This window comes from Cricetulus griseus, chromosome 8 (genome assembly GCF_003668045.3).
Source record: "Cricetulus griseus strain 17A/GY chromosome 8, alternate assembly CriGri-PICRH-1.0, whole genome shotgun sequence".
Lineage (NCBI taxonomy): Eukaryota > Metazoa > Chordata > Mammalia > Rodentia > Cricetidae > Cricetulus > Cricetulus griseus.
The window spans coordinates 15,842,596-15,986,774 of NC_048601.1; the positions used below are offsets into that span (position 1 = coordinate 15,842,596).

General features: G+C 41.9%; 3 protein-coding genes and 1 non-coding gene across 6 annotated transcripts; 3 read left to right on the forward strand and 1 right to left on the reverse strand.

Annotated features, from left to right (window-relative positions):
- Nucleotides 1-17,017: 17,017 nt before the first annotated feature.
- Nucleotides 17,018-17,962, forward strand: LOC100772091 (taste receptor type 2 member 7). Its single transcript, XM_027429771.1, has one exon. It carries the CDS (start codon nt 17,018-17,020, stop codon nt 17,960-17,962), a length of 945 nt encoding a protein of 314 aa, XP_027285572.1.
- A 7,665-nt stretch (nt 17,963-25,627) lies between these two features.
- LOC100772378 (anti-sigma-I factor RsgI) lies at nt 25,628-64,424 on the reverse strand. Of its 2 annotated transcripts, none has more exons than XM_027429859.2 (7): nt 64,361-64,424; nt 49,306-49,519; nt 30,921-31,040; nt 29,699-29,725; nt 28,344-28,385; nt 26,345-26,632; nt 25,628-25,712 (listed from the first exon to the last, which is right to left on the reverse strand). In XM_027429859.2, exons 2-7 carry the CDS (start codon nt 49,517-49,519, stop codon nt 25,684-25,686), a joined length of 720 nt encoding a protein of 239 aa, XP_027285660.1. In that variant the 5' UTR covers nt 64,361-64,424; the 3' UTR covers nt 25,628-25,683. The 2 variants fall into 2 exon arrangements, with proteins under 2 accessions (XP_027285660.1, XP_027285662.1); XM_027429861.2 differs by having other exon boundaries at nt 26,345-26,650.
- Nucleotides 64,425-104,511: 40,087 nt separating this feature from the next.
- On the forward strand, nt 104,512-128,069 carry Ybx3 (Y-box binding protein 3). Of its 2 annotated transcripts, XM_027429857.2 has the most exons (10): nt 104,512-104,869; nt 108,409-108,472; nt 109,420-109,453; nt 112,143-112,232; nt 113,677-113,799; nt 116,924-117,130; nt 122,438-122,529; nt 124,364-124,535; nt 124,998-125,096; nt 127,519-128,069. In XM_027429857.2, exons 1-9 carry the CDS (start codon nt 104,638-104,640, stop codon nt 125,061-125,063), a joined length of 1,080 nt encoding a protein of 359 aa, XP_027285658.1. In that variant the 5' UTR covers nt 104,512-104,637; the 3' UTR covers nt 125,064-125,096; nt 127,519-128,069. The 2 variants fall into 2 exon arrangements, with proteins under 2 accessions (XP_027285658.1, XP_027285659.1); XM_027429858.2 differs by lacking the exon at nt 116,924-117,130.
- On the forward strand, nt 112,721-112,854 carry LOC113837138. Its single transcript, XR_003487799.1, has one exon. It is a non-coding gene; the product is annotated as a small nucleolar RNA SNORA70 (small nucleolar RNA).
- Nucleotides 128,070-144,179: the final 16,110 nt, after the last annotated feature.

Below are 144,179 nucleotides of genomic sequence, written 5' to 3' on the forward strand. Positions count from 1 at the left end.
ATGAGCATTCATTTCTCACTCCCACCTACTCTGGATGTAATGTGACTAGCTGCCTCAAATTCCTGATGCCAGTACTGCCTCACCGTGATGGACTGCATCTCAAACTTTCATCCAGAATAAACCTTTTCTTCCTTAAGCTGCATTTGTTGAATATTTTTATAGTCAAGAGGAAAATAATTTAAATAGAAAGAAATAAAGAAAAAAGAAAGAAGGAAGGGAGGGTGGGAAAGAAGGGAGAGGATAGATAATTGATGATAGATAGATAGATAGATAGATAGATAGATAGATAGATAGATAGATGACAGACAGATGATAGGTAGATAGATGATAGACAGAGAGACAATACGTGGATAGATGAAAAGTAGATAGACACATAGATAGTGTGCTGGATAGTTTTATATCAATTTGATACAAACTAAAGTCATCTGAGAAGAGGGAACCTCAACTAAGAAAATGCCTCCATAAGATTTTATTGTAGGCAAGTCTATAGGGCATTTTCTTAGTGATTGACGGGGGAGGTCCCAGCCCATTGTGGGTGGTGCCATCTCCGGGCTGGTGGTCCTGAGTTTATAAGAAAGCAGGCTGAGAAAGCCATGAGGAGCAAGCCAGTAAGCAGCACCCGTCCATGGCCTATGCATGAGCTCTTTCATCCAAGTTCCTGCCCTCACAGCTTTTGATAGTGAGATGTTATAAAGAACTGGGGATGAAATAAACCCTTCCACCCCAAGTTGCCTTTGGTCATAGTGTTTCATTGCAGCAACAGAAACATTAACTAGGACACACAGGAGACAGACAAAACAGACTTAAAGATATGCAGAGTGTATGAGGTCCTTGTGCACACAGATAAGCACAAGGGAAATGAGAAAAGCTAAACAAATATGCTTATTTCTTCTAAGGAAGAAGATGTTTATCAGTTTCCCACACAGAAGGGAGTCAGTATTGGCCCAGGCCTACGATAACACAGATGTTACATAAGCTGTTGTAAAGTACAAATTACTTTGTTCATAAGGATGAGTTTTATGGGCTGAAAACAATGCTCAAGATCTATGGGGGAAAAAATCTGGGACAAAAAAAAAACATAATAATATGGAGAATTTGGGTGAAGACTGGGTTTACAGATATCAAATGATTACCAGGTTGCAAACTGCATCCATCCATCCATCCATTATATGATGTATTTGTCCAGGAAAGGCCCATTGTCTGGTAGTATTCCTCAGTCTTGTTGTTTCAACTGGACTGCTTGACCCATGCGCCCCTGAGGACCTATCTGTCTCATCCTCAAATGCTGGGTCTACAGACACATGCCTTTGCATCTGGCCTTTGCCTGGGTGCTAGGAATCTGAAGTCATATCATCATGTTTACACAGCAAGCATTTTAGTCATTGAGAAGTCTTCCCAGGCATCATCAGTTTATTTTTACATTCTAGGATAGAAAGAATTTCTTCAGACGTCTAATTTAGAGTATCCCTTTTTTATTTAAAGGGTTGAAACTTTCATACATTAACCCTGTATTAACATCATTTCTACCCCTCCCTTTCCCTTCTCCAACTCTTCCCATGCCCTTCACTCCTCCTCTCAAATTCATAACCACTTCCTATTAAATATTGTCGTATATATGTATGTGTGTATATGTGCATACATATGCATACGTATGTACAGTCTACTGAGTCCATTTAGTGTTGCTTATATGATGTATTTGTCTAAAGAACTGACTGCTTGGGATTAGATAATACATCAGGGGTTCATCCCTGGAAAAGATTCTCTCACTCTTTTAGCAGCTAATGGTTACCTGTAACTCTTTATCTAGGGGAAAGCCTTGTGAGATTTTCCCCACTCACACTAACTTGTGTTGACATTGTACAGGTCCTTTTTTGGTGACTATATTTCTAAGATTTCACTGATTCAGCCATTCTGTTATACATAAAGCATATTACCTCACAGTAGACATACTGGTTCTCTGGCTCTTAAAAATCTTTTCATCCTCTCTTCTGCTATGTTCCCTGAGCTTTACATGTTGTTGATGTATTGATTGAGGCAGGCCACACACAGAGAATTGATTTCTGCGTTATCACCACTTATGGCTTTCTGTAATGGTCTCTATTTTCTGCAAAAGGAGTTTCTTTGATAAAAGATGAAGGCTACACTTCCCTGCCATTGCCCATTAATAAAGTGACCAGGACAGCAGGGATGGTGGACATGTATGGACTCAAAAACATGGATTTCCTCTCATGGAAGATGACCTGGCAGTGCTGTGCTGACTGGTGAGTACCAAATATGTCAACAGCAAAAAGCAACACTGAGCCCCTATATGCCATCATTCTCCAAGAGGATCAATCAATGACCTAATTTCAGATTAACTACACTGGATATACCATTGTAGTATTCTATTCAGTATTGCTTTAATTTATACTGAAAAAGAAATAGGTGGATCTGGTCTATAGTCTCATGGTCATATAATACACTGGTTTTACCATGTCTCCCTCTACCATGGAACAGCTGGTAAACTAGCTGAATGTGAAAGAGTTACAACACAAAGTAGGTGGTAACAGCCTCGAGGGCTGAACAAGATTGATACTGATTGTATTTTTTTTTTCTTCTTGTGCTGAAACTACCCTTAAGTATGAAGCAAAAATCACCCTAGAATACCCTATCTCTCAGTCAGAGTTCCTGGACTCTACCTCACCAAAAGCTCCCACAACTCATCTGTTTACCTTTCTCTATTTCCTTTTAAAAATGTCTCTTTTTTCTTTTTATCAACTTGTAAATGAAAATATTTTGTTGCTAGTTTTGAATTTTATTTACATGTATTTTCTCAATGTATTTTAATCTCTCTTTGTCCAGGTGCTAGGATATCATATCGATTTTTGCCTCTATTTGTTTCTTAGGCAAAGTGAATACTTGTACAATTATACTAACACTTGAAATCATTCCTTTATCTTACCTAGAAACCAGAACAAACGAAAGAGGAAAGAAAACTATAAATAACACACACACACACACACACACACACACACATACATATGCATATGCATATACATATACATACACATACACATACATATACACACACACATACATATACATATGCATATACATATACATACACATACACATACACATACACACACACACACACACACACACACACACACACACACACACATATATATATATATATATATATATATATATATAACCAAAATAAACATAAAAACTGCCAAAGGGAAGTTACAAATGGACATGACATCCACAACCTCAGAAAGTAACTGTCAAAATGTATACTAAGGCAGATGCCGTGGTTCATGCAAATAACTCTATAACTCAGAAAGCTGAAGCAGGAAGATTGTTTTTATTTCAAGACCATCCCAGAGTATAACAAGACCCTGTGACAACACATACATATACCAGACACTCACTCACTCTCTTTGAGTGCATGAAAAATACTAAAATGCAAACACTAGATCCCTTATTTGCAACACTGACTGTAAGAACTAAGATAAGTAGAACAGATTAGCACCACTCTAATGCATCTAATTTGGTTATGAGTGATGGAGAAGACTAGGATATACAAATCATGATTTAAAGCAATTCTATTTAGAGGACCCAACCTGTGCCCAGAAAAGTAAAATGGAAAAACAGAGAAAAGGAGCCTTTGTATCAAGAAAACAATGCAGAACACATGCAAACAGCTCGTCTAAAGCTTGCAGCTCATTCGATTCTGATATCACAGCATATAAATAAAGGTAAATATAAAAGCAAGGGACAATTAGCATAAATCCATAATATTAACAGATATTGAACAAGAAATGAAGAGATAATAAAATCAAATCATGAAAAAATACAAAAAAGTCATAATTTACACACTTGTCCTAAGATGATGCCCATTACCAAGCATAATATTCTAAGAATATTGAAGCATATGTAAATAAGATAATTCTTTGATTGATAAATAAGATTAGAAGGCTGAATCACCTATAGTAGGCTTAAAATGTGCTTACACTTAGGTTTTTTTATAGAAGCACATGTTATAATAAGCATTGCTTTTATTATTATGACATAATTTGGACAGTTATATGAAAGTTTTCAAGAAAATGAAGATGTTCCAGGAAAGGAGTTAACTTAACTTGATATCTTCATTCCTCCCTCTTATCCTCCAAAAGCTACCCACCCCCAGTTTCATCCCCCCTCTGTAGCACACCACCTGCTGTGTTCTCCATTCCTCTCTGCCCCCACCTCCAGTAGATTACACAAATCTTCCCCTCCAAACTCCCTTCCCCTTCCTCATTGTAATATCCCAGGCTCCAATTCCAGCAGGCATTCCCTAGGAACCTGCCAGCTGCCTGCCAGAGAACACCTAAGCAGGTAAGCTAGCTTCACATCTTCAATCTTCCTCATCCTCCTCCGTATCCAATCCCCCAGGCACATCCTCAACCCTGTAGCAAACTACCTCTGTGGCCTCTCCTCACTCCCTGCCCCCATTCCCAAAAGACTAAGCAGATCCTGGTGGAACATGCTGCTTCTCCCCTGTGAACCTGCTCAATCTCTCCCTTCCTAATCCATTCCCATTCTTTTTTTTGGGGGGGGGAGGGGGGGTTCCGAGACAGGGTTTCTCCATTCTTATTTTTAAGCATCAGACCCCAATACCTAGAAACACATTTCACTGGGAACCCCCCCATGACCACACCTATCAGGATCCCAGAAGATTTCACCTACCAGGCAACACAGAGCCAGCACACACTCTTAAGAACCAGAGAGTACAACAGAAACCAAAGAACAAATCACCCATTCAACAAAAACAAAGCCAGATATCATCATCTAGAATTAAAATTTTCCCAAACCCAAATCCCTAGATGCCAGTGTAAAAACACAGCTGTTGACAGCTATGGCACTGCCTTAGAAATATTCATAGGGCAATGCAATAGAGTCCAGAAATAATCCATGAATTTATCATTAACTAATTACCAATAGAGGTGCCAAGAACACAAGATGGAGAAATTATAGACTTCAATAAATAGTTTGGAGGAAAACTTTGTATCTTCACACAATAGAATGAACCTAGATGCTTTTTCATGCAATATATAAAAGTTATCTAGGTGGACCAAGACAAATGAAAGATGATAGCCCTGAGATTTGTGGAAGAAAACAGGTGGGGAAAGATCAACAGAATTGGTCTAGGGAAAAAAATAAATATGACCCAGAAAGCATCGGCAACAGAAGCATAAATAGACAAGTGCAACAATGTCAAAATAAAAAGTTTCTGTAAAGCAAAAAAGAAAATTGGCAGAGAGGGAAGATGTCAGATATATGAGAATAAAATATTTGAATACTGTTTATCTGATAAAGATTAATGCTCAAGTGTAAGGAACTCAGATGATTTGAGGCAACTGGTTGGCATGGTCTTTGAGAAAGGATGAATAGTGCCCCTTCAAAGGAGAACTAGACACTTTAGGAATGCTGTCAAAGAATAGCTACAGATGAAAATAATACAAATTTGAAGAGTCTATCATATTCTAGCTGGGCCCCTGAAAATGAGTCCACAACAGTGGTATCTGAGATCAAGTGGTCTGTCTGCAAATATGTTCGATAACTAAAGAAATTTGCATTATCATAACAACTGAAGAACTCATAGTAGGGCTGTTGGGGGATGAACTCTTTGGACTTATCAAGTAGATTGACTGAAATGAGAAGTAAAGTATTGATTGCATCCTTACCAGTTATATCCAGAGTGTGTCTGATTGGTGCAATGGTATTGAGTGGTTTTATACTACACTTGTACCCAGAAACTTATCAACCAGTAACAGCAGTCATTGTAGTGTCTGTACATTCCCAAGTACTTAGGTGTATATTTTGGCACATGTCACAGTAGCCAGTTTCTCTCACCTACTTTTTGCTGGCTGAAGTGGAAAGTTGGTGAAATAGCTCATTGGCTCTCTTAGGGTGCTTTACAATTTCCCTGCTGGTCAGCCTTACATTACCAATAGACTGCCTTGGGGCTACAAAGACAGACATCACCAAAATGTTCGTGTCTTGAGTACAAAACAGGAGGGTGGGGTGGGAGCACATCTAGCCATTAACTTTGTTTAACCTATTTATTGTACAACTGGTAGTTTTCTTTGAATCCTTTCCCTACAGGGACAAGCTAAGCTTAGGAAACTCAAAGCAACAGATTGTATTGACCCCAGCACAGAAGCCTGTGTTAAGGGTCATAAAAATTATAACTTCATTTCCCTTTTTATTTGTGTTTCATTTTTGTGTTTCTTCTCTTGTGGTGACCTTCAGCTATATCATAGAATTAGAATAAAAATTAGTTGTAGTGTTGGGAGAAGCTATAACGATTCTCAATCCCTTTGCTCACTCATTTAAACCTGGGGGAGGGGAAATGTAATTACAATAGGTATCTGCCAGAGTTTGGTTTGGTTTCTATTGCTGTAATAAACACCATAGCCAAAAGTAGCTTGGGGAGGAAAGAATAAATTTGGCTTACTTGCCTGTCACAGTCCAACACAGAGAAGTTAGCTCAGGAACCTACAGTAAGGAACTAAACAGAGACCATGGAGGAGTATTGTTTACTGGCTTGTTTTCCTGGCTTGCTTAACTAATTGTATTATAGTGATCTGGGCCTTCTTATATCAAACAACATTCAAAAAATACCCCGGGATAGTCAAGATACTGATGTATAGAAGCATAGTCTGCATGATGTAAAATATTCATTTTATAAATGGGCTTGATCACATATCTTATTTTCTAATACATCAACTTCCTAAAGAGGGCAAGTTGAGCCCACATTCAGGGCAATATAACAAGGCTACTGTTTCAAACCAAAACCAAATGGGGCTGGAGACATTGCTCGGTGTTTAAGATCACCTGCTACTCTTGCAGAGGACTTAGATTCAGTTTCCAGGACCCACATAGCAGCACACAAATAATACACATAAAAATAGTTTTTTAAAACATAAAATTTTCTAAGATGTCCATTCTTGTGTTTTCTTTATTCTAATGATTTTGGGTGTGTATCTTCAAGTGTAATCATGACTTACTATCAAACAAATGAATACATATATCCCTTGAGCATTTTTCACAATCCAAAAGACTCATTATTTTTTATATTTTTACCAACTTTTGAGAATTTAATGAAATATATTTTGATCATATTCATTCTCATATTCTCCTCTTAGCTACTCCTATTCCTTTCTTGTTTTTAATTTAGTAACCAATAGACTCTAATTGTGGGCACAGGGTCATCCAAGGTAGTATGACTAATCTAAACACACTCATTTTTATATCCTTTGTTCTCTAAGAAGGTCTGTGCTCATTCGTCTCTTCTTGTTTTCTCAGGGAAAATGTGGGGTATAAATTGTTTAGTTCACTATTTCAAATATTTTAATTCGGGCTGTGCTAAAATGCACCTATGTTACACTTACAAAATATTTGGATGACGGTGTTGTCTTAGAGATTGTGAGGACTTTGTTAGAATATTAGAAGGTATGAATATCCAAGGTTATTATATTAAAATACTATATAGCAAATGCTTCTCAGTAATTCTAAGCAAGAATTAGTCTGTGTGTATATAGAATAAGAGTCTGGGTTTACTCAGCCATAAATAAGGAATCTACTCTACCAAAGGCTCAGGGGACTTTGCAGAAGATATAAAAATATTATAAGAGCCATAAGTGGTATATGACAACAATGAAACAGTATTTTCCAGATACAATAGGGCAGACACATATATGAATCCATAGTGATTATGACAGCATGCCTAAGACTCATAAGATCGAAAGACAGACAAAATCTCAGCATGGAGGGAGACATGGAAATGGACATATTCCCATCCCTAGATGAGAAGCTATTAGCAATTGACATCTGCTGAGGGTGAGAGAATCTGTTTTCTTCAAGAATATGACCCTTGGTAGGTCAACCCTGCTCCAGGGGTTGACCCCACACTCAAGAGTATTTGAGCAACACAAATTTGACTTGATAGACTTTTATAAAAGGAGAGAATGTGAAGATGGAAGTGCCTTGGCCTGGAGGAGTTGTGGGAGGGATATGAATATGATCAAAATACATTGTATAATCCTGACAAATATTTTATTTCTAAGAAAGAGTCTATACTGGTATGGTAACGTTGATCTTACTTGAGCTGCTAGAAAGAATAAGGGTCTACCTATTTAGAAGAACTTTGGTAGGGAGGAAGATAGAGCTGACATTGCAATATGGGATTTTACATCTTATTCCTAAATATAAAACTATCCTTGAAGACATTATTTTGCTAGATTTATTGAGATCACTGTAATGTAAAATAATGGCACATATGTAGTGATAGCAGTTAGATTAATCTGGAGATCACCAAGCATGTGTGATGTCAGCACCACCATCATGACAATTGGCACTTCCAACACCTTGCAAGGTTTATATGAAAAGAGACATCTGGTGTGATCAGTGGTGTTTTTATCACGGCTTCTTCACCTTATTGCATTTCACATCATAAACTAGGTGACGTGGTGGTCTGAATAGCACGGCCCCCTAGATTCATGTGTTTGAATTCGGCCCATGGAAAGCAGCAGTATTAGGAGGTGTGGCCTTGTTAAAGGAAGGGTGACACCGTGGAGGCTGGCTACACCCAGTGTGGGACACAAGTCCCTTCTGCTGCCTGTGGATCAAGATGTAGACCTCTCAGCTCCTTCTCCAGCACCGTGTCTGCCTGCATGCCGCCATGCTTCTCATCATGACAACAATGGACTAAACTTCTGAAAATGTAAGCCAGCCTCAGTTAGATGTTTTCCTTTATAAGAATCATAGGAGGAGACCCCTGAACATGGATGTCAATAAGGAGGCCTCTGCACTCCAGGGAGCCTCTGGTGGTGGATTAGTATTTTTCCCTGGTGCAAGAAGGGACTTTGAGAGCCCATCCCACGTGAAGGGATACACTCTGGCCCTGGACACATGGGGAAGGGCCCAGGACCAGCACAGGAAGATTTGGTGGACTTTGCAGAGCCCCCATTGAGGGCCCTACCCTGCCTGGGGAGTGGTGGGTGGATGGGGTGGGGGTAGGCTGGGGGTGGAGGAGGGATGGGGGTGAGGGGAGGGAGAGGGAGAAGGGATTTACATGTGAAACAAGCTTGTTCCCTAACTAGAACTAATAAATAAATTTAAAAAAAAAAAGAGTCATAGGAGGGATCAAGAAGATTGAGTCAGGGAGAAAAATAGAGGAGAGCAAGAAAAGAGATACCCTCACAGAGGGAGGCATTATATAGGTTTAAAGAGAAATCTGGCACTAGTGAAATATCCAAAGATATACAAGGATGACCCCAACTAAGAATTGAAGCAATAGTGGGAGGCTACCTTAAATGCCCTTCCCCTATAATGAGACCGATGGCTACCTTACATGCCATCCTAGAGCCTTCATCTAATACCTGATGGAAGCAGAAGCAGACACCCACAGATAAGCACTGAGCGGAAATCGTGGAATCCACCTGAATGTGGGTGTCAGTTAGGAAGCCTGGGCAGCCTATGGGGCCTCTGGTAGTGGAACAGTATTTATCCCTAGTGTACGAGTGGACATTGGGAGCTCATACCCCATAGAGGGACATTCTCTCAGCCTAGACACAAGGGGGAGAGCCTAGGCCCTTCCCCAAATGATGTGACAGACTTTGATGATCCCTGTGGAAGGTCTCACCCTTTCTATAGAGCAGAAGAGGGATGGAGGGTCATGGGAGGATGGGGGTCAATGAGGGGCATGGGAGGATGGGAAGGAGAGGGAACTGGGATTGATATATAGAATAAGATTGTTTCTAATTTAAATTTAAAAAAAGAAAAAAAGAATTGTAGACATGTTGGGTCTTCATAGTAATGGAAACCTAAGAGAGTGACCAATAAATGTCACTTTGTTAGTAAGATGGTGCATTAAGAAACATTGTAAAGTCAGTTATGGAAGCTCATGTCTTTAATCCCAGAACTTGGGAAAATGAGGCAAAAAGACTTGCATGATTTTGAAACCAGCATGCGTTACCTAGCGAGTTCTAGGCCAGTCTAGGCTACACAGTGTGACTTTCTACTTTGGGATTTCTTCTTATACCCATCAGAATGGCCAAAATCAATAAACCAAGTGCCAGCTCATGCTAGAGAGGATGTGGAGTAGGGGACCAATTAACCATTGCTGATAGGAATACAAACTTGTACAGCCACTATGGAAATCAGTGTGGTTGTTCCTCAGGAAGATGGGAATTGATCTACTTCAAGATCCAGATATACCATCCAATCATATACCCAAAGGTCACTTCATCCTACCACAAAGATCCCAGGAATGTTTAGAGTCAGCTCTCCTGTGGGGGATGGAGGTCACTGTGGGCCAGTTAGTGGTGGGACCAGCTCAGTAGGACCTTCTTGCTTCAACACATACTTTGCCTGGGCTCCAGTAGTAACACTGGCAATGGACATCCATAAAGACCCCAGCTGCTGAAGGACCTCAGACCCAAATGTAGTCATTGGCAGCAGCTTGGGGTCAGATGTCAACTTGGCCTCAGGTGGCTGTACAGGCCTCTCAGATCTGGGTGGGATCAGCAACAGCATGGTCCTTGGATTCCAACCTGACCCCATGTGGCAGTTCAAACACCTGGCATTTGCTCAGCCCTGATGACAACAGAAGCCATGGACCTCAACATAGACTCCGGCTGGAGCAGGCCTATGGACCCAGAAATATCCATCACCCACAGTTCTGAGGTAGTGTCAATATAGCCCTAGTGTCAGTGCAGGCCACCCCGATCTGCATTGTACCAACAGCAGCATGACCCTCAGGCACCAAGATGGCCTCAGGTGATGGCACAGACCCTAGGCATCTGCATTCCCTTTGGTGCTAACCAGAGCCTCAGACATTCATGCAATCCCTGGCTGCAGTGAGGCTGTGGACCCAGACACAACTCTCTGCAAAAGTTTGGGCCTGGATGAAACTATGGCCATTGATGGATAGTATAGGCCACTGAGGTTGACATTGTCCTACTTTAGCTGGGTACTGTGTTGATGGCCATGTCTCTTTGGCTACAACCCAGAAGTCCCCATGGCCCCGGGTGGCAGCGCAGTTCATCCTGATCTGTATGGCTCTGGTGGCAATGTGACCCTCGGACACCAACATGGCCTCAGATGTTAGCCCATTCCCTGGGCATCTGCACAGCCTTCAGTGGCAATAGCAGCCACTGATATTGATGCATACCCATGGCTACAATAGTGCCACAGGCCCAGACATGACCCCTGGTGGCAGCAAGAACACAGGCAACACTTTGGTCACTGGTGGCAGTGCAGGCCACTCATATTGTCATGGAACCAACAAGTTTCAGCATGTTCCGCAGTCTTCAGCATGGCCATGGGTGGTCGCTCAGGACCCAGGCATCTGTGTGTCCCTTGATGGTGACACTGGCCATGGACATCAACACAGAACCTGGATGATGGAGGGCCTTAGACCCAGACATGGCTTTGGGAGCAGTTCAGGACCAGACCATACCATGTCACTGGGTGATAAGCAGGCCTCCTACAAAGGCCTGTTCTTCACAGCTTTTGACCCATCTCTCTCTCTCCAGGACATGAACCTCTCTCTGCTTCTCTCTCCCTCCTATATCCCACCATACATTTGCTCACCAAAATAGTGCCTGAGAACTTGGTGCCAGCAAGGCCCATGGCTTTTTCTCACCCACCCAGTGCAAACTGTTCCAGGCAGTCATGTGCATGCCCATCTCTGGCTGCTCTTGGCTTCTTGCTGTCCACCCTCTGGGTAAGTGTGTGTCCCGACCTGCAGGACATCAACCTTGGGCAAGAGAGTCAGGGATAGAGAATGGGAACAAGAGACAAAGAAAGAATGACCACAAGACAGGATTCTGATCAAGTGGCAAACTTTATTTTTCTCAGGCTAGCTTATATAGTCAGTAGAGCAGGATATGGGGAGGGGTAGAATGGGTTGTTTGTGCAGCAGGTGTTAGTGTAGGCAGGATATTAGGAAGCCACAAAGAGGATGTTTGGCAGGGTAAAGAGTTCATGGGTAAGAGGTCCAGGAAGGGTTGCCTAGGTGCCTGAGTCTGTGGGTCGAGGACTGGGTCAAGAAGTTTCTTTTCTTGAGCTGAGGTTCTAAGGAGCTGCTATATAAAGGTTAATATACAACTATGTGGCCGGCCAAGAATGGCCTAGGATCTCATGCCAAGCCCTGAGATCTTTGGCTCCCAAGAAGTGTGTGGGAAATACTCATTCTTAAAAGTGACATCTCTACCAAATCCTTCCCCTGAACACTAAGGGGACTCTGGGGAAGAGGCTAAGAAAGAATCTTAAGAGCCTTAGGGAATGGAAAACACCAAGAAAACAAGCCCTCAGGGAGGAGGGTAGGGAGAGAGAACTGGGATTGACATGTAAAACAAGCTTGTTTCTAATTTAAATTGAAAGAAAGAAAGAAAGAAAGAAAGAAAGAAAGAAAGAAAGAAAGAAAGAAAGCCCTCTAAATTAATATGATCAATGCACATAGGAACTCACAGAGACTGAGACACCATGCACTATACTTGTGGGGGGGTTGCACCAGGTTCTTTGTGTATATGTTGTGGCTTCCAGCTTAGTGTTTTTATTCCTGAGAGGGCAAACGAGAGGGTCTCCATTTTTTGTACTTCTCTAGAGCTTTTTTTCCTTCTGTTTGTTTTGTCCTATTCTGATGTGTTAAGTTTTCTTAATCTTATTTTATTTTATTTTATTATTATCCCTTAGAAGCATGTCTGTTTTCTAATGAGAGTCAGAAAGCAAGTGCATCTGAATGGGAGGGGGAGAAACTGGGAGGAGCAGAGGGGGTGAAATCATATTCGGGGTGTATTATGTGAGAAAAACAACCTATTTTCAATAAAATGGGAAAACAAAGGAAAATAATTTGTGTCATACTCATGCATTTCTAAGAGTATTAAATATATTCCCTTGCCAGTAATTCTAAAAGCATGCTTCAATTAGCTAATTTTATCTTTTTGTATAATTAAATTACAATTAAAACAGTTTGTTAAGTCTCAGTGGAGTATTGTTTGGTATTTAAAACATCTTTTTCTCAAGATATCAACTTTGATTAACTTTATTAAGGAGATCAAAGTTCAAATTATTGAGAGTTTGCAAATTCCTCATAAATTTTATTCAATTTCTAAACATATTATGGTGAATCTTCTTTAGCCTTCTTAGTCTAGTCTCAAGTAAAATTTAACTTTTCTTCCTCAGATGAGAATCATAAATGTAGAGTCTAAGAGGAGTGTGTGACACCCTTCGCACCTGTTCTGGGTATTTTTTATGTGATGCCTGAATAGAAAAAGTCCTGAGAGTAAGTCATATAGACTTTGTTTACCTCCAGTGGGGTTGCTCCAGGCTGAGAAGTGGGAAGTAGCCTCCAATTTGTACAAGTTTTTAAAGGCAAAAACCTCGATCATGATGTGTACAGAAAGGTAGCTGTGGACATCTGCAGCAAGAAAGCATTGTTTACAGAAGCAGAGAGACAGCAGTTCAGTGGTCAGGCAGTTCTCATAACTTTTAGGTAAGGAACACACCATATAAGAATGTATGGCTGATCCTAAGATCATTTTACTTTAGAAATTTATGGTCGCTCTAAGTGACCAGAGACAAATTTACCCAAAATAATTTTAGCACTTAAAGTACTCTTAGGAATTTTTCACAAGTAGGCATAATTACAGTTCTGTAGTCCACTCAACTATAAATACTATTGTTCTGTGGCTGTCACTTAGGCTTCTTAGTCTGATTTTCAGTTATGACAGTGCTTTTCAGATTGATCTGTGTTGGATGTGTCAATCATTTCTTCCTTTTAAATGCCAAATAGTATTTTATGGATACAATTTGCCCATGCATTGATTAACGATGTCTGGTCTGTTTCCAGAATTGAGAATTATGACATATACCATAACATGAGTGATCAAGAAGGTTGAGTGGGAGGAAGAATAGAAGAAAGCAAGAGAAGAAATGCCTTAACAGAGGGAGCCATTATATGTTTAAAGAGAAATCTGGCACTGGGAAATGAACAGAGATCCACAAGGATGACCCCAACTAAGAATCTAAGCAATAGTGGAGAGACTACCTTAAATGCCCTTCCCCTATAATGAGACTGATGACTACCTTAAATGCCATCCTAGAACCTTCATCCAGTAGCTGATGGAAGCAGAAGCAGAGAGCCACAGATAAGCACTGAGCCAAACTCTTAGAATCCAGTTGCAGAGAGGGAGGAATGATGAGCAAAAGGGTCAAGACCATAGTGGGGAAACTCACAGAAACAGCTGACCTGAGCAAGTGGGTGTTCACGGACCCTGTCTGACAGCTGGGGAATGAGCATAGGTCCAAACCAGGCCCCATGAATGTAGGTGTCAGTTAGGAGGCCTGAGCAGTCTATGGGGCCTCTGGCAGTGGAACCAGTATTTATCCCTAGTGTACAAATGGACTTTGGGAGCCCATTCCCCAAGGAGGGGGGATACTGTCTTGGCCTAAATACACAGGAGAGGGCCTAAGCCCTGCCCCAAATGATGACAGACTTTTGATGATCCCCCATGGAAGGCCTCATCCTCCCTGGGGAGTGGATGGGGATGGGATGGGGGTTGGTGGGGAGCATGGGAGGATGGGAGGATAGGAGGGAGAGGGAACTGGGATTGATATGTAAAATAAGATTTTTTCTAATTTAAATAAAAGTTTATGTAAAAAAAAAAAACACTCAAATATCAACAGATGTATAGACATAGACGTTTTCACCTGGTGGATAAACTCCATGATTGGGATGTCTAAGTCACATGTTTGACTTTTTAAGGAAGTGCCTTCCTCACCATCGTCACTGTTTCTTAGAAAGCATGTTGTGCCCAGTAGTGGTGATGCACACCTTTAATCCCAGAACTTAGGAGGCAGAGACAGGTAGATCTCTTTAAGTATGAGGCTAGCCTGTTCTACAGAGTGAGTACCAGGACAGGCTCCAAAGTTACAAAGAAACCATGTCTCCACAAACCAAAAAAGGAAGGAAGCAAGGAAGGAAGGAAGGAAGGAAGGAAGGAAGGAAGGAAGGAAGGAAGGAAGGATGCTGCAATGATCACATAAATAAGAAACAGGTGAAAGCTTCAGCTGTTTGTTAACACTTGTCTTCGCTGGAGTTTTCTTCTTTGTTTGCATTTATTGAAGTCAATCAGGTAGACCTGCCATGGTCTCCTAGAAAAGTGCTAATTAGTTTTCCCAATAACTAATAATGGTTGCAAGTAACTTTTCATTGGCTTTTTTAATGTTCATGCCTCTCTATGACAAATAAGTCTCCAGTGGAATGTTTAAATCTTTTATCTAATTAATAGAGATATTTCCTAATTGTTGCATCTTCAGAATTCCTTACTATTCCAAATGTAAACTTTTTATGATGTATGTCTTCGTAAGAATGTTTTTGTTCAATGGTGCTGGCATAAGTGGATGCAGACATGTAGAAAACTACAGATAGACCCAAGCCTTTCGCCCTGCACAAAACTTAAGTAAAAATGGATCAAAAACCTCAACATAAACCCAGACACACTGAACCAATTAGAAGATAAAGTGGGAAATACCCTTGAATTAATTGGTACAGGAGACCGCATCCTGAATATAACACCAGTAGCACAGACATTGAGATCAACAATTGATAAATTGGGACCCAATCACAAAAAGACAAACAAAATATGTACTCACTCACATGTGGATTTTAGACATAGAGTAGAGGATTGCCAGCCTACAATCCACACTGCCAGAGAAACTAGTAAACAGGGAAGACCCTAAAAGAGACAAACATTGTCCCCTGGAGAAGGGGGAAGGGTCAGGATCCCCTGAGCAAATTGAGAACATGGGAAGAGGAGGGAGGAAGCTATGAGAATGAGAAGGGAAGAAGAGGAAGGATGCAGAGGTCATGAGGGAGCAGAAAGGTTGAGTCAGGGGAAGAATAGAAGAAAGGATATGTGATAGGTAGGGTTTTAGTTGGGGGGGTGGTAGGGGAGGACGGGAGGGAGAAGGGAGCTTGGATTGGCATGTAAATCAATCTTGTTTCTAATTCAAATAGAAAAATGATTAAAAATTTTTAAAAAAGAATGTTTTTGTTCATCCTGTGGCTTATGTTTCCTTTTTCATTACAGTGTATTTTTAAAAAAATAGAAATTTAAAATCTAATGAAGTACAATGAATCGTTTTTTTTTTTTTTTTCAAAAAAAGGAAAAGAAAGAGGAGGGAAAAGAAGCATTTGTCATTTGACTAGTGTTATATATAGCACAAATAATGAACTTTAAAAATTGGAGGGCTAAGTTATAGGGAGAGTTAGTTTGTTAAACATCTTTAAATTGTTCATTTTTCAGTGTGGATTCAAACTATAAATTCTTTAATAATACACAGCATAATTATCCACCAAGATGGGAGTCCTCCATAAATTTCAGCTGCTAGCAATGTTTTAATTCCTAGAAAATTCTTGAGGATTAGGTTACCTAATATAATATAGGACACCCAACTAAATTTAGCTTCAGTACTTCCTAAAAGTTTTGATCTTTTGGTACATTCTAAGTTCTAAAGTATTATTTTTGAAAATGTTCGTTGTTTATCTGAAATTCAAATTTAATTGAGTACCCTACATTTTTATTTATTCAATATAGCAGCTCTGTTGGGGTTAGTAGTAGGATTACCGAATGCCAAATTTGTAAAAACCTAGTCTCAGATAAACAGAATGGGACTATAGGAAGAAGTTGAGTCAATTTGCATCTTGGCAAACAGTAGCTCAGCCTAAATTAACTGTGTGTAGAAAAGAATGACCTCCTGAGAAGAGAAAGGGGCACACAATACTCAGGCTAAGGATCGACAAACACAATTTATCAGATTAATTGAAGTTTAGTTAAACTATCTTCAGTCTTCCTCATAAGACAGGCTACAACTTAAAGAGGTTTTAAAGACAAGGACAGTTAACTCTAAACCACCAGGTGTAGAGACCAAACTACATCAAGTCAGCCAGAAACTAACAGGATTTAAATGTCATAAAAAAATGGGTACTACCTTAATGCTTGTAGCTGTTGTTGAGGCCTTCATAGGGATCTCAGGAAACACATTTATTGCATTGGTAAACTTCATGGGCTGGATCAAGAGTAAGAAGATTGCCTCTATGGATTCAATCCTCACAAGTCTGGCTATGTCCAGAATTTGTCTACAGTGTATCATCCTATTAGACTGTTTTATAATGGTGCAGTATCCAGACACCTACAACATAGGTAAAGAAATGAGAATCATTGACTTCTTCTGGACGCTCACCAACCATTTAAGTGTCTGGTTTGCCACCTGCCTCAGCATTTTCTATTTCTTCAAGATAGCAAACTTCTTCCACCCTCTTTTCCTCTGGATCAAGTGGAGAATTGACAAGCTAATTCTCAGGACTCTCCTGTTGTGCTGTGTCCTCTCCTTGTGTTTTAGCCTTCCGGTCACTGAGAATCTGAATGATGATTTCAGACGTTGCGTCAAGACAAAAGAGAGAATAAACTCGACTTTGAGATGCAAAGTAAATAAAGCTGGGCACGCTTCTGTCAAGGTAAATCTCAACCTGGTCATGCTGTTCCCCTTTTCTGTGTCCCTGCTCTCATTTCTCCTCTTGCTCCTGTCCCTATGGAGGCACACCAGGCAGATGCAGCTCAACGCAACAGGGTCCAAAGATCCCAGCACAACAGCTCACATCAGAGCCATGAAGGCAGTAATCTCCTTCCTGGTCTTGTTCGTTGCCTACTGTCTGGCCTTTCTCATAGCCACCTCCAGCTACTTTATGCCAGAGAGTGAATTAGCTGTAATGTGGGGTGAGCTGATAGCTCTAATCTACCCCTCAAGCCATTCCTTTATCCTAATCCTGGGCAACAGTAAACTAAGACAAGCATCCCTGAGGGTGCTGTGTAAAGTAAAGGCTATGCTAAAGGGAAGAAACTGTCAGCAGCATGGACAGATCTGAAGACAAGCTTTCACTTTCTAAGACAAAGGAAGACAGGATCATTATCTTTCATGTATGTAAATAGTGGTTTCGTGCACTGACATCCTTCTAACAGTCTTTAGATGAATCTTGGGAAATCTCAAGTACAACAACTTCGCATGCATCTATCTCTGTTTCTCTCTCCCTCTCTACAGATGTGACATTTAAAAATGTTTTCTGAATAAATTATAGCAAATAGCCACAAGAGGAAAGGACATTTTCATAGTCATCTCTGTATCACTTCTCCAAATGCAAAGCTGCCTGACAAATTCAAAATGACTGTAACAGCATCTCACTGTTGTTTGCATCCTCACGAAAAGAATGAGTTCATTCTTATGACCCTACTTAGCATTTTCTTCTCAGGTCATTGAACTACATTGATGATGAAGAATCAAGTACCAAATGAGAATATTTGGTTTGGAGACATATGATTACAGCTAGCCTGGAATATACTATAAGGACTATACTAGACTGACCTTGAACTCATAGAAGTCTGCCTGCCTCTACCTCCCAGTGCTAGGATTATTCCTCTACATCTGTCTCCAGTGTTGATTCTTAACAAGTCCTTTGGAAATATATAACATATGGAAAATGAACCCTGAGTATAAGCACTGTTCACATATAAATTGTGATTAAATGTTATGTTAAATTCAAATTTTATTTAGGATTATACATCAGTGGATGAAAAACATTCTAGAAGTAGGTTAGTAACTTTTACGTATAAACATTCTTAAAAAAAAAAAGTTCCTATGGCTGAATATTGAAGAAAATTTTTCCACAAGGAGCACCTATAACTTTGCTTCTGGACACCTAGACTGTACCAGGCAAAGATTATAAAGATGTCATGACTGCCTTCAATGCTGATTGAAAATACAATCAGTTATACCAAACCTGTGTACATACCTGAAGATGATGTCAGCATGCTATAGAAATATTTGCATTGCCATGTTTACTGCAACACTATTCATAGTAGCTAAGATATGGAACAAAACTATATATCCATCAACAGATGGATCAACAAAGAAAGTGTACATATGCATAATGGAGTTTTATTCAGACATGAAGAAGAATGGAGTTATGTCATTAGCAAGAGCATAAATAGAATTAGAGATCATTGCGATAACTGAAATAAACCAGACCTGGAAAAACAAAAACTGGGTGTTTTTGCTGAAATGGAGAACATAGACTTAAATGGATAGATGGGTGGATAATGATATAGTATAAAAATAGAAAATGAATTTTTAATGATTTTAAAGAAGTCTAAAGGGATAGGGAAGAGATATGGGAGAGCATAAAGGTGGTAAAAAATAAAGACAAATATTGCATGCCCCCTCATATATGAAACCAAGATTTTAAAATGTGTGTGTGTGTGTAGTGTGAGTGAGTGTGTGTGTGTGTGTGCGTGTGTGTATATAAATGAGTATGTGAATGTGAGTGTGTGTATAAATGAGTATGTGAGTGTGAGTGTGTGTGAGTGTGTGTATGAATGAGTGTGTGTGTGAGTGTGTGTGTGTGTGTGTGATGAAAGCAGGAATAGAACTACTCACAGAGGAAAAGGACAACAGGAGGAGGGGGATGAGATGACAGGGTAGGACAATGGCAAATAGTACTGATACGAGCAAAATATCATGATGCACACGGGTAGCAATGCCGTACAGAAACCATCATTTTGTGTGTCTACTTAAGAAAAGTATAATAAAAAAGATAAACATAACTGACCAGAGGAAAGGAAAGAAAATGCAAGGGCAGGAAAGGAAGTGAAGGAAACAATTAAGAGAAAAGGAAAACTGGTGAGAAGTTAAAAAAAACAAGAAGTGGAACCAGTTCGGCATAGGGTGAGGGGCTGAGCTATCGAGAGCCCGGTGTGGTGAGGCATCTCTGCGACTCCAGCGCTTGATAGTCTGAGAGAGGTAACAGGACAGGAGTTTATGGCCAGTCTGGGCTACATAGCCAGACTCAATTTCAAAGGGTGAGAGAACTCAAGGTGGAGGCGCATAGATGTTGGAGGGGAGAAAGAGAGGAGGGAAATTCTATGACTATAGTATAATACCAAACAATTTTTAAAAATTAAGAGCAATGGGGCATGTAAATGGCCTCATGAGAAGGGATTTGATTAACAAGTCTGGCGACCTGAGCTCAACCTTGCTAGGATAAAGTTGTGTTAATTGTTGAAAACTGTGTAAAGATAAACAAAAATGTTGAGTAGTAGATTTGCATAGCTTCTTTTACTGTAGCAATGATGAGTTTTCAAGCTTTCTCTATAAGGGCTCAGTGAACGGGCCATAGACAGCAGAGCTGAATTCCTTTCTGGTTCTGTTCCTCACATGCTCAGTAGATAGTCATTCAGACCTTGGATGTCTAATTATCAGACACAGTTACAGGTGCTGGAGATACGTATGGGATGTGATAAATCCCATGGTCTTCTGTCAGGCACAGTCACGGAAAATACCATGGAAGACAAATAATAGTCAAATAGACATAGTTATAAACCATAACTATACAACTGAGAGTAGCTAAAGATGAGGAATCATTTTGTACTGAATTAGAATAAATCTATATCAAGAAAGTAAAATCGGAGCTGATTATCTACCTGATTAGGCTGGGAATCAACCTACTGGCATGTCTCTGACAGGTCTGGGTGTGTGTTTCCTTGAACTCATTAAGGATGGAAGGAACCCCCCCCCAGCACCGCCCCCTCCACCCCAGAGTGAGCAACACTTTCTTGTGGCAGCAAGATCTGAGATTGATAGTGAGTTACTTTGCTGCTGTCACTTCTACCACAATCCTTTGCTGACACTGGAACCTAGATTTTTTTCAATCCTTCCAAAGTCAGATTGAAGAAGAGAACATTCTCATGCATCCTGAAGCCCTTCAAAGCCAGATTGAAACTCCTGAGGCATCCATCCTCATAGATTGAAAAGCTACTGTGTCCTCTGTCTTACAGTACACCAGAAGGTATCATTGGACTTAGCCCATCATATAAATCAAACCAATAGACCATATTTGTACTATATGTGTACTCTATCAGTTCTGTCTCTCTAGAAAACTCTGACTAACATGGACTGTGGTATCAGAAGTGGGGTCACATAAACCTGCTCACATGGTTCTTAAGTCTTTGGAACTTATTTGCAAAAGAAGTGTGCAAAAATTTGTACCATTGAACTATAAACACTCAACTAATGTAAACAGTGCTTAAAGGATCATTCTAGTAGAGGTTTGGAAAATAAAAGTGCTGGAAGAAACACAGACAGTGAAGGTTTGTCTCATGTTGTTGTCAAATTTAATTTTTGAGAGGCTAAGCACTTCTCAAGGGACTCAGCTGTTTATTCTGGGGAAGGGAGACTGTGTTCTTGACTATACATTGGACAGCTGTGTCATGGTAGGCAGAATCATGACCTTGTTATTGTCTTCACTTGGAAATTAAACATGGCATTGAATTGCATATCAAGTTGACAAGGGGTGGATTTGTGGTTAATCTTGATTGCAAATATGATTGGATATGGAATCAACTGAAAGAGATACCTGGAGTAGAGAATGGGGGGCCAGAAGGATTAACTGAAAAGGTGTGGTGGTTTAAATAAGTCATATATTTAAATGCTTAGCAAGTGGCACTATTTCAAGGATTCGGAGGTGTGCCCTTGTTGGAGAAACTGTCACTGAGGGTGAGTTTTGAGGTTTAAAAAGCCCAAGCCAGGGCCTATAAAGAAGGTTTAGCAGTTAAGAGCACTGACTACTCTTCCAGAGGTCCTGAGTTCAGTTCCCAGCACCAACATGGTGGCTCATAGCTACCTAGAGTGGGATCCAATGCCCTCTTCTGGCATACGGGTGTATATGCAGATGGAGCACTCATAAATAAATTACATACACAAATAAAAAAGCCCAAGCCAGGCCCAGAGGTCTCTTCTTCCTGCTGCCTGCAGATCCAGATGTAGAATTCTCAGCTCCTCAGCATCATGTCTGCCTGCATGTATGCTTTAGGCCAGGCTCATAAAGGACTACAGATCTGAAACTGTAAGCTACCTCAATTAAATGTTTTCCCTTATAAGAGCTGCCATAGTCATGGTGTCTCTTCACAGCAATAGAACACTGACTAAGGCAGAGAGTTGGCAGCATCCTCAGAATAGGCTGTACTTTCCACCGGCAGCCCAGATAGATGTATGAGGAAAAAACACTAGCCTTTGTTCTCTGCTCAGAAGTCCATCTACTCTTGCTGCCACCATCCTTCAATGATATAACCATCCAGTGTCTTTGGCCTTCCAAGATGAACTCAAGACTAGGAGTCCTTCAAGAATCCTCCAGACTTTCTATACCATGCTGGAACTGTAAAGGAATCTAAACTTACAGACTGAGCAGCTACTGGGTTCTAAGTCTCTGCAATGTTCAGTTATTGGACTGTCCAGCCTATAACATGGAAGCCAAACTAATAAATTTCCGTCGTGCTATATATTCTTTCTAATCACTCATTCTTGTAGAGAACACTGGCTAACACAGAACAAAATTTCCAATTTAATTAGTATAAAATGCTCTGAAGAAATAGCATCAGAAAAAAAAAAGACGACAGAGTAAGTACAAAGGCCTCAGGATGCAATGTTTGTTATGTCGTATTTTCTAAGTGTGTTTTCTCTAATACTTCGGGCTCTTTAAATTGTTTTATTTGAAGCTGTCTACTCCCCACCTACCATGGGGCTGCTTAGAAGCAGCAAACCTTTTTCACTTCCTCTCCATGGCCTTCCTCTAGGCAGCTGCAGAGATTCACAGTTTGCCCATCCTACAATTCTTATTTTAAACTCTACTAAGACTGTCCTCATGCTTTTTCTGAGTCCTTTCTTAAATTATTTTATTAAGAAGACTGAGATCTTTGAGAAAGAACCTAGTTCCCCAATAACACATGGCACCATGAGTGAGGTTCCCAAACAGTAGCAGAAATTTGTGTGTATTTGGCTTCTTCCCAAAACAGTTCTTGCCTAGCAAAGGCTACATAGCTAGGTATTTAGTTATTCTAATTCTTCTGTCCTTAGGCAGTTTTGGCTATGGCTATGGTCTCTCTCTCTCTCTCTCTCTCTCTCTCTCTCTCTCTCTCTCTCTCTCTCTCCTTTGTAATCTACCACATTTTCATTTCATAAGACAAAACATACAGAGATAACCAACTGTGAATCCATTCCAGGCTAGTCATTACTGTGGGTATGGGGTAATTCTACCTCAGATCAGGAAGGTAGCCAATCAGTTGGAATGATAAGAATGAAGCCTCTATGTCTGAATATATGCAGATTAACATAGTCTTCATTGTCTAAGAGTTATTTTTATTTATGTATATACATGTGTGTCCGTATATACACATAAAAGTACAGGTGTCCATGAGAAACAGAAGAGGGTTTTTGATCCATTGGAACTATAGTTACAAATGGTTGTGAGTCACCTGACATGATTACTGGAAACCAAACTTGGGTCCTCTGCAAGAGCAGTAGGCACTTTTAACCTCCGAGACATCTCTCCAAGCTGTAAGTTTTAGTCATTTTGAAATAATACCTCTGGCAGAGACCCGTTGTCAGCACTGGGGAAGAAAAGCATTGCTATTGCCTTTAGGAACTCAGAACACAGCAGACAGTGGTACCTGGACACCATCATGACAGCTATAAGACAGAGAATGAAAGAAGGTGTTTTAGCCATGTGTGGTGGGACTAACCTGTAACCCCAGCACTTGAAAGACAGAGGCAGGAAGCTCAGGGGCTCAAGGTCACCCTTGACCATACATTTATCAAAGTCAGGTCTGCCTTGGCTGTATAAGGAATGTGTTATTAAAGCCCAAAGCAGGGAAGACAAGGGGTGGTGACTGGGGTGGAGGATATATACTCACAGAGAGCTGTCATGTGGTGTGGGCTGTGGAGGAGGAAGGGAAATCAGAGAAGAATGCACAGCTAATTCTACACGTGCATCCTGGGGTTTCAGTGGGGATGGAGAGACATGGACCAGACATGGAAGTCTGTTCCAGACTAGGAAAGACGCTGTGAACAGCAGATTGATTGAACTGGAGCTTGTTGTTCATTGTATTGACAATGAGAAGCTTTTTGAAGGAGTAGTGTGATCAGGCATTGCTTTGCCAGCATTTCAAACTAGCATATGAACTCGTCGATACTGTAAATTTGTGCTTACAGAGGAATAGCATCTCCTGATCAAGAAATTTGTTTTAATGTGAGCAAACTGCAAGTTTCTCTGAGGGTGGGGCTAAAGGAAAAATATAAAAGCTAGAACTTTTAGTAGAAGGAAGAATTGGAAGACAGATCAACTTTAGCTGGGATCTTATTGCAAAACAAAGAAAGGTATGACATGATGGGATTCTTTGTGAATGTCCTGCCTGTTCTCTCACTTTGTGTTACATAAGGCAGTGTTGTTTGGATATGACCTTCACTGTGCAGACTTCACAGTCCAACTAGGTAGTAATTCACTGCATAGGAAATCAATGTCCATTACATTTTATGTCTGACATTATAAAGTGTATTGAGCTTTATTTTTACTTACTTACGACTTTTTCCTAGGCTTTAGACAAATGTTCTTATGGAAAATTGGGAAATATCAGGGTAGATGATCTGAGCATTCTTGCAATATATGAAGGCAACGTTTGTCCTTTCATCCTTTCCTAAGTCAGCTTCAAAGGTTCCTACCCTCAACACCAGTTTCTGTGTTGCATGCATTTTGCATCATGTAATTCCCCCAAGGCTACCTGCAGAGCCAACAGATTGCTTTAGAAGTTGATCAGGGTAAAAGGGGAAAAAACAAACAGCCAGGTATGTAGGCTGCTCTGATTCCAAATTGCCTTAACTTCTTCATTAACACTAATGCTGAAAGCAAAATACTAAAAAACTTTGTGGAAGCCAATGGAATCTTCAGTTTTATCTTCTGCTTTCTGGACTTCCTGCTTTCCACGTGTCTGCAGACTGAAAAGTGATGATCTAGTTGGAGCACAGTCCCTACAATGACTGTATTGAGCCCACCAGTTGCTAGAGACTTGCCTATAGTCGGTTCTCTCCCTCTCTCTCTCTCTCTCTCTCTCTCTCTCTCTCTCTCTCATTCATCCTCCTTCCCTTTCTCCTTCCCTCCTTTTGGAAACTTGAGAGGTAGAAATATATATGTATATATTCTATGTTATTCGTGAAAAACATCTGGTAAATAAATTTTCTCCTGTAACTTTTTCTAAGCTGCTATAACCAAGTTCCCCAAACTGAATGGGAGGAGAGGATGCTCCAACCACACAAAAGTTTTCTTTTATAGTTCTGGGTGCTAAAATTACAAAATGTAAATAGGGCTCATTCTGAAAGCCTTGGAAAGACTCTGCTGTGGGCTCCCCCACCCCTTACATCTGGTAGTCCTGGGCATTCTCTTAAACCCAAGATACACAGAAATATGGCAAAATTACACTTGGGCATTGAAATATTGTCAAAGAACCTCACAATATAAGTTTCTGTTTAAACTAAGAAAAAGCTTGCGTATTGATAATTTGGTCACTGATTGCAAAAATATTGCCCTTTCCTTTTAAGCACGTTAAGCCATCAACAAATTACTAACATCTAAGTGTCTGTGAAACTCCAGAGCCCAGATCAGGTAGTCTCTATGGAGAAACATAATCCTAGAAGGAAAACAGGAGCCAAGGTATTCATGCTGATAATTTTATTGATGCTCTGAACTTGGGGGAAGAAAGGGCCAGTTGTTTACTCTTCTGAAAATTCACCGACATTCACTGAAACAAAGAGAAGGACTTTAGAAATCCAACAGTCTTAAGCATGGCATGTGCCTGATAACCTTCACCATCCAGTAGTCTCATTAAAATACTTTATATTGCTACACATGGTGGCCATGTGCCTGTTACCCTAGCACTGAGGAGGCTAAGGTGTGAAGACCACTGAATGTGAGGCCAGCTTGGACTGCATAGTGAATTCCAGACCAGCCTGGGCTACAAAGTGAGGCCCTGTTGCAAAACAAACAAACAAACACATTAAGAGAGAGAGAGCAGGAAAAGAAAGTAGCTAGGAGAGGGGGGAAGTGAAGGAAGAAGAAAGATAAGGATAGACAATAAGAGAGAGAGAGAAAGAGAACTTAGAGACACCTTCAACTAATCTGATGAGAGGAATTCTGACAGGGCAGAAGGGACACTTCCTGCTGCCTTTGTAGATGCGAGTGAGGCAGGAAGAACCATGGCCAGAACTCACCTGGGAAAGAATATTAGAGAAAAAGAGAAGATGTAAAACTCAGACAAATGAGAAAAATTGGGGAGTTTGAAGAGAAATTTACTACATGAGAGAGGGAACCAACGGAGGCCATGTTCAGCTGGTCCTCCTTTGCACTGGTCACCAGGACTGTCGTCATACTGACCCTGCTGGTTTTTCTTGCCACCTTTTCCACGTTGTACTTTCTGGCCACCTTTTGCACTCTGGCCTTTCTCGCCTCTCTGGCCACCTCGGCCCTGGCCTCCTTGGCCCCCTCTTCCTTGTTGATTTCCACTCTGACGATCCTGACCTCTCAAGCTTTCACCATCAGAGCCTCGATTACCACCTCGGCCTTTCCCTTTGCTGCGCTTCTCATTCCCTTTGAGGAAGTTCTCAGCCTTCTTGCCATGCTGACTTATTTGTTCTTTAACTTGGTTCTTCATTTCCTGTATTCCTGCACGGAAATAACTAACTTTTTTGGGAGAAAGAACACATACCCAGAAAAGATCAAAAATAAAGAAAGGATCACCATGAACTTAAAAAGATAACCACAGAATCTACCATTGACTTGATTTAATGAGAAATTGTTTTACTGGGGTGGATGGTATTAGGTAGTGAGCAGGTTCAGTACCTAGAAGAAAAGGGTGACAGAGATCTTGCCTACGTGTGTATAATTACTTAATAAGGGACATTTTGCTTCTCTCTCCCGATTTATACAGCTGCCATTACTATATAGTGCCATCTATTCAGAACTTGAACTTGGTATGTTACATATGAAATCACCCATATTCCATCATATTTCTCAGTGCCTAAGAGAAATCATAGTATAAAGTGGTTGTTACACAACAAGTCTGTTGCTTAAAGATGGGTAGAAAATCAATGTGCCATTCGTAATTCCTTTCACACCCTAACTCACATTTTCAGCTCCTCATATTACTTCAACTATATGGCTTTTTAACCTTCTAAGACTAATGGATTTATGTATAGACTATAATGCAAGCATAGATTTAGCCATAGGTTATGCCATCTCTTGTATGAATGAGGTCTTCCTTTTCCTCCTGTGCTGTGAGATATATAATTTTCTGTGCCCACTTTCTTACAGTGATCCTCATTGTGCCCAAGCTTCCCCATCTACTGGATTCTAGTTACCTCAAGAATAGCAACCAAGCCCCATTCAGCTATAGCATCCTCAGTGATGACAAAAAGGGGCATGCTGTGGTCATTGTAGATGTGATTTTTTATTGAGTTAGCATTGGAGGAGATAATATAAGTAATCAAAATGTTTCTTTCAGGAAACAATAAATAGGTGTGCAGTCATAAGGGCAGCCAAGGCAAGGAAAGAAAGGCAGAGGAAAGCAATAACCTCACATTGAACATCACAGAGCGGTTTCAAAGCAAATATTGGTTTTCTTCCTCTTTTTCCTTGTCTTTCTTATTTTGTTGACATTATTATTGTTATTTTGCATTTTTTCAATTTTGAACCTTTTATAATGTGGAACCAAAAACTAAATAGAACAATGGGCAGAGGAAATTTTTAAAGCTTAGGCAAAACTTTTTTAACCTAAAAAGTTAGACAAATTTTATACTAGGTCAGCTGTTTCTATGGGTTTCCCCAGCATGGTCTTCACCCCTTTTCTCATCACTCATCCTCTCTACAATTGGATTCCAGGAGTTCAGCTGACAGCTGAGGAACCAGCATAAGATTGAACCAGGCCCCCTGAATGTGGGTGTCAGTTGGGGGGCTTGGGCAGTCTATGGGGCTTCTGGCAGTAGAGGCAGTATTTATCCCTATTGCACAAATGGGCTTTGGGAGCCCATTCCCTATGGAGGGATATTCTCTCAGCCTAGAGATACACAGGGGAGGGCCTAGGTCCTGCCCCAAATGATGTGACAGACATTGATGGTCCCCATGGGAGGCCTCAGCCTCCCTGAGGGGTGGATCAGTGGTGGGGTGGGTGGATGGGGGGAAGAATGGGAGGATGGGACGGAGATGGAACTGGGATTAGAATGCAAAATAAGATTGTTTTTAATTTAAATAAAATTGATAAAAATAAATAAAATAATAATGATGGCAAAAAAAAATTATACTAGACCAGTAATCCAGAAGTTGCTAGGCATAATTCAAAATAATTCCCAGTAACTTAATTGAAGCTGAAATATCTCACCTAATTCACCTGATTCACTGGAGTCTCCATCTTCATGGGATTCTGTGAAGGAAGAATACACACACACACACACACACACACACACACAGAGAGAGAGAGAGAGAGAGAGAGAGAGAGAGAGAGAGAGAGAGAGAGAGAATGAAACTTAAAATGTAATTATAAATAAAGAGATTATTAGAATGTCAGGAAGCATTCTTAAGACAAATGGCTGTGTGATAGCTTGTTTGTTGTCATGAGGTTGAAACTAAAGTCTCGAAAGATAAGGAAATGCTTTCTACCATTGACCCGAATCTCCTTTACTTTTCCCTTTAAGTCTGACTGAATTATCTGGGCTAGACTTGAACTCACTGTGTAGCCCCGTTAGACATTAGACCTATAAACCACCCACTTCTATCTCCTCAGGAAGGAATAAAAGCCTGTTCCATCAGGCCCGGCTCTAAGGACTTTTTTTTTTTTTTAACAACTAACTTGTTCATTAATTCGTTTTATCAGATTCTACCATTTCTTCACTTGGATTCTTACTGACTGCATAGCCATAATATTTAAGTAAATTACCTAATATAGACACTATTCAAATGAGTTATATGTTGTGCTATCTGGTGTTATGTCAATTTGACACAAGCTAGAGTCATCTAAGAGGAAAGAACCACAATTGAAAAAATGCCTCCATAAGATCCAGCTATAGCAGGCAGGCAGGACTGTGGGGCATTTTCTTGATTACTGATTGAGGGGGAGGGGCCATCTCACTGTCTGTAAGTATACCATGGAATATGTGGTGTATAAGAAACCAGGCTGAGCAAGCCTTAAGGAGCAACTCAGTAAACCATGCTCCTCCTCCTTGGCCTCCTCATTGCCTCATGTTCCTCAGTTCTTGCCCTGCTAGAATTCCTGCCCTAACTTCCCTCTGTGATGGACTGTTACCTGGAAACATAAATGCAATAAACCCTTTCCTCTCAACGTGCCTTTTGGTCAAGGTATTTTATTGCGACAATGGAAACTAAGACACATATCAATGGCATCAAAACCCTTGTAAATGGAAGAGATTTGTGCTACTTCACTGTTAGCCATGGTCTGTAGGACTACTTAGAGAAAACCCTTTGCAGATGAATGGTGTGCCTGTGTTCTGCTGATGTTCAGATGCTGTCTCACTGACACAGGAGACAGGATGTGAAATGCGGGCTCACATTTGACACTATGACTGAGGACTACTAAAACGTTGGGGGAGTTTCCATTCTCTTGCCTTTTGAGACTTCCTACATCATTTTTAGAACTTCTAAATGACAAAAATGTAAGCAAAAGTCAAAGTGTGACATGTTGTAAAGGAAAAAGAAGCACAGCCTTAAATAGAGACTTACGTTGCCCTTGAAGAGAATTTTCATCATCTAGAATTTTAAAAGAGAAATATAATAAATATAAGATTTGCATTAGTAGATTCCAAGTGTGCACTTGTATAAGTCAAGAAAATACAGATATAAAAAGAAAATGCCTAAGAGACTGCTAGGGAAATTAAGGTAATATATTATACACAAAACATATGTATATGTGGCTTCAATGCAATGAACTGTCATTTCCAAAAGAGAACCATAGTCCCCAGCAGGGACTGAACAAGGAGTAAAGAGGAAATCAAGCAACTATTGAATTCCTCCCATTAATGCTATGATTTCCTGAACAGATATGACTTGAGAATCAAACCATCAATGACCGTGTGACTCACTCTACACTAACAAGACTTTACACCCCATGAAGCTTTTCCCAGTAGACAAGCTTTTCAAAAAATAATTGCTTATTTCAGGAAATTGTCCAAAGCCCTTTTAATCAAACACAAGCCTGTTCAACTCTCTGAAGCCATAATTGTTTATTATCTATAACTCCTTTCATAGATCCTCCATAAATTATACATTTTACCCAATCTTAACAAAGAGCTCATTCCACCAACCAGAACTCAGAACTTTAATTTTTCAATGTTTCAGTTTGCCTCTTGCTTTTACCCAGGAATCACAAAAAAAGTGGCCCTTTCTTTCATCACATTAACAAGAAACTCCTTTTTGTTTGCCCACAGATTGTTTTGATGGTATCATGAGGTACCCAAATTTTGCTAAACTTCTAATATATATTTTCACTCAGAGTTGCTCAGATTTTTGTAAACAAACATTCTAATTGGACTTCAATGCTTTGAATGGGAAGCAAGTGAATTTGGGAAGCAGTAGAACCAAATAATGAAACTTACATTAAACATGAATATTTAATAAAATTCTTAATATTTCTAAATGTTTAGTTATTTGTTGGAAAGAAAACAAAATTTCCAGGTAAATTATAACATTTCACCCTATTCACATAGAGAGTGAGTGTATAAAATCTATGAATGTTTAAATAGTAAACATCATAATGCAAAGATGCTGTCTTAGAATATACACCCAGATTTTCAGACACATATCTTTGCCATCAGTTAAAGTGATACAGAAACTAAAGCTGCCTCCCCTTTTATTGGCCTATTCTCTGGGTATTAGATAATTTCTTAAGAAGAAGAAGGCCAACTGTACTCTTTTCCATGAATTTTAGCCCCATTTCTCCTCTTACCTTCTTTGGCCGTCTGAGCTGAGGTCAGGGCCAGCAGGGCCATAGAAAGCAGAACCAGAAGCAACTTGGAGGCAGCCATGGTGTCTCTATTCCTTGATGCTACACAACCGTCAGCACAGCCTTTATAAGACCCAAAGAAACAATGTCACCTTGAAGACCATGGGTTGGGCACTTCCCATCCATATCTAATTTGTTACCTGAGCCTCAGCTAGACTATCTGGATTAGATTAAGGAACAGGTTGTGTTCTTCAAAGGAAACCAATAATTTCTTCAGGTTCTTTGAAACAATGGCTTATTCTCCTCATTTATTAATTCTAAGTGTTACTAATTGTCTTCCATGTTTAATATTCCACCTAGAACTGTGCTTCTCTGTTTTATTACAGGATCCCACACTGTTCAGACTTTCCACAGTATCAGTGACTTCAAGATAGTTTCCTATAGAATGAGCCAAGGGAATCATAAGGAAAACAGATTCTAAAAGCAAAACAAAAACACAATTACAGAAAGAAAACATGAATCAGGAAAACCTAGGACAAGTTATCTTTCTTGGCTTAGAAAAAATCAAGAATAATTGCCAATAGAAGAGCAAACCCAATGTGTAAAGATTTCAAAGACAATATTTACTCAGAGTTGAGATCACGAATTTAATGTGTTATCAAATCTTAACACACAAAAAAAAAATCAGAAATCTGACTGGAATGGAAAAAAATTTCCTGTAAGGGTCATGAGTGAACTGAAGGTGTTCAGCTTGGAAAGAGAAGGTTACAACTAGGTACACCTGTCATCCTTAGTGGTATAGAACAAAGAGCAATCTTGTTTGAGTCCTTCTGGAAGGTGCAACTATCAGTTAACAAAAGGAGGACATTTTGTTGGCTATATAAAAACTAATTCCATAGAATTAATGAAATTATCTTACACAATCTTAATTCATTTTTTAAATGACAATATTTTTTAATCTCTTGGAAGAGTAAAAATAAATTGTATTAAAATTGATGATACTTCAAATAATGAATTTGAGTTCTCCATTAAAATGGCCTATGGGGCAGTTTCATGCATAGACCCACCCATCTGGCCATTATGTCCTTCTTCCCTCTAAGAAAATGTGCTCTCTCTTTGGCACTTTCTCCTAAGAAAGATGACATGGCCTCTCCATGATATCTGTAATATATACCCTTAAATATACACTTTTAATCTTGCTTCTTTTTTAGAATACATCATACTTTTTTCTTTCATTTCACTTCTAAAGTGAATTTTACTTCTATTCTTTCTTTCATGGTATATTCCATATAAAGCACTCAATAGATGATAGAACAATAAATAGACTGATCACAGAGATGAATGGGTAGACAGATGATAAGTATAACTAGATAATAAATAGAAATAGATAGATGATAGGTAGATAGATACTGTAGATAATAAGCCGATAAGTAGCTAGGTGGGTAAATACATTATAATACAATACACTTAATGTGCAACACGATTTGTTCTGTGTATTGTGTGCAGGTACTAACTCACTTGGCCTTTATATGTTTAGCTTTTAAAATATTTAATGTATTTGTTATGTTTACATAAAATTTAATCTTATATATAAAGGAACTTGGTTTGCATTTGCATTTACTCTTCAAAATTTTGTTCTTGAGAGTCCTAAGATGCCTCAGGGAACTAAAGACCTCTCATTCCCGGGGGTTGTGAGCTGCCTGGTGTGGGAACTAAACTCATGTCCTCTGAAAAAGCAGCAAGCACTCTTAAATTCTGAGCCATTTCCTCCTGATGGCAACACTAATTCCTATATCAGCCCTGTACAGTAGGACATCTTGTTGATAAACAAAAACTAGTTAAGATGACAGTGGTTAGAAATGTAGCAAAATCCATGCATTCCATTGATTCATCTGTGTTCCAGCATTGACCCTGTTGATGGCACTCATTTCCATCAGTTCAGCTATTGCTTCTACAGTGATCATTTCTGCAGCTGGCTGATTGAAAAATGTAATGTAAAACTTCATACCAGCTGCTTCAAGGACTATGTGTGAGAGGATAAGATTTGTAGCCATGGATTTTTATTTCATGGAAGACAAACTACACTAGACTTTCTGAGTTAAACATGCAAGAGGCAGATCCATGAGTTGTTATGAAAAAAGTCTAATTAGCCAATAATTAGCCCTGATTTCAGAATTCTGGAATTATGATTTCAAAATGGTTTCTGTCCAGAGTTTCAGTTAGCCTCCTGTGAAGAAAGAGGGACAAGGGTAAATGGTTAGATGGTTTCTCTCTGAGATACAACTTACAGAGTCATAACAGGCAAGACCAGCCTTCTCCCTCTGTGTCACAATGGCAGGAAAAGGCAAAAAAGAACAGAAATGGACAGATCTGCCCAGTAACAGAAACTCAGCCTACAATCTCAGTGCTGAGGTGCAGAGACAAGCAGATTGTAAATTCAAGACCAGCCTGAGCTACCTGATGAGGCCCTATCTCGGAAAACAAAACCAGAGTGGAAGAGACAGGAGAGTGGGCCATCCTCCCTCAAGTAACTGTTCTGGCTAACAACAAGAACATGGGAACTTGTTACTCATTCTTTACACCCTTTGACAATAAACTCAAGGCCACCCCTTCATTGTAAAAACTTCTATTTTAAATAATCTGAACCATCAGTACAACAGAACATAATTCAGTCATCAAAAATAATTCAGCACACACAAACTAAGTAGTTATTAACTAAAAACAAGACTACCATTATCTCACTTCTATATGAAAAAATTCCTGCCATCTGTCTACCCATGCACCTATTTTTCTGTATTGCTGTCCAGCTAGTTTCTTTCGTTATCTTGTTATAAGTGTATTTATTTCATGGTTAAATTATATATATACATATATATAATATTACTATATATATATATATATATATATATATATATATATTATATATACACCCATATCAGACACCGGTGTTAGGAAATACGTGAAATTACAGACAAATTATTATTTATTGGTTTATTTTTGTAAGTAAGATTGTAGAGGTCAATTGAACTTTTTATTGTCCTTCTATATTGTTTAAATTTTTATACTGATGACATCTTACATTTTAAAACAGCCAATAAAAATTAAGGCCCTGTCAGCACGCTCTGGCCTGACACACTCAGCAAACCACGCTGCGATTTTCCCCAGCCTCAATTTCCTCCTTCATCCTCTGCTTCTTTCAGCTTAGATCTTGGCCTTTAGCCGTGACCTTGAGCCTGAAGCTTGATCCAGTCCACAGTAGGCACACTCCTTTCCATTATCCAATAATTAATGAGTCTCAAACCATAACTCCATTTTCCTCATGAGGATATGTCCTTCACTATAATTCCTTAATTACAGACCTTCCTTCCAAGTATTATGCTTTCACCCAGAATTGTTTTGAATGACTGGAAGTTATAGCCTTGATTCAGTTCTTATGCCTAACATTGAGAATGATGATATTTTGTGATTAACTCTTGGCTTCATAGCCTGGTTTATACACACAAGGTATTGTGTCTTTAGAGTCACTTAATTATTTCCCTAACTTGAACAATTTACAAAGCAGATATCATTATCACACTGTTTTAAGTAAATACATTAGATGTAGATTGTATTTTCCTGAGAAGTTTTGGAGATGAGATTTTACTTGGTCCATTTATTATTTATTTTTGTTTTATGCATATTGCTGCTTTGCCTGCATGTGTGTCTGTACGCCACATTCATGTAGTGCCATTGGAGGCCCAATCTTCCCACTGGATCTTCAGTGCCATTGGATCCCTGGAACTAAAGTTACAGATGGTTAGTCACCATATTGGGTGCTGGGGACTGAATCTGGGTCCTCTGCAAAAGTAACAAACGATTGTAACTTCTAAGCCATCTCTCCAACTTTTTGTGTGGTCCTTTTAATTTTGGCAAAATTTATGAGTTTACCCCTACATTATGCAATGTACCATTATTTGTTTATCCTTATTTTTATGTTTCATTTTAATTTCTATTATAGTCTTGATTTGCTTGTGAATTTCTCACATGGACTAGCAATTTTTGGTCATTGTTCTTGGAGCACAGAATATAAACAATAGGTTTTTTTCTTTATATTTGGTATTTACTTTTGAATCCTCAATTGCTTCTAGTTTTTGAACTTGCTAAAATATTTAGTAAGAAATACCAGTCTTGCTGGCATACCTGGATGCAAACATGTAGAAGACTACAAATAGACCCAAGCCTTTCACTCTGCACAAAACTTAAGTCAAAATGGATCAAAGACCTCAACATAAACCCAGCCACACTGAACCTAATAGAAAATAAAGTGGGAAATACCCTTGAATTAATCGGTAGAGGAGAATGCTTCCTGAACACAACATCAGTAGCACAGACATTGAGATCAACAATTAATAAATGGGACCTCCTGAAACTGAGAAGCTTCTGTAAGGCAAAGGACATAGTCAGCAAGACAAAACAGCAGCCCACAGACTGGGCAAAGATATTCACCAACCCCACATCTGACAGAGGGCTGATCTCCAAAATATACTAAGAACTCAAGAGCTAGTCTCCAAAACACCAAACAAGCCAATTAAAAAATGGAGTACAGAACTAAATAGACAATTCTCAATAGAGGAATCTAAAATGGCTGAAAGACCCATAAGAAAGTGTCCAACATCCTTAGCCATCAGGGAAATGCAAATCAAAACAACTCTGAGATACCATCTTACTCCTGTCAGAATGGCTAAAATCAAAAACTACCAATGACAGTTTATGCTGGAGATGATGCAGAGAAAGAGGAACACTCCTCCACTGCTGGTGGGAGTGCCAACTTGTACAGCCACTTTGGAAATCAGTATGGCGACTCCTCAAGAAAATGGGAATCAGTCTACCACAAGATCCAGCAATTCCACTCCTAGGCATATACCCAAAAGAAGAACATTCATATAACAAGGGCATCTGTTCAACTATGTTCATAGCAGCATTATTTGTAATAGCCAGAAACTGGAAGCAGCCTAGATGCCCCTCAACCCAAGAATGGATGAAGAAAATGTGGTACATTTACACAATGGAGTACTACTCATCAGAAAAAAACAATGGAATCTTGAAATTTGCAGGAAAATGGATGGAACTTGAAGAAACCATTCTGAGCGAGGTAACCCAATCACAAAAAGACAAACATGATATGTACTCACTCATATGTGGACCTGCTTTATGATACATAGTAGTGACCGTGCTTTATCGAGCTGTTTTTAATGATGTTGCTCAGAATGTTTTCCTTCCAGATGATGATTGAGAAGCTAATTTAAAAAAAAAATGGTTCCAGGTACCACAAGAGTAACAGAACTGTGCTGTTTTTCTGGGATTTTGTTTTTTACTTTTTTTTTTTAAATGGAGTGTGCTGGATGTTTGTACAATTTTGTTCAAATGACTGCAGAACCTTGAAAAGCTGTTGCTACTATTGATGCATAACATACTGCCATTATTGGTCTTTTATATAAATACAAATATATATATATATATATATACATATATACATATATAACTTGAAATTTTGGAAACTGTAGCTGTGCTGTCAACTTTGGAAAAAAGTATCCCAGTTTACCGTGTTGAGTTGGCATTGTACAAAAATTAACAGCCATACTGGTCTAGAAATGTTGAACTTAATTCTTTTCCATTTGTACAGGGGTAACGCACTAATAATTTGAACTAATAAAAGAATAAAATAAAAAAAAGAAATACCAATCTTCTGATGCTCAGGGCAAGCAACACTGTAACCATCTAAAGTCATATAGCAGTTCATAAGCACATAGCTTGATGGTAAGTGCAGGGCCATTGGAAGGCAGCAAGAAGCAAAAGGCAAAATACATTTGGATCTCAAATCAAATGTTCATGTCAGGTCAACAGCCCCCTTAGAGTCCTAAAAAAAATTGAAATACATATTATTCCTAAATTTTATTTCTTAAAGATTTATTCTTCTATGTTTGTTTATCTGACATGATTTTTCTTAATAATTTTAAATACATAATTATCCCCAAATTTTATTTCTTAAAGATTCACTCATCTATCTGTTTATCTGACTCATCTTTATCTGACATGAAATTTTATTAATAATTTAATTGAATGTGAGTAGATTAATTGATGTAACGAAAAAATGTTCTCACATAAAATGGCTATAAAATAAAACAAGTTTAGATTTATATCCACACCAAGTTTGGAAAGTAAGGAGTGGAAAGATGTATTCCATACAAATGGCAACCCAAAGAGACAAGAGACTTTCATAGTAAATCATGAAACAAGTCTTAACAAATCTGAGAAGACTGGTTTCTGTGTATCAATGAAATAGAAGGAAAGTGCAAAAATTTACAAATCCATAGACATCTAACAACCCACCTCTGAACAAGGTAGATTAGAAAAAGAACTTAGAGGACATCTTGATTCAGGAAAATCATTCAAAGAAGACAGCTTCATGATGAACATTTAAATTTTAAAAACAAGAAAATCCTATGGAGTATGCATCATAGAAGATGACTTAGACAGTTTTGGGTCAATTGGAAGCCTTTATTATCTGGCTGATAACTACACTGGGTGTTCAGGGTCCCAGTATAGTCCCAAGGTTTTCTCAGAGTGAGCTTTTGAGCAAAAAAAAAAAGAAAAAAAAAAAAAACATGTCCTTGGTTGACATACTTCAGTTAACAAGAGAAGCTAGTCAGACACAGAACTACAGAAGCCAAAAAGCCGGGTTAGTACATTTAGAGACTTTCCCAAATCTGTGGACTTTCAGGAATTAGGTCTTTGTTGTCATTTTGGCAGGTGATACTGTCTGCATGCTGAGTTTTATGGCCTAAATGGCATTTCCAGAATGGAGTTGGTTTGTTAAGGCTGGGGGCCTGTTACAGAAAGGACTTAACCTCTGTACAGTTCAAACATCTAGGTAAAACAAAAACAAAAATCCTAAATTATAAAAGACAAAAGTGAGAATCAAAATGAAAGGTCCTAAAACAGAAAATGAGAAAATAAAAACAGAGTAGAAAGTACAATGAAACTAAGAGTTGTTTTTCCAAATAAATAAAGTTGACAAACTTTGACAAGACTAAAGGTGGCCAGAGAAGACAAGGAAAAGAAAATTTTGCAATTAATGCTACAGAAATAAAAATTATAGGAGATAATTATGAAGACTTACCAACAGATAGAAGAGCAGGAAACTTTTTTTTAATTTTTTAGAAGCATATAAGCAGGGCTAGAGTTATAACTCAGTGGTAGAGTGCTTATATAGCATACACAAGGCCGTGTGTAAGAGCAGTCTGGGCCACACAACCAACACAGACTGCTTCTCACCAAGTTGTGGGAAGAGCCTCTTTCTGACTATCCAGCTATGAGATGCACTTGCCCTGCCTGAACGTTAGTGTGATGGACCCCAGCAATTTCACCATTGTCACAGGCTTTGGTAGCCCTGAGTACACCTGGGCCATTAGCAAGATGTCAAACCTGCCTGAGCTCATGTGTAAAGGACAGTAGCAGAAAGTACTTGGATGTGAGATTAACATGAATTGCAACTAATGCCCACACTTGTGTTGTCATTTTCCACATTGTCACACACACCCTGACCATCACTACCCCCATAACCCATGATCCAAATAGACTACTAGGTGGCTGTGAGTGCAGATCTGGTCCCATTGCCTAGAGCAGCTGTGATGTGATCTGAAGATGGTGAGGAGCTTCACCAGCCAGGAGTAGCGTCACACACCTGTACTCCCAGCCCTGGAAGGCTGAAGTAGAGGCTCATGAATTCTAACTCAACCTACATGACATAGTGAGACCCTGTTCCGAAACATCCAGAAATAGTGAATCCTGGTGACATAGAACTGTCATCAGAGCTACCCAACAGGCTGAGGCAGGGAGATCATAAATTCCATAACAGCCTAAGTGACAGCCTGAGTTCCAGGGCAGTTTGGGTAACTTAGGAAAACTCTGACTCAAAACAAGAATAATACATGAATAGGTCTGGGGAGAGACTCAGTGGGTAAAACTCTTGCTGTGAAAGCATAAGGACTGGAATTCAGATCCTCAGAACCCACTTAAAACAGTGAGGAAGCCACCTGTATTCCCAGCAGTCAGGAGACAGAGCCAGGCCATTATTGGTCTTTTATATAAATACAAATATATATATATATATATATACATATATACATATATAACTTGAAATTTTGGAAACTGTAGCTGTGCTGTCAACTTTGGAAAAAAGTATCCCAGTTTACCGTGTTGAGTTGGCATTGTACAAAAATTAACAGCCATACTGGTCTAGAAATGTTGAACTTAATTCTTTTCCATTTGTACAGGGGTAACGCACTAATAATTTGAACTAATAAAAGAATAAAATAAAAAAAAGAAATACCAATCTTCTGATGCTCAGGGCAAGCAACACTGTAACCATCTAAAGTCATATAGCAGTTCATAAGCCAAGGCAGAATGGCTAACTAAACCAGACAGAATTTTCAAACTCTGGGTTCATTAAGCAAGAGACTCTGCCTCGGCCCTAGTCAATAAACTGGAAATCCATCAATAAAGACACTTGATGTAGCTTCATGCCTCAAAACTACACCTGCACACAGATAGATAGATAGATAGATAGATAGATAGATAGATAGATAGATAGATAGATAGATACAGACAGACAGACAGATAGACAGACAGCAGTCAATGGAGAGAATATATCTGTAGTAGAGCATTTGCCTAGCATATGCTAGGTGCTGAGATCAAACTCCAGTAACAGAGATGAGTGGAGTGGTGCTTACTATTGCTGTTGCCGTGGGGAACAAACCACAGAACTCAGCAAAACCCACGTGGAGTTTATTAGAAAGTGGGGGGGAATATTAGGACTACTGCAGAGCGGGAATAAGATGCATGGGGATCTCAGTGGTCCCACAGCGGGTGAGAGACAACAGGCAGATGGGAAACAGAGACCTGCAGACATGACTTATATGAAAGTTTATTGGGGGGGATAAGAAAATAAGGGAAGGAAAGAGATAAAGAGATAAAGAGAGGCAGTGACACACAGAGAGAGAAGAGATGCCTCCTCAGAAAGAGGACAGAAGAGAAAGAGAAAAGTGGGTGTTTTCCTCTCAAAGGGCCAGGGTAGCCTGCCATGCTCAGGTGTGCCAAATGCCTAAGGGGTGAGGCCAAATGTGCCTGGATTACAACAGGGAGAGTTCTTTTTCCTCTTCAGCCGCTATCAATGTGCCCTCTGCTGAGGAAACTTGGTGGGATAGGAGAGGATGGGGTAGGAGGGATAGCCCTTATCATCACCACTTGGTTAGTCACTCAGGGCTTATTCATTATCCTAGGAGTACCCCTGGCTCGAGTAAGCATTGACCATGAAAATAAGCCAGCCCCATCTGTTCACATGGTGAGTGGCTGGGACTCACAGTATGCAGGCAGGAGCCTCACAGCTAGTATGGTGCATCTATGTAGCTGGGCTTGACTTGATACAAAAATTTTGAAGAAACATCTTAATACAAAGAGAAGATTTGTTATAGAATGGAATCTTGTGTGTCTTTAATACAAAGTATCAGTTGAAAAAACTTGTGAATAAAACAGCGTAAGTCTCCTCTGAACATGAAAATGTTTGTGTTCTCAAAGAGGACACAGGCAATACCCCTTCACTGCCTGTAAAAGTCGAGTGTAGAAACACTTGGCATCATGCATCCTGGGATGCTGTGGATCCATCTCTACAGGAATCTTCACGCCAGCTGAGCCCTCCCCTGGACCATGAACATAGATAACCATAGGGTTACTTGTGCTGTGTTGGCAGTGCAGTGAAATTAGATATCGGCCAGCACAATATTCAAAGCTGGCTGTTTAGAAAGAAGTGAATAGGAATCATTCTAGAAAGTTCCATTTGGGATTTCCCCTATTGTCCTTTAGGAATTTACCTAGAAAACTAGGTCAGAGGTGTGTGGAGGTGCTTTTTGACCAAGAGGGAGTGTTTGTTTCTGTTTTGGGTCTGTTTGGTTTACCTAGGGGAGGGCAGGTATTGATGGGGCTTCTTTGGCCACAGCAGAGGTAGCAAGGTTGAACACTGACTGTGGCACCTTCCCCCGGAAACATTCAGAATCCAAGTTCTGCATCTTGGGAGAATGTCTTCATGCTTATGCTACTTAGGTATACATAGAGAGTTCCATGCCAGCCAGGGATACACAGTGAGACCCTGTCTCAAAAAGGAAAGAAGGAAGGAAGGAAGGAAGGAAAGAAGGAAGGAAGGAAGGAAGGAAGGAAGGAAGGAAGGAAGGAAGGAAGGAAGGGAGGGAGGGAGGAAGGAAGGAAGGAAAGCAGGGAGGGAGGGAGGGAAGGAGGGAGGAAGTAGTGAAGGAACAAAGGAACAAATGAAGAAAAAAAGAGTGGGTGAACACAGCTGCTTCTGAGTATGCTCACTTCTGTATTATAATAAGCCAAGTTTATTCTACACACCTAAAAGCCTTGTCTGGTTCTTTGGAAGTTCAGTAAAACGTTTCAACTGAAGCAAACAGATACGGTGCTTTGAAGGGTGGGGGACCCACAGCTGTGGGCCCACAGTTTGTGCTGAGGGAGGGTGTCTGTGCTGTGCTGTGGAGCCATTACGATGCATAGCAAAGGGCCTGCCTAAGCTACTCTGAGACTCACCTAAGAGCTGGTTAGTTTTTTTTTTTTTTTTTAAAGAGGGCACGTGTGTGTGTGGTTGTGTGTGTGTGTGTGTGTGTGTGTGTGTGTGTGTAGAGTGTGTGGGGATAAGTGTGGTGTATGTATGTGTGTATGGTGTGTATGTGTGATGTGTGTGAGAGAGAGACAGAGACAGAGACAGAGAGACTTTGCGTGGTGTAAAGACCAGAGAATGAGATCCAGATGTCTTTCTCTATTGCTCCAACTGTATTTTTTGATACAGAGTCTGTCCATGAACCTACCACTCTCCATTTTGGCTGAATTGGCTCGACACTGGGGTTAAAGTTGGACATCTTAGTGTGTCCAGCTTTTTACATTGGTTTGTGTAAAACTCTTGCTGCCAGTGGTTTCCACTGTATACCTGCATAGTCACTTGTGCAGAAATTATTTTGATAGTGGCTTCCTGTGCTCCTTAAATTCAAGGGCAGTGTGTCAAGTTCATTTGGGAGGAAGAGGGACGGCATTTTCAACTTTTCTCCTCCAAACAGACTTGTTTCTCTAATCCCCAAAGTTCTCTGCTGAGCTTCCCACCTTGGCATAGTCAGGGGCACTGGTTTCAAACTGGTTTTCAGACTCTTCATTTATGGGTCCTGTTCAGGGCATCTAGGATTGAGACTCTAAAGGGAACTAATTCTGATCATCGGGTGTATTGCATAAAACTGAAGGGTCATTTTAACATGTTCTACAGAAAGCTTGCATGTAATTCATATCTGTGGATTTGACAATCAAAGTCTCCAAGAAGACTTCGAGTTCTTCGCAGACACTAACCTGCAATGGCATGGTAACCTCCACACTCGTGTCTTCTGCCCTAAATTCTAGTGAATTTCTGGAATTATAGTAGCAGCAAGCATCATTCTATCCGACTGAAAATTCTCTCAGTATTACTGTGAACTGAATGGTGTAGGTTCTAGCAAACACTGGGCCTTAGGCCATCAAAATAAAAGATGAACACTATGATAGACTGAGATATGCCAGGCATTCGGAAGCTTCGAGCTTCCAACTATAAGGTAAGGGCAAGGGCAAAGAAATCAGTCTGAGATCTAAATTTAGAAAATTAATGGCAGTGTTTATTGACATGTCTTTGCCATGGGAAGCCTACTTTTGAAAAGCTTAACAGAAGTGTGGTGGTCAGTCCAAGCCAAGGTAAAATGAAGGAGCTTGTTTTTGGGTTTTTTTTAATTTTTATTTGAATTAGAATGAAGATTATTTTACATGTCAATCCCAGTTCCCTCTCCATCCCCTTCTCCCCTGCCCCCCCCAACTAACACCCTATCTATCCCATACCTTTTCTGCTCCCCAGAGAGGGTGAAGCCTTCCGTAAGGGGTCTTCAGAGTCTGTCATATCCTTTGTGATAGGGCCTAGGCCCACCCCTTTGTGACTAGGTTCAGAGAGTATCCTTCCATGTGGGATGGGCTCCCAAAGTCCATACCAATGATAGGGATAAGTACTGATCTACTACAAGAGGCCCCATAGATTTCCAAGGTCTCCTCACTGACACCCACATTCATGGGGTCTGGATCAGTTCCATGCTAGTTTCCCAGCTATCAGTGTGGGGACCAAGCGTTTTCCCTTGTTCAGGTCAGCTGTTTCTGTGGGTTTCACCAGCCTGGTCTGGACCCCTTTACTCATCAATCCTCCTTCTCTGCAAATGGATTCCAGTTCAGTTCAGTGATTAGTTGTGGGTGTCGGCTTCTACTTCCACCAGTCGCTGGATGAGGGCTATTGGGTGGCTTATGAGTCAGTCATCAATCTCATTATCAGGGGAGGGCATTTAAGATAGCCGCTCCTCTGTTGCTTAGATTGTTAGTTGGTATCATTCTTGTAGATCTCCAGACATTTCCCTAGTGTCTGATTTTTCTTTAAACCTATAATGTCTCCCTATATTACAGTATCTTTTATCTTGCTCTCTTCTGTTCTTCCCCCAACTCAACCTCCCTGACCCATCATGTCCTCCTCACCCCTCCTCTTCTCCCCTTCTCATTCTCCTAGTTTCCTCTCCCCTACCCCCATGCTCCCAATTTTCTCAGGAGATCTTGTCCTTTCCCCTTCTCCAGGGGACCATGTATGTCTCTCTTAGGGTCCTCCTTGTTTCCTAGCTTCTCTGGCAGTGTGGATTGTAGGCTGGCAATCCTTTGATCTATGCCTAAAATCCACATATGAGTGAGTACATACCATGTTTGTCTTTTTGTGACTGGGTTACCCGGCTCAAAATGGTTTCTTCTGGTTCCATCCATTTGCCTTCGAATTTCAAGATTCCGTTGTTTTTTTGTTTTTTTGTTTTTCCATGTCTTTTATTTTAGCTAAAGCAGTTTGGGATTGTTTTCTTTCCTATCATAAGCATCACTAAATCTAAATTTTTGGCTGCAATCATAAATATCATCTCTGCAGTTCATTGTAACTGTCATGCTTACTAGGCTGGATGGACCACCCTTGTGCCACCTTACAGTGACAAAAGACTCTTTCTGCCACCCTTGTCTTCTTCTGCTTGCCTGCTTCTATTTGGGTTTCATCTCACTTTGAAATGTGGTGTCTGAAAAGTAAGGCTTAGGAAAACAGCCTCAAAAGAACTTAAAGTATCACTTCTGAACTAACTGCCTGCATTTTCTCTGTGTGCATGCATTCCTGTGTGAGTGCAAGCACATGTGATAGATAGCACTTGCATAGCCATTAGGACAACCTTAGGTGTCAGTCTTCACCTTCCAGCTTGTTTCAAACAGGGTGACTTCCCTCTTTTCCAATGTGTACACCAGGCTACCTGACCTGAGAGCTTCCAGGATTCTCATGATGCTGTCTCTGACCACCCCACAGGAGCATAGAGTTTATAGGCACGGTGCCTGTGTTTTACTTTTTATATGATTTCTGGGGATTTGGACTCACACCTACACTTTGAATAAGAAAATCTTCCAAACCATCAACCTATCAACCTAGCACTAGATAGATAGATAGATAGATAGATAGATAGATAGATAGATAGATGGATAGTCATTTAGATATTAGTATTTAGCACAATCAGTGTGTAACTTTAAATGATTTTGTTTTCCAACATTTAAAACAATATGAAGAGATTCAGGCCAGACACAGTTCACATTGTCATCCCAGCACTTAATGCCATATCTTACAATGAATGAAAACTTAGATCCAAGAAAGTATATATATATGAACACCACTGTTATTCTTCTTGAAATAAAAGCAAAAACACTTGTTTCTAATGCTGAATTGGCTTGAGAATGTCGTTCATTTTGTCTACTGTATCAGGTCATGAACTCTAGTAATGTAACCACAAATACATGGAAATATTGGAGCTGGGGAGATGGCTCAGTTGGCATGAGCATCTGACCAAGATCTCCAGTATCCATGTAAAAAGTCAAGCAGAGTGTACACAACTGTAATTTCAATGTTGGGGAGGTGGAGACAGGAGGAGGCTTGCTGGCTAGCCACTCTAGCCACTCAGTGAGCTCCAGTTGCAGTTGCAGTTCCTGTCACTGAATAAAGGTGGAGAGATGATGGACATCAACCTCAGTCTTCTGCACATACACACATGTACAGACAACAAAATACAAGGTAGTAAATATTATTAAAGCATGGTGAATTTTTATTATGTTTAGTTATTGTGTGCATGCATATACTTCCAGGTGTGACCATGACATGTGTTTTCCTCTCTTGGTTCCATGGCAAGCATTTACCAATCTGTTGGACCTCAAATGTGTTCCTCATGCATGGCACCAAAATGAATGGATTAAGTCATTGGCTCCAACTGATCCCAACTATCCCAGACAACAAACAGTACTACTAGCATCATTATTTATCAACCAATACCCACAAATGAATTTTAGAAGGTTTGTTTTCAACCTCTGCATGTGCTGCTTTTGACAAATGCTTATTAGAGCATCTACAATTTAAGATTGCAGCTATTCATTAGCTGATACTGTGACAGTTGACTACATGGGAATTCCAAGACAAGTAAGCTTAATTGTTACATGGTTCTCTTAAAGGATGGCTAAACAAACAAGCTGACTACAAAATAGGATAGTAATATTAATCTTAAATGACCTCTGGCTGTGAGGTCCACAAAAGTTCCAGTCTCTTAGAATGTAAGAAATATTTTAATAGTATTGTGTTGCTGCACATAACTAATCAAATAAGAAAACCTACATTAATGCAAGTATATGTTCTGAGGACACAGGTCAGTAACAGAATGATAGACTAGCTTAGGTAGGTACCTGCATCCAGCAACAAGCTGTCAAAGTAAAAATCAAGAGACAACTAACTAATTAATTAACAAAAAAACAGCTCTCACCTCAAAATGATAGTTTAGAGATTATTCTGGAGCCAATATGTAAAATAACAATTAATAAATTAGTTAAAATGGCTTTTACCTCAAAAAAGAGGTAGTTTATATTTTATAATTTATTCTGGACCCAAATACAGTAAGGGAACACAGGTTTACATTACTTTAAATTCCATGTTGCAGTGTGGTAAGAGTTTCTTTGAGTTTTTACACTAATACAGCAAAGAAAATTATAATCTAACCTGCTTTTCAGATTCATTGGTGGCAGGATAAGGTGGACAGATTACAATGTGATGAGAAACCTCTGTCGTAGGCCCAATGTGCTTTCTGGTAACAGTGTTAGCTTTTGGTTGACCAAAAGCTCATGGCCTCTTCATACATCCCGAAGGTTTCATGTGATAGTCCAAATGATATCAGGTCACACACAGAAGTGGGCAATGTATGGCTTTTAATGGATCTAAAAATAGTTCAAGATAATTTATTGTGGATCTACACCATTCCAACCTCTCCACAGCACTGAAGAAAGGTTGAAGCATTGTCAGTGTTCTTTAGTAGAGGAATATTGGAATCATTTTTGATATGTCTGTAATATGAAATCTCAAGCAACAGTTTAAAGTGAGGTAGCTTTTGTAAATTGGCATGTAATTATCTCAAAGATGTATTATTAAGTAAGAAGCTGAAAGTGCAAATCAGGAGCTGTATTATGGAACATGGTATATGATTAAATAAGTACATAAAATAATATTATGTGTTTACAAATACTCCTCCCCGAATCTAAAATGGCTGAAAGACACATAAGAAAGTGTGTAACATCCTTAGCCATCAGGGTAATGCAAATCAAAACAACTCTGAGATACCATCTTACTCCTGTCAGAATGGCTAAAATCAAAAACACCAATGACTGTTTATGCTGGAGAGGATGTGGAGAAAGAGGAACACTTCTCCACTGCTGGTGGGAGTGCCAACTTGTACAGCCACTTTGGAAATCAGTGTGGTGACTCCTCAAGAAAATGGGAATCAGTCTACCTCAAGATCCAGCAATTCCACTCCTAGGCATATACCCAAAAGAAGCACATTCATACAACAAGGACATTTGTTCAACAATGTTCATAGCACTATTTGTAATAGCCAGAAACTGGAAGCAGCCTAGATGCCCCTCAACCGAAAAATGGATAGAGAAAATGTGGTACATTTACACAATGGAGTACTACTCATCAAAAAAACAAAAAAAAAAACAAAAAAAAAACAAAAAAAAAAATGGAATCTTGAAATTTGCAGGAAAATGGATGGATCAAGAAGAAACCATTCTGAGCGAGGTAACCCAATCACAAAAAGACAAACATGATCTGTACTCACTCATATGTGGATTTTAGACATAGAGTAAAGGATTACCAGCCTACAATCCACACTGTCAGAGAAGCTAGGAAACAAGGAGGACCCTAAAAGAGTCATACATGGTACCCTAGAGAAGGGGAAAGGGTCACCATCCCCTGAACAAATTGAGAGCATGGGAAGAGGGCAGAGGGAGCTACGAGAATGAGAAGGGGAGAAAAGGAAGGATGCAGAGGAAATGAGGGAGCAGAAAGGTTGAGACAAGTATAGATTAGAAGAAAGGATATGCAATAGGTAGGTTTTAGTTGGCGGGGGTGGTAGGGGAGGAGGAGAGGGAGATGGGAACTGGGATTGTCATGTAGTTCAATCATGTTTGTAACTCAAAATTTAAAAAAAAAGAAAAAGAAAAAAGAAAAAACAAATACTCCTACCCAAGAATGTACACAAAAGGTCTGTTTTGCTCATAAATCAAATAGACTATAGTGATACTTCTACTGAAGTTAGGAGAAATTACTTTCCTTTTTGATATAAGAATTTTAAAGATGTGTTTAGAGCCTGGAGAGATGGCTCAACCGTTAAAAGCAAGTACTACTGTTGCACCCACTGCTGTTACAAAAGACCCAAATTAAGTCCCCAGAATCCTTGTCTGGCTCCTCACAATCATCTGTAACTCCAGATCCAGCAGCTCTGATGACCCCTCCTGGGCACTGTGGCACCTGCACTCACATGCACATACCCACCCCCAGGCACACACATAAACATAATTGAAAATAAAATTTTAAATCCTACCAACAAAACTTAAATAATGTTCATACTAAGAATTTTATAATTTTGTTAAATGAAAAACAACTAGTGAAGTTGTTTGAAATTAACAACTAAATCAAATAAGTCAAGGTAATGGAAAATAGTCTGATTTAATGAACAGCGAAAGTTATAAAAATCAACCCCTTCTCTACCATAGCTCTAAGACTACCTCATGTGTAAGGCCAATTGGAAACATGATTAGTCCATTGCATTATGTAGCTGCAAGCTCATTTCTCTTTGGTGCTTTAGGAACACACTTTGGACTCAATAAAACAAAACCAGAACTACAGCATTTGAGAAGAAGCAGGATAAATTCAAACCTTGACCACAGCACAATACTGAGCTGTAGATATACGCTGACCACAAAATTCTAACAATCACAATTTCATTTTTTTCCTGCTGTCTCATCAAGAAAGATGTGACTTAATCATCACATACCACAAGAGATAATGTTAGAATTCTAAGAAGTTTTCCTGGGAAAATTATAAAAAGAAACACATGCATAGATGCCTGAGTAGAATTTCTGTCTTGGAATTTCTTTCCTTTCTCTCCAACATAAGAACTAATTAGAATGTCTCCCAAGACAAGAAAACGTTCCTACCAGCTTCTCATTGAATTCAAACAAGTTATTATCCATGTGATTCATGTACCCTCATGTAATTAAATGTTAGACTTAATTAAGTAATTTATAAATTAATGAGTTTCGAAGTATAGAAAAGGGAATAATTCGTCACACTGAAGGTGACATTACTGGCTTCCAGTGTTCTCACTAATCCATTATTTGCTTTAATTTGTGAAGCTTAACAAATGTCAGTGACTTGGATTTCTTCCATTTATTTCTCCAAGAATAGATAGTAAAAGATCAAATCAACATAAAATGAAATATCAAAATAACATTGACTTTGTCTCAATGGGAACATGGACAGTACATGAAATCTTAGAATTACATACAGGCATGCCAGTGATCAAACAGAGAACCATGTCTTTTTGTAACAGCCCTTCATCCTCTGAGCTCCACATCATAAAAAAACTCCAGGGACCCTGCCTGGTCTCAAGGAATCCCTCCAGGAGAGCAAACACCATGTGTTTTGTAAATCCAGTTATTCTAGATGTGCCCAGAATGCTGCTGACTTTATCAACAGACTCAGGTAGAGAGATCCATTATGGCCACTATTCAAGACTTGGCAGGAGCAGAACTGATGACAGGGTCCCATTACCTGGTACTTATTTATGCCTTAGATTGTAGAGGTGAATTAAGCATAATACATTCAACCAAATCAAGCTGTGTTTACCTCTAGCCACTCCTGGAAACACCAGAGCCTTTAATAGCACCTTGCAGCCACTGACATCTGCACATATCTCCTGAGAACAATACCAAGAAGACTTAGATTCTTGCTTTTTTGTCAGGATGAGGTCCTGTGGGGTTGACTTGGGTCTTGACTGCCACTTGGGATTAGACCTCAAGAGATACTTTAAATCCAAAATACACATCCAGCCTCTCCTCATCTGAAAAAGAAAAAAAAAAAGTCTCTACAGTGCTGGGCTTCAAAGCCAGGACTTTGACCATACCAAGTAAGTGGTCTTTCACTGAGCTGCATTCCTAGCCCTCCTCCTGGTTGCTATATTGTTTACTGATCACTCATAGATGCCTGCTATTCCAGGGACTTGCCCTTGCCAGTGAGCTTCTGACATAATCCTACAAAGTCCTGACCTTCTTCCTTTGTGGAACTAAATCTGAGAAGCAATTGGTACTCCAGGCCTTCCTTTGATGAGTTAGGCTGGGCTCCATGTGAGGCCATGTTCTGGCTTCCTGGATGTCTCCCTATCTTTCTCCCCTGGTCTCATTCTCTCTATCTTCCTCCTCCTTATTCTCTCTTCCCACAAGCCCTGAATATCCCTTTACTCCTTAGTTATTGGCCATTCAGCTTTTTATTAAACCAATCAGGTGCCTTAGTCAGGCAAAGTGAAATGGCAACACATCTTTATATAATTAAGCAAATGCAGCATAAACAAATGTAACATATCTTTACCTAGTTAAAATAATATTCCATAACCAAATTCTAATTCTGTCTACATAAAATGGAATGGTTTCAACATCATCATAGTAAACCTATATACAATAAGAACAATCATCAAGAATGAATTACATTATAATATCCAGTCCCTTTGCATTTGGCAATTTGGAGAAATCATTCTATTAACTATTTTATCTTGATGAGTCCAAAGGTCTGTGCCTATTTTGCCTTCTATCTTAACTGAGGAAATCTGTAACTATAATTATCTACTCTTCAACTCCATCAAAGACCCAAGAAGGATATAAAATTACTAGAGTAAACAGAAAGTATAGAGCAAGCAACTTCCAAAACTATAGAAAAAAAACAGAGACAACTGGCTGCCTGGACAGTCACCCAAGGTTCCTCAGCAACACTGAGGCATCCATCTTCAGCCTACAAACCTAGAATATCTGTAGACTTTCATAGACTTTCTATGAAGCAAGAATCTTGAAGGACCATCCCAACTTGTCTTGGAAAGTTCAGCAGTTGCTTTCCTTTGTGTGTTGCTTGTCTAGTTTGTACAGCATACTGTCAGCAGTAAATGCAAGGACAGTTAGTTGCCCCAATGGCTACCTTTGCCTCAATGAAAGCAAAATGGAGGTTTTGAATTCCCATCATCCTTTTATAAAGGAGGTTGGTGCTGGGGGAGGAGGAGCAGATGTGTCTCGCTGTCAATGAAAAGCCTCTTATTCTTCTTCAGGATTACTCTCTCTTTTTTTAGGTTTTAGAGATAGGGATTCTCTATGTAGCTTTGTAGACCAGGCTGGCCTCAAACTCACAGAGATCCTCCTGTGTCTGCCTCCCCCCAAGTGCGGGAATTAAAGGCATGTGTCACCAACCACCAGGCTTCATGATTACTCTTTACTTCCACTTTTACAATCATTCTTCTCTTATTCCACAGCAAACTCAGAGAATGACTCATGGAGATAAAATACAAGAAGCAACAAGTGGCAGCCATGAGGACTGTGAGAAATATCCTCTGTTGTCTGTACAGTCTGTTTTGGGCATGGAGACTAAAAACCTAAAGCTCAGATGGAACAGATAGAACGCCAGGGTAAGGCACTCACTTTCCAATCCCTTCCACTCTACATCAGTATCTGATGGACTTTGCCTCTTGATTAAAAGCAAAGATTAATGAAATGGTCTCTGGGCTCCTATACAGAAGACTGATGGGCTGACAGGGTGTTTTGTTACAAACTTCTATAAGACTCATCACACAGAGAAGTTGCTGAGAAAAATAATTAGTAAATAGAGTACATTGAAATGACACAAAGGTGCCGGGACACACCTGTTATCCCCACACTTGGGAGTGAAAGCAAGATCTAGAGGATCAAGATCACCCTCCCTCAGCTACATAGACCGTATGAAACCAGCCTGGGCTACATGAGAACTTGTAGACAGAGGGAGGGAAAGGGAAAGAATAGGTAGGAGAAGGAGGGACAGAGACAAGGAGGGAGGTTCCCAACAGATCAAAACATTTAGTTGAGACTAACACACTGAAGCATGCTAGGAGTGTATCCAAAAGCAGAGGGACCACAGCATCAAATGCAGCTCATGCCTAAAACACTTATTACAAGTGTAAACTCATGTTTTCAGAAACATGTTCGAAACTGTCCCTTGGAAGACAGTATTACCATTTTCTTCCTGATTTACAGTGTTTTCAAAACTGTTGTGTTACACTAGGGGCTCTGGTTATTAAAGTAAAGTGAAAATGAGTTCTAACTGCCTGCATGTGCCAGGTTTATGATTAATTTAACACACACACACACACACACACACACACACACACACACACACACACCATGAATAAAAGAAGCTTGCAAACTTAAAAATTTTTGCAAGCTCATTTTAACACTGGAAACTTTGAAAGCTAGTTTCAGTAGAGAAAAATAAGAAATCAGGGCAGGTAACTCACACCTTTAATCCCAGCACTCAAAAGGCAAAGGCAGGCAGATCTCTGTGAATTCAAGGCTAGCCTGGTCTACATAGCAAGTAGTAGGTAATCCAGACTGACAGAGAATGACCCTGTTCAAGAAGAAGGAGGAGGAGACAGCAGAAGCCAGAGCAGTGTGACTTGAATAGTCACAGTGGAGATTCTGACAATAAAAGCTATTCTTTCAAGAAACTAAAGCATCAGTTGGAAAGTTGCTGGTTTGAGGATCAGCTTTTCATTAAAATTTGACCAAAAAAAAAAAAAAAAAGGTGCAATTGCCAAGGGGAAGAGGTAAAAGCAAAAGTGAGTCAGGAAACCAAACGTGTATAACTAAACGCAAAGCTTAAACTCTGGTGTCTTGCAATGATTTGAGGAAAAGGTTTCAGCTCCTTGGACATTTCTCAAGGCTTCAGTGAGATGTGTTTTTATTGTCATATGTGATGTGCACATGCCACCTTGTGGTGATTCTAGGAATAGCGTCCTTTAAATTTATTTTTAATTTCTCATAGCCCTTTTATTATGTTATTTCAGAAACAATCTTATTTTATATATCAATCCACTCCCATTACCTCACCCTCCCATCCTCCCATGCCCCCTGCCAGCCACCCCTGACTCCCCCAACCCACTCCCCACTCACCCCCAAGGAGAGTGAGGCCTTCCACGGGGATCGTCATAGTCTGTCATATCATATGGGGGAGGGCCTAGGCCCTCTTTCGTGTATCTGGGCTGCAATAGTATCTCTCCATAGGGAATGGGCTACCAAAGTCCATTTGTGCTCTAGGGATAAACACTAGCTCCACTGTTAGAGGTCCCATAGACTGCCCTGGTCTCCTAGCTGGCACCCACATTCAGAGGGTTCAGTCCAATGATGGTTAACCAGCTTTATGACTAGGGTCTTTGTGCTCTCTCACTAGGTCAGGTCTACTGTTTCTGTGGGTTTCTCCAGCACAGTCTTGGCTCCTTTGCTCATCCCTCCTTAGCTACAACTAGATTCCAGGAGTATGGCTCAGTGTTTAGCTGTGGGTACCACTTCTGCTACCATCAGCTACTGGATTAAGGCTCATGCTTGTCTTTCTGTGGTTGGATTACCTCACTCTGGATGTTTTCTTCCAGTTCCATTCATTTGCCTGTGAATTTCAGGATTTTTTTTTCTGCTGAGTACATTTCTCCATTGTGTAAATGTACCACATTTTCTCCATCCATTCTTTTGTTTAGGGGCATCTAGGCTGCTTTCAGGTTCTGTCTATTACAAACAACACTGCTATGAACATAGTTGAATACCTGTCCTTGTTGTATGAATATGCATCTTTTGGGTATATGCCCAAGAGTGGAATTGCTGGATATTGAGGCAGACTGATTCCCATTTTCCTGAGAAACCTCCATACTGATTTCTCTGAGATACCATCTTACACTAGCCAGAATGGCTAAAATAAAAACATCAGTGACAGTCTACGCTGGAGAGGATGTGGAGAAAGAGAAACACTCCTCCATTGCTGGTGGGAGTGCCAACTTGTACAGCCACTTTGGAAATCAGTATGGCGACTCCTCAGGAAATTGGGAATCAATCTTCCACAAGATCCAGCAATTCCACTCCTGGACATAATTTTTTTTAATTACTTGTATTTTTATTATTTTGTGCACTTATATGATGCCTATTTATATGTGTGAGCCCAATTGTCTGTATGTGCACAACATGTGTGAAGTGCCCTCAGAGGCCACGAAAAGGCATTGCCTGCCCCTGGAGTTGGAGTTACAGGTGTTTGAGAGCTAACTGATGTGGATTCCGGGAACTGAACCAGGGTCATCCCCTCCCCCATAAAGTAAGTAAGCATTCTTTTGTTTGTTTGAGATTTGAGGAGGTTAGTTTTGTGAGGTTTTTTTTTTTTTAGGCAGGGTCTCACTGTGTAGCTTTGGCTGGCCTGGAACTCCCTACATAGACCAGGCTGGCCTCGAATTCATGGAGATCTCCTCCCTCTGCCTCCCAAGTGCTGGATTAAAGATGTGCACTGTCACGTCCAGCTAAACAAGCTCTTTTAACCTCAGAGCCACCTCTCTAGCTCCTAGAGATAGCTTCTCTATCACACAATTTACACATTATTAGAGTCCCGGGTATGAATTATAACATTTTCTTACTCTTTTTTTGTTGTCTTTTGAGGTTTTTTTCTTCTTAACGTGAGTTCCTATTTTTGCTTTCTTTTTGATTAATGCACAGCATTAAGAGGGAATGATGCAACTCGAATTAAAAAAGGAACAGTGTGAGGAGCTATAAGAATTCTTTTTAATGAGCTACCAGAACAAAATACATAATCTGAAATTTTACGAGAAACTGTTTCAGTGCCCCCGGGTTAACCTGGAGTATATGCAATGGTTGATATTTGTTGCCAACTTGACTAGATTGAGAACCGCTTAGGACACACAGCTCTGGGTGTGCAGACAGGAGCATGTGCATGCTGGCTGTGGGCAACCCTACCTTCTGGGTGGTACTGCACTTGTTAGAGGAGACAGTGGGCTGAGCAGCAGCATTAACCTCTCTGCTTCCTAACCTCACACTTCTGCTGCTGCTCTGGCCTCTGGTCTCCCAAACCATGGGGGTCGGGAGAGAAAGAAAAAAAAAAAAAAAACCTACAGAAATCTCATCTTGTTTGATAATCACAGCTGGGAGAAAAGTTGGTACCTGTGAGTAGAGCTGCTCTGATGTTACACCCAAACTGTAGGCAGTTGGAACTGGATTAACGTAGGAATGTGGAAGGGTTTGGAGATGAAAACTTAGACAAATCCCCAAAGTCTGGCACCAGAGTGTAATGAGCCATTCTGATCCGAGCTGGTAGGACCGAATGTCAAGAAAAACTCAGACTCTCATGAAGTAACCTTTCTCTATTGGAAGGGAGCCATCCCTGTTACAGCCTATCAAAGAATCTGGTGCAAAATCAATCAATAAATAAATTTAAAATATACAGAAATGAGAGCTAGGAATCGTGGTGCATGCCTTTAATTCCAGTACTCTGGAGGCAGGGGCATCTTTTCAAGTTTAAGCCAAACCTATTCTACATAGTGAATTCCAGGACAGCCAGAGCTACATAACAGAAAGAACTGATCCCAAAAAATCAAAAAGAGAGATGAAAAAGATTACAAGACAATGAGAATAGAGTGGGACAGTTGTGAAGATTTCACTAGCTGAGGGGCAAAAAAACCCTGGCAGTAGGACTGTGATACAAACCTAGTGCATGAGCTCGCTTTTATTGGAGCCCATTCCTTCAGATGGGGTGGCATGCTCAGAATTAATGCTCACAATGAATGGGAGAGGGCCCTGTCCCTGCCCCACCCTATTGTGCCAGACTATGTTGAATCCTCATGGGAGCCCCAACCTGTGAGGCGTGGACTGGGGGTGGGCTAATGGGGAGGTAAGGGTAGGTAGGAAGAGACAAAAGGGTGGGAGGAGGGGTGAGAGGGAGAACTGTGATTGGAATGTAAAATGAAATCAAAGAATTTAAAATTATGCAGAAAATTCAGTTCTCACCAGGCCCATGGGGCTTACAGATCTTTCCTGCACCTGAGGAGGGGTCAGGGACAACCACCAGAGGTCCTGGTAGAGGGCCTAGCTACAGCTGCTTAGCAGTTTAAAGTTTGACTCATGCATCAGAGAACACTGCAAGTGTGTAGCTGCCTGCACTTAGTAAAGCAGGTCCAGATTGGGGGGGAGGACGTTCCACTGTGCTTAAAAATGTGCCTAGGCTTTTAAAAGGTGGGAAAAAAAAGAGTATAGACAGAAAAATCATAGAAAAAAACAATAGATTAAAAATAATAAAGTCTTTTTTAAAAAGTAGTAAAGTAGTATAATAAAAGAATAAGCTACAAGCTACATAAAGATGAAAAACACATGAGGAGTCTGAATCCCATACTGCATTGTGGTGTTCTGCAGTGTGCAGAAGGTATAGCAAAGGCCAGCACTGGCTAATGAATGTGGATCAACAAAGGATAGGCAAGGTAACCCTTTGCCATTGGGAAGTACCCTGGGAGTCTCCCACAGATCCCTACATCAAATGCGATCCAACCATTTCCTGTTAGCTTTGGAGAAACTCATCCACAGAGTAATTAAAAGACTTAATATCTGTTGTTTTAAAAAAAAAAAAAAACATTTCTCTGAATGTCATCAAAGACAGAACAGCTTCTATAACCAGCTTCTTCTGGTTCAGGAGAGACCAGAAAACAAGTATTTTGGCAAACTGCTAAACCTGTGTGGGTGGAACAATGGTCTTTGACATCAAAAAAATTACAGGTACTGGAATAGCTGGTATGGGGCAATTAAATGCTTAAGACATTATTTGTCATTAAAAAGAATCTGGAACATGGAAAATGGTAAGAGATCTGAGAGCCATAAATAAGGCGATCCAACCAATGGGGTCTTTACAGCCTGAAATTTCCTTGCCTTATTTATTACCTAAAAGATGGTCTATTATAGTGACTGACTTAAAATAATGCCTTTTTACTATAGTTTTAGAAAAACAGTATAGAGAAAAATTTGTCTTCAGTGCCAACTATAAACACAGCCTTGCTTTGTCTCCTGCCCTCCTGTTTCCAAATTCCCAGCAGCCTCTTCCCCAGTTACCACAAATAGGCTTATATTAATTATAAATGTTTGCCCAATTGCTCAGGATTATTACTAACTAGCTCTTACATTTAAATTAACCCATTTCTATTCATCTATGTATTGGCACATAGTCGTGGCTTTACTGGTCCTCTGGTATCTTGCTTCTTGGGCAGCTGGCTCTCATCTCCCCAGACTCCTCCCTTCTTTTCCCTGTATCTCCATTTGACTTTCTTACCTATCCTTACTCTGCCTGGCTATAGGTCAATTCAGCTTTATTATTAACCAATGATAGGAATACATATTCACAGCATACAGAAGGATTATCCCACAGCAACTAACTTTTAACAATCCCCAGTCAGTTAAAAGACACAACTGGAAAATACTTCTGCAAGACATGTTAAGCAGCCCTACCTTGTATCAATATTTTGTACAACAGCCATTAGAACTAATTCATAAACAGTTCCTGCAATCTATAACTTAATACTATATGGATGACATCTTACTGGCTGATTCACATGCAGATAGCTTAGGAAAAAATGTTAATAAAGTAAAGAGAATTTTGCCTTGTTGGAGATTACTAGTTACACCTGAAAAAAAAGAGGAAATTGTATTAATCACCTAAGATATAAGATAAGTTTACAGAAAATTTAATTGCAGAAAGTACAAATCAGGAGACATTAATTACAAATTCTTAATGATTTGCAAAGATTGCTGAGAGATATTCAACTGGATTAACAACTCAAGAACTAAGTAATTTATTTCAAACCATACAATGTGATAAGAACTTAAATAGTGCAAGAAAATGATCGGCTGAGGGTGAGAAAGAATTGGCTCTGGTAGAAAAAAAATTACAGGATGTACATGTGGATTGCTTGGATCCATAGCTTGATTGTCCCTCGTCATTCGACCTTCTACTCATTCTTCTACAGGAATTCTTACATAGAGAGAAGATAATACTTTAGATAATATTTAGATAAATATTACAAACAGTAAAAAAAAAAAAAACTAAAGACCAGTGTAAAAAAGTTTTCTGAATTGATTACGAAACAACAATTGAGACTTCACCAGTTAGCAGGAATAGACCCAGCATAAATTGTGGTGCCTTTTACTAATGCTGAAATTGCCTCATTGTGTGCAGAAAATGAACACTAGCAAAGAGCTTGCAGTAATTTGGGGGGACAGATTAGTAACAAATATCACAAAAGCAAGATACTTCAGTTTATAAAAAGAACTACTCAGATTCTCCCTCATATAACAAAGGGAACACCAATTTCTGAGGCCCCTACATTCTATACTGATGCAAATAAACCTGGAAAGGCAGGTTATAAGTCAGGAAAATTGGTAAAGTAGCTCAAAGCCCTTAGGATTCAGTTCAAAAATCAAAATTATATGCTGTTCTCATGGTATTACTAGATTTTCCAGAAACTCTTAATGTAGTTACTGACTCTCAATATGCAGAAATAATTGTTTTACATATTTAAACTTCTGAACTTATTCCAGATGATTCAGAATTAATTGTTATTTATTCAACTATCACAAGTAGTCAGAAATAAAAATCATCCCTTTTACATAGAACATATCCAATCCCATACAGGTCTACCTGGCCCTCTAGCATGAGGTAATGAAATTGAACAGTTATTGGTAGGAAATGTGCTATAAGCCTCAGAATTTCATAGGAAACATCATGCTAATAACAAGGTTGTGAAGAAAGATTTTCTATCATTGGGCAACAAACCAAGGAATTTATAAGGAAATGTTCTACTTGTTCTTTGTATAATCAAAACTCCATTACCAGCAGGAAGTAACCCAAAAGATACTCAAAGAAATGAAATTAGGCAAGTGAATGTGTTTCATTTTGCAGAGTTTGGAAAATCCAAATATACGCACCATACCGTAAATACATATTCAACATTTCAATGAGCAACTGCTTTAAGTTAAAAACAGTGATTCTGTAATTACGCATTTATTAGAATTCATGGCAATTTTGGAAATACCCTAACAAATTAAGACTGACAATGCTCCAGCATATGTCTCTAATAAAATGAAAGTTTAAAACATAAAACATATTACAGTTATACCACACAATACTACAGGACAAGCAGTTATAGAAAGATGTAGTAACACTTTAAAATATATGCTTAATAAACAGAAGGGGTAGTAAACCCCCCCAGAGATAGATTACAATGTGCTTTATTAACTTTAAATTTTTGAATACTAATGCAAAGGAATGACAGCAGCAGTTACATTGGATAATAGAAAACACTGCTGAATTAAATCAGCCTGTACATTTTAAGGATGTATTGACCTCAGAATGGAAGTCAGGATATATGTTACATTCACAAAGAAGTTTTACTTTTGTTTCCACAGGAGAAGAAAAGTTGTGGATACCATAAAGATTAGATTTGAACAGGAAAGACTTCTTGATTAGGAGAGGCGATGGTGGGGGATGTCCTTTTGTATATATGTTTCTCTTATTGGTTGATGAACAAAACACTTACTGGCCAGTAGCCAGGCAGCAAATATAGGCAGGGCTACCAGATAAGGAGAATTCTGGGGAGAGGACACAGAGAGAAGTCAGGGAGAAGCCATGTAGCCACCAAAGGAGTAACCGGTCTGGGCATTCTCCAGTAAGATAATGACATTTAGGAATACATAGATTAATAGTTATGGGTTAATAATTAAGGGAGAGCTATCCAGTAAGAAGCCTAAACCATCGGCCAAAGAGTTTATAATTAATATAATTATTATAAGTCTCTGTGTGTTTATTTGGGGGCTAAATGGCTGTGGGACCAGATGAGACAGAAACTTCTGTCTACAAGGTGATAGATAGTTCATCAAAAAGTTTTGTCATTTAGGGGCTGGAGAGATGGTTCTTCCAGAGGTCCTGAGTTCAATTCCCAGCAACCACATGGTGGCTCACAGCCATCCATAATGAGATCTGGTGCCCTCTACTGGTGTGCATATATAGATGGAAGCAGACTGTTGTATACATAATAAATAAATAAATTTTTAAAAAGTTTTGTCATTCAATCCAAGCTAACTAACAAATACCTTTCACTTCATTGTGTAAGAAAATCTCATTAAAAAGAAACACTTTTTCTCTTTCAAAAAAAAAAAAAACATTTTTTCTTAACAGAGATACAACCTGTAAGTCTCTGTGTGTTATTTGGGGCCCTAATGTGGCAGGCGGAACTCAGAAGGCTTGGCAGAAAGACTTATTGTTACAAGTGTGTTATGGATATTTCTCATTGTCTAGGGGAATTAGTTGCAAGTTTTTATTGCTCATGGTCAGGAAGAAAACCAATCAATGGAGCTTAGATTTAGGGATATCTTTCTGAAAAGAAAAAAATGGGGGATACAGAAATAATAGGATAAAAGAGTAGATTATTGAATCTACTTTTAGAGTAAAAAGCAACTAATAGTCTCAAATGTTTTTATATTGGTATAGATTTGTGTATAGTAGTACAAATGAAAGGTTATTTTTTGTTTCAACATACTGTAATATATCGTACCTATGAAACTCATTTAAAATTGTAATGTAAAGCTCTAGTCTTTGAAAGTTATTATTAAAAACTGTTTAGGATAATTAAGATACAATCAAACTTGTAGTAAGGATTTAGTTGTAGAGAGAAATAAACTGTATTTAGCCTCATATATTTTAAATAATTAGTTGGTCTTCAAGCACGTCAGAGATCTACAGAATATGCATTTCATGACAGTGAGCTAGATCTGCTCCTGGCAGCACCAATCTGCTTCCAAAGAGGATGATGGACATCAAAGAACCTCCTTATGAAGTTAGCTTTCAGTGTGGCAAAGCTAGCTACTAGGCAAGAAACTGCCCTTGCCTCGGACTGTTGACACTGTGCTCTCCAAATTGGACAACCAGGACACATAGGAAGTTGCTGAATTTTGCCAAGACAAGGTAGTCCAGTGGTTCAAAATTCCTGTTTCACAGAAAAGTCTGTTAGATATTCCAGGCCTGTAGACCAAAGATGGATGCTCCAATATTGCAGAGGAACCTTGTCCAGGAAGTCAGATGTCTCTGTCATTTCTATAATTTTGGAAGTTCTTTACTCTGCAATTTCTGTTTACTCAAGTAATATTTTATTGTTATCAGGTCTCTGATGGGGATTGAAGACTAGATAGTTATAACACTTTCTTTGTTACCAAACTTAGAAAAGAAACTTTACAAAAGAGATATAAAATTTATAAGATTGCGAGATATAAAAGCTTGATTAAGTTCTTTATCTAAGAAAAATTTTTAAGATCAAAAAGGCTATTTTTTAGGCTGGTACTACAAGTTACAATGGAAAGTGGTTTAGATATAAAACTTTGGACTCACCAAGATGAGATTTACAGCATTTTTTTGCAATTGGACAAATACAAATGGACTGGAAATTGTGAATTTAATTCTTCTAAGTATACACTGCTTATGGGAGATTTAGTATAGCCTTAGGGACACACAGATGAGAACAACAAAGGGAAAAAGACACCCCATGCAAATGTTAACTAAAAGAGAACAAATACATCTACTTTGAGTCAGACAAAGTAGGCTTTAAGTTAAAATCTAAACCAGAGACCAAAAAAGGCATTATATAATCATAAGATACTGATTTGCTATGAGATAACCATTGTAAGTATATAGACTCAACATCAGAATACATAAATATGTAAAGAAACATTAACATATGCAAATGGAAGTTTATAGAGGTAAAGGGGGAAAACCCATGTTAGGATAAGGTATTTAATTTTAATTGGGCGTGTTAATTAGGTGAGATAAAGGGGCTTTCCATTGCTGGATTTTAATACTTTGATAGCAGGACCTTGACAGTCACTGTATTTTCTACTCCTTCTTCCCCTTATGTCACTGTTTCTCATCTCTCTATCCAGAGGTCCCTCCAGGACAAATATCCCTTCCCCCTCTCCCTGGTTCCCTTCCCCTTCTCCCCCTTCCTCTGTCTCCTCTCTTTGTCCCTGATCATTGCTCTCTGTCCCACTGGGGCAAAATAAATCTCCTTTGTGCTGAGAACTTGGTCTGAGAACTTGACTCACTACTTTTTCTTTCACTGGCACCTCAGTTGAGGAATCGCCTCCACCAAGTTGGCCTGTAAGCAAGTCTACGGGGCATTTTCATGGGGGAGGATCCAACCCACCCTGGACAGGTGGTCCTGGATTGTATAAATAAACAACCTGAGAAAGCCAGGGGACCAGATCTGTAAGCATCCTTCCTCCCTGGTCTCCGCTTCAGTTCCTGCCTCTTCACCTGCTTGTTGGGTTCCTGCTCCAACAACTTCCCTCGGTAATAGACTGTGATGTGTCACTAAACCAAATGAATCATTTCCTTCCCAAGTGGCTCTTGGTCAATGTTTATCACAGAAACATAAGCAAACTAGACAACTAGTTTCATTTCTATGACTGCAATTAAATACCCTGAGAAAAAGCTACTTATGGGAGAAACTGTTTATTCTAGCACACAATTCCCAGTTGCAGTCAAGGGCACAGGAATTTCTGACAGTAGGTCACATCACATCCACAGTCAAGAACAGGGAGAAATGAATGCATGCATGGCTACTTTTCAATTCACTTTCTTCTCTCTTAAACAGTAAAGACCCACACCCAGAGAATGGGAGAACTCCAATGGATGGTCTTCTGACACCAATTATCATAAAGAAGGAGAAGCCCCATAGGCATGCCCACAGCCCAATCTGATCTAGATAACCCTACACTGAGACTCTTTTCAGGTAATGATAGGTTATATCAAGTTGACAATTGAACTAACCACACTGTGGTGTCTTACTGCAAATTTGAGTTTATAATTTATGAGTGTAAAACAATGGAATTATAATGGAGAACTTACAAGAGAGGGGCATGCATATCCTGCAAATCATTTTAGCCTTCATTGAATGTTTTCATTCCTCTGCCCAACCAACACCTCCCAAAAAGAGTATCTGCTAATTTTCTGAAATACAGATATTAATGTAATAGCTAGAACATATTCTACAGGTATGTTTACCCTTTGAGAGCCCAAGTACAAGCTAAGTGTGATGACATCATTCTATAATCCTGGCATAGTAGAAGCTGACACAGGAAAATTGCTACAAGTTAGAAGACAGTCTAGGTTACATAATAAGACTCCTGTCTCAATATGCCTCCCAGAACTAAGACAGCAGAATTGTGCCATTATGCCAAGCCTTGAAGTATACCATTCTTATGTCCTTTGCTGTTTTCACATGAGCTCTATAGTCAGAAGCCATATGGAAATGGTCTGAGTGGCATGATCCTAGATGACTGAATTGCACCAAATGCTACCAAATGTCAATTCTTTCTCCTAAGAATACCTCCTTATGCGCCTCTTGACTTTCTGTCCATTGGTATCTGGCTTTTGAGTCTATGCCCACTGGGGTCTGGCTTCACCTTCCATTTACTCCTTTAACATTGTCTGTTAAGGTCTCCCTTCCTCCTCACATGCCCTGAATGCCCAGGCTGGAAGCAGAGTTGAATGCGGTGCGGACGGTAAATAGTGTGTTTGAACAGTGTACTTGTCAACAAAAGGAACACACCAGCTTAGCCACCATGGAGAGAGAACCTGAGACACCTAAGGTCAGCAGACACAACCCAGACATCCTCAACTGGAACTCAGTTATCTCTAGCTTCCTCTGAGTTTAAGCCCCAGACACAGGGTTCTGTCCCTCTCTTCCCTCTACAAACACAATGACAGAGAACAGTATTTCCTATTGACTTAGTCTAGAAGACCTTGATATTCTTATCTGTCTTCTCACTGATGTGTCTCAAAAAATAGTTAAGACATAGTAGGCAATCAGTATATAATTAATAATTTTATACAAAATTACTAAGTCACTAATATTGTATGGATTTGAAAAACCTCACCATTAACTTTTAAAGATCAATTTTAAAATAAATTACTCAGTTGGTGCTGTAGTTCTGTGATTGCCTAGCATCCTCGGGGCCTGGAGTTCCCTCTGTTCTCAGTATAAAAAGTAAAGAAATTCTTAATCGTATTAGGAGGGCAAGCTGTCATTAGAAAACTAAGAATGAACATGGAAAACTAAGCCACTATGGTTACCAAAACTCCAGGTAGACTGCCTTGCCTCAGACCTCCTACATTTTTTAGATGACTCCCCTTCTGGACTCTATCCCCAATCCCCTCTCCCCTCCTCATTGTTGTATCCCAGCCCCCTAACTTGGGTAGAGACCCCTTGCTCACCCACAGGGCACACAAGTCAGAAGACTAGAGAAGAAACAAAAATCAAGGAACAACACCACCCACCCAACAAACAAAAAAGCCCAGAAATTAGCACCTAGACCTTCAATCACTGGAAACCCAAATGCCTAGATGCCAGCCTAACAACACAGTCATCAATAGCTAAGACAATATGTCACCACAAGAGAACAGCTTTCCTCTGAAAGCAAGTCCTGAATATTCCAACACAGCTGTAACACAGCTTCTTCAATGGAATCAAATTAAAGACCCAGACATAAATCCACACATCTATGGACACCTGAATTTTGATAAAGAAGCCAGAAGGACACAATAGGAAAAAGAAAGCATCTTCAATAAATGGTGCTATATGTTATGGATGGTTCTTCCCGCCAACCTGGTCCCACGGCCATGCCAGCCCCAAATAAACACACGGACACTGTACTAGTTATGAAACTGTTAGCCAATAGCTTGGGCTTCTTATTGTCTAGCTCTGTCTTAATTATTAATACATTTCTATCAATCTACATATTGCCATGAGGCTGTGACTTACCCAGTAAAGCCCAGCATGGTGTTACTCCTCTGGCAGCATCACGACTCTGGCAGGCTCCCTGTCCTACCTCTCCCAGAATTCTCTTCATCTCCTAGTCCTGCCTATCTTCCTGCCTTATTGGCCAACTGTGTTTTATTCATCAACCAATAAGAGAAACATATACACAAGTGATGGGGGAAGTACTTCTGGGTATGTTTATCTTATTGATTGTTAAATAAAGTTCTGTTGGGCCAATGAAACAGCAAGTTAGACAGGACTAGGAGTCAAAGAGGATTCTGGGAAATGTAGTAGAGAAGTGGTGATCCAGGCCAGAAGTGACACAGCAAGGAGACTCATATTTAGCAAGGAGAAACAGTATGTGGCCCCTTTTCCCCTTCCTCCTCCAGCAGCGCCATGTGAGCCACTGGCAAGAGAGGGTGCCAGCAAAAGGCATCCTCTGTAAGATAAGTCTTATAAAATATATAGGTTTATGATAATTAAGACTGAGCTAACAGATGAGAATCCTAGTCATTGGCCAAGCAGCATTTGTACCTAATACAAATCTTTCTGTGTATTAATTTGGGCCCTAACTCTGGCGGGCGACACACGTGGCGGTGGGGCTCAGCGGCTTTTGGCAGAAAGATTTATCGTAACACACAAGGACCTCCCCCCATCATCCTAACTGAATATCTACATGTAGAATAATGAAAATAGATCCATACTTATCACCCTGCAGTGAACCAAAGACCTCAACATAAAACCAGATATGCTGAACATGATGGAAGAGAAAATGGAGAATAGATCTGAACTCATTAATACAAGAAACAGCTTCCTGAAAAGAAAACAGATAGTGCAAGCATTAAGATCAGCAATAAGTAAATGGGACCTCATAAAACTAAAAATCCTCTGTAAGGCAAAGGACACAGTCAATAGGACAAAACAGCAGCCTGTAGAATGGGAAAAGACCTTCACCAACTTCACATCCAACAGAAGGCTAATTTCCAAAATATATAAAGAACTCAAGAAACTAGGCATCAACAAACTAAACAATCCAATTTTTTTAAATAAGGTACAGATATAAACAGAGAATTCTCAACAGAGGAAACCAAAATGGCTGAGAAACACTTGGAAAAATGTTCAATATCCTTATCCATGCAAATCGAAACTACTTTGAGATCCCATTTTATACTGGTCAGAGTGGCTAAGACCTGACAGCTCATGCTGGAGAGCATGTGGAGCAAGAGGAACTCTCCTCCATTGCTGGTGGGGGTAGAAACCTAGAAATCAATATGGCAGTTCCTCAGAAAATTGGGACTCAATCTACCTCAAGACCCAGTATACCACTCTTGGGCATATACCCAAAGGATGCTTCATCGTACCACAAGGACACTCGACTATGTTCATAGAGGCTTTATCCATAATAGCCAGAAACTGGAAATGACCTAGATGTCCCTCAGCTGAAGAATGGATAAAGAAAACATAGTACATATATACAATGGAGTATTACTAAGCAGTTAAAAAAAAATGACATTGTGACATTTGCAGGCAAATGCATGGGAGTAGAAAAATATCATCCTAAGTGAGGAAACCCAGATCCAGAAAGGCAATCTTGGTACGAACTCACTTATAAGTATATATTAACTGTTAAGTAAAGGATAATCATTCGACAATCCACAGACCCAGAGAGGCTAAGTAACAAGTTGAGGTCAAAGGGGACACATGTATCTCCTGGGAAGAATAGATTTTGTGGATGAACTGGGGGCAGGTAAGGATGGGAATAGGAGGGTTCAGGTGGAGGTGATGGAGGGAGAAAGTACAGGGAGAGATGACTGGAATTGGAGGATATTTGGGGCGCAATGCAGAAACCTAGTGCACAGGAAACTCCCTGGAATCTACAAGGTGACCCTAGTGAAGATTCCCAGTAATGGGTAATATAGCGCCTTAACCATTCATCTTCTGTAACCAGGCAAGTCTTCCAGTGATGGGACGGGCACACCAATTCAGCCACAAAACCTTTGACCTACATACAATCTTTCCTAACTGCAAGATGTGCTGGGGCAGCAGTGGTGCAGAACTTGTGGGCGTGGCCAACCGATGACCGGTCTAATTTGAGTCTAAGCCACAAGGGGGAGCCCATGCCTGTCACTGCCTGAATGAGCAGGATCCAGAGGCTGGATAGAACCAAAGAGGACTAGTGTGTGTGTGTGTGTGTGTGTGTGTGTGTGTGTGTGTGTGTGTATGTGTGTGTGTGTGTGTGTAATATTACACATGTAATATATATCAACCAGGTTATATATAATCTAGCAATATAACACACACACACACACACACACACACACATATATATATCAATGAAATGATCCCTAATGATGCTCTGCTCTACTCAGACAGACTGTCTCCAGCAGCTGAAGGGAGCATATGCAGATACCCACAGCCAAAAATTAGGTCTCCATCACATCCCTCTCCTTGGAGCTCCAGGGAACCCCATGGAAATTGGGAGGAGGAATTGTGGGAACAAGAGGGATTGAGGACACCTGGAGAACACAGCCCACAGAGTCAACTAAGCAGGGCTCCTGGGACTCAGAGAGACTGAAGCAGCAAGGCAATCCCAGAGCCTGCACGGGTCTGTGCTAGCTCCTTTGCATCTATATTATGGCTATTGGCTTGCTGTTTGGGGGACTCCTGACAGTGGGAGTGGGGCTGTCTCTGATTCTTTTGACTGCTTTTAGGTCCCTTTTCTTCATACTGTATTGCCTCACCCAGCTTTGATGAGAGGGTTTGTGCCTGGTACATGTTGAGTTGATGTCAGGGTTTGGGGTGCTCTTTAATGGGGGGAGACTGGGAGGGGACCTTGGGAAAGAGAAGGGGGAAACTGGGAATCATGGAGGTAGAGGAAGCTGAGGTCATATGTATTGTATGAGAGAAGAATAAATTTTAAAAAATAATTCAAAAAGAAAAAAAAAACTAAAGATTCTACTCTGCCTCCAATATGTAAGAATTTAGAAGACTCACACAAGGAGGCATATCTCCACTGAGAGAGATTAGTTCTTAAGACTCTCCTAACTCATAATTATGGAAAGTAGAGTAGAGTGGGGAGTCATTAAGAGAGGGCACTCATTAGGATGACTGCTTAGAGATGGAATGCAAAACAATCAAACAGGTTAGTCCTGCTTCTACACCCACTACAAAACATAAACATCCACCCATCAAATACACACACAGTCACACACAGAGACACACACACTCACACATATACTCAGAGGTACACACACATACTCGCATACACACACACTCAAAAAGAGATACAGAGAGAGAAAGAGAGACATATACACATTCAGAGACACACACACACACACACACACACACACACAGAGAGAGAGAGAGACACACACAGAGACACACACACAGAGACACATACTCACTCACAGTGAGTCAAAACAAACAGCCTACACGGGGGAAATGATTTCACAAAAACAATAAATAGAAAAAGAAAAAATGGGAAGGTACACAGAAAGCATCAATATTAAAAGGAGAGTGGGCCAGTCATTATAACTGTCTTTGAAAATTCAAGCAAAACCAACTTTTTCAAAGCAACCAATTCAAGCAGAACCAAATTCAAGCAAAATTCAAGCAAAAAAAAATTAATGAATAAGTACATCAGTTAAAGGATTACTGAAGAAGGGTTTAAAATGAGTACCATGTAAATATCTGCTCTTTAAACAGCAGTAACCAACAGAAAATGGAGATTTTTTTAAAGCCTTTTTACAAAAATTCAGTGCCAGTTATTTAAAAGAAAATCAGAACAGTACTGATGGAGTTAATGGAACCACAGCAGGGAGCAATAATTCATATTTACAGTTGGGATTGTTATTCTAAATTGTCCATTCTCTCTAGATTTTTCTATCAAGTCATGAATCCTAACAAAACTTTTTCAGAGATTTACATATTTTAAAATGAATCCACCTCTTCTCCGAATCCCAACCATCCTGATAAAAGGAAGAAATGCGCTGGAAAGGGAAAAGAGAAAGCAGGGGTGTCCACAATGGATTCGTAAACGCACATTAACTGAGGACATGCTGGTGATGCAAGTGTTCTTAGGCATATGATTATACAAGGAACTTTTCGGGGCCAACGGCCGGCCTAACTGAAGTAGGAAAATGCTAAAATGGCCTCTTATGCTTCAAATGAGGCACAAGAACCACTGCAGCCCACAAGGCTCAGAAGCAGCCAGGGCTCAGTGGAACCTAGAAGAAGTAAGATGCTGTGTGGAGCTCCTCTGAAGTTGTGGAATGTTTCAGGAAGTAGGAAGCAGAAACAGCAAATTCTCAGGGAGTCTGGAGTAAATGGGAACTGGTCCTTCAAGTGTCACCCAGGACAGCCCATCCACCAAAAAAATCTACAGAAAATTCTTCTAAAGGGAGAAGATTGACTAGTCCAAGGAAATAGAACAGAGAAGGGCAGGAGCCCACACAGATACAGTGCTCTAAGGTAGATTCATAAGTGAGCAAGTCATTGTTGTTTATGAGATAGATAGTAATGAAAAATAATCAACTCTTTGTATGAACAGCATTTATTATCTGTATCAACCCTGTGAAAGGGAAGAACATTTGATTAGACATCAGAAGATCTTAGATTCTCTTCCTAGATTCATTATTGGCCAGTCTTGAAATTCAAATTACTTAGCAGCTGATTTTTAAATATGAAAATTGAAGAGGAGGGAGGTGTCTGGGTGAAGGCTTGACTAATGATCGATCTCCTTCAAGGCCCGGCCTTATACTCAACTTTACAAACCCAAGCAAAACAACTGCTTGGGCTCACTCTCCCAGCGCTGGAAGATCAGGACTCATAAAAACTGGAATGCATTTCACTTGGCTGCGGTTCCCTTTTTATCCCTCAGCCTGAGTTTCATTACCGAAGAAATCCACACGGTGGCAATAACACTGAATAAAAATAATAAATTCTCAGAAACTGTGTTCTTCAGAAGCTAATGTTTACAGCTCTCCCTTCCCTGTTTTTATGAAGTCACCAGGCTGTTGGCGCCAGTAGAACAAAGGCCACACACAAAGCTTGAGAGTGGGAGAGATGACTCCCAGGGGAGGCCCAGCTATGACCAGGCCTTTGCCACACAAAGCAGGCTTTACTGTTCTCATACTGATTTGAAAGGAAGATATGCAAGACAGGAGAGGGAAGAGAAACTACTAAAATATCAAGTTATTGAAAGTCACAGAGGTAGCCAGCCATAGGGGCAGAATTCCTAGGATTTTTACCCTTCAGCAAGGTGATACATGTGAAGAGAAATGATTGAACTAATCCAAGTGGCCTTCCTTCCTGACCATCCTTATTGGCACAAGAAATGATATTTTCACTATTTTCTTTATAAGAGAAAGGAAGCTTCATCAAATCGGCTCCTTTTGATAAAAGGAGCTAATACAAACCTAATAAAAGCTAATAAAAAAGGCTAATAAAACCACTTCCTAGTCACTACTAAATAATGATTTGACAGCACCAGCAACTTCAGCTTCAGATTTTTTTAACAGGGCCACTCACATTTCTCTCCTACCGCTTAAACAGTCCACATAGAGCTGGGAGCAAGCAGGTGTAGGTCTCTGGATACAACCTTTGGCACCATGAAAAATCAATAAATTATAAATAAAGCAGGGACAGTTTTTTTCATTGCCTCTTGTCTTAATGGAATTTAGAGTTAAATCAACAGTATTTCTTACAAATTGAGTTAGAAGGGGAGGGAGGGAGATGACATTTAAAGTAACTTGGAGTGTTTCAAAGTATCCAAAGATAAAGCGCTTCTTTGGTACAAAATTTTGAAATTAAAAAAATCAGAAAACCACCCATAATTATGATAACCTTTCATACTAGCTGTAATCGTTCATTTTTAAGTGTCAACATGACACTTGTTGAGTCACCTGGGAAGGGAAGGACAGTCTAGATGAGGTAGGCCTGTGGAGAGTCCCTATGGGATTGTCAGGGTTGTGCTAACTGATGTAAGAAATCAAGTCTAAAGGTGAGTGACTGAAGGAAAATGCTTGTAGATTGAAGATACCTTTATTCAGATAAATACCAGCCAAACTCAAGCCAGAGCAGCGAGGCCAGGGAGAAGGGGGCAGCAGCAGCCGCTTAAGAGCCCATGCAGCGTCACTCTGACCTCACCTTGACCACGCCTTGACAGGCGTGGTCAGGCACACTTGTAGCCAGCCCTTAGGAGGCATGGTTAAGGTGTCTCCCTACAAGTGACGACCTTCTCTAGGTTTGGGTCCTGAACTGTATAGCAGTAGAGAAAGGGAGCTGAGCAGGTAGTGTGGATGCATTCGTTTCTGTCTGCTTTTGACTATGGATGTGCCTCGCTACTTCAAAACTCACGCCACTGTAAATTCCTTGCCGTAGTTTACTGTAACCTGCAACTGTGAGCAGAAATAGACACCTTTCGTCCTTGCAGTCCCCTTTTATCGGGATGTTATATCACAACCACAGAAATGAAACTAGAACACAGACCGAGCTTATAATCCAACAGTATTACACCTAACTGGAAGTGATGGCTAGGCTTCTGGTCCCAGAACTCTGAAGGGTGAAACGGGAGAATCTCAGCGAGTTCAATATCAGCCCCAGTGAGTTCAATATCAGCCTTGGCTGCAGAGTGAAACCTATCTCCCACCAAAGACAGCAACAACAACAAAAAACCTGAAATGGGACATGCTCCAAAGTATCAATGTGATACCATGAGTGGAATATTCCACACCTGACCTCATACAATGAGTCATACTCAAAACACAGAGGTAATAAAAATATACTATATAATTACCTCCAGGCAATATGTGTAAAGTGTGTGTGAAACAGAAATGAATTTCATGTTTAGACCAGGATCTCTTCCCTACTGGGTTTCTTGTTAAGTACATGTAAATATCCTATAAAAAAAAAAAGTAAAGACCTGAAATACTTCTAGTCTCAAGCATTTGCAATAAGGCGTTCTCAAGCCATATTTCGTTCCTTTGTGTTCTCATCTTCATGCCTTTCTTGGCATGCCCAAAGTATTGTTTCTTTCTGTAACTAACTCTTCTCTTTCACACAGCTTTAACTCTGGTGACCAGAAGAGACAGCCCTATGTCTTTGATTCCTTACCCTCAATCTCTTAGAAGGAAATTTCATCTGGCCTGACTAAACCTGCAGGATAAGTAAACATGAATGAGACATTAGGAGATCTAAACACCCTAAGAAAATTCGGGGCTAGAGTAAAAACAGGGGTCGGGGAATAAAGAAAAATATTTAGGGGCTTGAGGAGTTGGCTTAGTCAGTGGTAACATTCTATTATGAAAACTTGAGCACATGAGTTTGACCTCCAGGAGCCACACAAAAAAGCCAAGTATCTAGTGAACACCTATTACCTCAGCACTGGAAGGAGGATCCCTGGAGCTTGTGTGCCAGCCAGTCTAGCTAAAGCAGTGAAGACCAGGTCCAGTGATAAACCCTATCTAAAAATTAAGTTCCAGTGCAATTCATGAAGACATGCAACATAGACCTCTTGCTTCTATACACATGCGTGGACATAGCATGTACACATGTACAAACAAACATGAACATAGAAACATAAACTCATTAGTTAACTGGAGATTTGAGCTCAGGATGTAGCTCAGTGGTAGAGCACTTGCCTAGCATATGAGGCACTCTGGGTACCATCCCTGCTATGGAAAGATAGATAGATAGATAGATAGATAGATAGATAGATAGATAGATAGACTTATTTCCCAGACAATCAGAATGAAATTCTAAGTTATTTGGCCTATTTATGCACATCCCTATTACCACAGTGGTAACACTATAAAACTTAGACAAGTGTCAAGTAAGCTACAGATTTTGACAGATTCTCACCGTATTTAAAGTTAGGTTAAAAAATGAGAAAACTATGAATTCATATTTATAGTATCTATATCTCACCGGCTCATTTTAGCATGAATTGTTCTTTGTTTGTTTAATATGGATTGATGATAGGGCCAAAGGATAAGTATATGGGAGAATCACAGAAGATTATTTTAAAGTCTCTTACTAACGGCTAGAGAGATGGCTCAGAGGTTAAGGGCACTGTCTGCTCTTCCAGAGGATCCAGGTTCAATTCCCAGCCACCCTGTGGTGAGTTACAGCCCTATGTATCTCCAATCTTAGGGTATCTGATGCCCTCTTCTGCCTTCCTTGGGCACTGTATGTACATGGTGCACAAACACATATAAGAAAAACACTCATATGCATGAAATCCAATAGAAAGAAAGAGATGCTACAATAATGGAAGAAGTTAAAATAGTGCCAGACTTATCCAAATGCGACACAGACACAGAGTGAGCATAGCACATGCCCCTGGGGAAATAACACCACCAGACTTGCTACAAACCTTCAATTTGTTTGTTTTGTTTTTTTTTAACTGCTAACTCAGGAAAGCATCTTAAAGTGAGATACACTTAGACAAGACAAAAGAAAATTATGTACTCAGATTGTCATAGTTTTATGGTGGAGTTCAGTAATGGCACGGCCACAGAGAATTGCTGGGCTATTCAGAATTGACTGATGTCGGCAATATACTAAGGCTAGAACCCAAAGACTTCCAAACCTCTCTGAGGCTGTCTAGTTGCATACTAGTTTTCAAAATGACCATTGAAAGCAATGCTATGGGAGCTGGAGCAGTGGCTCATCAGTTCAAAGCACAGGCTGCTCTTGTGGAAGGCCTGAGTTCAATTCCCAGCAGCCACATGGGGTTCACAACTCTATGCAATAGTCCCAGAGGATCTGATGTTCTCTTCTTACCTGCACGGACACTGGGCAAATACTCATGGCACACAGAAGTACGTGTAGGCAGAATACCCATAAACATTTTTTAAAAGGAAGAAAGAAGGTAATGTTATGCATAATGTTTTAATTTTAAAAACAAACAAGCAAAAACCATGAAGAGAAGTCAAACCATACAACAGGACTCACATAGGATGTTTATTGGAAGAGGAAAGAGAAGGGGCAGAAAAGGGTGGGGGCATAGACTGGTCCCTGGGGACAAGAGTGGTGGAAAAGAGAGAGGGGAAGAAGAGGAAGACAGAGACAGAGAGGGAGGGAGGGAGAGAGAGACAGAGACAGAGACAGAGACAGAGACAGAGACAGAGAGATGGGAGGTGGGCAGGGCCCTTTTACTAGGGAACATAGTGTATTGCACAGGTGGTGCTCTTAGTGCCTGCAGCTGAGGGCGAATCCTTTCAGAACCCAAGAGACAGGCCAATACAAAATGCCTGAACACTAACATATAATATCAGTTAACACAAATCAAAATGTCCAGAATGTACCAGGTATTCAATAGCAATAGCCACCACCATCACAGCCCTGAGAAGTATAAAGTCAGTTCATTTTGTTCTCACCAGAATACACAGGTATCATCATATACACCACCATCACAGTCATCACGTTTTACAAACAGGACAACTGAATTATAAGACTATAACTGCATAGATGAAAACTCAGTGTCAGCACCAAAGCTAACTGCTTGGCTCTCTGTAAATACAAACTTTCTTACCCCATCTTCTCCATCTCAAGTGCACTTGCTGGAACTCTGACCCTGGGATTCTCACTGCAGAATGACTTCCTCACTGGCCAACATTCTGAGCCTAGCCCCCGACCATTCCTCACTCTCAGGAACACCTTCCTCAAATCTGTTTCAGGTGCTGGGGATCCAACCCACTACCTGTGCATCCGAGGCATGCGCTTTACCAACTAAGCATGTCTCCAGCCCTTGTGTCTTATTTTATCCTATTATTATTAAATTCATTTCAAAGCAGGCTGCCTCGAACTCACTCTGCAGTCCAGGCAGCCCTTGAACTCAACGACTCTACCACTTCAACCTTCTAAAGAGCTGAGATTACTCACCTGAACCACCCAACCCAACAAGTTCACTCTTTTTATACTTAACTTCATTGGGGCCTCGTTGGTGGATCTTATGACAAAGTGAGCAAGGAGGGGGGATTTATTTTGGTTAATTTAATCTATTTTCCTTCATTGTTCCAATGGTCTTTAGTCTTTTGGTTAGTGTATCCTGGTGTACAATTGGGTCTGACATTAAACTTGTATAACATAGATGCTCATCTTCCCTAACTATTCAAGACAAGGTCTCTAGCCTACAGGATTGCCTGGCTTATATTATATTCTCAGTGTCATAAAATGGCTGCTTTTGATAGCATTTTCATGCCTTTCTATTCTATCTCCGTGAGTAGACACCTGCCCAATGATTCTTACTAGTCAACATGGTATCTATAAATGTGTCGCTCAAACATTGCATACTTCAGTCGGGCGTTGGTGGCACACGCCTTTAATCCCAGCACTCAGGAGGCAGAGGCAGGAGGATCTCTATGAGTTGGAGACCAGCCTGGTCTCTAGAGCAAGTGCCAGGATAGGCTCCAAAGCTACACGGAGAAACCCTGTCTCAAAACAAAACAAAACAAAAAGTTGCATACTTCATTATTCTGTCTTAGCTTCAGACTTTGCTTCAAAATCCCCAAAGTACATTCTTGATTTTTGTTGTTTGTTTAGGGTGGGGGTTGTATTTGTTGCTATTGTTTTGTAGCCAGACTGTCCTGGAACTCATGACACCCCTTCCTTAGACACCAAGTGCTAAGACCGCAGACACGCGTTACCAAGACTCAGGTGATGATCTTTTTATGATCATTTTCATATTGAGCACCCTCTTGTTTGCTGTTTTCCTGCACTGGCTTGTGATTCTTCCTGAAGAAACTTTTTTGGTGTCTGCTTTGTACCAGACACTCTGCTAGCATTGATAGGACCGTATAGTTTCACTGATGGCCATCAGCCACATTTCCAGAGGTTTATAATCCAGCAGTATCAGAAACTCTGAAAGCCAGAGGGGCTTCATGGATGAGGGGAAGTTGGAATGCAGTCAGAAGGGAACAGTGAAAGTTCTTGAGTATGCCCGAGAAAGGGTATCCAGACACGTGAAATCCAGACACATGGTCGTTTGCTATGGAGAACTGGCAACACAGGAAGATCACCAAAGAGACAACTGTAACTATCTGCCCCCGGAATGCTGAAAGGGCCCTATTACCCTTTACGTAGCTAAGCTAGGCAGCTATAGCTCATCAGGCTCTTCTTTCTTTCTGAAACCAGATGTCCCTCCCCATGCCCCCACGTCCTTTTTTGCTTATTTTGAGGAGTGACCAGCACCTTCCAAGGCAAGTGCTCTGCCACTGAGTTAATTAAACTGGGCATTTGCAGATTCCTTCTAGTTGATAGATTATCACCTTGGTCACGTGTTTTTTCCCAAGCCAATTCGTGTCCCACTAGCCAGAAAGCGCGGACTTGAACCTGTAGCTGACCCTTTTACATTCACATTCCGCTCTCAGGGTTTTGTTCCTAAACAAGAGCCCTGGCTTCTCTCATTTGTTTCTTTTCTATCAGCATGATTCACTGGCCCATATTTTTCCCTTTACCTCATTCCGGCCCTTAATTAGGTAAAACAAACTTCCAGTGGTGCTTATCTCTAGCGAGTGGGATGATGGGGGAGGCTTAAGAGGGATTAGAAGTGTGCACCCATCACACCCAGCTGCTTCTTTCTTTTCACTCAGAGAGAAAAATAAAGAAGTTATGAAAGAGAAAAATTGCCCAGGCTCCAGGGACTGAAAGGCAGGAAGTAATAACACGGACTTGAGCTGCGCATGCTCCTCAAGCTGTTTCTCATCGAACCCGTTAGCGTCAGAAGGGCAACTTCAGAGTTCCACTGGTGACTCACGGCCTCCGATCTTCTTTCGATCATCAGGCTGGGTGTGCAAATTAGCTAGGATTAGTTCTGGAATGCCATCTTCAGACAGGGCAGAAGCTAATTTTTTTGTTGTTGTTGTTGCAAAACATCTCCACCTAGCATAAAACTCGGTGAGCTCAAAAGAAAGTTTTGTGCAATCCTGATAGGAGGACAAGCCTCTTCACGAGCTGAAGTATTTATAAATGACGTGGAACCTTGTTTAGCTTATTCACTGTAGAGAAAAACGAGATCAAATCAAAGCCATACATGACACTACGGCACTCTCCTCTAATAAAGCAGGAGGCTCACCTCGAGCTCCAGGACAGCCTGGGCTGAACCGTGAGTTCAAAGCCAGTCTGGGATACAAAGTCCGTTGTAGGTGGGCCTGGGCTGTTGAGCGAGACCCTTTCTCAAAAGTAAACAAAACAAACAAACAGTTTCTACCCTGGCATGAGTCAAAGATGGCTGTCTAAAAAGATCTGGAGCTGGTAGAGTGTTCCTGCTGTCACTCAATTGTCCATGTCCGCTTACGAGACAGGACAATTCTTGCCTGCCTCCTGCAGGAACGGAGACATTCTTGGAAATCTTTCTTCCTAAATAGTCCTAGAGTCTACCACTCATTATGCCTGCCAGGGCCAAATAGGGATGGAGCAGCTAGGCGAGGCTCAAGCGAGAATACTAGAGTTTAATGGGAAACCGGAAGTTGCTCCTCTAAGCCTAGTTTTTAGCCAAGCCTCTTGATTGGTAGAAGCGCTACCTTCTTCTTTGCTCTGGCCTCTGTGATCTCTGAGCACATCCACCCATTTGAATGGAGGGGGAGAGGATGCCACCCCTTCTTGGCATCCATTCCCTAGTGAGAGCCCAGGCTACTTTCCCCTTTCCAATTTCAGGTTTATTTAGTATTTTCTGAACAGTTTTCCTAGGCCCCGGAAGTGCCCTGCTTGAAAGAGACTGCCCAGTAGAAGCCAGTTACCTTCTACATTAATTTTTAGCAGAGCCACCAGTGCTGGTCCTGTTGGAACTGGTAGACACCTAGAGTTAATCATAAGACAGATGAGTAGTGCTTGACTCACTATGTGAATTAAGCAACGAGATGCCAAAATGCCTACACTAAGATGTGCGACTACACGGATGCCCCTCCACCTTAACACACACATCTGAGCTTATGTATCCTAAGAACTCGTGTGGTTAGTCATGGAACATCAATCATCCTCCAGTGTATTGTAAGAGAAGCGTGGTCATACACACCCATGTTCTCCAAGGCTGCTGCGTAAGTGCATTCCCTACCAAAGATAAGAAAAGGCAGACTCTGGGGATTTGGCTGTAGCAGGTACTATTATTCTAAGTCCTTGCATGCATTGTCTCATTTGATCAGCACAGCATTCTTAGACCGAGGAACGGTTACTGTCTCCACTGTGCATTGAAGAAACAGTACCTTTCACCATCCAGAAGATTAAAAGCCCGGGAAATATAGCTTTACACCTCCATTCTGAGTCATCATGAACACTGGTCAGAGAACCAGTTATTTTCACTCCCTTTCAAGTTCCAGGCTCTCTGCAGGTGCCTCGAATCACCTTATTTACGGCAAGTTCAAGTCTATGCTAAACCAGGGTACCGGAAATTACACCTCACTAAAGCTGGCTCTCCAGTGAGAAGGAAGGCTACCACCATCTTAGCATCTAGGAGAAATGGTTACACAACCCTTGAAATAGAACATTCAGCAATTTCTCTGCCACATTAACTCCCTGTGGGACAATCCACAGAACAAGACCTGTCTGTCTGCACGCTACTGTTTGCCATGGAAGGACTTTTCCTTCTCTTTTCTCTTTTTAAAATGTTCCACTGTTCATTCATTCTTTTACTTATTGGGTGGGAATGCCACAGTGCACTTGTGGAGGTCAGAGGACAACTTACAAAACTTGGGTCTCTCTTTCCATCCGGTGGGTCCTAGGGATCACATTCGGGTTATCTGGGTTGGCAGGAAGTGACTTTATCACCTGAGCCTTCTCTCCAGCCCACCCACCAGCTTTCTAACTGGGAGAAATTTGAACTAGAAGAGGAATAGGGTTCCTTAAGATAAAGCTTTCAGGGGACAAGGTTAACCAGCTTTGCTACTGCCCCACCCCCACCTGTGCTACAGGAGACCCCACCCCTCCCCAGGCTGGAGGGCCACCAGTCCTTTGGGACATCCCACTAACCTTTTATTGAATACAGTCAATTTCCTTTAACTCTCTGGGAGACTTGGGAGGCTTACCAGAAAGATTCTCTGGTTTGTAAGTCCTGAAAACCAGCTTCCAAATAACTTCAGCTGTCTGGTCAGGGGAACACATTGCCCAACATCACAATGTCCACCTGGCCTGACCTCTTCTCTCATTCCCTGGGCCACATTCTTCTCAGCATCCTGCCATCTCATTATCCCAAGGTAGGAATGTCTCTTCCCTTGGGGTAGGAATTCCAGTCTGTAAAAACATTCTCAGTTTCTGGCAGGTAATCACCTTCATAATACTCCCAATGACCTTTGCTTAGCATGTGTCCCAATGTCCCAATGTCCCAGTGTCAGGTGGTCAGCCCAGCTTTTTTTTTTTTTTTTTTAACACAGGGTTTCTCTGTGTAGCTTTGGAGCCTATCCTGGCACTCCCTCTGGAAACCAGGCTGGCCTCGAACTCACAGAGATCCACCTGCCTCTGCCTCCCGAGTGCTGGGATTAAAGGCCTGTGCTACCACCTGGTCAGTCCAGCTTTAGGAAAGCTACAACCACTGATATTCAAGATTCTGACAACACTGGTCCTCCATCTTCAGGCAGCAATTTAAGTTCCAGTTCATTCTGAAGTTTCATCTTTCATTTTTGGTTGGTTGTTTTAAATCATTTATTCATACGTGACAATCTTACATAAGAATGTTCTCCAAGCCATTGCAGAATACAGCAACCTTGGCTATAATCTGCACACATTATTTTGTTTCTCCTCTTTCTTCTCCTCCTCCTCTTCTGCCTCCTTCTAGTAAGGGTTTCATCTAGGGTCTAGTCCACCGTAAGCAAGACTTCTTTCTCCTACTTTTCCTTTTGAGGCAAAGTCTCACTAAGTTACCACAACTGACCTGAATCTGTACCCCCGGCTGGCCCTAGGCTTGCAATCCTCCATTCTCAAACTCCCAGGTAGGGCCTTGTAAGGAGACACACAAATTGGACACCCAAGTCTCAGTGAAACTGGCCAGTCACCTGATATGCCTGTATTTCTGGGACCAAGGTGTTGCCAGAATGTGGAACTTTATATTAAATGTTCATGTTGCTTTGACTTCAGTGCTAAAATATGTAAGTGCCCATGACTCTGATATGAACCACAATGGTATTTTCATAGTGTTTGTAGTATTGGAGAGACTAAAAAAGGTAAATTACATATATATTCTGGTGTGGAAAGCAACCAATATAGTGTCAGGGCACAGACAGGTGGAAAAGACGGGAAGAAGGAAGAAGAGGGAAGGGAAGGAGAAAGGGGGGAGAGAAAAACAAGGTAACATGATAGAAGGAAATTATTTATACATAATTCTTTAAAGAGACAAAACTAGAAATAAAAATAATGCTAAATCTCCAGGGCTGACAATAGCAGAGTAGCCAACAAAGATCCCAGATTTCACCAGGCAGCAATAGAGCATACCTTTAATCCCAGCACTTGAAAGGGAGAGCCAGGTGGACCTCTGTAAGTTCAAAGCCAGCCTGGTCTACAGAGCAAGATACAGGACAGGGTCAGACAGCCAGAGATGCTACATGGAGAAACCCTTTCTCAAAAAAAAAAAAAAAAAAAAAAAATCCTAGATTCAGAAACAGAAGCCTTAGTTACTAGATCCCAGCTTAAGGGAACTTAGCATAGGGGCAGACATGAGACAAAATCTGCTGACTTCAGTAAAATGACCTAGGACCCAGTCAACCCTGAGGGAGAGATCATTGGATAATAAATACCCCAAATCAGTGTGTTCCCTTCCTTCTGTTTCTTAGTCATGCTTACCATCAGCTGGACCCAACCGCAAGCCAGAGGCCATCTGCAGAAGCTCTCCAAGTGGTTAGCCTCCTAGGACTCAGAGCAACAAGGAAAGAAAGGTAGCAAGGATGGACTTAAGGTGTACACACACTCACACACACACACACACAAACACACACACACTCACACACACACACACACACACACACAAACAAACACCACACACACACACCACACACACACACACTCACACACACACACTCACAAACACACACACACACACTCACACACACACACCACACACACACACTCACACACACACACACTCACACACACACACCACACACACACACACTCACACACACACACACACACACACAAAGAGAGAGAGAAAAAGAAAGAGAGAGAGAAAGAGACCTACATTATTCTTTCCTTTTATGTATGTTTGGCAAGTACTCATTCTAACAGCCCTTTTATTTTTTTCAATGTTTTTATTTTGAGACAGGGTCCCACTTAGTTGTCCAGGCTAGCCTATACTTACTCTGTAGCCCAGGCAAAGCCATCAACTTTCTTCTTGTTATTAATTTTTCAATGTAATTTGACAGTGTCCCACATACATTCAATATGAGAACATATTCTTCCTCACCATACGCTCTGGACCTTCTCTCACATCTGCTAGCCCCTGTTTTCTTCCCGAGTACTCCCCTCTTCTTTCGGGTCTCTGTTGTGTGCGTGTCTTATGCAGGTGGCCACCGCTGTTGTATGTTCATGGTTCCATCAGCCATGTCACATCCAGAGGACAGTTTCACAGTATTCCCTCCATCTTACAGTCTTTCTGTCCCTGTTCTGGTTATGTCCCCTAGGTCCTAAAGAGAGATAGCCCCAGCTGAAGCTAAAGACTCACAGTCACTCAGTCTCAGCATTTTGCCCAGTTGTGAGTCTCTGTATTTACCAAAACCACTCAGCCAAGGCTGAGAGTATCACTAGTCTGAGGACATAAACACATTTAGAAGGCACTTTGGCTATGTGTCCGTTCAGCACAGCATCAATATTAAGGTCTTCCTCAAGGGCCTGTGAGTTCTGCAGCCACAGGGTTTCCCCCAAGTTTACAGCAAAACAGGGTGTCCTTCCCATGGAGAAAATTAATCATACCCCAATTACACCACTCAGAATATCTTGTAGGCAGTCAGGTAGCAATGGCGGTATGCAGCACTCACAACTCACAACTAAGAACAACGATGCCTTTTTGTTCTGCATGTTACCTGCTGGTACCATGGATGCTAACAAGTGGGGAGGAAGCTTCCAGATCAGTTCCAACTTGATTTACATGAGCAGGGTGTCCCAGTTATGTAGTCTCTTCAGTTATAGGGTCTTACTACCAAATTCTAGTGGGTGTGGCTAAGAGCAATGGTGATAGTCACCATTGTTTTGGAATCTTCTAGGTGATCCCTATCCAATATCTCATAGGGAGACATCCCCCACCTGGCACTGGGACTTTTTGCTTTTGTTTTTCCAAGCAGGATTTCTCTGTGTAGTCCTAGCTGTCCTGGAACTCTCTCTATAGACTGGGCTGGTCTCAAACTCACAGAGTTCTACCTGCCTCTGCCTCCCAACTGCTGGGCATTTGCCACCACTTCCCAGCTGGCACTGGAACTTTTGACTAAGACCTATGGATTCTGGGGCAGCATTATTCACTAATGTAGGATAACTTTATTCATATGTTAAAATAATAATTACATCTCCTATTTAGCTTACAAAATAGTAGGTTTCTATAATGGCATTTGTCTTTCTGGGCCGTGGTTACCTTTTCCATCTCTCTTCTGAAAATGGCAAAATTTCCTTTTTCTTCACATGTGAGAATTCTATTGGGTGCATGTACCACATTTTTATTATGTAGTCACTATTTGATGAACATCTAGGATGATTCCATTCCTCAACTATTGTGAATAAAGCTGCATTGTGCAAGCATCTATGTAGCAGGATGGAGTCCTTTGAGTATATGCCTAAAAATATATAGTTGGGTCATGTGATAGCTTTATTTTTAGTTTTTTGGGAAACCTCCACACTGGCTTTCACAGTGGCTACACCAGTCTACAGACACACCAGCAGTGGAAAGGGTTTCCTTTTTCCCTTGTCCTCACCAGCATTTGCTATTTGTTTACTTGATGATAGTCATTCTTACTGGGTTGAGATGGAATCTCACAGTAGTCCTAATTTGCATTTCCCCATGGCTAAGGATGCTGAACACTTTAAAGATTGTTATTAGCCATTTGTATTTCTCTGTACACTTCTGTGGCGCTCATTTTTTGAAACTGGGTTTTTCTTTTCTTGAGTCTTTTTGAGTACTTTGTGTCATCTTGATAGTAATCATCTGTTAGATATATAGGCAGTAAAGATTTCTTTCCTTATTCTGTAGGCTGTCCCTTTACTCCATGGATAGTTTCCTTTGTTGTGCAGGAATTTTTAATGTGATAAGCTTCCATCTGTCAATTGTTAGTTGTATATCTGGGGTAACTGGAATCCCATTTAGAAGGTATTGTAGAATATTATTTTAAGATGTGTTACATTTGGTTATGCTGTGGAATATTTGTTTAATGATGCAAAGATGTGTTGCATTCCTTTAAGTTGCATTTGTTTAACTCTGTAAAGCTGTGTTACCTTGCCTGTCTAAAACACCTGATTGGTCTAATAAAGAGCTGAACAGCCAATATTGAGGCAGGAGAAAGGATAGGAGGGGCTGGCTGGCAGAGAGAATAAATAGAAGGAGAAATCTTGGAAGAAGAGATGAAAGAGCAAGAAAAGAAGGGGCCAGCCACTCAGCCACACAACCAGACACAGAATAAGAAAGAAAGAAAGAAAGAAAGAGAGGGAGAGAGAGAGAGAGAGAGAGAGAGAGAGAGAGAGAGAGAGAGAGAGAGAGAGAGAGAGAAACAAAGAAAGAAAGGAGGGGAGAAAGAAAGGAAAGATGTACGGAAGTAGACAAAGGTAAAAGCCCAGAGGCAAGAGGCAGATGAAATAAGTTAAGAAAAGCTGGCAAGAAACAAGCCAAGCTCAGGCATTCATAAGTTAGAATAAGACCCCATGTGTGATTTATTTGGGGACTGGGTGATGGGCCCCCCAAAAAGCCAAAAGAGTAATAAACAACCAACAAGAAGGTCCTGACCTTTGCCAACATCTTATAGAGTGTGTTCTACCTTTTACCCTGGCAGTTTGAGATTTTATGTTTAGGTGTTTGATCCACTTGCAGTTGAATTTTGTGCAGGGTGAGAGATAAGGCTCTAGTTTCATCATTCTACATGTAGACATCCAGTTTTCCCAGTACCATTTGTTGCAACTTGTATCTGTAGTGTAACTTGAAGTCAGTCATGATAAATTAACAACATCCCCACCTCCCTACCCCAACCCTGTAGCACATTTGGGGTTGCCCTGGCTATCTAAATGTTGTGCTTCCATGTGAATTTTAAGGTTGTTTGGCTTGTTTGTTTTTGTTTTATTCTATTTCTATGAAGAATGACACTGCATTAATTTTACTGGGATTGCACTGAATCTGTGATTTGCTTTTGGTAGGATAGACGTTGAATTATTATCATCTTGTCCCAACTTCTAAAGTATCAAGGATTATAGACTTGAACCATCAAGCCCAGCTATATTACTTTCTCCTCTTTTTCTTTCTCTCTCTCTCTCCCTCCCTCTGTCCCTTCCTTCCTCCCTTCATTCCTCTTCCTCTTCTAGACAGGGCCTCATACATCTCAGGCTGTCTTCAAATTTCCTCTGCAGCTTAATGTGACCATGAACTGCTGATCCTTCTGGTTCCACAGCTCCTCTTCTCAGGCTCTCAGATTTATAGGCATGAACTACCATCACATGCAACTTGTCTTCTTTTTGTTGATTTCAAATTAGCCTTATGTTGGAAAGCTATCCCATCAGCAATGAACACAGCTCTGCCTTCCCACCCATATTCAGCCCGAGACTCCTACACAGAGCACACCCATCGTTCCGTGACCTGTGTTCTCATGCACATTGTCCACTTTGCATCAATGCCCAAGCTGAGAGGTTCTATGGCCATGCACCACAGGGATCAAACATTGATGGGGGATGTCCTTTTGTACATGTGTTTCTCTTATTGGTTGATGAATAAAACACTGATTGGTCAGTAGCCAGGCAGGAAGTATAGGCGGGGCTACCAGATGAGAATTCAGGGGAGAGGAGCCACCAGGGAGATGACATGTAGCAGCCAAAGGAGCAACAAGTCTGGTCATTCTCTGGTAAGATAAGGCTACGTAGAAATACATAGATTTATAGTTACAGGTTAATGATTAAGAGAGAGCTATCCAGTAAGAAGCCAAGCCATTGGCTAAACAGTTTCTAAGTCAGTGTGTTTACTTGGGACTATCAGCTGCTGAACCAGATGGGAAAGAAACTCTGTCTACAAAACATTTCCCTCCCCCACCATCAGAGAGTGTGCAATCCAAATCCATCAGCACAAAAGGGGTGGGCCACAGTCCCAGTTACCCATAGTAATCAATTGTTCCTTTCCTAGCCACAAGAAACCTCACCTTGGGTCCTGTTTCCATGGCTCTTCTTGAAGAAACCAACTCTTCTCTCCACTACTCCAAATAGCCAAGTATAGTTTCCTGAGAGAGTATGGGTTTTCACAAAGTTTTCTTGGAACAGATTCTGTTTTCAGCCTGCAAGCTACTAACTGCCAAAATCTCAGCTTTTCTTTTGGAATAAAGAAAAATAACATCACAGAAACAGACCCAGTTAGAATGTTCTTGGATTTTTTTCTACTGCAACATAAATAAAAGGCAATTTAATTACATAAATCAAATTTGGAAATGTAGATGGACTTGGAACTGCTTAGCAGAAGCCAGAGTTGAGGCTGATTCTAGCATATAATAGAAATACAAAACAAAACAGCATATAAAAGATAGAAAAGTTGAGCTGGGCATGGTGGTACATGCTGTTAATTCAAGTACTCTGGAGGAAGAGTCAGGCTGATGTCTGTGAGTTCTGACCAGCCTTTCCTACATATGGAGTTCCAGGGTAGTCAAGGAAGCACAGTGAGACTTCGTCTCAAGGAAAAAAAAAAAAAAGATAGCAAAAGTATGCATGTCCTTGTCGTTTATCTCACTTTGAATGTATTCTCTCTCCTCCTCTGAGTTTCCATGTAGCTGAGCCCGAGAGGCCGATAAAAACGGAAGGCAGTAGGAAGATGAAGGTAGCCACAGTAGGATGCCATTTCCAAACATCTGTAATTTTTATCATCTGTCATTTCCAAGCAAGTGCTCTCCTGAATGAGCACTGAATCACTGGGCTTTCTGGAGCTGGTGGAGCCACGTCATCTATATGGGGAAAATAAAACAAGCAACAAAGATTCTGGGTTTAACTAACCTGAGTTGGAATTTCCTAACCGATGGCAAGGTCGTACAAACAGCCTGAATTTGGGCTTTGAAGATCTCATGGAAGAGCTAGAAATAATGAGCATAAGTCACCTTTGTGGTGCCATGGAAGATATCTGAGAAATAATAGTGCCTCCTTTAATATGGAAGTTATAATGCCATACCACCAAAAAAAAGGCAGTCCTGAAAATCCAATAGATCCAGGCATGGTGGCTCTACCAGTGCAGCAGTGATTGGGGCAGAAGGAACACTGTGAGTTTCGGGCCAGCCTGTGTCCACAGAGTAAAACCCTGTCTCAGAAAGTCAAAAAAAAAAAAAAAAAAAAAAAAAAAAAAAAAAAAAACTGCCTCTAAAAAACAAACAAAAAACCAAACTGGGATTACATACAAAAACAACATGGACAGGATCAGTGATAAAATCTCTAAGAAGTGTGTAAGTCTGTTCTTCTTTGCTTTTCATGGGAAGGATGGTGATGAGCAGGGACAAAGGACATCAGAAATCCCAACCCAACATTTTCCTGACAGTGTTCTATCTCACATAGCATTGTGGCCTATTTCTGTAGGCACATGCAGCTTGCTTAATCTCAGCCATAACAGAGACAGGGAGAACGCCAAAAAATCTTGAGGGACAAGAACACGTTGAGATCAGAAACTAAGACTAAGGTGTGCCCAGTTATACCTGCTGAGCAGTGTTTGTGAAGTAATTTCCTAAGCCACTGGGAGTTGACTGATGAAATGGATGTGGACCATGCTCAAGAGTCAACTTAATTTAGTAAATGAGGGGAGCAGAATAGTCACAAAACCCATCCCTGTGGCTGTCTCACAAACAGTCAAGACTATATCCAACCATCAACCAAGCCCAGTCCATGAAGATTGTGGGTATACTTCCAATCACTCCTTAATGTCATTGTGTTGAGTTTCTAACCTTTAACACGGTAAAAGTAAAATTGTAGGTTAGATCTGGCAAGATGGTTCAGTGGGTAAAGGTACTCACTACAAAGCTTAAAGACCCAAATTCAAAGCCCATAATCCACATAGTCAAAGGAGAAAACCAACTCTCAAAAGTTGTCCTCTGACCACCACATCCATGTCATAACATATACATGCCTGCTTCAGAAGTATGTACACACACACACACACACACACACACACACACACACACACACACACACACACACACACGGGAGAGAGAGAGAGAGAGAGAGAGAGAGAGAGAGAGAGAGAGAGAGAGGGAGAGGGAGAGGGAGAGGGAGAGGGAGAGAGAGAGAGAGAGAAGAGAGAGAGACAGATAGACAGCGACAGAGACAGAGAGAATAAATAAAATGGATTTTGGTTGGTTGGTTGGTTGGTTGGATTTTTGAGACAGGATGACAGGATTTCTCTGTGTAACAGGTTTGTCTGTCCTTGCTTTGTAGACCAGGTTGCCCTCAAACTCCCATTAAAGGTGTGTACCAACCACTGCCCAGCTAAAATGTTTTTAAAATATTTAATCCTACTTATTATTATTGTTGTGTGCATGTGTATATAATGTGTGTGACTGCAGCTACTTATGCACATGAGACAGGGTTTGAGAGAAACCCTGTCTCAAAACCCCACCCCCTCCTCCAAAAGAAGAAGACAACCTTCATGAATTGGTTCTCTGCTTCCACCATGGGTCCCAGGGATCAAATTCAGGTGACAGCTGGGCGTTGGTGGCACACGCCTTTAATCGGGAGGCAGAGGCAGATGGATCTCTGTGAGTTCGAGGCCAGCCTGGTCTCCAGAGCGAGTGCCAGGATAGGCTCCAAAGCTACACAGAGAAACCCTGTCTGAAAAAACAAAAAACAACAACAAATTCAGGTGGCAGGCTTGCTGACAAGTGCTCCTCACACATTTTGACACTACTAAGCTGATAACCTTTTTTTTTTTTTTTTTGGTTTTTCGAGACAGGGTTTCTCTGTGTAGCTCTGGAGACCAGGCTGGCCTTGAACTCACAAAGATCCGCCCGCCTCTGCTTCCCAGTGCTGGGATTAAAGGCGTGTGCCACCAACGCCCGGCTGCTGATTACCTTCTTTGTGTTATCATTTTGCTCATATTATAAGTAAATAGCCAGTCAACATTCATACATATCAGTACAAAAGCATTCTCCTATTTTCTTAGGCCTTTACATGTTTGATGATGCACTTTAAATACCCCATTCCTTACTTTAAAATTAGGAAAACAGATCATTTTGGGGTCTTATGGACTGTGAATCTTTTCAGGTTTGGGTGAGGGAGGTGAGATAGGGGCCTCACTCTACAAACCAGGCTAGCCTCAAACTCCTGACCCCTTTGACCTCAGTTTCCCAAGTTCTGGGATTATAGTATGTGCTCACATGTGGTATAGTTTAGGAATGTCAAAAAGCCTCATAAGATCAAGACAGCTGAGAATGGGAGCAGCCATAACCTGATGGTATAATCCATGGCTTTACTACAGCATACTTCCTAACACTGCCCACCTTTTGATTTATATGGGGTTTCCTGTTTTGTAAAATGACAAAATATAATAGCAGACACTCAAAACCTCATCCCCCAAGACAACACTCCCACTTTGAAGTGCAAATCTAATTAGGCTTATTAAATAAAATCCCAGAGTCAGATGTTAGGGGTGAAAGCTGAAAGATCAGAGAAGCAGAACAATCAGACACTAGAGTTCTTACCTCTGTGAAATCTCAGACCAAAAAGGGCAGAGCTCCTGTGTACACCCTGCCTTATCACTTCCTGTCTCCACCCAGCCATATCAATTCCTGTCTCCTGTCTGCTGTCTGTACAGACCTCCAGGCCTCTATGGTTAACTAGTGGCTAACTCCATCCTCTGATCTTCAGGAAAGCTTTATTTGTCAGAATACAAGCAAAATATCATAACATTTCTCCCTTTTGTCTAAAATAAAAAGGTTATAACTAACATAAAAACTATCTACAATAAGTACAATAACTATATACAATATATATGTATATATTATATATAGTATATGTATATATTGTGCATAGTCAAGAATTACATTGACAATGTCTAGTCCATTAGCATTTGACAAATTTAGAGAAAATATTTCATTATCTATCCTATCCTGGTGAGTCCAAAGTGTTGTATCTAATTCATTTTCTATTCTAACTTATGGTATCAACCAAAACCTACCTATTAATGTCTCTCAACCCTATACAATTTACACCTTTTTTGTCGAGTTTCTTTTCCAAATTTTCTAATAAGGAAAACTATCACTATAACTCTCTAGTTTTCAACACCATCAGAGAACCAAAAAGGAAATAATATTACCTGAGTAAGCAGGAAATGCAAGCAAGTAACTTCCAAACATTGTGAGAAATGACAAACAGCTGGCTGCCTGGATTGACAACCAAGTTTCCTCTGTAACATTAGGAATCCATCTTCAGCCTACAGGCTTAGAATATCTGACAGCATTCTCTGTGAAGCAGGATATTCTGAAGGACTGTCCTACCTTGTCTTGGCAAAGTTTTGCAGTCACTTTCCTTTGTGTCCTGCTTGTCCAATTTAGACAGCATACTGTCAGCAGTCAAGGCAAGGGAACTTTTTTGCCCAGTGGGTGACTTTTGCCACAAAGAAAGTAAACTCCATATGGATTTTCTTTGATGCCCATCATTTTCTCTGAAATTGGTGCTTCCAGGGGCAGACTCGTCTCATTGTCATAAAAAAGAAGCTTATGTTAATAAAGCAACTTAAATGACATATTCTGTAGATCTCTGAAGGGAGATCAACAATAGACCACATGTCTATTGAAACATATCTCTGTTTGACCTTGAAAAAAACACCTAACATGACCACAAGTTTGATTATAATTGGTGACTATTAACCTGCATTTCTTATTATCCTAAATAGTTTATAATAACTTTCAAGGACTATAAATTTGCATTACATTATTAAATGAGCTGTATAGGTACAATACCTTGAACAAAAACAGCAATGTTTTTATACAGTATGTTCTAACTAAAGTAACCTCAAATTTGTATCAATATACAAAAATCCATATCAATGTGAAATATTTAAGACTATTAGTTGTTTTTGGTTTAAAAGTAGATTCAATAACCTACCCTTTTATCCTATCATTTCTGTATCTCCCTTTTTCTAATCCTGATTCTAATTTCCTTTATTCATCCTTTTTCCTGGCCATTACCAATAACAACATGTAACCAATCCTCCTAAACAATGACAAATATCCATAACCCATTGAATGACCAAAAAATAACCCACCCCACCTCCTGGGAATGAGGGCATTGTGTTCTCAAAATTACTTCCTGATGTCTGTGGGTGATAGCATCTTTAGGGGACCCAGAAAAAATTAGGCTAATTGTCAAGTCTTGGGGAAGCTAGCTATATCATTTTTTGTTCTGTCTCTGTGTGATAGGAAATCTCAAGTCCTGACTAGAGTAGTCTTTGAGGCTGGATCATCTCAGCTAACCATCTTGAAATTTTTCAGGGCAGTTTGTAGTCCAAAGCCAATCTTTGGGTGCTGTTTGTGAGCTTAGTGGCATTATCATAGTCCTGGTGGAATTGTCATTGTGTGGCCCCTCCCCCTTTTGGAGACTTCCAAGGTTGCCATTTAGCATAGTCATGGTTCACTGCAGGAAACTTAAACATTTTAAATGTCAGATGCAACAGACCTCAAAGAGGTTAAAGAATCAATATTTGTTATGTACTTCCAAAGTACAGAAATTTAATTCCAAGTTACCTGATAGAGACTCAAACCTGAGATCAATACAGGAAGCTAGAAGTCTTTTACTGGAATTAATACTCTATATGACAATTAATACCATGACAGAAAGTTTAAAATATATACATATATGTTCATCTTATCAATTATGAGATAATATTAATACCTTTAGAAAAGTTTTAAAGAGTCAAAATAAAACCAAAGGATAATGAGATTAGTGGCAATAAAATAGTCCCTAAATTTTGGGTTTTCTTCTGTCCCATATCAGGTGTCTCCTCTGACATGCAACAGAGAGTTTGGATTTTACTTTAACAAGAATGCTTGAGTTTAGAGAAGAGAGGGTCACACTCTAACTCCAAAGCCAGTTTTAATTTTTAATTGAACTAGGACTACAAAAAGACCATTTGTATTATATGTCTATAGAGAACAGCAGAAATAAACATTTGGGAAGAGTTATGAAATTTTATCCTGTTGGAGATGTGATATATTAATAAGCCAATTTACATTTTTTTCTTGTGACTTTTTTTTGGATGATTTATCCTTTTTCTTCAGATGTCTCATTTGTCCAGTGGTCTTCAGTTTCCTCAACTGGACGCCCTCATTCTCCTGAAAGACAAAAACAAAACTCTGTCCCAACCCTAACTTTGGGGAATTTCCCTTTTGGTAATTTATATCTGATCAAATGAAAATCATTTGTTAGTTTTATAAGTTAGTTTAGATAGATTGGTCATGCTGTTTGATGAAATATTGTTTCTCCTAATCAAGAGGTCGCTCTTGTTCTGGCTTCTCCTGGAAATTTTTTTTTCAGGACAGGGTTTCTCTTCAGCTTTGGGGCCTGCCTGTCCTGGAACTCACTATGTAGACTAGGCTGGCCCTGAACTCACAAAGATCTGCCTGTCTCTCCCTCCCAAGTTTTGAGATTAAAGGCGTGTGCAACCACAGCCTGGCTTTGTCTTATCTTCTAAAACTGTTCTGTCATCCAAAGCAGTATGCTTTTCACAATAGGCATTAAGTTCTTTAATTTCTCTGGGAAGGAGTTTCCTCCATGGTGACAGGGAATGACTGAACTGAATTTGACATGGGCACCTTCGAGAGGCCCCTCAAGCATTTCCTGATGACAAAGGGTTACCTTTTCTGTCCCTTGTTGATCTATATTCATTAGTTCAATGTCTGCCTTTGCCTCACCTTCTGCATACTCCAGAAGGAAGAGGCATTCTGTTTGGATTATTCTTAGAAAAAACAAAAAAAACAAAAAAAAAACAAAAAACAAAAAAAAAAAAACATCGTTTCTAAGAACACCCTTGTTTACTGAAATTAAAACACCTGGCATTTTGATTTTTCTTCAAACCTCTTAAAATCAGCTCTTCTATCCATCATGGTCATGAGCTTCAATATAATTTGTATCTCAGGTCCATTCCTCCAAAGGTGCTAACCCTGCCTTTGAAGGCCTAATAATTACCCCCTTTGCATTGTGAATTAGCATTTTCAAAAGCCAGAGATTCAATTATTTGTCAACTTCTGAATTTGGTATCATTCAATTTACTGCTGAAGTCAATCTTTGTGTAAAAAAAAAAAAAAAAAAAAAAAAAAAAAACAAATCAGTGAACATTTCTTTTGGACCATGTATAACTTTAGTAGATAACTCACTTCTCTTTCTGACTTCTTCAATTCTGTCCCAAGCATTCAAGGCTGTTGCACAGCATACAGCCAAGGTGTGGTCATCATATGGAGACTTGTCTTTGTACATTAGCATAATCACCCTCTCCAAGAAGTTGGTCTTAGGAGATTTTAATGCCTCTAGCCCTACTTTGTTGTAGGTCCTCCACTGTAACTGAGGACCAGGCTCCAATACTGCTGTGATCAAGTCTCTCCAGTCTTGTGGGATAAACCTGTTACAAGCTGACCATGAACTGAACATCTGCTTCACAAAGGGTGAATGCATGCCATATGAGACTGTCGCTTCCTTAAATCTCCTCAAATCTAGCATTCCCACAGCTGTCCATTCAGCTCCTACATAGCCTTGACAATACCTGTCATTTGGCAGTTCCTGTAAGATGACTGTATACATTAAGATGGGTTGTTTGAACCTGTGGCCGTTCCTCTCTAACCTTATAATTCAATGCTGAGATTGGTTCTTTAAATTCCTCTGTCTGGGTCTGAATATCTCTATGATCTGTTTCAATAAGTTTTTCTAAAGCTTGTATCTCGGAATTCATATTAATCAACTTTTTAGAAATAAAACAAGAATAATAAAACTGATAGTTTATAATTCCCACCTTTTAACATGGGAAAAACTCTCTCTTTTTTAGCTAATTCCCCCCTTTTTAAGTCCCCAGTTGTCTCACCAAATCTGATGATGATGACATTGAAGATGATGGTGAAGTCTGAGGCTGACTGCTGTTGTGTAGAACAGTAGAAGCCTGAGTGGGTTTTCAAGGTAGCTACCTAGATTGGCAGCAGCCGAGGAGCAGGTCCATGTAAAACTCACAACCCACTGGGAGAGGGAGCCCACTGTCTGAAGAATGGACACAGGGGCTTGTGGATAAGAAGCACATGTGGCAGAAGCTGACTAGTGGTGGTGAGGGGCTGACTCCAGTAGCATTTGGAGCTCGAGTGCCTTCGGAGTTTGTGGCAGAGAGGCTGCAACAGAAGAATCCTGGACTTGTGTGGTGATATATTATTTATGATTTATTAAAGCTTGCCTGAAGATTCAAAAAGCAAAGTCAGCCACATGCCAAAGAAGCCAGGCACACACCTTTAATCCCAGGACTCAGGATTAAGAGGTAGACCCAACTCTGTTAGTTCAAGGCCACACTGAGCTACAAGAAATATATCCAGTCCTAAAGGGAAACAGCTCACACAAAGATGATCTCAGTACTTGGGATCACAAGCCTTTAATCCCAGGACTCATGAGAGGTACTTAAGACAGTAACAGGGTCTCAGAGGTGGCATTCATTCTCCAGACACATTGAGGATGGGGGCAGCATTCTGAGATTAGTCTCTACCCATGTTGAGGAAAACATAGCAGTCTGAGTGACTCTGAGGAGCAGTGAAGGTGGGAGCAGTTTGAAGACTGCCCCTTTGATCTGAACTGAGGTAGAGGTAAGAGTGGCTAGCTGCTTTACTTTTCTGATCTTCATCTTGAAGCTTGAACTCCAATATCTGTCTCTGGGATACTTCCCTTCAAGTTGTTGGTCAAGAGTATCCCAGAGACCCCCAGATAATACAGGCTAACACTGTTGCTTTTTTACCTACCAGAACTTGATGGTAAAAGCCAATTGCAGAAGACACCACAAACTTTGGTCACGGACATGGTAAATCAAGATGGTTCTGGTCTGGAAGTTCCCTTCCTGCGGCTTGCTTTCATAGTGCCAAAAGGTGTTATGGAGTCTGCTGTGAAGAAAATACACCAAGGGTTTTACTCCCCAGCCCCACCACGAACACTGCAAGCTACAATTATGGCCAGCCTGGCAAAATATACCCATTGGTGCAAAAGTAACTAGTGGAGGTAACAAATAGTTGTATGATGGATGTAAAATCCACTTCACAGGAGGGAACACATGCCTGTTACTATTTACTTGTCCCCAAACCCATGGTTGAGTGGACCATATGCTCTAGGGAAGAAAGTGTAGCTGTGACTCTGCTAATGGACATAGCATCAAACTGCCTTCTAAACACTTATGCTTACGCCTTTAGATTGGTGAGCTCTTATTCATCATCAGACAAGTTTCTTGTTGCATCAGATGGACATTGACATACAGATTCACAATGAGTCAAAGTGCAGAGAATTGGTGGTTGTGCAATGCTTGAACCCACTAAGTCTTCTTCTCCCCTCAAGGTTCAGAGAATCCCGAAGAAGAAAGTGTGAGGTAGACTGTCAGAGACAGAAGTCAAGGATGGTTGAATGAAATAGTGCCTTCTGGACATGGCAGGCCGTTGCATTCATGAACTCAGCAGCAGCTGTGGCTGCCTGGAGAATACCAAGCCAGTCAGTCAACATTCCAGCCTGGATGGGGAAAGGGCTCGCTCACGAGGAGGCCTCGCCCTTAGCTGATAGCTATTGTCAGTTGATGGCTGCTGGGGGCAGGAGAGTCAGTTTTCTTCATGGGTGTGGCTCCTCCCTGGTAGCCTGGCCATGCTCCAGTGGATGGCCCTACACACCCATGTGCAAACAGGCAGCTCCGGTTAGACTAAGTGGGATATAAAGAAAAAGGAGGAGGACAGGGAGGAGATGGAGGGAAAAGGAGGAGGGGAGGAGGGGGAGGGGGAGGAGGGGAAGGAGGGGAAGGAGGATATTGAGTTGAGAGGAAGAGGTAAGGATGGCAGCATCTATGTCAGAAGACGGAGGGGGAATGTGATTGATCTTAATGCATTGAGCGCGTCTATAAAATTCTCAATAAATAAGTAAATTTAAATTTTAAATTCCGAGCTGGGGAAATGATGACTCAGTGAGTAAAGTGTCTGCTGGACAGGTCAGTGATGTGGTGCAAGTCTGTACCCCAGAGACAGGCAAATTTATCCTGAGGTCTCACTGTCCAGTCACTCTAGCCAAAATGGTAAGTTCTGCATTTCTGTCCCAAAATATAAAGTGGAGAATGATGGAAGACACTATATGACATCACTCTCTGTCATCCATACGTACCTGTAGGAGCAAAAGCATCTGTATACAACTTCCCCCCCCAAAACACACACACACTCCAAAATGAGAAGAATTACTATTAAAGGGCTGGACATAGCTCAGTATTAGAGTAATTACTTGTATGCACCAAGTCTTGTGTTCGCTCCTCAGTACCATAAAAGAAGCAGAGAGAGAGAGAAGGGGGTGGGCATGTGGTTGGTGACTCACATCTTCAGTAATGGCACTTGGGAAGCTGGGGATTGCAGAAAGTTGACCATCATCCTAGGGGACACAGACACAGTGAGTTCAAGGCCAGCCTGAGCTACACAGCATGACACTATATTAAAAAAAAAAGAGAGAGAGAGAGAGGAAAAAGAAGAGGAGGAAGGAAGGAAGGAAGGAAGGAAGGAAGGAAGGAAGCAGGGAAAGAAGGAAGGAATGGAGGGAGGGAGGGAGGGAGGGAGGGAAGGAAGGAAGGAAATCGAATTAAATATTTTCAAGAGCAAGCACTAACAGACCACTTGCAGTAATTAGTTTAACATGCTGATGAGAATCGGGGCAGGGGAACACTCAATTTGAGAAGAAAAGGAACTTCTTTTCCTCTCTTTCCTTTTCTCTTTGGAGACAGGGTCTCATGTGGCCCAGGCTGGCCTTGAACTGGCTGTGTTATTGAGTAGCACCTTGAACTTACCATCTGTTGGTCTCCACTCCTCAACACTGAGATTATAAGCACACACCACCAGCCCTGACCTCAAAAGGAACAATGTTAAGGAGAAAAAAAAAAAAATAAGAAGAAACATACTATTTGTCTTCTGCAGAGTTTCCCAGAATTATCAGGCATATCAAAAGATTTAAGGCATTGTATCTTCTTGACAGAAGTTGATGTTAGGTATTCCATAAGGTCTTCATGAAATTTAATTCCCACAGAAATAAGGACGTGAAGATATGAAGTATGTATTCATGAAGTAATTAAGACGATTACATAATAAGAAAAGCAGATTTTAAAAAAGGAAAGGAGAAATATAAGTGCAGAAATATAAAGGCAGAGGAGAGCTTTTTCTGGAAAGGGATATATTTTATTCCTTGTTTCAGAGTGTTCCAAGATGCTCTAAGGAAAATTGCACGCAGCTGTTTGGTTTCCTCTCCAGAGGTCCTAATTGGAACGATCTGCTCTTCTTCAGTAGCCAGCAAGCTTCAGGACCCTGCAGACAGCTCTGAGTATTTGCAGGTTCTTTCCATTGGGGGAAAAGGGGAGACTCAGACACTGGGTCCTTCTTTGTCCCTCTAAAACGAATAGTGTTGACATGGGTATCAGACATGCTTCCTGCCTCTTCCTCTTTAATTGGTTCTTCTGAAATTGCACCAATGTGCTAATACAAATCTATCTAAATGGCTTAGGGGTTAAAAAGAGAGAGAGAGAGAGAGAACAATGCTAGAAGCTGTAACTTTGTTGTAAAATTGACATATGCAAAGGCAACCCTTTTTTACCTTTTTTTTTTTTTTATAGAAATGTGCTTTTGGCATTTCTCAGTAGCTGCTTCCTCTTCCTTTCTGTAATAGTCTCTGACCTAGAAATACAACACTTTCTGAATACTAAAACCCTGTTTCCCACGGGGTTGTCACGTTAGCCTTTGTCTTTATTACTAGTTTTTCTCCTCCTTTTAGATTTTTTCTTTTTCTTTTTTTTTGGGGGGGGGGGATGGTTTTTTGAGACAGGGTTTCTCTGTGGCTTTGGAGGCTGTCCTGGAACTCGCTCTGTATACTAGGCTGGTCTCGAACTCACAGAGATCTGCCTGTCTCTGCCTCCCGAGTGCTGAGACTAAAGGCATGTGCCACCAATATTTCTTTTTTAAAAGATTTATTTTATTTACTTTACTTTTAACTATGCATCTGTGTGCTGGGGCGGGGAGTGGAATATGTGCGCATGAATATAGGTGGAAGCCAGAAGAGGGCATTGGATCTCCTGGAGCTGGAGTTACACGTGTCTGTGGACCGTCTGATCTAGGTGCTGGGAACTGGACTAGGGTCCTCTGCAAGAGCAGTATTTGTAGTTCAACTTTCTTTGGACTACCAGCTTCCAAATAATGACATGGAAACCTCTTTTTAATTATTAAAGCTTGGCCTAAGCTTAGGTTTGTTTCAAAGTAGTTCGTAAAACTTACAATATTAATCTATGTTCTGTCATGTGGCTGGATTCCTCTTTCCCAAGTCTTGCAGACAAATCTCTACCTCTCGGACTCTTCCCTGAGTTCCTCTCTTCCCCCAGAATTCCCACCCATCCTTCCCTGCCTAGCTATTGGCTATTCAGCTCTTTTTAAAAACCAATCAGAAGTTGCCTTAGACAGGTGGGGTGAAACAGAGATATCTTCACACAGTGTGATCAAATATCCCTCAAAAAGTATTTACTTTTATTCTTGGAGCGATGTCTCCAGGCACTTTTGGGTTTTGAGACTGAGTTTCAGGTTACTCGTGTAAGCATTGAACCTGCTATGTAGTCAGTAATGACCTTGAGTTCTCCAAACTTCTGTCTTCACTTCCCAAAGTATGTGCCACTACAGTTGGCTAACTTTCAGTCTCTTTCCTTCCTTTCTTTCTTCATTTTCTTTCTTTTTTTTTTTTTTTGAGATAGGTCTCATTATGTAGCTCTAGCTAGCCTAGAACTCACCTGTCTGTCTTTGCCTCTCAAGTGCCAAGATTAAAGGCAGTGCCACCACACCTGGCTAATTTTGGATCTTTTTGACATAGGATGTAACTATGTAGCTCTAGCTAGAACTGGCTGTATAGACCAGACTGGCTTCAAAGTTGCAGCAATCTCACATAGACAGCACTAGAATTACAGCTTGTACCATGCCCAATTTCTCTTAGTTCTTTTATAAAAAATGAAAGGACACCAACTGTATATATATATATATATATATATATATATATATATATATATATATATATATATGTTCAGCCAATATGCCAACATCATTAAAGTTAAGGAGAGTCCATATCTACAAAGGCAAGGGTGCTGAGTGGTGGATATTATAAGTTAACATATTTATACACCCTAGGATATATCAATAACACAACTGTATGATTATCATGTTAACCTTTTGTTGTTACTGTTTATTAATGCTGTTATTATTATAACATAAACATATGTAGCGTTCAGCTGACCTGGAACTGGATGTACAGACCAAGCTAGTTGCTCTTGAACTTGCCTCTGCCTTTAGAGTGCTAGGATTTGAGGGATATATTACCACACCCAGTAAATCTTTGGATATTATGTGATATTAAGGAAGTTCAAGGCAGTCTGACAGGTAGCATTGTCTTAATGGGTCACTGATGGCTGATGGGTAGTTCAGAGCTCATGTCTTAGCACAAGAAACTCCAGGAAAATCATTCCGCGCTTCTACTTGTCTGGAAGACTTGTGCTACTCACTATGGTGACCATTGGCTGCACTAAACATTTTGAATGTCATGAATCCAAAGTAAAATGTTCAGTAAGTGTAACATCCAAACCAAGATTCGAAAGTACTAGCCCAAATTATTTCAAGTATCATTTAATGAAAATGGAGCATCTGGGAGATGGCTCCCTAAGAAAGAGATTGTCACAGAAGCCTGACAATCTGAACTCAACCCCTGGAATCTGTATAAAGTTTCAAGGACAGAAACAAAAGTTGTCCTCTGACTTCTACCTGTGAACCATGACACACTGGTGCACACACACACACACACACACACACACACACACAGCTAATATATAAAAAGGTTTTGAAATATCAGTCACTTTTATCTTGACTCAATGTGAAAATCGCACACATATATAATTATATATATAGTGTTGGAGCAATAGGTGAGAGCTACATGTAGACATACACTGTTGAAAACTCAAAGCCCACACCCTGGGACACACTTTATTCAACAAGGCCATGCCTCCTAATCATTTTCATCCTTTCAAAGAGTTCCACTCCCTGGCGAGAGGACAGCCTGCCATGTGGTTTAGGCGGATGGACCTCAGGCTTAATGGCAGATAGATGCCTTTACCTGCTGAGCCACCTTTCCAAACCTCCTGTGTTTATTTGTGTTTTTCCTTAAAGCAGAGTTAGGGTTTAATAAAGATATTTTTATAGGCTTAATCACAAGAATTAAGGCAAAGAGCCGTACTCATAATAAAGTAACAACTAAGAATATAGGATGGGCTTTTCAGAAGAGTCCCAGAAACTAATACATATCCAAGGTAGGCACAGGGTCCTCCCAGAAGATTTATCTTTTCTTATTGTTGTGACTTACTAAATTTAAAGCAGGATGTTGTGGCTCATGGCTGTTATTCCAGAACTTTGGGAGCTGAGGCAGGAGAATCATTATGAGTCTATGTTGGAGGTCAGCCTGGCTACCTGGTGAGCTTTATACCAGCCTAGGCTCTAGAATGAAACCCTGTCTCCCCAAACTGAACTAGGAGTGGGATTTAGATACACATTGTGGTTGTTTGAATAAGAATGCTTCTCCCCACCATAGGCTGATATATATATGAATGCCATGTTTGAAAAGATGAGAAGGATTGGGAGCTGTGGCCTTGTTACAGGAAGTGTCACTCTAGGAGTGTGTTTTGAGGATTTCGAAAGCCCATGCCAGGCCCTCTCTCTGTCTCACTGTGTCTCTCTATCTCCTCTCCCCACCCCCTCGCTCTCTGTGTGCCCGTGGATCAGGATGTAGCCCTTTCAGCTACTGCTCCAGAGTCAGCCTACACAATAATGGACTAAACCTCAGAAACTGTAAGCAAGTCCCCAATGAAATGCTTTATCTAATAAGAGTTGCCTTGGTCATAGCGTCTCTTCACAGCAACTGAACAATGACCAAGACACACATACACACACAATTATAAGTATATACTATATATAATACATACTCATATATTATTTATGTAATATATGTGTATTATATATATGACACATATGTATGTAACATGTACATTGTGTGTGAGACATGTGTATGCATTATATGTTATACACACATACACACACACGCACACATGCATGCACGCACACACACACACCTATATGTAGTATTTTAGGGCTCCAAATACATTTCATTTGGGGCAGTGCTAATCTAACTATCATGTCCTCAAATAGGGAACCATCCTTATTTCCTTCTATGGGGCATCTTTAGCACCTAATGAGACCAATCGAGATCTATGCTGAAAGCAATGTTAGCAAAAGTGAATGGAATGGAAAAATCTGGGCCGGCCTCCTCTCAACACTGCTAGGGACACTGTAAAAATGTTTACTTTCTATTTCTACCATAGGATGCTAACCTGATTCCCTTTTAATTTTAGCTGACTGGTTTTAGCTCAGTTAGTCAGGTTTACATCTCCCTGTTTTCCTGATGTAATTACTGGAATGTAGATTCTTCTTTAAACCATATGTAATCACTACAGGCAATTAGGACCTTTTGTTTCTTCCTTGGGGTGATTTGCTGCATAGACTCCTGTCAACTCAACCTCATCCTGAGCCTCTTCAAAGGCAGGAACTACACTTCCCAGAATCCCTTTCTCTTTTACAGACTTCCAGGTGGGAATCTCTCAGCAAAAGGTTTAGAAAGCAAAAGAGGAGGAAACTATTGTTCCCCAAAGCCAGTTCCAGGAAGATGCCTGAGCAAGCAGAGGTTTCAAGATGCTACCATAAGTTCTTGAGAAGCTGCCCGCACTGAGAGAGCTGGTGCAGGTGTGGTTCTGTGAAGAGAATGAACTTCAGGACTCCTGTCTTTTGAGGATTTTTAGAAGACTCTAGAATGGCCTTAGCAAATTTGGTCTCAGAACTTGTATTAGTTACTTTTCTATTGCTATGATAAAACATCCTGACTTATGGTTCCAGAGGGGTAAGTCCACTGTGGCAGGGAATCTTGGCACCAGGCAGCAGACATAGTGGCAGGAACAACCAAGAGCTCATATCTCAAATAGCAACTAGGAGCACAGAGCACACTCGCAATGGTCAGAGACTTTTAAACCTCAAAGTGACACACTTCCTCCCACAAAGTCACACCCAAAAGCTTCCCAAACAGTGCCACCAAATGGGTGCTGATCTCAAATGCCACCACCTCCAAGTTCTCAAATGCCAGAGCTCACCGGGGAACATTCTCTTCAAACGACCAAGTAACTATAATTAAAATAAAACTATGTATTTTTCTTTGAGTACAGAGCACATGCTCAAGCATGAAGGTCGGCGGATAATCGGTGAGGGTAGTTTCTCTCCTTCCATCATGTCTGCCTGAGGGATTGACTTTCAGTTACCAGTGTGGTGGCAAACCCCTTCACCATCTTGCAGCCCTTTATTTATTTTTAAGAAAGAGCTCTAAATTGTATTGGCTTTAAGTATCATAAAACCTAGATACAGCTGTGAAGGGCTAAGAGCTCCCCAGGGACAGAATGACCCTAGAGGGATTCCAAAGATCATTGAGAATGCTGTTCTGATTCTCTCCTCTGCCTCTGCAACCCTCATGGATGCTCTGACTTCCTTCTTATGAGAACAGAGTAGCATTTGTTCTCAGGACCAAGGTAGCCAGTGCTTTAAAGTGATGGCTGTCTGCAATTAGATTTGCATCCACGTTATCTCACATTTTAGAAACAGCAATGACAGGCTTATAGGAGAAACAGAGAGAGCCTGAGACAGCAGGACTTTGATGAGCTCCAGGCCAGCCTGCATCCCATTGGTCACACTGGGAGATCTGGTCTCAAAGCAGTGTAAAAAGTTTGAAAAAGATAAGGAAAACACTTGACTATCACATAAAGATCTCAGAGGGAGCAATCTCGAGCAGCATCTGGTCTTTATAGTGCAGTATTGTGTCCAGCACACAGGAGTGCTTCGTGAATGAGTGCACACACGAGTGGAGGAGTGGGTGTCTTTATGCTCATTTGTATGGAAGGTGGTTCTGAGTTAAGACTATTAAGATGATGTAAAAGTCGTGTTTATTTTCCCTCATTCTCTCTGGGTTTATCCATTTCAGGATCAAGAATCCACAGCTGCTTTTATTGGATAAAATGATGAGTAGTTGGGGAACTATTCCAACTCAAATTCTAGGAAGTCTCAATAAGAACATCTACAGTTCCTTTTTGGTCTTCCAGAGGTTAGGAGTTATTCTCTCACAGTGAATATGGTTTCCTTACTGCCAGATGTGGCAAATCCAGAAATGTTATTCATATTTTCATTTGATTTCAATATGGAGCATGCAGTGAGACTGTTTAAACACTGAGGATTTCATTCTAAGATAATTAAACTATGTTTTTAATTTTAAGGATTATTTATTTGACACTTCCCAAACCCTGCCTAGAACTTATCTTTATTTACTTTTTAAGATTTTAATTATTTTTATTTGTGTGTGTGTGTGTGTGTGTGTGTGTGTGTGTGTGCGCGCGCGCGTGCGCGCACCCGCGCGTGTGTGCGTGTGTAGTAGGTGACATGCTTGCCACAGCACAGGTTTGGAAATCAGAGAACTGCTTCCTGTAGTTGCTTCTTCCCTCTACCATTTGGGTTCTGAGATTTGAACTCAGGTTATCACATGTGGCAACAAGTACCTTTACCAGCTGAACTATCTCACCTGCCCAACTACTAGTTTTTTGTTTGTTTGGGGTTTTTTGTTCTGTTTTGCTTTGTTTTCAAAGAATGGTTTCTCTGTTAGACAGCCTGGCTGTCCTGGAACTTGCTTTGCAGGCTGGCCTCAAACTCACAGAGACCTGCCTGCCTCGGCTTCCCTGGTGCAGTGGTTAAAAGCATGGGCCACCACATCATAGTTTAGCTATTTTTTTAAAATTGTGTTTGTCACAGATGGACTCTATTAATAATGACTACACTGGCAAGTGTATGAGTTTTTGTTGTTTTCATTTTGCAAACATTTACTGTGTGCAAGGTGTAGGCTGTGGACCGTGCTAACCAGTGCAAGTGTGAAGAGGAGCTGGGTTGCATTTGAGAGCTACCATCCTGATGGGAGATCGTGACTCTCAAATTCCAGGGGGAAAAGGAGGGTAAATACTTGGGGAAAGAGGGACATTTAAAAGAAAACTTTCATTGGTCCAGACACTGAAAACATGATAACTCTTCCACTTGTCACAGTACCTTTGCAAAACTCCCATAAGGGTTAGCAACTCCAGGGCACTGAGGAGTTGGCCCATAATTATTTGGTTACTAAGGGGAGGCACCATTTTGAGCTATAGGGCCAAATGACCCTGTATTTCAGATAGTCCTCAGTACAGGTCTCAGTATTTTGGTCATGTGTTCAGCATCACTCTGTAAAGGGTAACACATGCTCGTGGGCTAGGAATGCTTATGGTTGAGCTGCTTCTTGTATTTCTCATCCTAGAGGCCAGGATGACTCTTGTTGTTTTTTGTTTTTGTTTTCCTTAAACACTGTTTTTTAAGCTGGGCATGGTGGTACATGCCCTCATTCTCAGCACTGGGGAGGCAGTATAGGGGATCTCTCAGACAATAGGCTGACCTTCAGAGGGGCTCAAAGACAGCCAGGGATAACACAGAGAAACCTTGTCTCAAACAAACAACAGCAACAAACCAATGTTTGTTTGTTTGTTTGTTTTTCTTCCATGTATGGGGGACAGGGTAGCATGCTGTTGCCACAACACGGGTGTGGAGGTTAGGACAACTTGATGGAGTTCATTTTTCTCCTTCCCCCAGGTGGGTACTGAGATAGAACTCAGGTGGTCAGACTTGGAGACAAGCCTTTACCTAAGCCATCTTGCAGGCCCTGGTTTCAATTGCTCAAGCTTTCACCAGTTTAGAGCTAATTACAGCCAACTGGAACAAAAGGCATGGCGTGGATTTATTCCACTGTTTCAAAGTAGGTTATTACACATTAACAGCTATTATTATCTGTTGCTTACAACTGGTGTAAACCCTGCATTTGCAGCAATTCTATAAGGTCTAGATTTTGATTTTCTCACAAGTGGAGTCGCTAAATAGGGCCTTAAGATTTCCTTGAAGTTTTGTTCTGTTGCACCTGCTAGGAGAGTGTCAAGTAGCCCTCAAACTTCTTTTGCAAATGATGACCTTGAACTTATCCACGCCTAGACCCAGGGCTCCGTACGTGCTAGACAAGCAGTGGATCCCCTAAGCGACATCTCCAACCCTTGTTTCTGTGTTAATTCTTGGGAGAAGGGGTAGTTGAGACACAGTCTCATTAGCCCATGCCAGGCTCGAACTCACAGTGATGTTCTTGTCTCAACCGCTTAAGTAAGTACTAGCATTCCCGGCGCCAGCCAGCCTCGGCGCCCGGGTTATTCTAGTTCCAAATCGCAGCACCCAGAATAGTTTCTGGTGTCTGCAGGATACTCAAATGTAAAGGATTTGGGCGTTTTCTTTTTTCGTTTTTCTGAAGACGGTGTGTGGCTGCCCCACTCCACCTCTCCAGGAAGCAGCCTCCGGTGAAAGATGTCTTGTGGAAGGGAGTCCCCCTCTGCTATGAAGCGACCCAGTCGGGGAGCCCAAGTCCCCGGGATCGCCAGCCCGGGGATACCTTGCTTCTCCGGGAACCGCAGGCGCCTTTAAATGCTAATGAGCAGCCGCGCCGGCTTTCCCCACCCTCTTCCCCGCCCCGCGCTCGCCCGCCCGCCCCGCCCGCCGCCGCCGCCCGCCCGCGAGCACTTGCGCGGGGCCATCTTCGGGGCCGGGAGACCCAGCGAGACGCGAGCGCGCGCGCGCCCCGAGCCGCCGCCGCCGCGCGCCGCGCGATCCGCACCGGCCCCCGAGAGCGAGCCGGCCGCCGCGACTGCCACCGCGCTAACCGCCGCCAACGCGCCACCGAGGTGCCCGAGAGAGCGGAGAGGCGGCATGAGCGAGGCGGGCGAGGCCACCACCGCGGCACCACGCTCCGCAGGCCGCGGCGACGCGCCCCGCGGCGCCCCCGGACCCCGCGCCAAGAGCCCGGCGGCCGGCGGCGCGCCCCAGGCCCCGGCGCCCGCCGCGCTGCTCGCGGGGAGCCCCGGCGGAGACGCGGCCCCCGGACCCGCCCCGGCCTCGTCAGCCCCCGCGGGCAGCGAGGACGCGGAGAAGAAAGTTCTCGGTGAGTCCTCGGGTGCAGCCCCGGAGACGCGGCGGCGAGGATGGACGCGGATGCAGGGCGGGCTGGGGACACGTGGGCCGGGACTTGGAGTCTCTGCCGGAGGTCCGGAAAGCAGCGCGTTTCCTTGGGAGGGGAGATGGGATTCGGGGGAGGGATGGGCGGGGTGAGTTGGGAAGACTTTATTGCTTTTTTTGGGGTTTTATTTATTTATTTATTTGTATTTTTTTTTCCTGGCCTGGGAGAGTCAGGTGTCTGTCCCCGACGCCCTTCCCTCGTGGGTTTGGGACAGCCGCCATGCTCCTGCCCGCCACATGCCGGCACAGGGATGTTGCAACGCCTCGGGAAACTTGGGGCGGGCGCCCTCCCCACCCCTGGCCGTGGCACACTTGCAAAAGAGCCTCCCAGTGCCCACCAATTGCTGCACATGTCACTCTCCCCGCACGCCGGGGACGCACGTGGTGTGGCGGCTGCGGAAAAACTTGGTCGGTCGGAAGTGGAGCAGGACGTGCGTCCAAAACATGGTTTGCCCTGGGACTTGTAACTGGAAGGGAAACGGGAAGGTGGAGACTGGAGATTTTTAGGGGGCAGAGGTTTTGCAGCAGTGGCTGTTGGTCTTGTCCTGTGTTTCGGTGTCCTCGTCTTCCTTAAGGAACGCCGGGTGTGAGGCCCTCCACGGGCTTGCCGAGCAGGTGGGTGGCGAATAAGCTCGCTGAAGAGTGGTGTGCGCGGCGCATGTGGTTCGCTCTCTGAAACAGGAAAGTTAACAGATGGCGTGGGATGCCTCCGAAATGTTCACTGTTTCTGGGTGGGGCCGACTGGGCTCGCCTGCCCTCCGAGCCTCCTCCCCATTTAAGCAAGAAAGCTGAAGGGATAATGTGGCGTTCTCGACGGTCCTTAGGTTCTTGTTTTTTTTCCAAGGCTTTGAAAACTCAGTGCCTGCCAAATTACGTGCGCCCCCCCCCCATCTGCACTAAAAAGTTCCTTAAAAAGTCTTGTGAGTGTTGCATTGTGGTACATTGCACCAGAAGCTGCTTGGACCACATCCACACAAAATGAAAGATAGATGGGAACCCTGTGTTGCCAATCAAAGCAGGTTCTTTAATGATACCTTACTGAGGGGCAGATGCAATCCTACAGGTTTTCACTTGATCCTTGCACTTGTGGTAGATAATGTCTTTGGAGATGGAGGAAGCTGATAAATGAAGGTTAACTTCCGCAGTTTCCAACAGTTAATTCTGTTTCTGCCAGATAGATACCTGGTGACGAGCCTGATGTCTTTCATCCTACCACTCCAAAGTACAGACTCTCAAAATGAAAGACAAGCCTTCCACCTGACACTTGAGCACTGTTTGTCTTTGTCCAGTGTGGTCTGCCATCTCCTGTGCCAAGCAGACACATGGATACCCAAAATGTTCTGGACCCGGTGCTGACTGAAATGGATATCTGTTCTTGGATGCTCTCATTCTGGTCCTTGCAAAGGAGCCTCGACTTTGGTTTATACCATGTAGTCCTTTAGAGAAAACAGTTGACATGAGTAAAAAGAACTGGATAGGAGAACTCCACCAATTCCTTGTTGTGTGCTTGGATATGTTTGTAGTATTAATACAAAGTGTGAGGGAATTTGTTTGGTTATATTAAGTCCTTGGAAATATTTGGAGGATTAGTTTTTGTTTGTTTTCCTTTGAGACAATCTCACTGTGTAGACCAGGTTGTTCTCCAACTTGGAGAGACTCACCTGCCTCTTACTCCCAAGTGCTGGGATTAAAGGCTCCACCACCCAGCCAAAAAGTATTTTTAAAACTACTTTGAGAAGTTAAAAAAAAAAAAACAACCCACCTCCAGCCTTGGGAATAGACTTGAGACTCTTTCTCATCATCCCCCTGTGGTATTATCATTGCCTTTGCCCCTTAACCTTCCTTCTGCGTGTCCTCTGGTTTTGTGCTTCTGTTTCATTTTTTTCCAGGCTGGTCTCATGAAGTAGCCCGGGCTGGCCTTGACCTCACTCACTTTGTAACAGAGGAGGACTTTTAACTCCTTATGGTTCTGCCTCCACCTCTCAAGGGCTGGCATTACCGGTGTGCACCACCGCACTCTGCTAACTCAGGGTTTCCCTGCTGTCAGTTTGTTTCAGAACTGTTGAGTGTATCTACAGGGCCAGAGGTTTTGAAAGAAGCACAAGGTCCTCCTCGCATGTAGAAAGAATCCTGACATAGAGGTCATACTGTTTGTCCAAACCTGACCCCTTCTGGGTGTTTTCTGAAATGTCAGTTTTTCCCCCCTTGCTCTGCATTCAGATTAGGTTGGTTTTAAGCGAAAGGCTCAATAGCTTTTCAAAGAAAGCGAAGATGCTTGTGCAAGCCTGGGCTTGCTTGTGTCACACGCAGAGCAGCATGGTCTCCCCGAGAGGGAGGCAGCCTGGATCTGCACTGTTCCCTCCTGAACGGTCCCTTTTTAAGTGCATCTTGTCAGCCTTTCCATTTGATTGAGTCTTGATGATTGTCTTGTGATTTCCTGGTTTTAGACCAATCTGTTTCCCAGAGATACTAAATTTGACATTCGTCGTTGATTCCAGCAGTCATATTTGAAATGCTTTAATGTTTATCTACAAAATTTAGATTTTTTTTTCTTCTTAATGAATCCTCAAGTGAGGCATTGTAGAGAAATTATCCTGCCTGTGACAGAATAGAGACAGTAATCAGGTTGACTTTAGAGAGTGCCAGGGTCCCCTTCTCAGCTGTTGAAGGCAGCAGGTAGAGTTGTTGGTGTGCAAAGGGCCTGTTGTGCCATGGGTGGTAAGTACAGAACTGGGGTGAGGCAGCATTGGTTCTAGTATTACTCTGGACTGGTGAGCAGCCCTCACTTGGCCACCAGACAAGTCTCTTTACATATTTGTAGGTTGATTACTAAGAAGGAGCTACTGTGCTGCTTATTAAAGTTTGCCTGTCTTTCAAAGTATGAAAATGATAAGATGGCCTAGCTATCGGCACATCCTCTGTGGCTCTCCCCTTGCATATAGGAAATGTCTATGAATAACTGGAATGTTTCTTTTTGGTCTTTGCTAGTTGTTGATGTGGTTGTTTACTGAGGGCCACACCTGTTGCCTCTGGAATGTTAGGTGCTCTATCACCAAGCTTCCTGGGGCTTTTTTTTAAGGATGGTTTTATTTAGCCCACATTGGCTTCAGACTACTGATCTTCCTGCTTTCACCTCCCAAGTCCTGGGTTTACAGGCACATGCAGCTGCCTCTGCCTTAGAACCCAGTCTTAACTGGCTCATTCCCTCAAACATCTTTCTCAGTTTTAATTATCGAAGAATTCTCCAGGCACGTGACCGCCCCTTGAGGTCTTGGTAGAGATACTGAGATAATCACAACTCCACATTCCTCTCCATGTTTTTGGTGGTGGGGGGTGGGGGAATTAAGCCATTAATGGTTCACTCAAGGGTGTTTAGGCTTTGTGTAATGATATCAGGACCTTAGTGATATGAGCTTTATCTCTTTGTAGGTCAGGTGCTAACATATCTGCTTAATCCTGTTTTAGCCACCAAAGTCCTTGGCACTGTCAAATGGTTCAACGTCAGAAATGGATATGGATTTATAAATCGGTATGTGTCTGTGTGTTTTGTACCCACCTTGTAGCAACAGGGTTACAAATCCATTGTCCTGCTTTATTAATAGGCTGTATGTATACATCTTGAGATTCCTAAGCCCGGTAAATATCCTCATCCCTGCTGTTGATCATTAATTATATGAAGACATTTAAAAGCATTCATATACTCTAGCATTTGGAAGAGGACAGAGATGAAAACTACAGTCAAATGGGAAGGACTTTAGTCCTTCTCCATAATTTCACAGATGGAGAAGAGAGAGCCTGTTTAAGCGGCTTTCCTTAAGGTCACACACTGGCGAGTAACTCAGCTGGGGCCGTAAGCCCAGCTCTGGTTTGGTCCCAAGTCCTGTGAGGAAACCAGTGTTTAAACCATGGTGCCTTGTGACCATCCGGGAATGAAGGTAACCACAGGCTGCTGGGAGACATGGGGATGTTTTGCAGGGTGTTGGAGGTTTTCTTTTTCCTTACTTTTTAAAACCAATTCCTCCATTTTCTTCCTTATCTGTCTTGGTGGGGTGGAGGTTCGGGTGGGGTGGTGGGAGGAGGGCTGTTTTAAGTTTCAGTGTAAGGAGAGCCTAGTTCACAGCTGTGCCCTGTCCTTTTGACTGACTGTCTTGCTTTTGCTGGGAGGAAAATTTAGGTCTCTGATTACATAGCATGTGATTGAGAAAGACATGAGAGCAAAGGGGTGTTTCTGTGTGGAGTCCAGTGCTTGGATCTCTGCGTTGCAATGTGGAGCAGTGCAGGGACATCTGGGAGAGATGAGGATTATGGGAATTGGTTCTAGGCGTCTGTTTGAAAAGACAGACTATTTAAAAGGTTGATGTTTTTAGGTCTTGAGATCTCAGCTCAGTACATTTGTTCTTTGAAGCTTCTCTGAGTGGTCAGAACCTTTAATTGTGAGTTTGTTTGTTTGTTTTTTTTTTTTCTGCCTCCCAACAGAAATGACACCAAAGAAGATGTGTTTGTACACCAGGTAAGAGGGATTCTAGCAATGATAACTTACATTGGCTGTGTGAGTTCTGCAAGTGATTGCAGTATCCTGAACTCCTTTGGTCTTTGTTTTTTTTTGTTTTTTTGTTTTTTTTTGTTTTCTTTTTGAATGGGAGTTCAGATCAACATTTCTAAGAGTAGTAGCAGGTAATCCTTCTTATCCCATCATATTAACTGTCTTCAAGCACTTGGGTTGTTTCTTCTCAAGTTTGTGTGAAGTCATACTTAGTTAAGCCACTTTCTGGTTTTTAGAGCCTGTGAGTCCTTAGCAAAACAACTGCTCCAGTGTCAGCTTCTTAACTGGCCTGATGGTGTGGTTCTCCTTGGTGCTTGGCCAGAGCCAACCTGGCTTTTGCCTGAGCTGGTGTTGGATAAAACTCCTTTGTCTTGTGAACAGTACCCAGAAGTAGAAAGTTAGATAGATGTGTGTGTCTCAGACATGAGAAAAAGTTTCCCATTCGTTAGACAGTTCTCCCTCCTGTTGAGTAAGACATCTCCAGCACGTGTCCAGGTCCAAGGACAACCACCCCTCCAGTTCCCTTCTGTTTGAAAGAGAATGGGCATCGTGGAATTCTGCTTCATATGTCTCAGTCCTCAGATGGCCTTTATTATCCTAGGTTGTTGGCTTTATAAAGTAGGTTAGGAGAAGTTACATCCATTCTTGCTGTTCCTTTTGTGTATCCAGTCTGAAAGAGGCATGCCATTTTTAGTGTCTTGAGGAGAAAGTGTGGCTGGAGTTTGGCAGTTGGAGATAGTCACTTATAAAAACCGTAGCTGTATTTTCTGTCCTTTATGTCTGTCCTGTGGGATACATTTCTGTTGTATGTAGATAGCTGGAGTGGATGGTTGATAAGCCCTAGGAGACTGCAAAGGAAGTGTTGATCTTAACATCTGGCCTTTGGGAGGAGCCCCCCCCCCCAATGACTGCTGGGAGAAAGGGGTTTCCATGCTGGTGGTGGCCTCCTAGAGCTAATGACCCGATTCTAGCCCAATGAGGTTGTATGGTGAGTCACCTCAGTGTGTTGGGGCCTGCCCAGTTTAACAGGAAAGAGGGAATGAGCCGCAGGGAGGGGCTGGTTTTTGGAATGGCTAAGTGTTGATGTTGTGTGTGCATACATCCTGTCCTGAGCTGCCGCCTCCTGGAGAGAGAGGGTGAGGTCTCTGCCCTATTGGCTCACTTTCCCCCTTCTCTCCCTCCCACTCAGTAGATAGAGGAAGGCTGGATTATACATGTCTAATCGCTTTATAAAATAAGGTTGACCTAGTTCCATAGAAACTCCCCAGTCCTTTAACTGTTTAGAGATGGCCTGCCAGGGAAGAGGAAATGTGTTGAGGATTCTTTTCTGTCTGTGTTTGAAAGAGGAAGGGCCTTTTCCTAAGCAGACAATGTAGTGCAAGTGTCTGGTGTAGAGTGGCATCTTCCTTAGTTTTCTGCTGACAGCTGGCATGTGAGGAGGGAAATGTTGAGAACCCACTGTTGTTGAGACCCCACAGATACAATGTAGGGTTGTGGATATGAGACTGGATTACACTTGCATGTTATCATTCCTGAAATAGCCTAGCCCATTGAGACCAGATTACACTTGCATGTTATCGTTCCTGAGATGATCTTGTTTATTCGTTATATTACAGTGTTTGTGGTCACAAATAATTATCTCATTGATATTTTATCCCTTTTTTAATCGCTCATTTTATTATTCATTTACCTTTGTGTGGAAATTTCTGACTCTGTGTCCACACTGGTCTTGACTTCCCTGTTGCCTCGGTTGACCTCAAGATCAATACCCTACCCCCTCTTCCCAAGTGTCCATAGTTTCAGACATTAGCCACTAAGCCTGTCTCTGTTTGAGAAAGAATCTAGTGTTGGAATCCTGATCCCATTTGAGAAAGAATCTAGTGTTGGAATCCTGATCCCACGGCTTCTGCCTCCCAGATGTTAGCATTATTGGCATGCATCACTCTCCAGCCACACATCACACATTTCTTTCAAATTCCTTTTTATTTAAGCTTTTATTTATTTGTGTGTGTGTGTGTGTGTGTGTGTGTGTGTTGGAGGGGGTTATGTGTACATGAGTGCAGTGCCTTTGGAGACCAGAAGAGTCGCCAGAGCCTCTGAGTGACAGGTCGTTATCTTCCACATACTGTAGGTGTGAGAGCCCAATTCAAGTCCTTGCAAGAGCAGTGTGTGCTCGTAATTACTAAGCCATTGCTCCAGCCTGCCACCCTGTTTCAAAAAGCTTTGGAGGCTAAAAGTTTCTCTTGTGAATAAAACCTCTATACCCAAACTGTGCTTATATGTGTATGTAGCTTCTCATGTAGGCATTTTTGCCCTTGTGGAAGGAGGAGTCATAGACAGAAAGAACCTCAGGAGGCTTTTGGCTTGGTGTAACTGACGTAAGAGTCTTGGCTGAGTGACAGCGGGCACAGTAGTGACTTACTCTTTAATCCACCAACTGGGATGCATTTTGAAGCATCCCAGAAACCAAGAAAGAAACGTGCACTGTGGTGTGGAATGTTGTTTGGAGATTGGGGTAGTGGAAGAATTCTTTTTTATTATTAGTAGTGGTAGTAAAATGCAGAAACAGAAACAGTATTTTGGCTAACGTGAAATTGATAAATAGATTGCAGTGTTGGAATATGTCTCCAAGGGAGTTCTGTGTTTTCCTTGACAGACTGCCATCAAGAAGAACAATCCACGCAAGTATCTGCGCAGTGTGGGAGATGGAGAGACTGTAGAGTTTGATGTGGTTGAAGGAGAAAAGGTGAGAAGCTGCTGTTGGGAGCGTGTGCCCGCACATAGCTTTATTGTGTGATAAGTGGCTTTGTCAGCCTCAGTGAAATAATACTGTGTAAGTATTTTATGATAGGAGGAAGTGGAGGCAGAAATATTTTTACTGGATGCCACTATAAATATTCAGTAGGCTATATATTTTAGTTTTCTTGTTTAATAAAGGAACTCTGGAATAAATGCTAGTTTATTAAAGTCTAAGATACGTTATATTTTGGACCCCAAACTGTCTTGGGCCAGGCATGTAACCCAGTTGGTAGAGTGCTTGTTTGGCAGGCATTCATGCAGCCCATGGTTCAATTCCCAGCACCACAGAAACCAGACATGGCGGTACCTCCCTGTGACCCTAGCACTAGAAAGACTGAGAGAGGAAGAATGCTGCGAACTTGTAAGGCCAGCTGGTGCTGTACATTAGCTCTGCCTCAGAAGCATTATCGCGCCCCCCCCCCCAGCAAGTTTTGACTGCAACCAATTAAGCCGACCAGTTTCCTCTCGTGGTGGACCCTGGTGTGCAATGGCTGCAGACAGCAACCTCCTGGGTAGTGTACGCAACCTATTCCTTGTATAGGTTGCTCTAAGGGACCTAGGAGACAAATCTTTCCAGTAGGTGTTCTTGTCTCTGATCTCATGCCGTCCAGAATTGAGGGTCCAGACAGGTATACGGGATGACTTTGGGAAACCCCGGGCTTGGTAGCCAGGGTTCACACTGGCCAGATCATTCTGTACCTCTGCACCTGGTTGCTTAGTAAAGAATAAGTGATTGAGGTCTCAGATGGGAGAGGTGGTAGTTTCCTGGTCCCTAGAATATCCTGTATCTCAAGCAAGTGGGGCTTTTCCATGCATGATTGTGAATTTGGTGGTGTGGCGGCTAGGGATATAGCTTAGTGTTAGAGCACTGTGCCTAGCATGCTTGTCCTTAGCTTCCGCCCCAGCACCTAGGGGTAGAAAAAAAACTCTTAAATCATTGTTAAGAATGTAACAGGAAGGCTGTGTGGAGTCTGTTCCTAAGTCAGGGCCTTTTCTTCCCTGTTTCTGAGAAGCTCGGAGATGTTTCCCACTAAGTAGTAACTCAGAGCTAGCTCATCAGAGCAGCTGGAGCCAACCTATCAGGATTCCAGTGGTCATCTCAGGGGACCACAGATTTCAGCACATGGTAGGTGGTAGGTTTCGTTGTATGTCAGCTGTCTTCCATAGAAGTGTGTTGAGTCAGTCGTGTTCTACAAAACATGCACTGCTCCTAAACTTGGCTGACCAGACAAGGGGGTGTGTAGTTCCAGAGGTCAGGCACTCTCATTGAGGTGGTAAAAACAGTGTTTTTAGAATCGCAGTAGGAGTTCTTAACACAGCAGCTGTCTGTTGCTGGAGGAAATTACTTGATTTCTTGGAAGATTGGAGACCCTCTGTGTTCTCTTCCCCAGGGCGCTGAAGCAGCTAATGTGACTGGGCCAGATGGAGTTCCTGTGGAAGGGAGCCGTTACGCTGCTGATCGGCGCCGCTACAGGCGCGGCTACTATGGCAGACGCCGTGGACCTCCCCGTAATGTATGTTGTCTGTCCCTAACCGATGGTTGCAAATAGTCGCATGTTTGAAACTGAATGACCGTAGGAACGGATAAGTACCGTATTTGAAGATGCCATGTCCTGGAGATGAAGAGACATGACTAGTTTTCGAAGGGGAATTTGTGTTGCCCAGATCTTATTCATAGCTACCTGTCTTACTGGAAAGTTGACACTCAGTTACATCCAAAGGCTTTCTCTTTGGCCAGACCCTCATTCTGTGGCATTCACTGGCACCAGGATTGGGGTTCCTATCACAGCTATGCAACCTGTTTCCTTCTGCCTTGGTGCTAAGTCAGCTGGCCTCTAAGAAAGCCTGCTTTCTGTTGGCAAGGAGGAGTAAGGGATGTCTGGGACTCACTGTGCATGCTGGCCGCAGAGGTGCTGAGCGACTCAGCGAGGGGGAAGCCGCTGGCTCTTATTTCAGAGGAAAGAAGAGGTGATTATTGATCTCTGGCCTTTACATTCATCTCAGTCCAGGGGAAAGGATTTTCAGGGGAATCTGCTGGAGCATTTGTAGGCAGAGTTTAAAGGTAAACATAATGAACCCCATTGCAACTGTGAGGACCTCGCTAGGCTTGAATTAAGAAGGTGTGCTAATATAATAGTCTACATTTTGATGTTTATGGAAGAAGAACCTGGCCAACACCACGCATGTATGTCAGGGTACTTTTGAGAGCACAGTGTGGAAGTTGCTTGTGCCATACAAAGAGAAAATTTAGAAAAATCTCAAAAGAACAAAATGTCTTCAGAGTAGCCAGGTACGATGGATGGTTCATGTCTTTAATCCCAACACATGGGGGGTCAGGGGTAGGCAGATGGTTTCTTGAATACCGTGCCAGCCAAGGCTATGTAGTAAGACCTCATCTAAAAAAAAAAAAAAAAAAAAAATGGAAAAGGGAAATCTTCAGATGAGAATACTTGGCTCCATTTTGATGGATGTACATCTTTTCCTAAGTGTCTCTGCTTTCCAAACTGTCCTGTGTTCCTGTCCCATGTCCCGTCTTGATCTTATTGCATTCTTTACATCTGTTTATATATTCTGTTTATATTTTTCTTACTCTTTTTGATTTTTAAAAAAGTCACTACAGCTGGGGAGAAAGTTCAGAGTGCCTGCCGTATAAATGTGAACACCTGAGCAGCACCTGCTGGGTGCTGAGGCAGAGACAAGTGGAACCCTGGAGCCCATCATCCGGCTAGCCTAGCTGAACTTATGAGCTCCAGGTTCAGTGACAGGCCCTGTCTCAACAAACACAGTGGAGAGCGATTGAGAAAGAGCCCCAGTATCAACTTGAGGCCCCCAGACTATACCATTTAAGCTTTGATGGATAGGCAGGGGTGGGCAGTTTACTTTATGGTGATGTTAAGTTTGTTCATGTCCCAGATCTCTAGCTGTGATCTGTTTGATGTCTAGGTCAATTCAGAAGTAAACATCATAGAAAATCTTAGGTAAAAATTTTTCCCCTCCAAGAACTGGAAAAGATATAGTTTTTTATCTATGTGGAGGTCTTAAATTTTCCTGACTATAGTCAGCAGTGGTGGTGCTATTCTGATTGCCTCACAAAGGTCTTTATGAAAGATTTAGCTGCATGAACTTAGGAGATGTGCCTTCAGAAATTGATGTGGTGAATATTTTCTATGTAAAATATATCTTTACATAACTATGCATCATTTATTCATACAGGTTTTATAAAGAGTAGAATGAGCCAGGCCTGGTGGCGCAGGTCTGTAATCCCAGCTACTCGGGAGGCTGAGGCAGGAGGATCGCAAGTTCAAGCCCAGTTTGGGCTACAGAGTGAGTTCAAGGCCAGCTTGAGTAACTTAGTGAAACCCTGTCTCAAAATGAAAAGTAAAAAGAGGGCTGGGTTATAGCTAAGTGGTAGAGCGCTCGCCTAACACGGATGGGCCTTTGAGTTACACCCCGGTACGCCAGAGAACAGTGTGCTGTTGCTTTGTGAAGTTAGAAAAAACCAGTTCTGTGGGGAGTTTAGTTGGGTGTGTGGGTTTGGTGTGGAGACTCTGAATCTTTAAACCCATCCTCTAAGAGAAACTGGTCATTAGCTTATTTTCATTCATGTTAAAGGAATTACAGGTATTTCTTGTAAGACTGGCTTAAGTGAGATTTGAGATAAATTCTTGAGGGGTGTTGTTAGTTTAATTAGTTAAAATAGAGAATAGGCAAAATAAGTAATTAATTCCCCTTTAAGTTCTATATTTAGAAATGGTTAGTGTTAAGATTTACTGCCATTAAAATATAGTTAAACCTTATTTCTAGATATTCAAAGGGAAGGGCATAATAGATCTTAGCCCTTGAGCTTTTTGATGTTTGAACCCACTTTTAGGCTTAGCTGGTGTTAAAAGATCCCAGAATTGTTGATGATATTGATACTGCTATTATTAGAAATTAAAATTAACATAAAATAACTTACTACATAGTGATCAAACATTTCAGTTGAAAATCCTGTGCAAATTGAGAGAGCAGACTGGCATCGCACTGCACCCTTGCGTGTCTGATGTATGGTTTATTAGAAGATAGTCGGATTCTTGGTCTGTTTTGTGTTTGGGCTTTTGAGAGACTGCATGCCATTGTATACTGGAAGATCCCACCATACGCTGGTGAGAGGTGAGCATCTTAGTGGAGTTTTGGGAGTGCTTTTCCTTTGTTGCCCTGGGAAGGCTTCCAGAGACCCAGATGCCCTAGGAAGCATACTGCCTAGGTCAAATCTACTGATGATATCATAAAGTTTTTTTTCTTGACAGTTCTTGACTTTCCCAGCTGGGTAAATTTGGGAGACACATGAACGGAGCCAAACAGTGTAACACTGCTGTTCTAATTCAGTGCCATTAGACTTGGTAATAGATTGATTGCTTTTGCTTTTCTGCTGCTCAGTATGTTATCTGCATAGATCTACTTGAATCTCCATGTAGTTTATCCCAGGCAATCACTTGGTCTGCATGCCTTGTGTCTGCACAGTGTCGTGTCTGCACAATGAACGGTCACTGCGCTGGGAGTTGTGGGTGTTTCCTGGTGATAGCCATCCTAAGTGGTATTCTTTGGTTCTTGCCTGGCTGTAACTTCTTCTGAAACTCTGTTTCTTTGCTTCGCTAGTACGCTGGGGAGGAGGAGGAGGAAGGGAGCGGCAGCAGTGAAGGATTTGAGCCCCCTGCCACAGATGGGCAGTTCTCTGGGGCCAGGAATCAGCTGCGCCGCCCCCAGTATCGCCCTCCGTACCGGCAGCGGCGTTTCCCGCCTTACCACGTGGGACAGACCTTTGACCGTCGCTCACGGGTCTTTCCCCATCCCAACAGAATGCAGGTAAAATGCACCTGGGACTCTTCCTCAGCAGTCCTCACCCTTCGTCCTTCTCTGCCTCCTCCTTCTCCTCCTCCTCCTCCTCCAACTCCAGCTACCGGAAGTAACACATTGCCTGCAGCTTCCTATCCTATCAAAGCTGAGCCAAGGCCCCCACTCTGCCTGTTGAGAACACCCATAGAAACATTTTTTGAAATGCATCATGAACATGCATATCATAGGAGACAATAGGATAGGGTGTCTAGTTTGTAGACTTGTTAAGAATACCAAGTCAGGTGATGCAGGAGGAGTCTGAGTTCAGGGCTAGCCTGTGTCTGCTACATACTGATACAGACGATACGTGTTAAGAACTTGGGACTCTGCTCTCAAAGGGTCTAAATTTTAATCCTGTTTCTGCTGCTGGTTATTTCAAATTTTGGGGGAAATCATTGTTCACCCGTGAAGTGGAGGCACTGAATGCCTTTACTAGAACGTTCCATAAAACATGAAGGTTCAACACAATGGAAAATGTGAAGTATCAAATTAGAGGAGAGAGCTGGTTTTCAGGCAAGCTGGATGGAGTGCTGGAAATGGGGAGAGCTGTTGTAAATCTGTAATGAACTTTACGCCACTGTTTGATCCCCAGGGAACTTGGGTCTTTATTTATTACCAGCTACAGCTCTTTTCTCCTTAGTGCATTTGGGCTCCACCCCCTGCCCTCCCCCAAATGTTTTGATGGAACATTGTGTTCAGTCTCTTTGCTGCACTCCTCCCATTTCCATCATGCATGACTGTTGTACTCTACAAGGCTTCTTGTTTTTCCCCTTCTAACTCTCCCAACAGCTGCCCCTGACAAATGTGCTAAAAATAACAAGTAGTTGTCAGATATATGGGAACACTGGGTACATGGGGCATAGTAGACGTCTTCCGGGTAACCCTGGGGCTTCTAGGAAATGAGGGCAAGAGCAGTCTCTGGGTTGTAACGTTGGTTATGATGCTTTAGCAGTGACTGCCTGGGGGTAACCACACTAGTTGGCATGTGTAAGCATACTTGTGAGACCATAGTGCTTCTATCCCATATCCTTAAAATTTAAAGTATAGTTCATACTGAAGACCAGAGCACAACGATTCCTTTGTGTCATGGAGTATCGTGTGACTTAATGCTGATTTTCTAGTAGCTTGCTTTACTCTCAGCAACACATAACTGCATGTGGTTGTTTGTAATGCATGCTGACCATAGCCATTCCGTGTTGAAAACAAAAACACATGTTGGTTGTCTGCATCGAGTCTTTCATGCATACTATTGCAGTGCTGGTACATAATTACTAAGTCTCCTTAAGTGGATCAACAGCCGAAATTGAAAACTTTGTAAGTGTAACTAGGCTTCTTTAACGTCATTGTTGTAAATTATTTTTTTTAAATAAATAAATTAATGAAGGTAGATCTCTAGGGTAGCTATAAACTACTAAAGTCCAGATAGAAAAGGCTTTGACACCTACCGCAGAGTGGAGTTTTGTGGAGTGGTGCCGTTTGTGTAATGCTAAAGGCCATTTATCAGTGACCAAATCGTCTGTTTTCAAGTGTAGTAGTGTGTATGCACTTGACAAATAGAGCCCCCTGAACTTAAGATTCATTGATGAGAAGAGGACGCACCACGGTGGCACCTTCCAGGTGGCAGATGTTTGAAATCCGTCCTCTAACCCGTGGCCTATGAACCGAGTAGTGTGGCTTCCATGTTTTTGTTGCTTTTCTTACAAATAGATTTGAATGTTCTTTTAAGATTAGCAACTTTGGTGATTCCAGTTATGGTTCTCCAATCAATCACTTGCCGTGCAAGCATGAAGATCCAGGCTCAGATCCTTAGAAGCCATGTAAGGCTGGTCGTAGCCTGGTGTGTCGTGCATGTTCTCCTACAGCAAGATTGGGGACATAGGAGAAATACAAGCTTGCAGTCCAGCTAGTCTGACTTCCACAGTAGCCAACAACAAAAGACCCTGTTTCAGATATGGTGGGATGCAGGGACCCACACCTCGGGTTGACCTCTGTCCTCTACAGGTATCCTGTCGTACTTTTGTACCCATACTGACATACCATATAGTCAGGCGTGTTGTCCCGTGGCTTTAATACAGCTTCTGAGTTGGAGGCCAGCCTGGTGTACAGGTGTACAGAGTTCTAAGAGCCAGGGCTACACAGAGAAACCCTGCTTTGAGAAACTAATTTAAAAAAAAAAAGGAAAGCAAGCAAATACATAACACCCCCACACAAAGATAATGACACAGTGACTCTGCCTGTCTTAGTTGTTATTGGAGTGTTGAGACTGTTAAGTGCAGGTGTGTGTGGTTGGGATGGTGAGTGCAGGTGAGGGGCTGAGATCTTGAGGAAGGCACGTCATTCTGCTAAAGCTGGGTAAGGACCTTTACCTTTGTCTTCCTGTAAACGTGATGAAGCCAAGAATAGGCATGATGACATTGTCTGCTCTTGATGACCAGACTGTAGGGGACAGTGATCAAATCACGGAGACGCACCACTGTGGACAGTGTCCATGTGAGTCACATACTGCCCTGGCAGAGCAAGTGAGGCTCCCTGGTATGTAGTGTGAGGAGTTTGCTACCTCTGTGGACTTCAGCAAAAATGTGAGACTAATAAAGAAAGGTTGAGTTTCAGGAGGAAGCTGAAACTGTTTTGAAAGTCTTTCTTTCCTCCACAGCAAGGTTGGCAGAAAAAGTAGTCAGCGGTCAAGAGTAGCTGAACGGAGGGAAGTTGAGGAGTTAGAGGAAATGAGGCCGCCATTGGTGGTTGGGTTTGATAACTTGGAGTGTTGTGGTGAGAAGCTGTAATGTGTCAGGAAGTGGGAAGAGAGGCAGTGTGCTCTTTGATGTTGACGGTTGCCGGTTGCCGGTTGCCGGTGATGGGGTTGGGTCCTCTGTAGCCAGTGTAGAATCATGAGAAAGTATTTTCTTGATTTGTTTTTTATGGTGCTGACTTTCCCCTGGTCCCACTTGCCCCTTATGTAACATGAAGAACTCACTGCCAAAGCTGCTAGGACTGTGAATGTATTGCTACTTAAAGACCCCAAAGCAAGGACACCCTAGGAGAGCTGAGCACGGCTCATCCCTACTTGGTTATTTCTGGGTTCAGTTCTTGGACAGAAAGAAGCCCCTTTCTAGAAATGTTTGCTTTTTCTGAGCTGGGTCTGGAAAGAACACTGCAAGCCTTTGAACATCCTGTGGCAAAAGGGCAGGAAGCATCTAAAGAATGTTGGAGACTTGTCAGCAGGCTGTGAGCCACAATGCAGGAGTTCCTATTGGCCAGTAATGAATGTAGCAGATTGTAGCTCGATCACCAAAATGGAAACCCTGGAGTCCATACATATGTGAACATGTGAAACCTTTGAGGGATTGGACATGGACAGGCTGTGAAGGGGCTGTTTTATGGAACATTCAGTGGAGACCTTTCCTATCAGAGGTACATGAATTAAATGTAACATAGCCCGAATTTAGGTGCTCAGATCAGGAAAGCCAAGAGAGATTAAACGTCCCAACCTAAAAGAAATATAAATAAGCTTAATTTAATACATGATTCTAAGTAGACCCTGCTGTAAGGAACATTGACACATGGTGAAACTCTAATGTGGTCTGAGGATTGTTCTGTATAACCATTTGTGGTTGTTTTACAGTGAAAGAGGTGGGTGTGGTTTCAAGAGGCGGACATGCCTTAATCAGTGATAGAGATGAATAGGCTTAGCCTATTTCACGTGTTGAGAACAGATGTGACCATGAAGCCCTCATGGGGTAAAAGTAGAAATTCATCACACGGAGGCTAGTGGGGGGCGTGCTGGTGAGTGACGGGAATGTTGATGCTGCTTTTATCCTAAAAGGGTGGAGGGTTGGTGGTTGGATCTGAGGAGGAGCCAAGTGTTTTGTTTTCGAGACAGGGTCTCATTGTATAGCCTAGGTTGACCTTGGATTTAAGGTAATGTCCCTGCCTCAGTCTTCGGAGTCCTGGGGTTACAGGTTTGTGCTCTCATGCCTGGCTGGGATGGGTTGTTGTTTTGTGAGTGTGAATGGATATGTGGAGGTCAGAGGTCAAAGACAGGCGCCCCCCCTCTGCTGATGTCTACATTACTATTCCTTGACTACTAATTTGTGTGTGTGTTGGGAGCAGTTTTGCCTTCGTGTTTGTCTGTTTTCCATGCATGCCTGGCACCACTGGAGGCCAGAACTGGACTTAGTGGTAGCTGTGGGTGGATGCAGCCACTGCGCTTAACCTCTGAGCAGTCTCTCCAGCCCCCTCTACCTTATTTTTGAGACAGGGGAATCTCATTGAGACTGGCAAGTGAGCTCCAGGGATCTGCCTGTCTCTGCCTCCCTAATTATGGGATTACAGATGCTTGCCTGGCTTTTTACATTAGTACTAGGATCCAAATTCAGGTCCTCCAGCTTGCAAGAAAAGCACTTTGCTGGCCGAGCACTCTTTCCATCATGTGGGTCCCTGGGTGCAAGGCCAGGTACCAGCATCCACTAAACTGTATCACTAAGCCTAGCCTAGGAATTTTTAAGCTGGGGTGGTGGCTGCACACTTGTAATTCTAGCACTTGGTAGACTGAGGCAGAAGATCCCATATTTCAGGCTAGCCAAGGCTGCATTGCAATGCCTTGTTCCCCTACCTCGTCCCCCAAATAAACAACACATACTGACAGGAGCAGATGGGAAAGTTACAAAGAAGAGCTATAGGTAAAGTTATGCTTGAGATTTGTTAGTACTGAGTTGAACCCAGACTTTAAATCCTACCAGGCATTTCAGTCCTACCCGCGGCTACTTCTGGCCATGGGTAACACAGACATGATCTTGTTACCACAGTGGCATGGGTGGGAAACCAGTGTAAGTTAATGGCTCAGCACATCTGAGTTTGAAGCCATTAAACATGTCCCATTGCTCAGAAATAGACTTGTTATTTCCGTTTATAAAATAAGTTGTTTGGTTTGGTTTTGGTCCTGAGAACGAACCAGTTCTTTGCACGTGCAAGGTGAGAGCCATGCCAGAGAGCCATGAGCGAGCCCCTGAAATAGTCCCTTGAGCATTGAAAGAGTCGGATTTCACCTTATCGGGGGAGGTGGGTGCTCTGTGCTAAGGAATAGGGGAAAGGCTTTTGCAGTAGGAATGAGTTTTCCTTGCTGTCATTCATAAAAATGACCAGTAAGTAGCGGGCTGCTGTTACTGGAGCATCGGGCCCGGTGACAAAGCTCTTGACTCTGATTTGCACGTGACTATGTGCTTTGACCCTTCTTGCCCTGTGTCCTGACTCATTTCCAGCTGTCGTTGCCCTCTCTAGGCTGGTGAGATTGGAGAGATGAAGGACGGAGTCCCTGAAGGAGCGCAGCTCCAGGTTCATCGGAATCCAACTTACCGCCCAAGGTTCCGCAGGTATGAGGGGCAGCAGAGTGGAGGAGGGTTACATTGGAAGATGGCTTTGGTTACAAGCCTGAAAGTTCCTTCCTTCCTTCCTTCCTTCCTTCCTTCCTTCCTTCCTTCCTTCCTTCCTTCCTTCCTTCCTTCCTTTTTTGGTATGGATGGAGCCCAGGGCTCCACACAATGTTAAGATGCTTTACCCGTGGCTTGCAAATTGAAGTCAGATAAATAACTTAATCTTTCCACTTTTGTTTGTTTTGACACAGGGTTATACTGCATAGCCAAGTCTTAACCTCATGTTCACTGTGTAGTCTAGGCTGGCTTCAAATTTGGCTCCTCATAGCCTTACCCCTTGACCTCCCAAGTCTGGAATTATAGGTGTCTGACACCATGTCTGGCTTTTAGTGCATAACTTTTACTAAGTTAAACAAAATGAGAGTTACCTGGTGGACAGTTTAATGTGCCAGCAGTGGAGGGAAATTGAGATGTTGAATATTTTAATCATCAAGGTAGTCTTCTGGGGCTTTTGAATCTGGCTGTGGAACACATTGCCCTTGAAGACTTGAAGAGCTCAGTAGTTGTATGTCCTTTGGCATGTTTCTGGACTCTGCTGTAGCCTTCAGATCTGTACATTGGACATTTTTTTTAAAAGGCCATTCAAGCTTGGAGGCAGAGATGTGTGGATCTCTTGAGTTCCAGACCAGTCAGGGCTTAACAGTGAGAGGCCCTGTTTCAAAATGTCAGAACGGGTGGAGTCATTCAGTGGTAAGAAGTTTAAATGAACAAATGGTCTGTGAAACTTAGATCCCAGTGTCAGTCCCACTGTCGTTACTGTTAGGGAAGGGCGGGCCATTTGAATGTGCCTTTTCTCTCCCGAAGCCTCATGTGGGCTGGGCTCCCTGAGATCCTTTGTGTGACTGTTTTGTTTGCTTTCATCCTTAAATAGTGTTTGCCTGTGTCCTCAGCACGTGTGAATAGGTCAGAGGGCAGATTTACCACAGGCTCCAGGATGGAAAGGAGGCCAGTGGTCATGCGTTTGGAGTGCAGGTGCTCTCCAAAAGCCATCTCACTGTGGAAGCTTCATAATAAGAGGCCTTTGTCAGTTCCTTCTCACCCTTGGGGTGAGGGGATCTAATGGGACTTCCTGGATGGTGTGTCTTACATGTTGCCCCTCCCCTATCTAAAACCTGGGTACCAGAGAACTGTTCCCACTTTCAGACTTAGGAACATTCTTGTGTGTTTCACTAGTTGAACATGCTAACTGGAAAATCCCCATTCAGAATGCTCCCAAGGTATTAGTAGGTATTCTAAATGTTATTTTGGCACTCAAAAATTTCAAATTCAGTGTTGTGAATTCGTGGATTAGGGATACTCAACCTGTACCTTCTAATTTATCAATAAGGATTTAGTCAAACAAAAGTAAAATACACTGGGGAAGGATTTGTACCAGGACCTTCCTTTACATGGTTAATTCAGTAAGAGTATTGGTCTTGGCTTGGGTCATCCTCTGTGGCGGATGGGCCACCCTTCTTTCTTCATTTCCCTGCCCTAGGTGTCTATCAGAGGGCCTTGTAGGACTCTGTATTTACTGTGTGCTTGTTTACTGCAAATGTGTGAACAAGGGAAGCGGCAGAATAATGGAGAAGTAAGGTTTTTCCCTCAAGACTTATTCCATCCGCATCTGCAGATCTGGTCTGTGGATGACTCATTGAGCGAGTTCTTGTTCGTCACTTACTCAATAGTGAAGCAACCCCGTGTCTTTGATCCCCACCCTCACCCCTACCCAGTTCACACATTGCCTGCATGCACACCGTATGAGTTCGCATGTAATGTCTATTCCCTGCTCTAGGGGACCTGCTCGCCCACGACCTGCCCCTGCTATTGGAGAGGCTGAAGATAAAGAGAATCAGCAAGCGGCCAATGGTCCAAACCAGCCGTCTGCTCGCCGTGGATTCCGACGCCCCTACAACTATCGACGCCGCCCCCGCCCCCTGAACACTGTTTCACAAGATGGCAAAGAGGTAAAGCCAGCAGCCAGGAGGGCCGAATCCAGATGATCTTAGTTGTGCCATCATCTTTATCATCCTAATGATGGTCTTGCTGTGTGTGAAACTGGACACGTAAAAGCACAGCATTGTGCTTAGGATCCATCTGTAGCAAATTGTCTGCCTATAGTGAGCTTGTTAACAGTCTCTGGAGGAAGAACACTAGTGTGATTGGGAACTCACAATGGGATGAAGGACAGCAGTTAGTAGAGGAGGAATCGATGGTGAGCCAGCACAGAGTGACAGTAATTATGCGCCACGTACTCTGGGGAGAGGGGTATTTATTGGCCAACTAGAAGCCACTTAATCTCTGACTTATACAAGAGAAGTGGAAATCTTGATTGTTGTTTTCTTCTTAGGTGAGAAAGTTGTATTGTGAGACCTGTACCCTTTACCACACAGTCCTGAAGGATTTTAATTCTGGTTGTGCTGTTTCAGACCAAGGCAGGTGAAGCACCAACTGAGAACCCCGCTCCAGCCGCTGAGCAGAGCAGTGCCGAGTGACCCTGGCCCCCGGGCACCTTCACCACCAGCAGGGTGAGCCTTGTTCTCTCGGTAGCACCTTTGATTCTACCGTGTCCATCTGTGGTCTCCATTGTGCCTCAGATGTGAGGGAGTGGGCGTGGTTGGCTGCACAGTATGTATATATATATGGGGGGGGCATTGACCCCATTTGAGTAAGCTGAGGTATAAATAAGGAGATAAACGGGTTTAATGATCTCCACTTTCAAAGATAGCCTTCATTTATGCACATTTTTATTTGTGTCGTGTGTGGATGTCAGAGGATAACTTTTGACCATGGAGTCTGGGAGTGGAACACAGAAGGCTTACACAGCAAGCACATTGACCCACTGAGCCAACTTGTTGACCCCATTTTATCATCTGTATTTGTTTGTTTAGGCAGTGTTATTTTTTTGAAATTAATATATATGTGTGGGGATATGTGAGTGTGAGTGCCCACTGAATCTAGAAGAGGCTCTCAGATCCTTTGGAGCTGGAATAGGTAGTTAGGAACCTCCCAGTGTTGGTACTGGAAACTAAACTCAAGACCTCTGGATGAACTTACACTCTTAACCATTGAGTTGTATCCCACCCCATTGCCTGGTTTTTTTTTTTATGCATGTGTTGGTGGTGTTTTGTGACAAGGTCTTGCTTTGTAACCCTGGCTGGCCTGGTACTTGCCCCCTTGAACTTGAAACCATCCTATTTCAAGTTTCCTAAGTGCTTGGGTTTATGGGCTTGTGCCCACATGCCTGGCTCGACAGTCACTTTTGTGTGTTTGTGTAGAAAGCAGAGGTCACTTTTCCCTCTTACTCCCTTGTTGAGATGGGGTCTCACTGAGTCCATTGCTAGATTCACTGGCCACCAGACTCCTGCCTCTGTCTTGTACAGGATACCCGTGACTGCTGGGATTCTTAATTGTTCTATTCTGGTGTGGCAGGCACTAGAATATTCTTGTGTGGCAGGCATTTCCCCAGCAAGTACACATAGGAAAACCTGTGTTGTTCTGACACCTACTAGTCAATGTCATTGTTTTGTTTTGGTTTTTATGACAAGTTTTTAGTAGCTAGGTGTGCTGATGTACACCTTTATTCCTAGCCCATAGAAGACTGAGTTCTGGGACAGCTAGAGCTCCGGATAGAGAGCCCTGCCCCAAAGAACAAGCAAACAAGAGTCTCACAGTGTAGCTCCGGCTGTCTGACCTCTGATCAAGGACTGCAAGCATGCACCAGCACACTGGGCTCAGCTTGGTAATTTAAAGGTTCCAAACCAGGAGATTGTTACCTGCAGCGCAAGCTTGGTTTTCTCTGACCATCTGATCAGCGTTACTTATTTTGTGGCAGTGCAGTGTAGTTGAGATCTAGTAAGGCCCCTGCAGCTCTGGCCTGCTGGGGGACTAGAGATTCAGCAGTTTACTCTCTGCCTCATTGATGGCCGCTGGTGGTTGGGAGAGCAGAACAGACTCAGATGGCTAGGGCTGTCACAGGAGTGCTTGAAGTGACACAGGTATTGGAACGGAATGAAGAAGAGCATCCAGTGTGAGGACCACCTGTTTTCTGTCTTACTCGTGTAGATTGAAATGTAGCCAGGAAACTGCAGCTGTCCAAGCGTTAGGTTAAAAGTTTATACCATACTTGATTTTGGTTTTGGGCTTTGTCTTGGTTGGCGGGGGAGGGCAGAGAGGTCGACAGACAGGGATCATTCTGTAGATCCAGGTGGCCTACTGCTCATTGTATAGTCCATGCTGGTGGCTCATTCTGTAGATCCAGGTGGCCTACTGCTCATTGTGTAGTCAGTCCATGCTGGTCTGGGTGTTAAGATTGCAGGCATGTGCTACCACACCTGGTTCATTCCCAGGTTTTTAACTTGTCGCCCTTCTAACTGATTTTTATGGATTTCTTGCTAACATTGTCTACTGTAAAACCCACTCTGTCGATGCCATTTTTGAGAGTGCAGTTTGGGATTCATAATGAGCTTTCCTGTGCAATGCTGTGGGATTGGAGTTGGCTTTCCCAGAGAGCACACTGCTGTGCCAGGTGGCAGCAGCATCCCTTGGTCCTCTAGGCAGAATGGACACAGTCCCCATTCAGAACTACACTAACCCACTCGTTGTGTGTAGTCAGGCTATAGCCAGCAAGCCCCAAGAGTCCCGTCTGTCCGTGGTCCACCATCCACCCCACCCCACCCCCCTGTTCTGCCTTTCACAACACTGGGTTGCAGGTGGCATCCTTCAAGGCTTTTCATGTACATTGTTGTGTACTGACGCCTGCTTTATAAACGTATTTCACCAAAAGTAAGAATTTTCATCCTGTTTTACCTGTGCAAGATGCATACTTGGTTTAGAGCCTTGCAAATAATTTTTGAATTGTATGAACGTGATTTTTGCCTGTTTGTCCTAACTTTTGGTCATTGTATATCACTTTTGCTAAGGTTTTTTTTTTTTTTTTTTTAATTCCAGGTGACCTTAAGAATTAATGACCATTCAAAAACAAGGCAAAAAGCACACCCACGACCTTACCAACACCAAAGAAACATCTAAGCAATAAAATGGAAGACTAACCAAGATTTGGACATTAGAATGTTTACTGCTATTCTCTACGAAACCAACAACCACAAAGGGAATGAGCCAGCAAGTGTCCATCAAGCTGCATCCCGGGAACCTGCACAGACGCAGGAGAGCGGCCTCCCCAGTTTCAGCAGCCACTAGCTTTATATTTTTTTCCTGGTTTTTACTGTTTTGGTAATATGAATTAAAAGAAGAAATATTAATACCACATGGGGATTGCCCCAACCAAAGAAATCTGAAATATATAGTAAATGCTCTTTTTCCTTTGTTGTTCATTTTGGATGCTGGTGCTAAACTTCCAAGTGTCATGATTTAAGACGAAATTTTATGCCCTTATTTATTCCTAGGATGAGGGGAGAACATTTTTGCTTTCTTACATAGCTCTCTCTGAAATGTGCAGTAACAAGTTCCTCAAAAATAAAATTTTTACCTTCAAAGGAAAAGCTGTGTAATTAGTGTGTATTTTCCTGTCTTTTTTTTCTTTTCTTTTTTTTTTTTTTTTAAGTGTGTATATCAGTGTGCCACGTGAGTGTCTGGTGCTCTTAGAGGCTAGAGAGTGTGAGGTCTCCCAGAAGTGAAGGAGTTAGGGACGGTTGTGAGTTGTCATGTGGGTGCTGGAACTCTGGAAGAAAAACTTGTTCTCTTAACCATATCTCCCTGGTCCCACATTTCCGTTTCTTTCCGTTTCATTCAGGTCATTGGTTACTGTTAAATGTTGAGCCAGACACAGATGTTAATATTTCATGTTTCATCATGAGTTTGAGCCCATTGGCACTGGGTGTCTTTGAAATATGCAACCTAGAGATAAGTTCATTTCTGGTAGGGAGTGGGTCGGTAGGATAAGGTGTCAAAGGCCAACTGTCCTAGCCATTCAGCAGCAGCAGCTGGGTGGCCATGAGGTGGACAGTTTCAGATCTACTGTTTATTTTCTGTAGATCTATGCAGTACTTTACACCTCAGGTTTTTGACACCAAACCATGTCCTATGTGTAAACAGTTGTCTCTGGCTATTCGTTCAGGGATGAGTCTGAATACGTGATACCCTGCATGCCCACAGCCTATACTAACGTGGGAGTGCCTTGTCATTCCTAGGTTTTCCTCAGACAAGGGAAATAGTCCCAAGGCCGTATTTATGTTGTTTGGGTGATAGTGACAAGAAAAGGTCCCCTCTAAATACTTTTCCTTTTGAGGATATATCTAATGTTATATAAGGAAAGGTTTCTTTCCCGTAGTCTCTTATGGACCGGATCGATTCTTAAGATGTATCCAGGTGGATCACAGTGCCAATAAGAGAGATGGGAGATAGAGGCAGCAACACGCAGAGCTTGAAGAGGTGACAGCAAGGAGGAAGAATAATTTGCATATTTTAGGAGAGCATAAGGGTATAAAGATGTGCACGTGTGCAGCATGTCCAAACAGTTGGATTTGTAGTGGGTAGAGAGAGTAATCTGTCCCAGATGAGCGTTTTCTGTGAACCGAGTCATAAGTGACCCAGTCCTGTTTGTTATGTTATCTGCTTCACTCTGAAGGAAAGTGACAGCTAGACTTAGAAACATGGCGGACCTTCACTTTGCCCCTCACACCCAGCTGTACTCTGCACTCATGAGCTGGTAGCCGTAATGGACCTAAAAAACCACAGGTTTCTACACGTTGAACTCCACCATTCATCTCCCCTACAGAGTCTGCGTTCTCTTGTCCTCACCAACAGGTTCCATCTCAGCATCTGCTCACACATCCGATAGGTAGTTTGGCCCACAATCTGGTGGGCCCTTAGGGCTTTGGCCAGCCTCGCTTCCAACTATCCTGGAAACTGACTACTTCGCCAGGCTGAATACAACGGACAAATAAGTCGCTTTATGTAGTCTGTGTGTGTGTGTGTGTGTGTGTGTGTGTGTGTGTAGTACTTTCAACTAGAATATAGTAAGAGTGCAGTGTTTTTTTTTTTTTTTTTTTTTTTTTTTTTAGTGTGTTTTACATTTGCCCCAGTTATTCTCCCTTGTTGCTCCTGATTCCCTTCCTCTTAGGATCTACAGTGTGTGTGTGTGTGTGTGTGTGGTATGATTCTGAGTTTCATTAGGGTGTTAGGTTTGGTCTTGGGCAACTTGCCAGTGATAATGAGACTAAGGAATTTTTCTTTCTCCCCAACTGCCTACCATCCTTAGGACTTAAACAGGCCTAATCTTGAGCAGGCCTCCAGGCAATCACTATCAAAAAGACGTTTTAATTTTTTTTTTTTTTTTTGTAAGCTTGCATGTGGCCGATAAGAGGATCACTCTGCTCATTCGGGTCCTAGGGATTGAACTCCTGTCTTTGGGCTTGGTGGCAAGTACCCTTACCTCCTGAGCCATGACAAATGTCAGTGGCCCCTTGATTTTGTTAACAGCAACCAGAAGCAAGAACAAGACAAACCTATTTAGTGTGTGTGTGTGTGTGTGTGGATACACATGCCACAGGGCATGTGGGGGTTAGAGAACAAATATGGTTGAGTGTGTTCTCTCTACTATGTGATCCTAGGGATTGAACAGTCAGGCTTTGCAGGCCTAGCAAGGACCAACTTTAAACCCCCACCCTTACCCCAACACACTGTGGCTTCTCAACTAGTTTTGTCATTGTGTGGGTCTTGTTCAAGCAAACATTATAGTGATTTCGTGGATACAGGTTCCATGACATACCTTGGAGCACTAACGGAGGACAACCGGGGGCCTCTGGCTTTTTCTATCTTTCTGACCCTCCTGCAGTTTCCTAAGCCGTTCCTGTAGGGCTGTGCTGTGACGGATCAGCTGGGGTTGGGCAGCCCACAGTCACATACATACTCTCTTCATCTTAGCCAATTGTGTGTCTCTGTAATAGTCTATCTGCTGCAAAAAGACACTTGGTGAGGGGTGAGTGCCCATCAGCCAATCTGTCTCTCCTCAAAACTGACCAAACCTAAATTACAGGAGGAAGACCCTCCAAAGACTTCAAAACACAGCAACAAAATTAAAACAACAAAAGTCCCCAATGAGAGTGGGCTTCAACTTCTCCGCTCTACAACAAAATTAAAACGACAAGAAGCCCTCATGAAGAGTCTGGGCTTCCACTCCCCTCTCTACTTTGTGGAGGGTTTCATTGTTGTGTGTTTGCTGTGTGCTTCCTCACCCCCAATAAAAGCCCTTCTTTACCTGCCTGCTCCTGTTTGCTGTGTTTGAGACTTTCCCTATACCTGTCATGCTAAGTGTTTTCCTGACTTTTAATTCTTTAACTGGCAGAGAAAAGAAACCCCATCAAGATGGTAACAAGTGGAGGGATTAGTTCAAGGCCAGCTCAGCTGCTAGTTAAGACAGGTTAGTCCATCTCAAAAGGCAAAATAGGCCAGGTCTTGAGATAAGTTCTTTTCCTTGTGTTGAGAAGGAAAAGCTGAGTAAAGATTGAAGCAAAAGAGACATAAAAGGGGACATGCACACCAAAATTACCACTAAGTGGGGATGCCTGGGAGGAAGTCAAAACACCGGCGGCAAAGGAACCTTGTTTCCATTTTTACTGTCAGAAATGGAAGAAGCTGTTGCCATGGAGGAAAATAAACTCCCCCAGAATGTTGGGACAGGTTTTTTTGTTTGGTTTTGTTTTCGATTTATTATGTACATAGTGTTCTGCCTGCATGTATGCCTGCAGGCCAGAAGAGAGTGCCAAATCTCATTATAGATGGCTGTGAGCCACCATGTGGTTTCTAGGAATTGAACTCAGGACCTCTGGAAGAGCAGCCAGTACTCTTAACCTGAGCCATCTCTCCAGCCCCTGGGAGAGGGTTTCTTTTTTTGTTTTGTTTTTTTAACCACACTGGAAAACAGAAATATCACGTCGAGGAGTCCTTGAAGCAAACAGGTTGGTGAAAGATTCAAGAAAGATCACAGTCTCATAAGTATGTGGACGAGGGTGGTGTCATTCCCACTACTGAAGATTTATTAGCAGAAGCTGAGAAGGTGGTATGTCTGGAACACAGCTAATGGAAGGTCCTAATAAGTTCTAAGTTGTCCCCCCTCCCCCGTCCTTCCCCTCCCCAAAAGGTGAATGCATGTTTAGAAAAAGAAAATGACAATAAAGAAGTGACATTGTCTAAAAAGAGAATTCCTGGCACCAAAACTACTGAACAGAAATAGAAAGGCCTGGAAGATTGGTGAGAATGTGAGTGTTCAAGAAGGTAATGGAAACACAGAAAGGGCTGGAGAGATGGCTCAGTGGTTAAGAACACTGGCTGCTCTTAAAGAGGACTCCAGTTTGAGTCTCAACAGCTACAGAGCAGATCACAACCCTCTGTAACACCAGTCCCAGGGGATCTGACACCCTCTTCTGGCCTCTGCTGGCACCAGGCACACACATGCTAAGCAGATATATAGTGGGCAAAATGCTTATATGAATGACATAAATAAACCTAAAAAAAATGTTTTTAAAAAGGACACACAGCAAAAGTGACTCAATAGGACTCAATAGGGTGTGAATATGTATGTATGTACATATATACATGCATATTCTAATGCCAACCCAGAGAATGAAGAAATTCTTAAAACAAGGACCTCCTAAGGAGAAAACTTAAAAGTAATCTGAAAAAAAAAACTTATGAAAGAACTCCTACTCAGTATTAAACACTGGTGCCACTTCCTGAGTAAAAAATAAATAAATCCCAGCTGTTAAAAGGAAACTTTTATTATGTTTGTGTGTATGCATGTGTACACACACACACACACACACACACACACACACACACACACACACACACACTTGCATCCAAGGGCTTGTGAAGGCTGTAGGAGGAGTTGCACCTCCCAGGAGCTGGAGTTCCAGCACTTGCGAGCCTGTAACCCATCCCTGCACTTGCCTGTAGGTGAAGGTTTGTAGAGGAGACTCATTCTACTCCCACATTTAAGTCACAATACCGTGGTGTGCAACATCCTCCATGGCAAGCATAGTGTGTGTTAGCCTGAAGTTGCAAGTAATGCATAAGCAAAATGAAAAAAAAAAAAAAAAAAAAAAAAAAAAAGGCCTGAAGACTCTTACTTGGCAGACTGAAATTACAGACCATTTGCTTTCCACTTGCCTCTGCAAAGTCCTTTTCTGGCTATGTTTTATTTTTAGATGAAATAATTGTTTTGCTGATACCATGTACAACTTGGAATCATTCTTATCTCAAACAAGTAGTAACTATTGAATATCAAGATATTTTTTATATGTTTTTAATATTAGTTGTACTTTTTTTTTTTATGGATACGACAATTGTTGGGAAGTTGTGACTCTCAAAAGTAAATGTCTCTGGCTGCAGGATGCCTAGATACATTGCTTGAAAGTATGTATTCTGGGTAAATGTATTTCTTGAAAGTGTTGGATTTTTTACTATTTTTATTGTGTCATTTATTTATTCATTCATTCCTTTGGTTTTGTTGTTGATGATTGTTTGTTTTGAACAAGGTCTTATATAGTCAGCTTGATCTCAAAGTTGTTATGTACCCAAGGCTATTCTTGAATTCTCTCTCTCTCTCTCTCTGCCTCTCTCTCTCTCTCTCTCTCTCTCTCTCTCTCTCTCTCTCTCTCTGTCTGTCTCTCTTGAAGGGGGTTGGGAAAGGGTTTCTCTGTTTTGTAACTCTCTATGTAGACCAACCTGGCCTTGAACTCAGAGATGTACCCAGCTCTGCCTCCCAGTTGATGCTTTTCTCTCAGTTTAGCAGCTGCATATGAATCCTCTGATTGAAAGGCCCGCTGCCTCTCTGTCTCCCCTGCCGGTGCTGGGTGTTCTCTCTGGAGCAGCGGGGACTGAGCAGGGCAGGGCAGGGTGCGGCCAGGGGCTGGAGAGTGCAGCGCGGGCAATGCTGCTTGTCCGGGAGCTGCGAGCTGCGAGCAGGGAGCCACCTCCAAGATCAAGGACACCGGGGCCGCGGAGCTGCCGGGGCCTCCCAAGCCTTCACCCCAGCAGGGCTCGAGCCCCTGGCCCGCCCCGCCTGGCACCGCGCTTCGGGGCTGGGGCCGAGCAACGAGCACCAGGTGGGCCGGCCCGAGGGCGAGCACCAGGTGCATTGGCCCGAGGGCGAGAACACCAGTTAGGCCGGCCCGGGGCCCCGCCCCCACACCCCCACCGATGAGAAACACTCCGTCCCAAGGCCCTCGCCCCCAAGGTCAGCCATCTGGACGAGGAGCGGAGGGAATTGAGTCTGTTGTACCAGACACCAGACCTTGAGAATATGCTGATCTGGAATGGCTCTGTGCCTCATTTGAACCATCCAATAGAATCCCTGTTCCTCGCTTGCGTTTTTTCTATAAAAAGGCACCTCTCCCTTGGCTCGGCACGCTTGGCCTCAGAAAAGCTAAGTCTCCCGGGTACCCGTCTCCTCAATAAAGCCTCTTGCAATTTGCATCCAAAATCGTGGTCTCGCTGGTTCCTGAGTACGGGGGTCTCCTACGAAAGTACCTCTTTGGGGGTCTTTCATGATATTTTAATTATCACCTGTGACCCCATATCCCTGCAGTCAGTGCCCATCTGGCCTGGTGGGGCTCCTGGTCCCGTGGCATGGCTCTGCCATGACCTCTATATAAATTGAAGCTTAAATTGAGTCTCTGTCATTCTATTTATCAATAAGACTTGGAAGTCAAAGTATGGGGTGAAAATCTGCTAGCTCAGAGAAGTTGAGTAACAACTAGCTGACCTTGCTTTTCATTCAGAAACTCTGCAAGAGGAATTTGAGGAAGGGGAAGGCCGGACAATCATATACTGCTTGAATGGTGGTGACCACAGCCGCATGTTCTGTGCCATAGGCATTGTTGTTGAGATGGTGAATCAGCAAAACGTGGTGGATGTTTTCCACGCAGTAAAGACCCTGAGGAACAGCAAGCCAGACATGGTGGAAGCCCCAGAGCAGTATTGGTTCTGCTATGACGTGGATTTGGAGTACCTGGTGTCCTCATAGTTAGGTGAGGCTATTTGTAGAGCATCCAAGCAGAAACTCATTCGTCTGTTGGGCCAGCAGCTGTTGTACCTGTTACACCTGCACAGAGAGATTTTTATGTGGGGGGTGGGAGGCTTTAACATTGGAGTGGCAAACGTATTTTTCTTATGAAGTTGTGTTTCTTAATAAAAAGGACTTGATCGGTTTCTATTCCTGTATGAGAGCATCCACGTTTTGTGCCACCCAAATTATCTTTAGAAAGAGGCAGACTCTGATGAGAAGCGGTCAGTGTCTGTACAGAGACCAGGCAGACCCTCAAGGTTTAACTTTAATGGCAAGTCTCCTTGAATCCAACCTCCCTTGTTTAGTTTTCTCCTTACCATGACCAGTAACAATTTGCAACCAACCCCTAAAATGATGACAGACATCTATAGTCCCCCAAACAACCAAAACCACCCTTACCAATTCTTGGGAATATGGGCATTGTGGTTCTTAAAAATCACTTCTTGCTTTCTGGGGATGATGCCATCTTTAGAAGGCTCTGAGAAAATTGAGATAATGGTCAAGTCCTGGGAGATCCAGCTGTATCGTTGTTGTCCAGTCTCTGTTGTGTAATGGGAAAGTGCAGGGCTTATCTGAAGTCCTTGCTAGACTAGTCTGTGAGGCTGGATCATCTTAGCTAAACACTTTGAAGATGTCAAGAGCAGTTTGTAGTCCTAAGCTGACTTTGGGGTAGTGTTTGTGAACTCAGTGTCATTACCACAATCCAGGTGGATTCATTGTTGTGGGGCCCCATCATCTTTTTGGAAACTTCAAAGGTCACTGTTAGGAATGGTTACAGTTCACAGCAGAAAACTTAAGACATTTTAAATGTCATATGCAGCAGATCTCAGAGAGGTTAAAGGATCACAATTTGTTAAACACATCCGGGATACACAAACTTAATTCCCAGTTACCTGCTTCAGACTCAAGCCCAAAATCACTTACAGAAAGCTAGGTGAAGCCTATTTCTAGAATTAGTTACTATTCTATATTATCATTAATATCACAACAGGATATATATATATATATATATATATATATATGTGTGTGTGTGTGTGTGTGTGTGTGTGTGTGTGTGTGTGTGTGTATGTGTGTGTAGATAATCTTATATACTTAGAGATATTTATACCTTAAGAAAATATTTAAAGAGTCAAAATAAACCAAAATATTATTAAATAAGTAGCCATAGAATAGTCCCTTAATTTTAGTTTTCTTCTATTGCATACCAGGTGGCTCTTCTGACATGAGACAAAGATTTTGTATCGAAAAATTTAGAAGGCCAGCTTCTGAAATTTTCGCTCAGGATTCAAAAGAAGGAACTACAAATAAGTGACAGAACTATAATCTGAGGGAAAAAGGAATTGGCTCACACACAATTACTCCTCTGCATGTTCCTTTATTCTTTTGCTCCCCCTTCTTTTTTCTCCATTTCTCTGTTCTCAGTTCTCTGGGATACAGGCATATATACATTTGCAACAGTAATTCTTTTTGCAATACAATGTGATGCTTGAGTTAGCAAGGCAGATAAGATTTACACACAGAGCAATAAACTAAAACTGCAAGGAGAAACTTTTAGCACCAATTGCTTAGGGCTGTAGGTCAAAGAGAGGCTCTAAGTTTAACTTGCATAAGAAACAAAACCTGGTGCCTTCCAATGCTCTGGCTCAGTGGCATTACAGGCCTTCCAGAACAAGTTTACTTTTCCCTGAGGATGAACAAATGGACTGATTATCTTTGTCTTTATCTTCTCAGGGGAAGCAGGAGGGAGCAATAAATCTCTGTGCTAAAATGTTGAGTTAATTAAACAAGAAGTTTGAGAATCTTTGAGTGCACAATTAGTTTAGGTCAACACTTCCCTATCTGCCAGTGAGGTAAAGCCAGGGAATGCTTTTTTTTTTTTTCTATCCATCTAGGCAATTATGAGTCAAAAACGTTGGAATGTCTGAGAGGGGATTTTTTGCCTGGGCTCTAAACACTGATCAAATGCCTGTCAATAAAGGTCATTGCAGGAAGGTGGACCTCTGCAGTTGCAATGGATAGGGACCTGATAGTGGGAAACAGGCCTCACACACCACTAAGGAATAAAATCAGTAAACTAGGACCTGTTAATGGAGAACAGATTTTACACATAGCTAGGAAGTGTAATCAGTCAACTCCAAATGCATGGGAGAAATTGTTTCCAGTAAACTATCAGATAGAGCTGAACTGTGGGAAGTGAATCCCAAGTTTGTTGCAGAAAGGAATAAACTACAGGAAGAATCTACGGCAAGGAACAGTAGCTTCATTCACAAGACTATAACGCCAAATACAACTTTTGTATTGCTTTAATCTATCAGAAGAACTCTTAATTCTTCTGATTTATCTCATGATATGATGGCTATATAATTACTGTGTGAGCTTGCAGCTGGTAGCAATTTTGGATTTTTCCCTTAAGCATGTTTGAGTTTAGAGAGAAGGAGAAAACTATGCTCCAACTCCAATATCAGCTTTGATTCTTTTTAGTTGAATTTAAATGAAAACAAACATTTATCAACAATATTTGAGAATTTGGGCGTCATTCATTCCAAACTGCTTCCTGCTGGTTGGGGGCGATGTCATGGGGATCCTGAGAAAACCCAGAAATCCTGGCTGTAGTGGTCTATGACTGCAGCATCTCAGCTGTTTTGGATGTAGCATCAGTTGGGTCACTGCTTCAGGGGGTCTTGCTTGATCAAACCATTAGTCTGGAATGAATCCACAGCTTTTCATTTTCTGTGAAAACACAAGCAAGAACTTTTTTCCCAAGTAGCCTGTCATTAGACTTAAATTTTGAAGTCAAAGCATTTTTAAAATGTGTAAATTGGATTAATTCAGCAGCACTTATAATCAAATGTATTTTAGCAGCAGTAACTCTTTCCTCGGCAATCAAACAATTTAAAGACAACAATATAGCATATAGTATCCAGATTCTCTGTGTATTTTTCATCCTTAAGTGGCTTTTTATTATTCTATTTCTTTTACTTTGTTTTGTTTCTTTTTTCCTGAGACGGGGTTTCTCTGTGGAAATCTGCCTGCCTCTGCTTCTGGAGTTCTGGGATTAAAGGCGTGTGGCACCAACACCTGGCCTTGAAGTCACAGAGATCTGCTTGCCTCTGCCTCCCTCCCGAGTGCTGGGATTAAAGGCGTGTGCCACCACTGCCCAGCTACTGTATTTTTTCTTCCTCTTTTTCTCTCAGAAACCTACACATATTTTTTAACACAGTGTAAACCTTTAGAGGTTTTTCTTCATCAGAATCTGTCTTTATTGTAAATCTTTACCTTTTTCTTTTTTGGCCATGAAGTGTTTTAACTGTTAAACAACACCGCCAAAATTAAAGTGGTGGCCGCTGTTTTTCCAAGGAGCATGCCGCCACCTTGGAGATGTGGTCACTGCTACTGCCAGCTGCGTGGGGGCATGAACCCACATCAAAAGCCTCATGCTCTACCGTCCTACCGACTGAGCTAGCTGGGCATCTTAAAAGGGAGCCCTGTGGGTGTCGTCCCCCCCCACCTTAGGCTGAGTCAGAAAACCTCTCTTAAAGGAGACCACTCAAGTCTCTGCTTGTCTCTAGCAAACAGAGCCCACCCGAGAAAACGCTGCTACCAAGAAGTCACGCTTGTCTCTGTTCTTTTGCTGCTAAAATCCCTTTTTAAGCTTTTGTGAAGTTTATGTGGAAGTTTGTAACACTACCGCCAGCTGCCTGGGTTCTGCCGCCACTTGACTAGTCTTGGGAAGGCTCTCAAGGCATGGTGTCTTTCGGTGAGTGGCCTGGAATGCTGTTGAAAGACCCCTGCCCATTAGCTCTCTCGAGCGCGCTCTCGCACACTCGGTGACACTCCCGCACGCGTGCGCACCCACATGCCCGGCCGCCGGCTCCCTCCCAAGCTGGTTCACCCCAGCGGGCCCGCCTGGCACCGAGCCCCGGGGCTGGGGCCGAGCGAGGAGCCCGCAAGGCGGCGAGAGGGCGCCCCCCCCCCGCGCCCCCGCCTGATGGGGAACGCTCCGTCCCAAGGTCAGCCATCTGGACGGGGAGGGAGATAAGATAGAGCCAAGGCCGTTTCGCCTGATTACCAGACCTTGAGAACATGCTGACTTGAAAATAACTCTGTGCCTCATTTAAATTGTCCAATAGAATCCCTGTAACTATGCTTTTCGCTTCTGTACTGCACTTTTTGCTATATAAGGACCCCTCTCCCTTAGCTTGGCGCGCGCTTGGCCTCACAGGAGCTAAGTCGCCCCGGGTACCCGTGTATCCAATAAAGCCTCTTGCTTTTGCATCCAAGTTCGTGGTCTCGCTGATTCCTGGGTACGGGTCTCCTTCTGCGAAAGTACCCCTTCTGGGGTCTTTCACTGTCAGTCCTAACTTGTATAGGTATCCTCATAATGGCCATGAATTCTAATAAATGTGTAGTTACAGAATCAACCTTTTCAAATCGTACAGCAATTGTCCAATGATATCCTGAATATGTGTCAATGGTATGGCGCACTGTCAGGGCCCAAAAATTATTGATGATAAGGTTTTGGGGTTCAACCCAAAATGTGAGATTCCAGGAACCTGAATCTCGCATTGCTTTTCAGATGTCCAGCTAATCACCTGGGGGTGGCTTAGCCTCAGTGTAGAATGTCTCCTAGTTTGCATAACAACAGACCTAAGCCCTGGGTGTGCCCATACCTGTTCTGAGGTTTTTGTTTATGTGCCCAGGGATTGTTTAGGTGTGCCGCTAGGGTTAAAAGAATTTTTTGATATCAGCTTTATACATGATAGTAGATGTCTTCCGAGATCACCCCCACTGTGGGAAAGCTATTTAAGAGGATGTTTAAATAAACCCTGGACTCCAGTTTCCAGCATGGACTGAAAGCCCTCCTGAAATAACAAGATGCCTTTGTCTCATCTTTATGGCCATTGGGTAGCTAGGAGTTTCCCGGGCCAGCACCCCCGACTCAGGGATGGGCCTGGGGCCATTCCACTGGTTCCGATCTCAGCCCCAAAGACATTGGTCTGAAATAGATAGCCTCTATAGCGTGGGACTGATACAAGACAGACCCCGGCAGTGCACATACATTAATTTCCCAAACTATGCAAAATCATTTACCCAATTTCATTTTTGGAGTACCTTTTGGGCTACTTCCAGCAGGTAGTGGAGTTTGATTATACAAAGAACAAGTAGAACACTTCCTTAAAAATTCCTTGGCTTGTTGCCAAGTGATAGAAAAATCTTTCTTTACAACTTTGCTGTTAACATGGTGGTGTTTCATATGGAATTCTGAGGCTTCTAACACATTCCCTACCAATAGCTGATCGATTTTATCATGACCTGGTGCTAGAGGGCCTGGTAGACCTGTACAGGATCTGATATGTGTTATATAAAGGGATGATTTCTATTTCTGATTACTTGTCATATATGAATAAATAACAGTTAATTATGAATCATCTTAAAAGTTCAGAAGTTTTAACATGTAAAACAACTTTCTACATATTGAGTCAGTTACTATATTAAGATGTTCTGAAAATTTTGATAATATCATGAGAATAGCATATAATTTTGATATTTTGAGCTGAACCATAAGGGCTTTTAGCTACTTTACTTATTTTTCCTGACTTATAACATTCCTTTCCTGATTTATCTGCATCAGTATAGAATGTAGGGACTCCAGAATTTGGTGTGCCCTTTATTATATGAGGGAGGATACAATTAGTTCTTTTTATAAAGGAAGTGTCTTGCTTGGGATATTTGTTGCTAATCACTCCCAAAAAATCACTTCAGGTCTTTACCAATATTTGTTTCTGTCCAAAAGGAAGCAATTTCAGCATTAGCAAAAGGTACCAAAATTTCTGTTAGGTCTATTCCTCCTAACTGACAAGTTCTCAATTGTCATTTCAGAATCAATTCAGAAAACTTTTCTACATAGGTATTTCATTTTTTACTCATTTGTATGGTAAAAGTATCCATTCTAAGATAGTATCTTCTCTCTGCATAAGAATTCCTATAGGAGAATCTGTAGAAGGTAGAATGACTAGGATACAATTAAGCTCTGGATCCAAGCAATCCACATGTGCATCCTGTAATTCCTTTTCTACCAGAGCCAATTCTCTTACAGCTGATGATTTTCTTGGCCGGTTTAAGTCCTTGTCACCTTGTAAGGTTTCAAATAAATTACTTAGTTCTTGAGTTGTTAATCCAATTATGGGCAGTAGCCAGTTAACATCTCCCAGAAATTTTTGAAAATTATTAAGAACTTGTAACTGATCTTTCCTGATTTGAACTTTCTGTGGTTGACTATTCTGTAAACCTATTTTATATGCTAAATAATTAATTGAATCTCCTCTTTGTATGTTTTAAGGAATAATTTGTAATCCTTAACAAGGCAAAGTTTTCTTTCTTTTTTCTTTTTGGTTTTTCGAGTCAAGGTTTCTCTGTATTGCTTTGGAGCCTATCCTGGAACTCACTCTGTAGAACAGGCTGGCCTTAAACTCACAGAGATCCACCGGCTTCTGCCTCCCTAGTGCTGGTATTAAAGGCGTATGCCACCAACGCCTGACCAGAAAAATTTTCTTTCATCAAACATTTTTTTTTTTTTTTGCAGTATCTGTTTCTGAATCAGCCAGTAAACCATTTAATTACGTGAGTTGGTACATTTTGACACATGATATAGGAAGCTTCTGTGTAGCGTGAATTAATTACTACACCCTTCTCACTTCAAGGCACACTCTGTTTATTCCTTTGATTTTATAAAGTTAACAATATAGACTCATGCATTCATCAAAATCGAAAACAAGAATGTATCTTCCATAGGGCAGGAGTTAATAGCTCAGTTGTTACTATAGTTTGCTGTTCAGTCATAAAGGCCAGAGTCAGAACCCCAGCACCCATGTTTATCAGCTCACAATGTCCAGTATCTCTAGCTCCAAGGGATTCAGTACGTTCCGGCCTCAAGAGGCACCTGCACACACACATGCCAACCACCTAAACTAAAAGGGGGGGCGTCTTCCACATCATTAGTCACTTCTTTTCATGTAATTGTCATTCTTTTCTTTGGATGCTCCCCTTCCCTTCATGACATAGAGGCAGCAACTGCCATTGTGCTATCGTCATTGTAATCTATGAAATTTCAAAGAATTTTAATGAACGCTTACCTTCATATATTCCTCCCCTTCTCTCTTCTTCCTTTCCATCTTTCCTTTCCTTTTCTTCCTCCTCCTCTTCCTCCTCCTCCTCCTCCTCTTCTTCTCCTCTTCCCTGGTTGAGGATTGAATCAATCTTTGTATCTTCCCCCTAATTTACATACAGCTCACTAAATAGCCCAGTGGCGGGCATTGTGAAATGGTATATTGTAGTTTATCCTATTTCTCTCTACTGGTATGGAAAATGTACCTCTGAAATATTCCTAAGATGCTTTTCCTCAGAGTAATTAATGCCAGCTGCTGGACTAACAGCCTTAAATTCCAGTGGCTTAAAGTTACAGTTTTCTTCTTGCCAGTGTGTGCGGTCGGGTGACTTTCTCCAGGCATGTTCTTCCCAGTGGCTGCCCAGGAATAAAGTTTCCTTCATGCTGTGGCTCCGTCACCTTTAAAATGTAACTTCAGTCTCAGTTGTCATCCAGCCAGTACACAGGGCCACTAGGGAACTCTTTTGCTTCAGGCTAGGAGTACACATCCCTGATGCTAATGGTCTATAAGTTAAGTGCTACTGACAACATCATTAGGGGGCTGGGAGAATTGTGTAAATACACACACAAACACACACACACACACACACACACACACACACACACACACACACAGCCAGATTAGATAAAATGAGCTGAGCAGTCTCTGTCACAATTCCAAGGCAAACATTGCAAAGAAAAGGACCCAATTTCAAACACGCTCTTTCTGCTTTGTAATCCTCCCTTCCCTATTCACCCTGCCTTGCTATGGCACAATGTGGGGGCCACAGACACAACAGTCTGCTAGCAAGGATGGAGCTAGGGGAACTCAGGATCTGACCTCATGCTTATTCCATCATGAATTAGATGATTCTCACTTCACGGAGGATTGTTTGATGCTGTGCTTACATAAATGATATGTAAAACAGACAGGGTTTCACCACGTAACCCTGGCTGTCCAGGAACTCTCCTGTAAACCAGGCTGGCCTGGAACTTCAGAGATCCTCCTGCCTCTGCCTCCCCAGTGCTGGGATTAAAGATGTGTGCCACCACCACCTGGTAAGAAGTAGCATTTTAGTAAGCTTAATTTTAGAAGCTCCCTGGGATTATTGGATCCTCTCTTTCTCAGAAAGATTGAAATGGATGTGTGTGTGTGTGTGTTTGTGTGTGTGTGTGTGTGTGTGTGTGTGTGTGAGTGTGTGTGTGTGTGTGAGTGTGTGTGTGTGTGTGTGTGTGTGTGTGTGTGTGTGTGTGTGTGTGTGTGTGTGTGTGTGAGTGTGTGTGTGTGTGTGTGTGTGATGTGTGTGTGTGAGTGTGTGTGTGTGTGTGAGTGTGTGTGTGTGTGTGAGTGTGTGTGTGTGTGTGAGTGTGTGTGTGTGTGAGTGTGTGTGTGTGAGTGTGTGTGTGTGTGTGTGTGTGTGTGTGTGTGTGTGTGAGTGTGTGTGTGTGTGAGTGTGTGTGTGTGAGTGTGTGTGTGTGAGTGTGTGTGTGTGTGTGTGTGTGTGTGTGTGTGTGGGTGTGTGCTGAACATACATATGACACTAGAAAAAAGAACTAAGGGAAATGCTAATAAGAGAATGAGGCGTAAGGAAAAATACATTGAAGTAAAAACTGGTATAGAGCACACTGTGTTAGACATGAAACGCTGGAGATAATAAGGTGGGCTAAGGATTTGGTGAGATATGTGATAGATGGACTTCTAAGTTGAAAACATTGCATCAGAAAGAGTCAAATCATTTGACCCCAAACTGTCCAACCACACTGGACACTGGCACTAGAAGGAAACATAAACCAGGGATAGCTGACCATTACCCATTCTTCACACAAATATTGTGTGGCTACTAACACGCCATCCGTTATTTTAGGGATTCATCTGTGAGCAGACAAGATCCTGTGCTATGGAGTGAGGGAAGAGAGGAGAGGACTGGACAAGTAATTGTGAGTGTGTCTGGGGGTAGTGAGTCTGACAGAGGGGGAGCCTGCTAAGTGATGGGTGTACCAAGATGGGGTTGCGGGAGGGGGCTGGAAAGGCTTCACTGCGACATTAATATCCGAGCCAAGAGCTCACAGGAATGAGGGGGTCTGGATGCAGACCCCGAGTGCTCCCGGGGCATGAAACCACGAAGATGCTGGTCTGGAAATGTTTAGGTTCCTTAAAAAATTTCACAATTCCAGATGAACATAATATCCTTTGATTGTACCTCCATTATCTTATCCCCTTCTAATTCTTGCTAATTAGCCCTGATCTATGTCATTTGGGTGGTACCCAGTGAGTGTCACTTTGGTTGCTGGCAGGAGTGGGATGGGAGGTGACTTTCTGGAGGGAGGACACCTTACCAAATGGTTATACCAATGAAGAAAAGGTGTCTCTCACTCTTCCAGAAACTGTTAACTGCCTATAGTTCCTCAGGGATGGTTGGGGGCTTTTAATTCCTCTCC

Coding starts and splice junctions, on each gene's coding strand:
- LOC100772378 (XM_027429861.2), bottom strand. CDS start 49,519: ATGAGGAGAGGCTGGATGTGTATTTTGGATTTAAAGTATCTCTTGAGG. Junction 28,386..29,698: donor AAATTCTCTTCAAGGGCAAC/GTAAGTCTCTAT, acceptor CTTCCTTCACAG/AATCCCATGAAGATGGAGAC. Junction 25,713..26,344: donor TGGCAAGAAAAACCAGCAGG/GTCAGTATGACG, acceptor TCTTTGTTTCAG/TGAATGTCGGTGAATTTTCA.
- Ybx3 (XM_027429857.2), top strand. CDS start 104,638: ATGAGCGAGGCGGGCGAGGCCACCACCGCGGCACCACGCTCCGCAGGC. Junction 104,870..108,408: donor CGCGGAGAAGAAAGTTCTCG/GTGAGTCCTCGG, acceptor ATCCTGTTTTAG/CCACCAAAGTCCTTGGCACT. Junction 109,454..112,142: donor AAGATGTGTTTGTACACCAG/GTAAGAGGGATT, acceptor TTTCCTTGACAG/ACTGCCATCAAGAAGAACAA.
- LOC100772091 (XM_027429771.1), top strand. CDS start 17,018: ATGGGTACTACCTTAATGCTTGTAGCTGTTGTTGAGGCCTTCATAGGG.